Source organism: Chelon labrosus (genome assembly GCF_963514085.1).
Source record: "Chelon labrosus genome assembly, chromosome: 24".
Lineage (NCBI taxonomy): Eukaryota > Metazoa > Chordata > Actinopteri > Mugiliformes > Mugilidae > Chelon > Chelon labrosus.
In genome coordinates this window covers 10,964,159-11,086,054 of record NC_140357.1, presented here as the reverse complement: position 1 = coordinate 11,086,054, position 121,896 = coordinate 10,964,159, and the positions used below count along the sequence as shown (strand labels likewise).

General features: G+C 41.8%; 6 protein-coding genes, 1 long non-coding RNA gene and 2 pseudogenes across 10 annotated transcripts; 6 read left to right on the top strand and 3 right to left on the bottom strand.

The window, feature by feature from the left end:
• Positions 1 to 3,000: 3,000 nt before the first annotated feature.
• LOC311509555 (protein NLRC3-like) lies at positions 3,001 to 10,830 on the top strand (the record flags this gene model as incomplete). Its single annotated transcript, XM_084574790.1, has 10 exons — positions 3,001 to 3,089; positions 3,174 to 3,260; positions 3,605 to 3,733; positions 5,063 to 5,231; positions 5,375 to 5,603; positions 5,777 to 7,562; positions 8,183 to 8,359; positions 9,122 to 9,132; positions 10,210 to 10,274; positions 10,795 to 10,830. The coding sequence occupies 10 exons, from the start codon at positions 3,001 to 3,003 to the stop codon at positions 10,828 to 10,830; spliced, it is 2,778 nt and encodes a 925-aa protein (XP_084430916.1).
• Positions 10,831 to 23,858: 13,028 nt separating this feature from the next.
• Positions 23,859 to 29,242, top strand: LOC311509138 (NLR family CARD domain-containing protein 3-like; the record flags this gene model as incomplete). Its single annotated transcript, XM_084574202.1, has 4 exons — positions 23,859 to 23,895; positions 24,058 to 25,843; positions 27,845 to 28,021; positions 29,065 to 29,242. 4 exons carry the CDS (start codon positions 23,859 to 23,861, stop codon positions 29,240 to 29,242), a joined length of 2,178 nt encoding a protein of 725 aa, XP_084430328.1.
• Positions 29,243 to 32,615: 3,373 nt separating this feature from the next.
• LOC311509135 (NLR family CARD domain-containing protein 3-like) lies at positions 32,616 to 42,324 on the top strand. Its single transcript, XM_084574199.1, has 12 exons — positions 32,616 to 32,776; positions 33,732 to 33,863; positions 34,045 to 34,155; positions 34,325 to 34,435; positions 34,866 to 34,976; positions 35,329 to 35,462; positions 35,629 to 37,402; positions 38,143 to 38,316; positions 38,623 to 38,796; positions 39,258 to 39,431; positions 39,722 to 39,895; positions 40,473 to 42,324. Exons 2-12 carry the CDS (start codon positions 33,775 to 33,777, stop codon positions 40,483 to 40,485), a joined length of 3,039 nt encoding a protein of 1,012 aa, XP_084430325.1. The 5' UTR covers positions 32,616 to 32,776; positions 33,732 to 33,774; the 3' UTR covers positions 40,486 to 42,324.
• Positions 42,325 to 43,417: 1,093 nt separating this feature from the next.
• Positions 43,418 to 47,816, bottom strand: fam171b (family with sequence similarity 171 member B; the record flags this gene model as incomplete). Its single annotated transcript, XM_084574201.1, has 8 exons — positions 43,418 to 44,741; positions 44,879 to 44,993; positions 45,077 to 45,193; positions 45,279 to 45,449; positions 45,540 to 45,698; positions 45,806 to 45,898; positions 46,627 to 46,860; positions 47,576 to 47,816. The coding sequence occupies 8 exons, from the start codon at positions 47,814 to 47,816 to the stop codon at positions 43,418 to 43,420; spliced, it is 2,454 nt and encodes an 817-aa protein (XP_084430327.1).
• A 5,548-nt stretch (positions 47,817 to 53,364) lies between these two features.
• LOC311509554 (protein NLRC3-like) lies at positions 53,365 to 60,851 on the top strand (annotated as a pseudogene). The gene is made up of 10 exons: positions 53,365 to 53,389; positions 53,500 to 53,552; positions 53,916 to 54,104; positions 54,248 to 54,458; positions 54,625 to 56,422; positions 56,524 to 56,689; positions 57,019 to 57,023; positions 57,938 to 58,111; positions 58,652 to 58,837; positions 60,805 to 60,851. The product of its transcript is annotated as a protein NLRC3-like (transcript).
• A 3,343-nt stretch (positions 60,852 to 64,194) lies between these two features.
• On the top strand, positions 64,195 to 73,084 carry LOC311509553 (NLR family CARD domain-containing protein 3-like; annotated as a pseudogene). Its single transcript has 13 exons — positions 64,195 to 64,220; positions 64,513 to 64,623; positions 64,864 to 65,004; positions 65,263 to 65,427; positions 65,682 to 65,858; positions 66,180 to 66,239; positions 66,362 to 66,502; positions 66,824 to 66,883; positions 67,199 to 67,258; positions 67,382 to 67,522; positions 67,844 to 67,903; positions 68,231 to 68,290; positions 71,017 to 73,084. The product of its transcript is annotated as an NLR family CARD domain-containing protein 3-like (transcript).
• A 9,977-nt stretch (positions 73,085 to 83,061) lies between these two features.
• LOC311509617 lies at positions 83,062 to 83,581 on the top strand. The gene is made up of 2 exons (XR_014699852.1): positions 83,062 to 83,195; positions 83,471 to 83,581. It is a non-coding gene; the product is annotated as an uncharacterized lncRNA (long non-coding RNA).
• Positions 83,582 to 90,540: 6,959 nt separating this feature from the next.
• On the bottom strand, positions 90,541 to 100,118 carry LOC311509352 (SLAIN motif-containing protein 1-like). 2 transcript variants are annotated; one of them, XM_084574510.1, is made up of 10 exons: positions 99,628 to 100,118; positions 98,571 to 98,707; positions 94,710 to 94,844; positions 94,458 to 94,583; positions 93,709 to 93,867; positions 92,774 to 93,175; positions 92,535 to 92,546; positions 92,084 to 92,233; positions 91,670 to 91,997; positions 90,541 to 91,583 (listed from the first exon to the last, which is right to left on the bottom strand). In XM_084574510.1, exons 1-10 carry the CDS (start codon positions 100,020 to 100,022, stop codon positions 91,508 to 91,510), a joined length of 1,920 nt encoding a protein of 639 aa, XP_084430636.1. In that variant the 5' UTR covers positions 100,023 to 100,118; the 3' UTR covers positions 90,541 to 91,507. The 2 variants fall into 2 exon arrangements, with proteins under 2 accessions (XP_084430636.1, XP_084430637.1); XM_084574511.1 differs by lacking the exon at positions 92,535 to 92,546.
• A 1,164-nt stretch (positions 100,119 to 101,282) lies between these two features.
• Positions 101,283 to 109,696, bottom strand: mrps9 (mitochondrial ribosomal protein S9). Its single transcript, XM_084574004.1, has 11 exons — positions 109,586 to 109,696; positions 109,057 to 109,239; positions 105,793 to 105,855; positions 105,674 to 105,704; positions 105,505 to 105,584; positions 103,479 to 103,564; positions 103,319 to 103,394; positions 103,040 to 103,208; positions 102,568 to 102,676; positions 101,784 to 101,953; positions 101,283 to 101,646 (listed from the first exon to the last, which is right to left on the bottom strand). Exons 1-11 carry the CDS (start codon positions 109,682 to 109,684, stop codon positions 101,555 to 101,557), a joined length of 1,158 nt encoding a protein of 385 aa, XP_084430130.1. The 5' UTR covers positions 109,685 to 109,696; the 3' UTR covers positions 101,283 to 101,554.
• Between the last annotated feature and the right edge of the window lie 12,200 nt (positions 109,697 to 121,896).

Below are 121,896 nucleotides of genomic sequence, written 5' to 3'. Positions count from 1 at the left end.
GGAGGTGGAGTGAAGAGGAGAGCTTCATCCAGATGTTTTTTCATTTAACATCATCAACAGAGCTGCACTGCATGAACAAAAACAGCCCAGTTGTTTTTCTGTCTTTCTAGGAAATTCTGGTAAACAGATTAGGTTTTAGGAAATAGATTAATTGTAAAATAATGTGTTGTCTTTGATTGGTAAACCTAATTTTCCTGCATTTTGATAAAAGCCAATATTATGAACTTTACAGGTAAATGTGATTTTTACATTTCATATATTTTTTTTCTATTTTGAAACTCTCAGGTGATTTGTTGGCCTGTGTGTCCATGAACTTTAAAAGTTGTCAGGAAAATGTACTTAACATAGCAAAAGTAAAAATGTGATAATATCTTATTTTGATTTAGTTTATAAAGCAAAGTAAATCATTTCATTTCAGGTTGTAACTGAAGATTAATTTATTGTGGATTTGTCAGTAGATTATTTGTTCTTTGAGAACGTGAATAATTTAAGTACTGTTACATCACATTGTTTTTTCAATGATAATCAAATAATTAACTGTCTGAATATATGTTTTTTTAAACATGTTTTTTTTTTAGGGGGTCATATTCTTACAGCAAGCAACAATTACAGGTGTGAGAATAAATATAGTGTATTAAAAATATAAAATCTTTGATATTTCCTGTGGAACAAACTCCAATAAAAAATCAGTAAACAACCAACTCTGTCATTGTCATTGACAACACTGCAGTAAATGTGAATGTGAATATTATTGGATGTGGGCAGTTGTAGTTACTGACAGTGACCACTAGAGGCCAGTGATCATGACAGTTTCTGGGTGCCTTGCAGTTCACATTGACACCACGAGAGGGAGACAAATCTCCATCTCAGGTCATTTGAACATTGATGATTTTAATGTTTTTCTATGGACTGGGAAGAAAAGATTTTCAATGAGGGAGTCCTGTAAATACGAAATAAGAGATTGTTTTCATGTGAAGACGAAAAGCGATTTAAACCATTTTTAATGCAATCCTCCTGTTTCTTCTGCCAGCAACAGAAGCTCAACAGATGAACATAGTCATCATCTTACTGCTGTCTCCACTTTCAGTTCATCGTTCAAGGACCGTTCAGGGAAAACATGATATTCAAGTGTTGTCTTGTTGTGCTGTTTACCTGAATGTATTTGTCCACATCTACCATGTCCCACTGCTACATATAAATAATAGTTTGATCAGACGCAACAGTGTCCACATTATAAACTACAATCTGTTCATGTAATACTGTAGAAGAGATCAGTGACAGAGCAGACACTCACTGTGTTCAGTCAAGAGAATAAATCCTGTTCTTTGTTTTCAGTTCTCAGCTCACTTTGTGTCTCTGTGTCTGTCAGTGGCCGTCATGTTGACTCTCTTGCAGTTTACTATTTCACCACAAGAGGTCACCAGATCCCATCAATAACCTGCATGGTCTGAGTCAATCACTGAATATTAATTAATGAATAAAGAAATGCGTTTTTTAGACATAACACTGCAAACCATGTTTTCCTACAAAATAGAAACTATCAGAGAAAGTTAAAAATAATTAAATGGATCAAGAACAAATATGTCTGTTAAACTGTCATCTTATTGTGAAAATCTACATCCCTCCTTCCTGTCCTGACTCTGTCACAGGTGAACTGACCCTTGTTCCAGGTAGTAGCTCACCTGTTTAGTGTCCAGGTGTGGAGGAGAGTCTTCAGCTTTTTGGACTCGTTGAATGTAAGTGTAACTGTAAGTTTGATTTGTTTAAAGCTTTAATTTTATCTTCAGTAACTTTACTGTTTGTTTCTGCTATGTAATGTTTGTCGAAGATGTTCACTTCTTATTTCATTATAAACATTGTTAAGCTTTTATTACTCTGAAGATCAATCTACATTATTATTAGATAAATGATTCACTGGAATCAAATAATATGATTATCAGATTAAATTAAATTATTAACTCTTCATTAATCTTGGTCCAGCCTCAGATTTAAGTCTAAAGTTATTTTCACTTTCACAGAGTTGTGTCGCAGATCTTTTCTCCGTGTAAACCTCCGTATGGAGGTAAAGTCCCAACGTTTTGTCGAGATGAAGAAACGTGTAAATCCACAACGTTGAGGCAGAGACTGTGCTATCAAGAGAGGTTGGATATTTTGTCAGATTAGTATTCACATACCTTCATCGCTTTATAGAAAGACATTAACATCAGTGCAACAGGAATTCAGAATAATTTACAACCTCCAACACAATTTTCCATGGAAACGGTCATCAGATGAACACAGTAATGTATGCTTCTAGACGTAGTTGAGTTAAAATGAGTCCTGTGATCTTGATCTTACATTAATGAACATGTAGCCCATAAATGAACACAGAGTCATTGTTTCTGTGCAGATCTACTTTATGACGACTGCCTGTAGCAGCCTGTGAAAGAGCCATTGCTTAAAAAGAGGTTTAAAACAATAGTTTGATATATTCACAAATTATTAAAATAGTCTTATATGTTGAAGTTGTCTTCAGAGGTTTTATGTGCTTTTGGAACTTGTTGTGGTGAAAGCACATTTAATCCTGAATACAATAATATATGTATTCATTTAAAACATACATTTAACTGCATAAATCATATACATAGTATATCTATTTTCTCTCAGACTGGTCAGGCTCTGTTTTCTCTCATCACAGCTGGTGATTCTTTTAACCATGGGCTCATTTGTTAGATATTAACAGTGATTAACATTCTGGACACCGATCAAAGTACAAACTAACACACCTTTCACATCAGATAAAAGCTGTAAAGTGTTGTAAAGTAAATTGAAAGTTTTAAACATGTTCTTTCGTTGTGTTGCATTCTGGACATCTCCAGTCAAATTGAGAGTCATTGAATGTTTTGGGGGTTCTTTTAACAACAGAAATGATGTCACAAATTTGATGTTCAGGTGAATGATTTGTGTTTCCTCTGCAGGTGAAGGTTGAATGTGTGTGTGAGCTGATGTGAATGCAGCAGCATGGATCAGTGTGAGGACAGAGAGGAGGGAGTCCCTCCCTCTAAAACCACTCTGAGTGGAGAACATGAGAACCAGACCAAAGATCAGAGGTGAGATGAATATCTCTAACTATACATGACTCTTCTAAATGTCAGAGCTCAACTCTCAAATCACAGCACCTTTATCTTTCACAGTAATGAACCTGAACGTGAACCCAGCCGTGTGACCTTAAAGAGCTACAAGTCGAAGGACAGTGTATCTGAATATAAACAAAAACTAAGGTGAGTTGTTAGCGTCACTTCAAAAATTTAATGAGCAGACTCTCTTTAACCTGAACCCAGCTGTGTGTCCTACAAGAGCGACAAGTCGATAGATATCTTAATTAATTTTAAACAAGAACAGGCTGCTTCTGCTGCAAAGAGGTGAACATATTTAAATGCAGTAATACACATTAATTCACTTTGTTTTAAACTATTAAATCTCTGTGCATGTTTAACCTTGAACTCCTTCAGCTTCTACACTAATCAGATAACAATCAGTTCAACACTGTTCCTTTATAACTGATCTGCAAAAGTAACCAGGACGTTTATTCTGACATCAGAAAACTTTCTGTGTTGTGTTGAAGAACAAAGCAGCAGTTAAGACCAGAGACACCTGAATCTGAACCTGGTCCCAGCTGTGTGTCCTTCAAGAGCGACGATTCGATGGGTCGCTTCATTGATTTTAAACAAGAACATCCTTCTGCTGCTAAAAGGTAAACTGTTAATAAAACAACTTTCATCTCTCTTCATCTTTGGGTTCATCCTGTTTTGTCAGTTTTTGAAGCTTTGCTCTCGTTGATTTTACAGCTGAGGTCCTCTATAAGCCTCCATGTAAACAAGCCCATGATTATTTCATTTAGTTGTGACCTCTGTGTGTTTGTCTGCTGCTCTTCATCTTATAGATTCTCCCTTAGATGATTCACAAGATAAATAGAAAGATATAAATGTAAATCAAAGACATATTGAACTAACACGGCATGTAAAGCAAACATTAATAGTTTAGACTACATTCAGCTCTATTCTCATAACGCATGTTCAAGTGCAAGACAAAGAAATGCAGTTAGCATCTAACCAGAAGTGCAGAAAGAGTAAGTGCAGACCATGAACATATGTACAGATATACATATGAAAATTTTAAATTAAAACAGACCATGTTACAGTGTACACTGTGACTATAGACTTCAGGATGTGTAGAAATGTTGCAGCAGGATATTTACAGAATAGAACTTTAGTTCGTGGAACTTATTACATTTGCATTTACAAACTACAAATTATGGTTAAGAGCAAGACACCTCACTGACTAAGACAATCTGGCAAGGACAAGGGGAATGAGACAGGGTTCAAATACACTAGGGTGGAGACAGTAATCACAAAAGAGGGGAAAAAACAGGAAGCAAAACTAACAGAAACACAACAGAAAACAGTACAAAGTAAAAAAGGAAATAGATAAAAATAAAAACAGATCCTGACAACATGCATATAAGTAGATGGGAAAAAATATCTAGACATATAACTCACAGTGAATTGTAAAATGGAATTCAGCAGTTAGGGAATGCAGAGTGCAAATACAGACAGAGTAAGTTGTTGCTGGAAAGATTTAAATTATAAATGCTCAGTGGTCATGCAGACATAAAGCTCTGGCTTGGACACTATAGAGGATGAAAAGAGCTGATTTTTTGTTTATTTAACAAAGATCTTGTAAAATGACTGACACAATTACTGTCACCTTAGAAGAGGTGAGAAGTGGATTATAGTGATGTTGCTGTGTAATGCTGTATGTTATTGTGGTGAAGATGATCTTGAGCTGGAGAGGGAAAACTGTTGTTGTATTTGTGTTCCAGTTTGAATTCATAGTCGTGAACTTCAACTGATTCCTCAAATACTGAGGTTGTGAATATGAACAACATAAAGGGTTTTCGTTGCAGGGCGTCATGTTCAAGTCTTCAATACAACAAAGAAACATTGAGAATGAGTTAGGGTCTTGTCAGGACATGTCTCAAGGTTTTCTGGGTTCATTGTTGAATCTGACCTGTGTTTATTAGGAGGAAGCTGGAAAATCAAAACTCACCTGAACCTGAAACCAGCGGAGTGTCCAAGAAAAGAGGCTGGATTGAAAAGAAAGATGAGAAATCAAGAAAAAGGAGTCACCCAGAGGTTCTCAGTGGTCAGTCTGTTGATCAGCATCAAACACACCTGGACTCCATATTTAAGGTCTGTACATGGACAACAACTACTTTCCATCATCTCCATGCTGCTCTTTGTAGACCAGTGGACTGTCAGTCTGTCCAACATGGATCTGATGTTTGTCTCCATGATTTCAGTCTGGTTGTCATTCATATAGTTTTCTGTTTCAGCTGCTGGAGGACAACATTGTCACTTTTGTGATGAAGGAGCTGAGTAAGATTCAGAGGGATCTGAGTCCAGATTACCCAGAATGCTTAGAGAGTCAGAGGGAGGATGAGGAGGTGTTGGAGGGTGAGGATGAAGAGCAGAGGAAGAGCAGCAGAGATGCATTTGTGAAGATCACACTGAACTTCCTGAGGAGAATGAAGCAGGAGGAGCTGGCTGATCGTCTGCAGATCAGTAAGAGGATTTCTCTCAACATTGAACCTGATAAATAAATTAAGCATTTACTGATGTCTCAAAATATGAAACAAAATATATTCAAACACTTATTCTTCAGGGGAATGAAATGTTAGACTATTTACTATGTAATATACGTAGGTGTGTGTTTTATTTCTTGTTTGTTCCTTCAGAACATTTTGCTCCAGTTTGTCAACGTAAACTTAAATCTACTCTGAAGGAGAAGTTCCAGTGTGTGTTTGAGGGGATTGCTAAAGCAGGAAACTCATCTCTTCTGAATGAGATCTACACAGAGCTCTACACCACAGAGGGAGAGACTACAGAGGTCAATGATGAACATGAGGTCAGACAGATAGAAACAGTATCCAGGAAACTACATAGACCAGAAACAACCATCAGACCAGAAGACATCTTTAAAGCCTCACCTGGAAGAGATAAACCAATCAGAAGAGTGATGACAAAGGGAGTGGCTGGCATTGGGAAAACAGTCTTAACACAGAAGTTCACTCTGGACTGGGCTGAAGACAAAGCCAACCAGAACATCCAGTTCACACTTCCATTCACTTTCAGAGAGCTGAATGTGTTGAAAGAGAAAAAGTTCAGCTTGGTGGAACTTGTTCATCACTTCTTCACTGAAACCAAAAAAGCAGGAATCTGCAGGTTTGAAGAGTTGCAGGTTGTGTTCATCTTTGACGGTCTGGATGAGTGTCGACTTCCTCTGGACTTCCACAACACTGAGATCCTGACTGATGTTACAGAGTCCACCTCAGTGGATGTGCTGCTGACAAACCTCATCAGGGGGAAACTGCTTCCCTCTGCTCGCCTCTGGATAACCACACGACCTGCAGCAGCCAATCAGATCCCTCCTGAGTGTGTTGACATGGTGACAGAGGTCAGAGGGTTCACTGACCCCCAGAAGGAGGTGTACTTCAGGAAAAGATTCAGAAATGAGGAGCAGGCCAGCAGGATCATCTCCCACATCAAGACATCACGAAGCCTCCACATCATGTGTCACATCCCAGTCTTCTGCTGGATCTCTGCTACAGTTCTGGAGGATGTGTTGAAAACCAGATTGAGAGGAAAGCTGCCCAAGACCCTGACTGAGATGTACATCCACTTCCTGGTGGTTCAGATCAAAGTGAAGAAGGTCAAGTATGATGGAGGATCTGAGACAGATCCAGACTGGAGTCCAGAGACCAGAAAGATGATTGAGTCTCTGGGAAAACTGGCTTTTGATCAGCTGCTGAAAGGAAACCTGATCTTTTATGAATCAGACCTGAAAGAGTGTGGCATCGATATCAGATCAGCTTCAGTGTACTCAGGAGTGTTGACACAGATCTTTAAAGAGGAGAGAGGACTGTTCCAGGACAAGGTGTTCTGCTTCGTCCATCTGAGTGTTCAGGAGTTTCTGGCTGCAGTCTACATGATCCACTGTTACACCAACAGGAAGACAGAGGTTTTGGAGGACTTCCTGGGACAAAACTACAATGACTCAACTCTGGATGTCTTTCTTAACAGAGTCATGGAGAAATCCCTGCAGAGTATAAATGGTCACCTGGACCTGTTGGTTCGCTTCCTCCATGGCGTCTGTCTGCAGTCCAACCAGAGACTGTTAAGAGGTCTGCTGGGTCAGACAGACATCAGTCCAGAAAACATCCAGAGAGCCATCAACAACCTGAAGAAGATGAACATGGACAACACTTCTCCTGACAGAAACATCAACATCTTCCATTGTCTGATGGAGATGAACGATCTCTCAGTTCATCAGGAGATCCAAGAGTTCCTGAAGTCAAAGAACAGATCAGAGAAGAAACTCTCTGAGATCCACTGCTCTGCTCTGGCCTACATGCTGCAGATGTCAGAGGAGGTTCTGGATGAGTTGGACCTGAAGAAGTACAAAACATCAAAGGAAGGACGGTGGAGACTGATTCCAGCTGTGAGGAACTGCAGAAAGGCTCTGTGAGTCCAGATGTGATTAACATTATAAATCAGTTTACATTAGTTCAGTTCTTTAAATGTTCACACTATAAAATGATCACCCTATGATCACCCTAACAGTTTTTAACTTGTTTATTGCAAACATTACATGTCAGTTGTATTTTGTTACAGATGTTCTCCAGCTCTTTCAAACACTGTGAGAATGTAGATTTAATTCTGTTTATCTTCCTTTATTTAAATATACAGTATATTAGAGCTGTTAGTTGATTAATATAATTATATATATATAATATAATTAATCTGTTCTAAATGTGCCTTTATCATTTTAATCATGATGATTTTGTGTAGTCAGATGTGAGATCAGATCAAATCGGAAGAAGCCTAAATGTAACACAATTTACCTCCATTCATTTACAGATTAAAACAAAACAAAGTTTAGAAGTCTGCAGGTTTAAGAAAAACTGATGAGAATTATTGTGTCATGTCAGACAAGAAGCTGAATCACTGAGGAAGGTGAAGGTGATGGTGAAGAACAACATGTCAAACAGGATGAGTCCAACTGTTAGTCTTCAAATGCATGAAGTAAATAATGAAGTATCTTCATTCATATTACCATATTTTATATGTATGTGTCATGACAGATTTTCTGGCTGTGGACTCTCAGAGAGTCACTGTGAAGTTGTGGCCTCAGCTCTGAAGTCCGATCCCTCCCATCTGACACATCTGGACCTGAGTAACGACAACAACCTGAAGGATTCAGGAGTGAAGCAGCTGTGTGTTGGACTGGAGAGTCCAAACTGTAGACTGGAGACTCTGAGGTCAGCTCATTGAATGATTTTATCAGATTAAACAGTCCTCTTTTCAGGGTTGACAGATAGAAAATGGAACACAAACAGTTGGTTTAAATGAAGGAGCATCATGTTCCTTAATATCAGCAGGTGTCTCCTCAGTCATCGGTGGTTTGTCTGATCAGTCTAGATCAGTCTAGTGTTCACATGTACATTTAAAGAGTTACTGGAGTCAGTGATCATTCTTTCTGTTCATACTGTCTGTGAAGAAACTCATCAAGTCATTTCTTACAGTGTAGTTGAGTGAGGCAGTGACCACTTCAGAGTCAGTGTGGAGAGCAGGAATTATAAGAACAAATGTACATCTGACTGTTGTTTGAAGACAGACTTGAAAATATGAACTTCTCCTTTAACATTTTAACAACACAAACCTACTGAGATACCAAATACAGGAAGAAGAAGGTCATGGAATCAATGAACTAATGAACAGTTTGTTTCCCAACATGTGTGATTTATATTGATCGTGTAATGAGAGACTTGACTGAGGTCAGCAGCATGTTATTGATCTGTGTTGACATGAACAGTTGTCTGAATGTTGTGTTGATGTTTGGATGGTGTTTCTCGAAGGCTGACATGATGATGATCCACAATAACACAAGGACAAAGTCACTCTACTCATTTTAGAGAACAGCTCATTGATTAGGACGTAGTAATGTTGGTCTCAACATTAAAACCTGAACACGTCTGATTGATTGTCAATGATTTTATTAACATCTTTTATTCTTCACTCAGATTGAGTTGCTGTAGGTTGTCACAGATCAGCTGTGATTATCTGGTCTCAGCTCTGAAGTCCAACCCCTCCCATCTGAAACATCTGGACCTGAGTGTAAACAACCTGCAGGATTCAGGAGTGAAGCATCTGTGTGGTTTTCTGAAGAGTCCAGACTGTAGACTGGAGAGTCTGAGGTCAGTTCACTGGATGTTGTTAAGGAAAAAAACAGATTTGAGGTTTGTATTGAACTAACATCTTATCTGTAATGCTTAATAATTTAATCAAGCTGTAGTTTGTAAAGGGAACAAGGGCACAGCAGCATGACCCATGGATGACCCACATGAAGTTAAAAACACAGGCAGTACACAAAGGAAAGGACTTATTTCAGATAATGGGAGCTGCAGGATGTAGGACATGTGATAATAACATCATCCAGTGAACAGAACACACGTTGTATTGCTGATTTTTGTGTACGTGTTCTTTAAAAATACACAAAGAAGATGGTGTAAAAACAACTGTGGCTCATGAGGAAAATGAAGGTGTGCCTTTGATGTCTCCCAGTCCCAGTTTTACTCCAGTGTTTTCTTCTGGCTTGGTGATCCACTTGTTCGCTCCTTCCGTGACGTCTGGTAGTCTTGCTGCTAGGCCTACCATATCCAACAACCATAGCACATACTGGTCATGTCCTGTTGCTTTTATGTCCAAAGGACATATTGTAGTTTGTCCATATTCATTGTCCTGCATCCACTGATTTGCATATGGTTTCCCCACATTTCTTCTTTCACTCCTCTGCTGTGTGTTTGATCTCTTCTCCGATGCCATTCCTGGGTCTACTTCTTTTTGGAGTTGAAATATTTCACTTTCCACATTTTTCAAATGTGTCAGCATTCTTCGCTCTGTATCTTTACAATGTTTGTTGAACTCAGCTTTCAAATATTGTGTTTCTATTGACTCTGTCAAGTGTATGCATGGTGCCCTCTTGTTGCAGTCTCACTCTGTGCACATTATCAAGGCTCCCATATCGTTTCAGTGACTCTTTTTTCCTTGGTCTTGACTCTATTAAGTCCTCCTGACTCTCTCATGTGATATTCTCTTATGCTGGTGTTAGTCGGGTCAGAGTATGCCAACACCCTCTTTGGTGTTGTTTCCCTTCTGGATGTTCTTGGTCTAGAGGTACTACAGTATCTTCTTTTTTCACCATTGTACCACAGTGAATCCGGCAACCAGAGTGGTAACACCAGCTAATGGAACTCCTCATGACTGTTTACAGACAACTAATAGACACCAGTAGATTATAAGAACCTAGATTACATGTTGAATTAAAGAGGTATAGACTAATATCTGGCCCTACCCTGTACTTCAATATTTTCTTTGACTATGTCTGTTACTATGTGGATCTGATTTGTTTAATTACAAACTAAACTTAATTTATGTTCATACACAATTTCTATCTTTGAAGATGTAAATTTTTTCCTGCTGATATTTTCTCTTATCTTGTTTAAATTTAGCCTGTCATCTCAAAGATGAGGCTGACATTATGATGATCCACAATAACACAAGGACAAAGTCACTCTACTCATTTTAGAGAACAGCTCATTGACTAGTGCGTAGTAATGTTGAACTGAACATTAAAACATGAACACATCTGATTGATTGTCAATGATTTTATTAACATCTTTTATTCTTTTTTCAGATTGAAGGACTGCAGATTGTCAAAGATCAGCTGTGATTCTCTGGTCTCAGCTCTGAAGTCCAACCCCTCCCATCTGAAACATCTGGACCTGAGTAACAACAACCTGAAGGATTCAGATGTGAAGCAGCTGCTTAGTCTTGTGAAGAGTCCAAAATGTAAACTAGAGAGGTGAGTGGAGGGTTGGAGTCAGTCCATACTTCTTTCAGTAGTATTGTACTAGACACAGTATCAGAAGTGTTTCCTAGAAACCTGCTGCGGCTTTCTTCAGAGACGCTGTCAGAGGAGAATGAAGACAGAACGACAGAGACAACAGTTAGCCAATCAGATCATCCTGAAGCTTGTTGTGTTCATGTTTTCAGGAAATAAATCTGGATTCCTGGATCTGGATTGAGATCAGTCTGACTGAAGCCTGTAAATCACAGAACCATCATTACATTTAGTAACCATTTGGTCTTTATACAGAGCAGAACCTCTGCTGAGGTCCAGTCATCACATCTGTATCTCTGTCGTTAGTTTCATCAGATATCTTCAATGTTTATTAGTCAGCTGATGCTTCAGAAACACATGAGATGTTCATCAACACACTCAGACTCTTTATTTAAATGGAACAGCTGTAAATCCATCACTAGAGTGTTTGTGCAGTAATGAAGCGTTCATGACTCTCAGCAGTTTATTTCCTCTGTGGACTTGAGAGAAATCTGCAGAGGAAACAGACTTGATGCTAAAAGTTTCTGCAGGTCTGTGAGCTTCCAGCTCCAACACGTTAACATGAGAGCTGAAAGGAAGCTGGCTGAGCTCCACAGCTGCTTTGAGCAGGACTGAAGTCCCTGCTGCTCTTTATACTGGATGTGCTGCATCACTGACTGACACCTGATGAAAAGGAGACTCTGGAAACACTAAATCATCTCCTCTGTTGTTTCTTGTTCTGTCTGCAGCTGTTGGCCATTGTTCTCAACATGATGATGTGTGCTGAGAGAGGATGAGCTGAGTCCTGATGACCCAGAGAGGTTGAATCAGCAGCAGCTAGTGTGTAGAGAGACTCTGACTGGACCATGTTACTGGGAGGTGGAGTGAAGAGGAGAGCTTCATCCAGATGTTTTTCCATTTAACATCATCAACAGAACTGCACTACATTAACAAAAACGGAAACAAAAACAAACCAAATATTCTCTCGTGTAAACCTGCCAGCATCAACAATTCTTTCTGTTGTTTCTCACCGTTGGTATTCTCACGTCTGTCTTCACTTGTCAGTCCATTCAGTAGATTCCAGCGTCTTAGGACAGTTGTCTTCACCAAATCATCATTTCAGATGCTTTAACCTGCAGATGACTGAAAGATTATTCTTTAATGTACAGCAGGTCAGAGTCACCAAGAAACCAAGAGTCATTATTTAGAGTTGGTTTTTGGTTGTTTTTCTGTATTACTTGGAAATTATGGTAAATCACAGATTGTGTTTTAGGAAATTATGAGTCAGAATTAGTTGTAAAATAGATTATTTGTAAAATAAAGTGTTTCTAAACCATTAAAAAAAAAACATGAATTCTGATAAAAGACAATATTATAAAATGTACAGGTAAATGTGATTTTTATATTTTGTATATTATTTTCTGTGTTGAAACTGGCAGGATGATTTCTTGGCCTGTGTGTTCATGAACTTTAATAGTTGTCAGGAAAATGTAATTAAAGTTAAAATGTGATAATATCTTATTTTAATTTTGTTTATAAAGCAAAATTAATCACTTCATTTCAGGTTGTAACTGAAGATTAATTGATTGTGGATTTATTTGTAAAGTATTTGTTCTTTGAGAGTGTGAATGATTTAAGTACTATTACATCACATTGTTTTATTAATGATAATCAAATAATAACTGTCTGAACACATGTTTTTTTAAACATTTTTTTTTTATGGAAAACCGGATTCTTACAGCAACCAACAATTACAGGTGTGAGAGTAAATATAGTGCATTCAAAATATAAAATCTTTGATATTTCCTGTGGTACAAACTCCAATAAAAATGTGAAAAAAAAACAACAACAAACAACTCTGTCACTGTCATTGACAACACTGCAGTAAATGTGAATGTGTGTATTATTGGATGTGGACAGTTGTAGTTACTGATAGTGACCACTAGAGGCCAGTGATCATGATAGTTTCTGGGTGCCTTGCAGGTCACATTGACACCACGAGAGGGAGACAAATCTCCATCACAGGTCATTTGAACTTTGATGATTTTAATGTTTTTATGGTTTGAGAAGAAAAGATTTTTACTGAGGGAGTCATAGGTGGTTTCTTTATATGAAATAAGTGATTGATTTCATGTGAAGATGAAAAGCGATTTAAACCATATCTAATGTAATCCTACTGTTTTTTTCTTCTAACCAATTCCATAAAAGGCAAGAAAATACTGTTAAAACAATTAAACAACACACTGCAGCAACAGAAGCTCAACAGATGAACATAGTCATCATCCTACTGCTGTCTCCACTTTCAGTTCATCATTCAAGGACAGTTCAGGGAAAACATGATGTTTAAGTGCTGTCTTGTTTTGCTGTTTACCTGAATGTATACATTAGTCCTCATCTACAAGGTCCCACTGCTACATGTAAATAATGGTTTGATCAGACGCAACAGTGTCCACATTTTAAACTACAATCTGTTAATTTAATACTATAGAAGAGATCAGTGACATAGCAGACACTCACTGTGTTCAGTCAGGAGAATAAATCCTGTTCTTTGTTTTCAGTTCTCAGCTCACTTTGTGTCTGTGTCCTCTTCCTATCAGTGACTGTCATGTTGACTCTCTTGCAGTTCACTATCTCACCACAGGAGGTCATCAAATCCCATCAATAACCTGCATGGTCTGGAGTCAATTACTGAATATTTACGAAGGAAAAGCATCATAAACGCGTTTTTCTTTAGATATAACACTACAGACCATGTTTTCCTACAACGTAGACACTATCAGATGAGTGTTTCCAGAAGCCGTCAGTCAACATGTTTATCATGAGGGTGAAAAAACTGAATCCTTCACAGCAGAGTTCTGTTGGACTGAGGATTTATTCAGATTATTTACTTTAGTAAAAGCACCACACTGTAGTAAAATACTCCAGTCCTGACAATCAGTATCAAAGGTAAAAATATTCTCTGTGACATTATTATAATTATCAGCATTAAGGTTATGCCATTTTAGTAATTATTATTAAACTGGCTTAAATTGAAAACTGAAGACACTGACATAGAAGATCCAACACACGAAAGAAATTAGAGAAAGTTATTTCAAACTGACAATAACAGTAATTAAATGAACAACAAATGTCTGATAAACTGTCATCTTATTGTGAAAATCTACATCCTTCCTTCCTGTTCTACCTCCATCACAGGTGAACTGACCCTTGTTCCAGGAAGTAGCTCACCTGTTGAGTGTCCAGGTGTGGAGTAGAGTCTTCTTCAGCTTTTTGGACTGGTTGAAAAAACTGTAAGTTTGATTTGTTTAAAGCTTTAATTTTGCCTTTGTTTCTGTTCTGTAATGTTTGTAGAAGATGTTCACTTCTTATTTCATTAATAAGTCTGTATTACTCTGTTTGAAGATCATTCTACATTTTTATTAGATAAATGATTCACTGGAGGATCAGATTCAATTAAATTAAATGATTAAATCTTCATTAATCTTGATCCAGCCTCAGATTTAAGTCTAAAGTTATTTTCACTTTCGTCAACATTGTGTCGCAGATCTTTTTCTCTGTGTAAACCTCCGTCTGAAGATAAAGTCTGTAGTTTATAATGTTTAACTCTTTCACATCAGCTTAGTTCCAGCAGAAATACGTCAGAAATAGTTCACATTAACTGAGACGGATCTGAAAATGCAAAGTAAAGGACTAAAGGAATTCGCCATTTTGTGTCTATGTGTGTGAGAACTACAGAGACAGGTGTGCCTCGGGAGCGCGCATTGATTCAGGTGAACGGTTGTTACTCCGCTTCAGTTTCATTCATTCATTCATCGTCTGTACCCGCTTATTCCTGTTAAGGGTCGCGGGAGTCTGCTGGAGCCTATCCCAGCTGTCGGGCGAGAGGCGGGGTACACTCTGGACAGGTCGCCAGTCTATCACAGGGCCCAGTTTCATTCAGTTTAGATGATTTATTCTTCATAATAACAACCTGTTTTCCTCGATAACATTCTTTCTTTATATTCACCAGAATTGTTAGACGTGATCTAAAGTATTTGTAAAAATAAAATGTGATAATAGAACAGAGACTGTGTATTAGAAGGGGATAAGTTGGCTTTATCGTAACATTGCTTCATCATTGATTCATTGGAATCAAACAGTATGATGATCAGCTGATGTGTTTGCTTTCTTCACAAATTAAACTGCCTCATGTTAATTGCAGAATAAAATCAAGTGTTGTGCTGCTGTTTCCTGTGAAACCTTTCAAAGTAAAACGTTAAGGTTCTTGATGCAGTTGCAGAGTCTGTGTCTGTTTTCACTTCTGCAGCTTCATGACCAATGATGTCGATGATTTGATGTTCAGGTGAATGATTTGTGTTTCCTCGGCAGGTGAAGGTAGAAAATGTGTATCCAGACCAGAGGTGAGATGAACATCTCTAACCGTCCATGACTCTTCTCCATGTCAGAGCTCAACTTTCAGCTCCTTTATTATCATCATTAATGGTTACAGACCTGTTGCTCTCACTCATTTTAATACAAAGAACATTGAGAGACTAGTATTGAGACATGTCAAAGCCACCTCACTCCCTCCCTCCCTTCTGAACACTAAGTTAAAAAAAATAATTCTGGACTTTATGAAGTGAAGAGCTGACCCCTCTTCCATCCTCATTTTTAGAGACTGTGTTGAAAGACTCCACAGCTTCAAGTTTCTGGTAACCCACATATCTGACAACCTCTCCTGGTCGATTAAACTTCAGCTGTCGTGAAGGAGACATTACAGCGCCTGCACTTCCTGAGAGTCCTGAAGAAAAACAATTTGTGTAGTAATCTGCTGGTGGGCTCCCACCACTCTGCTTTAGAGAGCATCTTAACTGTCTGACTGTTCTCAGCAGATGATGAAAAAACACTACAACTGGTCATCAACACAGCACAGAGGATCATTTGTTGTCCTCTGCCAGCTTTAGATGATATTGCAGACGCTTGCTACCTATCAAGAAAATGAATAAACATTGTGAATGATTCTTCCCAACCTGGCCACCACCTGTTTGACCTAAAACTATTGAACAGTTTTTTCTCCAAAGCCATCCAGTTCATCAATAAACACACTGAGTGACTATAAAAGCCACCTTAACAATATAGTTAATATTTATTATGGTCTGGGTTTTAAATGGGATTGTTTGTGATTGTGTTTTGTAGAATATTTTATGTTCATATTTGTTCTTTTTTAAAGCAGTGATATGACGAGCATTCACAATTTTGTTGTGTCCTGTATACATTGACAAAAAAGGCCTTTCGATTAAATTTATGTAATTTCATTTCATTATTTACAGGAAAGAACCACAACCCAGATAAAGTTACTCTAAATATGTAAACATGTTCAAACTTAAGATTCTCCTGGATGCTATTATTGCACCATTTAACTGAATATCTGAGCTTCAGTGATTTCATCATTATTGTTTTTCTTTCAGGATCAATCAGAGACCAGACTCACCTGGACCCAGTTGTGTGTCCTTCAAGAGTGACCAGTCGAAACAGTATTTTATAAAGTCTAAAGGACCAGATTCCCCTGATGATCAGAGGTAAACTGTTACTAAGAGTATAGTGTTACTGGTTCATCTTTGACTGTAATTTGTTGGATGGATGGGAATTTATTGGACATGTATAATTGTCTTGTTGAATACTGGACACTGTCCTGTCCAACCAGTCTGTTTCAGATGATGACCAGTGAGACATACATGAGACTGTTATATTCTCTGTTCCTGTTGTTCACAGATCTTAAAATAACAAATGGCTGGTAGTTTGGTTCATTTAAACTTTATCATCAAACAAGAATGTCAGTGTTACAGTAGTTGAAGTAATATCCTGTTACACACTCATCCTGGTCTGTTTACAGTGGGATTTCTAAGTGCGTGTAGTTATATATATTTCTGAATGTTGTGGATGTGGATGTACAATGTGTGAAGACTGATAGTTGAACTTTCTCTGTCTGCTGTTTCTTTCATCAGGTGTCTGCAGGTTTTTACCAACATGGAAAGGTATCACCCTCAACACCCTCACATTATGAATGAATTCTTATAACAACAGTGGTACAACATTGTATAGAGTCATAACTGAGAATTAACCTGTATTCTTATAGAGGAATTAAAGGGTAACGTCAATAGAAATCATTTGGTTTTACAAGACTAAATACACATCAACAAGCTGTTTATAATTAGCAATTGAACTGGAACGAATGCTAGCTGGTAGCATCTGCTTAAATGAAAGATATGGACACAACAATGGCTTCCAGGTTCTGGCCACCAATTCATTAATAAACAGGATAAGATGTTACAATCCCTTGTGCCATGATCCCAGGTAAAACACATCTGGGAGCCCAGCCCAACTGAAAACCAGTGGGCAGGCTAGCAGCCAGCTGGCCAGCTACCAACCAACAAGAAGACACCAGATACCTGTGCTAGTCAACAGCAGCATGCAGTATGCAGTGTATCATTGGGGTTTTCAAGTGGGCACCTCCCTTCGCTCATGTTTTGTTAAGTTAGGCCCACGACACCTCAAAAAGGCTTAACAGTAAATTCCAGCATCCTGAAGTCACCCCCCTCCATGCTGCTACCACACAACCCCGTTTTTCCCACCATTCAGTGACTTTCATCAACCCAGAAATTAACCGAGCCCTTTTTATGCAGAAATCATACTTAATTGAATCGTATTGTATTGTTGTATTGTGATGCGCTCCACTGATGCGGTCTGAACCATGACCAAAATACAGTACATATGATTACAACTAATCAAATAACAGTTACGGTCCTATAATTTGCCCCATGCTGCTTAAGCAACACAGCCTTGTATGGGAAAGGCATATTGGAGCTCCCAGTAACTACCCTAACAGAGGAGTTTAAGTGTGCTAAGGTTAGACTGGAAATAATCTCACTCAGTCGAAGGATCTAGTGGTTAAGAGCGCGCACAGTTAAAACAGGGAGGAAGTATAACCCAAAAGAGGCAGTACAGCAAGCACACAAAGCCCTTAGGCATAGGGATATCATAGGCAATGTACAGCAAGGGAAACTTACGGAGCGCAACAGTCTGGTATTGTGACCGTATTGGTTGTTTGGCTCAACGGGACACTGAGACATTTTCTGATACATGAATTTATCATCCTTTCTAACTTTTCTACTTTTGAAAGAGGAACCTCATACACTGTCAGTGGCTACATTAGCCGGGGCAATAAATCAAATTCCAAGCACCATAACTTTAACTTTCCTGGGAGCCCTGAGCGGTCTATGCTTAAAATGCCTTGAATCATATCCTGCCTCAACCCTTCAAACGGCGCTTTATTACTGAGACTTGCATCATACCATCTCCCGAAACTCTTCACTGGCCTCTTCTAGTACATGGACTGGTTGACATCGTAGTCATCATGTCGTCCACGTAGGCCCTAATTGGAGGCAGACAAAGCCCTCCCTGCAGCCTTTTTCCACCGACCACAAATTCTGAAGCCCTAATAATGACCTCCTTTGCCATTGTAAAGGCTAGTGGAGAGACTGTACACCCTGCCATAATGCCTACGTCAAGTTGCTGCCACGCAAGTAGTGTTGGTGAGGTAATGTCTTTTGTCTTTGTCTCCTAGGAGTCATCAGAGAGAAGACTCTGCTGACCTTAAATCTGAACCCAGCTGTGTGTCAATGGAGACTGATCGATCAAAGGGTGTTGATATTAACTTTAAAAGACAAAAACCCTCAACTGTAAAAAAGTAAGAAGTTGTGACTGTCTTCTGGAGTGTATATATGTGAAATACTATGTTCACTAGACTTTGTTGGACTTGTTGAATATTAATAATTAGTGAATTTCTCTCAATCCACCAGGATGCAGCAGAAACCACAACAAAGCTGTGTGTCTATGAAGAGCGATCGATCAAAGGGTGTCGACATTAACTTTAAAAGACAAGAATCCTCAACTGTAAAGAAGTAAGTTATGAATGAATTTAAAATGAATCCACATTTAACATCATGGTCAGATGTACTCTCCTGTACAAACAGTTCAATGTCTATGTTGTCATCATTGGCTGGCAGCATAAGCAGCACTTTTAGACTAGGTGTTGTCACTCTATGATTTCAGAAACCTTTGAAGTTTACATGTGTGAAATACTATGTTTATCATGTGGAGCTTCAGACTTTGTTGGATTTGTTGAATGTTGATAATTAGTGAATTTCTCTCAATCCACCAGGATGCAGCAGAAACCAGAACCCAGCTGTGTGTCTATGAAGAGTGATCGATCAAAGGGTGTCGACATTAACTTTAAAAGAACTGTAAAGAAGTAAGATATAAATGACTTTAAATCATCACTGACAGATAGCAGCACAACTCACCCTCAACACCCTCACATTATGAATGAATTCTCATAACAACAGTGTTACAACATTGTATGGAGTCATAATTGGGAATGAACATGTATTCGTATAGAGGAATTAAAGGGTAACGTCAATAGAAATCATTTGGTTTTACAAGTCTAAATGTGCATAAACAAACTGCTTACAACTAGCAGTTGAACTGGAACGAATTCTAGCTAGTAGTATCTGCTTAAATGAAAGATATAGACACAATGGCTTCCAGGCACTGCCCACCAATTCATTAATAAACAGGATAAGATATTACAATCCCTTTTCTACCTCTGTCAATGGCCACATTAGCTGGGGCAATAAATCAAATTACAAGCACCATAACTTTAACTTTCCTGGGAGCCCTGAGCGGTCTATGCTTGAAATGCCTTGAATCATTTCCTGCCTCAACCCTTCAAACTGTGCTTTACCACTGAGACTTGCATCATACCATCTCCCCAAACTCTTCACTGGCTTCTCTAGCACTGTAGGCACCACCTCATCATTTATAATCAACCTCTTGTGTACCACCTTTCCTTAAACAATTGAAATACTCCTAGATTTACTAGACTTCACTTTCATCCTAGCCCACTGTAGATTGCTGTTTAGCTTATCCAGCAATCTTCTGGTACAAGGAGCAGTTGACGTTATAGTAGTCATTTTGTCCATGTAGGCCCTAATGGGGGGTAGACAAAGCCCTCCCTGCAGCTTTTCTCCACCTACCACCCATTTTGAAGCCCTAATAATGACCTCTATTGCCATTGTTAAAGCTAGTAGAGAGATTGAACGCCCTGCCATAATGCCACATTTTAGTTGTAGGCAACCAACAATAAAAAAATGCTGTAACTGTGATCTGACTACACCATTTCAGCATGGTAACTTTTTTTTAACACAGTCTGATTGACTATAGACTCACGCAGTTCATTACATTAAAGACAGCCAGTGAGCGTCATCTTGTGGTCAGTCTGGTTTACAGCTGGTCTCTGTGATCTGCTCTTTCTAGTTTTCATAGCAGCTTCAGTAACTGTGAGGTAATGATTTTCATCTTTGTGTCCTAGGAGTCATCAGAGAGAAGACTCTGCTGACCGTAAACCTGAACCCAGCTGTGTGTCTATGAAGAGTGATCAATCAAAGGATGTCGGCATTACCTTAAAAAGGCCAAAACCCTCTATTGTAAAAAAGTAAAGTAGTTGTTACTGTCTTCTGGAGTTTATCTATGTGAAATATACTATGTTCACTGTATGGAGCTTCAGACTTTGTTGGACTTGTTGAATGTTGATAATTAGTGAATTTCTCTCAATCCACCAGGATGCAGCAGAAACCAGAACAAAGCTGTGTGTCTATGAAGAGTGATCGATCAAAGGGTGTCGACATTAACTTTAAAAGAACTGTAAAGAAGTAAGATATAAATTACTTCAAACTGTCACTGACAGATAGCAGCACAACTCACCCTCAGTACCCTCACATTATGAATGAATTCTCATAACAACAGTGTTACAACATTGTATGGAGTCATAACTTTAAATGTACCTGTATTCGTATAAAGAAACTAAAGGGTCACGTCAATTAGAAATCATTTGGTTTTACAGGTCTATATGCACATGAACTATATGTATACTATATATAAGTATTCTAACTATACTATAACTATATATAACTATAATTATATATAACTATAACAGATATACTATATGCTTATAACTAGCAATTGAACTGGAACGAATGCTGGCTCATAGCTGCCTGTGCTTGCTGTTCTGCCTCTTTTGGGTTCCACTTCCTCCCTGTTTTAACCATGGACACTGCACTCTTAACCATTTGATCCTTTGACTGAGTGAGAGTCATTTCCAGTCTAACCTTAGCACACTTAAACTCCTCTGTTAGGGTAGTTGCTGGGAGCTGCAATATGCCTTTCCCATACAAGGCTGCGCCGCTTAAGCAGTGTGGGACACGGAGCCATTTTCTGATACATGAATTCATCATCCTTTCTAACTTTTCTACTTTTGAAAGAGGAACCTCATACACTGTCAGTGGCCACATTAGCCAGGGCAATAAATCAAATTGCAAGCACCATAACTTTAACTTTCCTGAGTGGTCTATGCTTGAAATGCCTTGAATCATTTCCTGCCTCAAACCTTCAAACTATGCTTTATCGCTGAGACTTGCATCATATCATCACCCCAAACTCTTCACTGGCTTCTCCAGCACTGTGGGCACCTCATCATTGATAGCAAACCTCTTATCAACTACCTTTCCTTTAATATTTTAAATACTCCTAGATTTACATGGCTTCACTTTCATCCAAGCCCACATAGGTTGTTGTTTAACTTATCCAGCAATCTCCTAGTAAATGGAGCAGTTGACGTCGTAGTCCTCATGTCGTCCATGTAGGCCCTAATTGGAGGGAGACGAAGCCCTCCCTGCTGCTTTTCTCCACCTACTCGTCCATTTTGAAGCCCTAATAATGACCTCCATTGCCATTGTAAAGGCTAGTGAAGAGATTGTACACCCTGCCATAATGCCACATTTTAGTTGTTGGCAACCAACAATAAAAAGGTGCTCTATCTGTGGTCTGACTACATAATTTCAGCATGGTAACTTTTTAGCACAGTATAATGATTGACTCTAGTGTCACTGAGTTCATTAAATTAGAGGCTCAACATCATCCGGTGAGCGCTCCCTTGTGGTCAGTCTGGTTTACAGCTGGTCTCAGTGATCTGCTCTTTCTATTTTTTAAAGTAGCTTTAGTAACTGTGAGGTAATGCTTTTCATTTTTGTCTCCTAGGAGTCATCGGAGAGAAGAATCTGCTGACCTTAAACCTGAACCCAGCTGTGTGTCTATGAAGAGTGATCGATCAAAGGATGTTGAAATTACCTTTAAAAGACAAAAACCCTCGACTGTAACAAAGTAAAGAAGTTGCTACTGTCCTCTGGAATTTGTATATGTGAAATACTATGTTCATCATGTGGAGCTTCAGACTTTGTTGGACTTGTTGAATGTTGATAATTGCTGAGTTTTTCTCAATCCAGCAGGATGCAGCAGAAACCAGAACCCAGCTGTGTGTGTATGAAGAGTGATAGATCAAAGGGTGACGACATTAACTTTAAAAGAACTGTAAAGAAGTAAGATATAAATTAATTTATAACCTTACTGACAGATAGCGGCACAACTGGTCTTCTACATCTGACATTTAAGGACTCTGAGAGGAAAACAGTTCAGGATGCTGTCTGTTCTGGCACCTGAACATGTAGCAAGACACACGTCACCAGACAGCTAAACACTTTAACTTGACTGAAGTGGCTAGGTAGCTTCAATGACGATTAGGCAGGACATAAGTTGTCAACATGAACTTGTATGCCCATTTATTGAAAGTAAACTGTTTTCATGAGGTCAGGTTATTTGTAGTAGTGTGAAACACAAAGCTGCTCCAAGGTTTACACAGGCAGACGAAACTGGGTGAAAAAAGAAGTCTTAACCCATGCCTCCTGATCATGTGACCAAAAACATGTGACACTGAACAACAAATGAGAATGCAAACATCTAAAAAAAACATGAATAAACTGCATTCCTCTTAAAGGCCTATGGGAGGTGCTATAACAATTTAACAGAACAAACACCTGTAACAACACACTGTCTATTTGTCCCTGTGGTGAAGTGATTCTATAGCAGTTGTTTGGAAGCCGGTGGAAACCATTTTCTCACAGAAAGATGAAGAACTCAGTTATCTGAAGGAGCGTTGTATGTAAAAGGCTTGAAAGATGAACTTTAGCGACACACTCACCATTGACACCAGTGCTCACATATGTATTTCAACATATCCAGATCAGTTGTTTGTATTAGTGTTCAGCAGCAGAGAGTAGATGTTTATGAAACTCAGTTTAAGTACAAAAAATGATGATTGAGACATGTGGACTTTCGGTGATCCTCAGTCATCAGGTTTAGAATTGATCACTGGTTTCATCTCCTCATGAAAGTCAGAATGGAGATTATTATGATCAGAACATTCACTACAGAAAACATTAACTCATAGTGGTTTACGTTTGTGAGGAAACCATACATTGATTACAGATGGTGCAGACAATAATGTGAACTAATTGTTAACGATTCATTCACAGAGTGGAGCAGCAGAGCTCAGATGTTCTCAGTGGTCGGTCTGTTGATCAGCATCAAACACACCTGGACTCCATATTTAAGGTCTGTACATGGACAACAACTACTCTCCATCATCTCCATGCTGCTCTTTGTAGACCAGTGGACTGTCAGTCTGTCCAACATGGATCTGATGTTTGTCTCCATGATTTCAGTCTGGTTGTCCTTCATATAGTTTTCTGTTCCAGCTGCTGGAGGACAACATTGTCACTTTTGTGAAGAACCAGCTGAAGAAGATCCAGAGGGATCTGAGTCCAGATTACCCAGAATGCTTAGAGAGTCAGAGGGAGGATGAGGAGGTGTTGGAGGGTGGGGATGAAGAGCAGAGGAGGAGCAGCAGAGATGCATTTGTGAAGATCACACTGAACTTCCTGAGGAGAATGAAGCAAGAGGAGCTGGCTGATCGTCTGCAGAGGAGTAAGAGGATTTCTCTGAACATTGAACCTGATGAATAAATTAAACATTTACTAATGTCTCAAGAGATAAAACAAAATATATTCAAACACATATGAGAATTAAAAAATAGAATACTTGCTGTGTAATTTAGTGATATATTTTATTTCTTGTTTGTTCATTCAGAACATGAAGTTGCAGTTTGTCAACGTGAACTTAAATCTACTCTGAAGGAGAAGTTCCAGTGTGTGTTTGAGGGGATTGCTAAAGCAGGAAACTCAACTCTTCTGAATGAGATCTACACAGAGCTCTACATCACAGAGGGAGAGACTGCAGAGGTCACTGATGAACATGAGGTCAGACAGATTGAAACAGCATCCAGGAAACTAGACAGACCAGAAACAACCATCAGACCAGAAGACATCTTTAAAGCCTCACCTGGAAGAGATAAACCAATCAGAAGAGTGATGACAAAGGGAGTGGCTGGCATTGGGAAAACAGTCTTAACACAGAAGTTCACTCTGGACTGGGCTGAAGACAAAGCCAACCAGGACATCCAGTTCACATTTCCATTTACTTTCAGAGAACTGAATGTGTTGAAAGAGAGAAAGTTCAGCTTGGTGGAACTTGTTCATCACTTCTTCACTGAAACCAAAGAAGCAGGAATCTGCAGGTTTGAAGAATTCCGGGTTGTGTTCATCTTTGACGGTCTGGATGAGTGTCGACTTCCTCTGGACTTCCACAAGAATGAGATCCTGACTGATGTTACAGAGTCCACCTCAGTGGATGTGCTGCTGACAAACCTCATCAGGGGGGAACTACTTCCCTCTGCTCACCTCTGGATAACAACACGACCTGCAGCAGCCAATCAGATCCCTCCTGAGTGTGTTGACATGGTGACAGAGGTCAGAGGGTTCAATGACCCCCAGAAGGAGGAGTACTTCAGGAAGAGATTGAAAGATGAGGAGCAGGCCAGCAGGATCATCTCCCACATCAAGACATCACGAAGCCTCCACATCATGTGTCACATCCCAGTCTTCTGCTGGATCTCTGCTACAGTTCTGGAGGATGTGTTGAAAACCAGAGAGAGAGGAGAGCTGCCCAAGACCCTGACTGAGATGTACATCCACTTCCTGGTGGTTCAGACCAAAGTGAAGAAGGTCAAGTATGATGGAGGATCTGAGACAGATCCACACTGGAGTCCAGAGACCAGAGAGATGACTGAGTCTCTGGGAAAACTGGCTTTTGATCAGCTGCTGAAAGGAAACCTGATCTTCTATGAATCAGACCTGACAGAGTGTGGCATCGATATCAGAGCAGCCTCAGTGTACTCAGGAGTGTTGACACAGATCTTTAAAGAGAAGAGAGGACTGTACCAGGACAAGGTGCTCTGCTTCGTTCATCTGAGTGTTCAGGAGTTTCTGGCTGCAGTCTACATGATCCACTGTTACACCAACAGGAAGACAGAGGTGCTGAAGGACTTCCTGGGACAAAACTACAATGATTCAACTCTGGATGTCTTTCTGAAAAAGGTCATGGAGAAATCCCTGCAGATTATAAATGGTCACCTGGACCTGATGGTTCGCTTCCTCCATGGCATCTGTCTGCAGTCCAACCAGAGACTGTTAAGAGGTCTGCTGGGTCAGACAGACATCCGTCCAGAAATGATCCAGAGAGCCATCAACAACCTGAAGAAGATGAACATGTCCAACGTTTCTCCTGACAGAAACATCAACATCTTCCACTGTCTGATGGAGATGAACGATCGCTCAGTTCATCAGGAGATCCAAGAGTTCCTGAAGTCAGAGAATAGATCAAAGAAGAAACTCTCTGAGATCCACTGCTCAGCTCTGGCCTACATGCTGCAGATGTCAGAGGAGGTTCTGGATGAGCTGGATCTGAACAAGTACAACACATCATGGGAGGGACGACAGAGACTGATTCCAGCTGCGAGGAACTGCAGAAAGGCTCTGTGAGTCCAGATGTGATTAACATTATAAATAAGATTACATTAGTTTACTTCTTTAAATGTTCACACTGTAAAATTATTACCCTATCAAACTGTGTTTAACTTGTTTATTGCAAACATTACATGTCAGTTGTGTTTTGTTTAGATGTTCTCCAGCTGTTTCAAACACTGTGAGAATGGAGATTTTTCAGTTGGTTGTGTTTAAAGCTGTTAAATTAATGTAAACATTGCATTTATTATTTCTTACATTTCACATTTTTTTTTCTTCTGTTTATCTTCATTTATTTATCTACAGAGTATATTAGAGCTGTCCATTGAATAATAGATTTAGACATTAATTAGCCATTTTTAATCTGTTCTAAATGTGCTTTAAAGGGATGTTTTCCACACTTTATCATTTTAATCATGATGACTTTGTGGAGTCAGACGTGAGATCAGATCACACTGACAGACTGTGTGGAAGGAGCCTAAATGTAACTCATCTGTGTTCTCAGTCATCCAGGTCATGGTATATCCAAAAGGTGTTTAAAAAAGGCACCAGGACTTGTGGAGTTTTTAAATTTCAACTGTGAATGGAGTTGAAACTTCTTGTGGACAGAAGTTAAGACTGTAATGTAAATTGATGGCAGATTCTACACTGCATGGCCAAAAAAAAAAAAAAAAGGTCACACACTCTAACATTTCATTGGACTGCCTTTAGCTTTGATTACAGCACACGTTCTCTGTGGCATTGTCTATAAGCTTCTGCAATGTCACAAGATTTATTTCCATCCAGTGTTGCATTAATTTTCCACCAAAATCTTGTATTGATGATGGGAGAATCTGACCACTGTGCAGAGCCTTCTCCAGCACATCCCAAAGATACAGTAGGCACTAGGCATGATGGGAGCATCATTTCATCTGCCTCTCTTCTTACCCTGATGCGATGGTTCCCCACTATCCTTCCAGTTTTTGATAATGCGTTGGACAGTTCTTAACCCAATTTTAGTAGTTACTGCAATCTCCTGATGTTTCCTCAGATTGATGCATGCCAGTGATTTGAACCTTCTCAAACAGATTAACATTTTTTCCACAACTACAGGATGTATCTTTAGATATGGTTGTTTAAGAAATAAGAAACTATTCATTGGATCAGTTGGGGTTAAATAACTTGTTGCCAGCTGAAAGATAACCACCCATGCAGTAATTATCCAATAGGAGGCTCGAACCTATTGGCTTAGTTAAATCCAAGTGGTTACTTTTTTTTCCACGAAGCAGTGTATCTCAGTCCATCTCCTCTGTTTAGAAAAGTTTTTCCAATCTGACATAAATGGCTCCCTTTACTCCAGGGAGTGACCATCTGTCTTTTCTAAAGATTTGGATGTTGTTTTCTTCAAAGGAGAGTCATTTCTCCTTAAGGTGTAGGTGGACCATTTCCTGAGAGCTGACTCGCCTGTGTTGGGACAGGTGTTTGTGGATGGGTTGTTTGGTTTCCCTCATGTAAAAGTCTGTACAATCCTCACTGCACTGTGTTTTACCGAGTTTGAAGTAAACTGGAATGCAGTGTTTCCTGGTGCACTTTACAACAAAATAGTTTCTCCGATACACCAGCCACGTAGGAGATGTCAATGTTCTTCCTCTTGTTTTTCTTCTCCTCTCTGTCCTTTCTGTTATATCTTTTTGAGCCTTTGGCAAAGTCCCAGATGGGATATCAACCTGTTTGGAGTGTTGGTTTGAGGACTCTGCAAGTCCAGTTGCATTCTCTAAATGCTTTTTGGATACTAAACGTAACTCCATTTATTTCTCCATTCATTTGCAGATTTAAACAAAAAGCTTAGAAGTCTGCAGGTTTAAGAGAAACTGGTGAGAATTATTGTGTCATGTCAGATAAGAAGCTGATTCACTGGTGTGAAGAACAAAATATCAAACAGGATGAGTCCAACTGTTTAGTCTTCAAATGCATGAAGTAAATAATAAAGTGTCTTCATTCATATTAACATATTTTATATTTATGTGTCATAACAGATTTTCTTACTGTAGAATCTCTGAGAGTCACTGTGAAGTTGTGGTCTCAGCTCTGAAGTCCAACCCCTCCCATCTGACAGAGTTGGACCTGAGTGACAACTGCAACCTGCAGGATTCAGGAGTGAAGCAGCTGTGTGTTGGACTGGAGAGTCCAAACTGTAGACTGGAGACTCTGAGGTCAGTTCGCTGAATGTTTTTATCAGATGTTTCACATGTACATTTAAAGAGTTAGTGGAGTCAGTAATAATTATTTCTGTTCAAACTGTCTGTGAAGAAACTCATCAAGTAATTTCTTACAGTGTAAGAAATTACTTCTCCTTTAACATTTTAATGACACAAACCTACTGAGATACCAAATACAGGAAGAAGAAGGTCATGGAATCAACGAACTAATGAACAGTTTGTCCAACACGTGTGATTCGATATTGATCCTGTAATGAGAGACTTGACTGAGGTCAGCAGCATGTTATTGATCTGTGTTGACATGAATAGTTGTCTGAATGTTGTGTTGATGTTTGGATGATGTCTGTAGAAGGCTGACATGATGATGATCCACAGTAACACAAGGACAAAGTCACTCTACTCATTTTAGAGAACAGCTCATTGATTATGACATAGTAGTGTTGATCTGAACATTAAAACCTGAACACATCTGATTGATTATCAATGATTTTGTTACTATCTTTTATTCTTTATTCAGATTGAGATACTGCAGTTTGTCAGATATCGGTTGTGATTCTCTGGTCTCAGCTCTGAAGTCCAACCCATCCCATCTGAAACATCTGGATCTGAGTGGAAACCCGCTACAGGATTCAGGAGTGAAGCATCTGTGTGGTTTTCTGGAGAGTCCAGACTGTAGACTGGAGACTCTGAGGTCAGTTCACTGGATCTCTGTTACTATTGTGAATCTGACTAGTTTAATTACAAACTGAACTTAATTTATATTAATACAGAACTTCCACCCACAAAGATATTTCCTCCTGGTGATATTTTCTCTTTTGTTGTCCTGCATTTAGTCTTTCATTTCAAACATGAGTGTTAGTTGAAAGTGTAGAAGGCTGACATGATGATGATCCACAATAACACAAGGACAAAGTCACTCTACTCATTTTAGAGAACAGTTCATTGATTAGGACGCGGTAATGTTGATCTGAACATTAAAACCTGAACACGTGATTGATTATCAATTATTTTATTAACATCTTTTATTCTTTATTCAGACTGATTCGCTGCAGTTTGTCAGAGATCACCTGCAATTCTCTGGTCTCAGCTCTGAAGTCCAACCCCTCCCATTTGAAACATCTGGACCTGAGTAAGAATAACCTGAAGGATTCAGATGTGATGCAGCTGCTTGATCTTGTGAAGAGTCCAGACTGTAGACTGGAGACTCTGGGGTGAGTGGAGGGGTGGAGTCAGTCTATATTTCTTTCAGTAGTATTGTACTAGATAGATAGATAGATAGATAGATACCATCTATCTATCTAATACCAACTGCACATTATTATTGCACCCTGTTATTGCAGACTATTTAGAGAGGTCAGAGAGTCAGGAAATCAGGAAACTGGCTGCGCCCCCCTGTCTTTCAGTCCATTTCCTTTTTGTCCTCCTCCCCCCAAGTGAGTGGTAGTTAAACAGTTTGATGGGATGGGGGGACAAAGGAGTTTCTCACTCTATTTGTCCTGCACTACTAGACACAGTATCAAAAGTGTTTCCTGGAAACCTGCTGCTGCTTTCTTCAGAGACGCTGTCAGAGGAGAATGGAGACAGACTGGACAGAAAGACAGAGACAACAGTCAGCCAATCAGATCATCCTGAAGCTTGTTGTGTTCATGTTTTCAGGAAATAAATCTGGATTCCAGCTGAAAGCCTTACTAGATGAATAGATGACAGTGGTCCTCATTCATCAAATCTGATCTCAGACTGTTTGTTCTCTCACCTCAAAACTAAACAACTGATCAGTTTCATCTTTGAACACAGCACAGCTCTGGGATCAGTCTGACTGAAGCCTGTAAATCACAGAACCATCATTACATTTAGTAACCATGTGGTCTTTATACAGAGCAGAACCTCTGCTGAGGTATAGTCATCACATCTGTATCTCTGTCATTAGTTTCATCAAATATCTTCAATGTTTATTAGTCAGCTGACGCTTCAGAAACACATGAGATGTTCATCAACACACTCAGACTCTTTATTTAAATGGAACAGCCGTAAATCCATCACTAAAGTGTTTGTGCAGTAATGAAACGTTCATGACTCTCAGCATTTCCTCTGTGGACTTGAGAGAAATCTTACTTGATGCTAAAAGTCTGTGAGCTTCCAGCTCCAACACATTAACATGAGAGCTGAAAGGAAGCTGGCTGAGCTCCACAGATGCTCTGAACAGGACTGAAGTCCCTGCTGCTCTTTACACTGGATGTGCTGCATCACTGACTGACACCTGATGAAAAGGAGTCTCTGGAAACACTAAATCATCTCCTCTGTTGTTTCTTCTTCTCTCTGCAGCTGTTGGCCATTGTTCTCAACATGATGGTGTGTACTGAGAGAGGATGAGCTATGTCAACAGAGCTGCACTGCATGAACAAAAACAGTCCAGCTCCTCTTGTATTATTCAAACACATTACCAACAAACCAAATATTCTTTTACGTAAACCTGCCAGCATCAACAGTCCTTTCTGTTATTTCTCACCGTTGGTATTCTCATGTCTGTCTTCACTTGTCTGTCCAATTAGTAGATTCTAGCATCTTGGAACAGTCGTCTTCACCAAATCATCGCTTCAGAAGCTTTAATTTGCAGATGACTGAAATATTGTTCATTAATGCACAGCAGGTCAGAGTCACCAAGAAACCAAGAGTCATTATTTAGAGTTGGTTTTTGGTTGTTTTTCTGTCTTTCTCGGAGATTATGGTAAATAACAGATTATGTTTTAGGAAATTATGAGTCAGAGTTAGTTGCAAGATAGATTAGTTGTAAAATAAAGTGTTGTCTTTTAATTTGCAAGCCATTAAAACAAATCTTATATTCTGGTAAAAGACAATATTTTAAAATGTACAGGTAAATGTTATTTTTACCCTTCACATATTTGTTATGCATGTTGAAAGTGGCAGGTGATTTGTTGGCCTGTGTGTCAATGAACTTTAAAAGTTGTCAGGAAAGTGTACTTAACATAGCAAAAGTAAAAATGTGATAAATTCGCATTTTAATTTTATTCATAAAGCAAAGTAAATCATTTCATTTTAGATTGTAACTGAAGATAAATTTATTGTGGATTTGTCTGTAAATTATTTGTTCTTTGAGAATGTGAATAATTTAAGTACTATTACATCACATTGTTTTTTGTGATAATCAATTAACTATTGACATATTTCATAACTTTTTTTTATAGAAAACCGTATTCTTGCAACAACCAACAATTACAGGTGTGAAAATAAATATAGTGCATTCACAATATAAAATCTTTGATATTTCCTGTGGAACAAACTTTCCTGCGGAACAAAATGTGTAAACAAACAACTCACATTGTCATTGACAACACTGCAGTAAATGTGAACGTGAGTATTATTGGATGTGGACAGTTGTAGTTACCGACAGTGACCAGTAGAGGCTAGTGATCATAATAGTTTCTGGGTGTCTTCCAGTTCACATTGACACCATGAGAGGGAGACAAACGTCCATCACAGGTCATTTGAACTTTAATGATTTAAATGTTTTTATGGTTTGAGAAGAAAAGATTTTTTTTACTGAGGGAGTCATAGGTGGTTTCTTCAGACCATATCTAATGTAATCCTCCTGTTTTTTCTTCTAGCCAATTCAATGAAAGGCCAGAATACACTGTTAAAAAAATTAAACAATACATTACAGCAACAGAAGCTCAACAGATGAACCTAGTCATCATCTTACTGCTGTCTCCACTTTCAGTTCATCATTCAAGGACAGTTCAGGGAAAACATGATATTTAAGTGTTGTCTTGTTTTGCTGTTTGCCTGAATGTATGCATTAGTCCTCATCTACAAGGTCCCACTGCTACATATAAATAATAGTTTGCTCAGACGCAACAGCATCCTTATTATATACTACAATCTGTTAATGTAATACTGTTGAAGAGATCAATGACAGAGCAGACACTCACTGTGTTCAGTCAGGAGAATAAATCCTGTTCTTTGTTTTCAGTTCTCACCTCACTTTGTGTCTGTGTCCTCTTCCTGTCAGTGACTGTCATGTTAACGCTCTTGCAGTTCAGTGTTTCACCACAGGAGGTCACCAAATCCTATGAATAACCCGCATGGTCTGGAGTTAATCACTGAATATTTATGAATGAAAAGCATCATAAACGCGTTTTTTAGATATAACATTGCAGACCATGTTTTTCTACAACATAGAAACTATCAGATGAGTGTTTCCAGAAGCCGTCAGTCAACATTGTGTTTGTTCATAATGAGGAGGGAAAAAATGAATCCTTCACAGTAGATAGCTTTGTTGAACTGAGGGTTTATTCAGATCATTTACTTTAGTAAAGGCACCACACTGTAGTAAAATACTCCAGTCCTGCACTGACAATCAGTATCAAAAGTAAAAATATTCTCTGTGACATATTATTTTAATTATCAGCATTAAGGTTATGTCTTTTCAGTATTGTGAAACTGAATTAAACCGAAAACTGAAAACAATGATATAGAAGATCCTACACGTGAAATAAATTAAAGTTATTTCAAACTGACAATAACAGCAATTAAATGGATCAAGACCAAATATACCTGATAAACTGTCATCTTATTGTGAAAATCTACATCCCTCCTTCCTGTTCTGCCTCGATCGCAGATGAAACCCTGACTCGTTCCAGGAAATATCTCACCCTGTCTTAAGTCTTAATTCTTAAGTGTCCAGGGGTGGAATAGAGTCTTCTTCAGCTCTTTGGAGTGATTGAATTAGCTGTAAGTTTGATATGTTTAGAGCTTTAATTTTGTCTTCAGTAACTTTACTGTTTGTTTCTGCTCTGTAATGTTTAAGATGTTCACTTATTTCATCATTAAGTTTTTATTAGTCAGTTTGAAGATCAATCTAAAGTATTATTTCATATATGGTTCGCTGGATGATCAGATTAAATTAAATTAAATTATTGAATCTTCATTAATCTGGATCCAGCCTCAGATTTAAGTCTAAATTTACTTTCACTTCCTTCAACGTTGTGTCGCAGATCTTTTTCTCCGTGTAAACCCTTGTCTGAGGGTAAAGTCAGCAGTTTGTGTTTAACTCTTTAATATCAACTTAGTTCCAGCAAAAATACTTCAGAAATAGTTCGCGTTAACTGAGACGGAGCTGAAAATGTAAAGGCAACTGTAAATCTATCCGCCATTTTGTGTCTGTGTGTGTGAGCACTGCAGAGACGGGTGAGCCTCGGGAGCGCGCATTGATTCAGGTGAACGGACGTTACTCTGCTTCAGTTTCATCCAGTTTAAACGATTTATTCTTCATAACAGCAACGCGTTTTCCACGATGATATTTCTGATGAAGAAACTCTTATATTCACTTGAATTATTAGACATGATCTATTTGTAAAATAAAACGTGATAGTCGGACAGAGACTGTACATTATATAGAGGGGGATACGTTGCCTTTATAGTAACATCGCTTCATCATTGATTCATTGGAATCAAACAATATGATGATTATCTGATCTGTTTGCCTTCTATAAAAATGAAACTGCTTTATGTTTTTATTTATATAAAACTAAGTGTTTGCTGCTGTTTCCTGTGGAACCTTTCAAAATAAAACGTAAAGTTTCTTGATGCAGTTGCAGAGTCTGTGTCTGTTTTCACTTCTGCAGCTTCACGACCAATGATGTGAAGGATTTGATGTTCAGCTGAATGATTTGTGTTTCCTCTGCAGATGAAGGTAGAAAGTGTGTGTGATCTGTTGTGAATCCAGCAGCATGGATCAGTGTGAGGACAGAGAGGAGGGAGTCCCTCCCTCTAAAACCACTCTCAGTGGGGAGCATGAGAACCAGACCAAAGATCAGAGGTGAGATGAACATCTTTAACTGTCCATGACTCTTCTACATGTCAGAGCTCAACTCTCAGCTCCTTTATTATCATCATTAACGATTACAGACCTGTTGCTCTCACTCCCTTTAATACAAAGAACATTGAGAGACGAGTATAGAGACGTATCAAAGCCACCTCTCTGATATATTTTCTTTCAGGATCCATCAGAGGCCACACTCCCCTACACCCAGCTGTGTGTCCTTCAAGAGTGACCACTCAAAAAATGCTTTTTTTACCTTTAACAAACAAGTTTCCCCTGATGATCAGAGGTAAAGTATTCATCCTATTCACCTCTGACTTTTATTTGTTGGTTGGATGGATAGAAATTTATTTGACATGCATAATTATTTCTATTTTGTAATTGTTATTGAGTATAACCAGTCTCGTACTAGTGAGACAAACATGCACTGACTGATATATTTTCTGTTCTTCTTTTAGGATCCATCAGAGACCAGACTCACCTACACCCAGCTGTGTGTCCTTCAAGAGTGACCACTCAAAAAATGCTTTTTTTACCTTTAACGGACAAGTTTCCCCTGATGATCAGAGGTAAATTATTCTTCCTATTCACCTTTGACTGCTATTTATTGGTTGGATGGATAGAAATGTATTTGACATACATAATTATTTCTGTTTACTCCGGCTTCCTCCCACCATCCAAAGACATGCTCATTAGGTTAATTGGTGATTCTAAATTGGCCGTAGGTGTGCTTGTGAGTGTGAATGGTTGTCTGTCTCTGTGTTAGCCCTGCGATGGACTGGCGACCTGTCCAGGGTGTACCCCTGCCTCTCGACCGATGACAGCTGGGATAGGCTCCAGCAGACCCCCGCGACCCTTAACAGGAATAACCGGGTATAGAAGATGAATGAATGAATGAATGAATTATTTCTATTTTGTCTTCAAATTATTGAGTATAACCAGCCTCATACTAGTGAGACAAAAATGCACTGACTGATATATTTTCTGTTTTTCTTTCAGGATCCATCAGAGGCCACACTCCCCTACACCCAGCTGTGTGTCCTTCAAGAGTGACCACTCAAAAAATGCTTTCTTTACCTTTAACGAACAAGTTTCCCCTGATGATCAGAGGTAAACTATAACTGAGAGTATATATTTTTTCCTGTTTTCACTGTAATTTATTGATTCTTTTGATTGACAGAATTTTATTTGACTATTTGTTCATGTTAAAAAAATTTCAGGAGAAATTAAGAGAGCAGCAGAGCTCAGATGCAGTCAGTACTCAGTCCATCATTATCAAACACGCCTGAATGTTACTGTTTGGAAGTAAAGAGGCATGTCTATGCTTTCTTGGTGGTTTGTGGTTCACTCAGAGTGGATTGATGAACAAAACAGCTTTTCACAGTGTTTTATGTTTTAAAGATCTTGTCTCAAGGTCTTCTGGGTTCATTATAGAATCTGCCCTGTGTTTTTTTTTTTTTAGGAAGCCTGAACCTGACGCTAGCGGGATGTCCATGAAGAGAGGCTGGACTGAAAACATTGATAATATATCTAGGAAGGGGCATCACCCAGATGTTCTCAGTGGTCAGGAGGAGATGGCTGAATGTTTGCAGATCAGTAAGAGGATTTCTGTGAACATTGAACCTGATGAATAATTTTAACATTTACTAATGTCTCATGAGATGGAGCAAGATATATTCAAACACTTATTCTTTAGGGGAATGAAATGATGAAATAGTTATTGTAATTTATTGAAATAATTATATATTGTGTGTTCATTAAGGAACTCCTGATGGAGCTTGTCGTAAACTTAAATCTACTCTGAAGGAGAAGTTCCAGTGTGTGTTTGAGGGGATTGCTAAAGCAGGAAACTCAACTCTTCTGAATGAGATCTACACAGAGCTCTACATCATAGAGGGAGAGACTGCAGAGGTGAGTGATGAACAACAGATTGAAACAGCATCCAGGAAACTAGACAGACCAGAAACAACCATCAGACCAGAAGACATCTTTAAAGCCTCACCTGGAAGAAATAAACCAATCAGAAGAGTGATGACAAAGGGAGTGGCTGGCATTGGGAAAACAGTCTTAACACAGAAATTCACTCTGGACTGGGCTGAAGACAAAGCCAACCAGGACATCCAGTTCACATTTCCGTTCACTTTCAGAGAGCTGAATGTGTTGAAAGAGAAAAAGTTCAGCTTGGTGGAACTTGTTCATCACTTCTTCACTGAAACCAAAGAAGCAGGAATCTGCAGGTTTGAAGAGTTCCAGGTTGTGTTCATCTTTGACGGTCTGGATGAGTGTCGACTTCCTCTGGACTTCCACAACACTGAGATCCTGACTGATGTTACAGAGTCCACCTCAGTGGATGTGCTGCTGACAAACCTCATCAGGGGGAAACTGCTTCCCTCTGCTCACCTCTGGATAACCACACGACCTGCAGCAGCCAATCAGATCCCTCCTGAGTGTGTTGACATGGTGACAGAGGTCAGAGGGTTCAATGACCCCCAGAAGGAGGAGTACTTCAGGAAGAGATTCAGAGATGAGGAGAAGGCCAGCAGGATCATCTCCCACATCAAGACATCACAAAGCCTCCACATCATGTGTCACATCCCAGTCTTCTGCTGGATCTCTGCTACAGTTCTGGAGGATGTGTTGAAAACCAGAGAGAGAGGAGAGCTGCCTAAGACCCTGACCGAGATGTACATCCACTTCCTAGTGGTTCAGAGCAAAGTGAAGAAGGTCAAGTATGATGGAGGATCTGAAACAGATCCACACTGGAGTCCAGAGACCAGGGAGACGATTGAGTCTCTGGGAAAACTGGCTTTTGATCAGCTGCTGAAAGGAAACCTGATCTTCTATGAATCAGACCTGACAGAGTGTGGCATCGATATCAGAGCAGCCTCAGTGTACTCAGGAGTGTTGACACAGATCTTTATAGAGGAGAGAGGACTGTACCAGGACAAGGTGTTCTGCTTCGTCCATCTGAGCATTCAGGAGTTTCTGGCTGCAGTCTACATGATCCACTGTTACACCAACAGGAAGACAGAGGTACTGCAGGACCTCCTGGGACAAAACTACAATGACTCAACTCTGGATCTCTTTCTGAAGAGAGTCATGGAGAAATCCCTGCAGAGTATAAATGGTCACCTGGATCTGTTGGTTCGCTTCCTCCATGGCGTCTGTCTGCAGTCCAACCAGAGACTGTTAAGAGGTCTGCTGGGTCAGACAGACATCAGTCCAGAAATCATCCAGAGAGCCATCAACAACCTGAAGAAGATGAACATGTACAACATTTCTCCCGACAGAAACATCAACATCTTCCACTGTCTGATGGAGATGAACGACCTCTCAGTTCATCAGGAGATCCAAGAGTTCCTGAAGTCAGAGAACAAATCAGGGAAGAAAATCTCTGAGATCCACTGCTCAGCTCTGGCATACATGCTGCAGATGTCAGAGGAGGTTCTGGATGAGCTGGATCAGACGACGTTCAACACATCATGGGACGGACGACGGAGACTGATTCCAGCTGTGCGGAACTGCAGAAAGGCTATGTGAGTCCAGATTAACATTATAATTCATTTTACATTAGTTTAGTTCTCTAGTTGTTCACACTATATTGTTTCTTAAAATGGAGTTCCATTTTAAGAAGCTCGTGCTTTCTAACTTGTTGCTATAGAGAAGAGTAGTAACAGGAAATCCACTGAGTTGAAAGCTTTCTCAGCATCTCAACTCAAGAATAATAGAATCAGTGATTTCTGTTCGGAGAATATGTCTGTGAAGGTTCTCAGTCATCCAGGTCATGGTATATCCAAAAAAGGTTCAAAAAAGGCAACTGGACTTGTAGAGTTTTTTCAGAAGACGTTTCACCACTCATCCGAGTAGCTTCTTCAGTTCTGGGGGATTGGAGGGAAGTCTGAGGTTTAAGTAGGAACTCCTCCTGAAAAAACTTGCTTATTAACAAGCAAGTTTTTTTTTTGGATATTTCTGTACGGAGAATACTTTTCTAGTCATGATGGCCTCATGATGATTTTATGGATTCAAATGTGGAATTGGATCACACTGACAGACCGTGGACAGTTTGGAAGTCTAAATGTAAGGCTTCTCAATGCAGATTTGAGAGAGACTTATTGAGACTCATTGTTTCATGTGAAACACAATCGGATAAGAAGCTGGACCACTGATGTGAAGAGTAAAATGTCAAACAGGATGTGTCCAACTGTTGAGTCTTCAAATGCATTAAGTAAATATAAAGTGTCTGTTTATTAAAGATTATGTTTGTGTGCCATGACAGATTTTCTGCCTGCGGCCTCTCGGAGAGTCACTGTGAAATTGTGGCCTCAGCTCTGAAGTCCAACCCCTCCCATCTGACAGAGTTGGACCTGAGCTACAACAACCTGCAGAATCCAGGAGTGAAGCAGCTGTCTGCTGGACTGAAGAGTCCAAACTGTAGACTGGAGACTCTGAGGTCAGTTTTTTATAATTAAAAATGGATATACATTTGTTTTTAGTCTTTAGTCTAAGATTACCTAAGGAGTACAACAAGCTGTCCATACCTGAGTCTTGGAAACTGCCAAGCAAAGACCTGCAGCCCTGGCAATCAGCCTAAAGAGGTACACCAGAGAAGTAGAATCCAGGAGTATGTTGAGGAGTATGAGATGTTCTCTACTGAACCATCTAAAGCCTGCTCTCAATGGTGGAGTAATAATATATGAGCAGATCTGAACACATCTGATCAATGACTTTATTAACATTTTTTATTCTTTTTTTTCAGATTGGGCCACTGCAGTTTGTCAGAGATCAGCGGTGATTTTCTGGGCTCAGCTCTGAAGTCCAATCCCTCCCATCTGAGGCTTCTAGACCTAAATTACAACAATCTGCAGGATTTAGGAGTGAAGCATCTGTGTGGTTTTCTGGAAAGTCCAGACTGTAGACTGGAGACTCTAGGGTCAGTTCAATGTTTGTTACTATTGTAGACCGAATATATTTAATTTCCTTGTGAACTTGATGTATATGCAGAACTTCAGTCTTAGGAGTTGTGCATTTTTGTATGTTCATATTTTCTGTTTTCTTTCTTTCTTTAGTCTGTCAGCCCAAAAGACAAATTGCCAAAAGTGTAGACAATGCCCTTTAATTAAAGTAAATGAACATTTCTATTTTGTGCTAAAGAGTAAACAGAAGATCCTCTGAACCCCTCGGGTTCAAAGTTTGCTTGAACTCCAGACAGCCCTTTGGTTTCTGTTTCAATGTGATTTCACTGATAATGTCTGATCATTGATACTGATACTTTAGCGCACACACAATATAGTAGTGATTCTGAAATGAGAGATGTAAATGGGGACAGCAGCATGTTAATCATCTGTGATCTTCACACTTAAAACATAAACACGTCATTTATTCTTTATGCAGATTGAATCGTGCCAAGTTGACAGAGAACAGTTGCAGTATTCTGGTCTCAGCTCTGAAGTCCAACCCCTCCCATCTGAAACATCTGGACTTGAGTCACAATGAGCTGCAGGATCCAGGAGTGAAGCATCTTTGTGGTTTTCTGGAGAGTCCAGACTGTAGACTGGAGACTCTGAGGTAAATGTTTTATTTTTGTGTTCAGATTAATATGATGTGAAAGTTGTTTTGACACTAATCTACAGACATCAGGCTGATCTGTTTTCTTCTTCTGTGGTTTAGTCCATTGGCTGTGGCAGACCCATGTTCATTTTACTGCTGATGAATTGTGAAACATATGAAGAATTTTTCTTTTTTTTCTAAGCTTGTACTTTCTGAACCTTTTTCAGCTCTGAACAGATGACGAAACACTGAATGATTTCAAGCTGGAACTTTGTCTTCTACACTAACATCATTTTTTCTCTATTCAGACTGAGGTACTGCAGTTTGTCAAAGATCAGCTGTGATTATCTGGGTTCAGTTCTGAAGTCCAACCCCTCCCATCTGAAAAATCTGGACCTGAGTGTAAACAATCTGCAGGAATCAGATGTGAAGCAGCTGCTTGATCTTGTGGAGAATCCACACTACAGACTGGAGACTCTGAGGTCAGTACAGGGTTGGAGTGAGTCCATGCTTCTTTCAGTAGAGATCCAGTGTTTCTTGTAAACCTGCAACTGCTGCAGATCAGCCTGAAGCTTGTCATGTTCGTTCTCTCACCTCAAAACTAAACAACTGATCAGATTCATCTTTGTCACAGCTCTGAGATCAATCTGACTGAAGCCTGTAAATCACAGAACCATCATTACATTTAGTAACCATGTGGTCTTTATACAGAACAGAACCTCTGCTGAGGTCCAGTCATCACATCTGTATCTCTGTAATTAGTTTCATCAGATATCTTCAATGTTTATTAGTCAGCTGATGCTTCAGAAACACATGAGATGTTCATCAACACTCAAACTCTTTATTTAGATGGAACAGCTGTAAATCCATCACTAAATTGTTTGTGCAGTAATGAATCGTTCATGACTCTCAGCAGTTTATTTCCTCTGTGGACTTATGAGACATTTGCAGAGGAAACAGACTTGATGCTAAAAGTCTCTGCATCACTGACTGACACCTGATGAAAAGGAGTCTCTGGAAACACTAAATCATCTCCTCTGTTGTTTCTTCTCTCTACAGCTGGGGGAAATGATCTGTCCTGATGATCCAGAGAGGCTGAAGCAGCAATAGCAGTATGTCAAAGCTTCTCTGAACAATTTTTGGGAGTCCACAAGGGTCAATGTTTGAGTTCTTTTATTTAATTTTATTTTTCTGTATATAACTCCAGTTCTTATATCATAACCTGGCGGAAATACTGTTACATTTTTACCGGATTTCCTAAGTATTTAAAAAGTAGAAAAATATTTCCTTAATTGTTTTATCTCGTTATTTTAAATTTGTCATTTTGTTGTAACTTGTAAAGGTGAACAATATACCAAAAATAACTTGGATGAGAAGGCTTCTGAACAAAACCTGGTATCAAGTAAGTTTATTAATTTAGTGCACAAAAAGGCAAGACTAATAACACTACCATCATCACAGAGGTAAACAAAAGAGGCGTCCATTGTGGGAGAAACAGAAGCCTGTGAGGTTTGATGGCTAGACATGAGAGGAGCACACTATCGAACACACTGAAATCGGTACAAATACATTCAGCAAAGATCACTTGAAAACAGAAGTGGCAGTGGAATTGTTTCGTCAAGAATAATCAGCAAAAAGTGTTCACAGACTACTCCTCATGTTGCAGCTGAAGCAGAGATATATTGTGTTTTGTTTTTTTAAGCTGACGACTAGCAGGAGAAAGTACTTCCATTTAAGTGCTCAGGTTGCTGCTACATTAAAAAAAACCTCTCATAAAAAGACATTAACATTAAAAGAATTCACATTGATGACACGGGTCATATGAAAGTATGTGGAAAAAACCTCTTCACTCAGCTGTCCTCTCAAACCTTTGTTTTTAGATTAGAACGGCACAAATGAATTAAATCACTGCCACATGATACATAAAGTGTTGCGTTGATATATTTATATATATACACACATAAATGTACAGAACGAAGTCTCAAAATGAACTCTTCAGTGAAAGGATGTAACTTCAGTACCTTTATGGAAGACTAAATGTGTCAAAACTCTGTTTTAAAATGTAATATATTCAAAATATTGCTATTTGTAAAACTTTCCAGTGTTTGTGGTGAGTTTCAAACTTTATTTCATGGTTCTTCTGGTTCTGTTTTTTTCGGCATTTTGTTGTGGCCATTTATGTAGGTTTTGTCTTTTGCACAGAACTTTTTTGGGATGCTGTAACTGCAAAATTTGGTTTACGGTAATGGACTCGGGGCTCAAGCTGCTATGTCAGTTAGTAGAGGGCAGGCATGAAAAGCACATATACACATGACATTGTTTGACATTGTACTCAAGTAAAATACTGCTTCGTGGAAATATTTGATACAACTTTATGCATCTGTGCTAGCAGCTCTGAGACGCTGTCCACAGACAAAGCTGTGCTTTGAGCCAGTTGGTCATGTCGCCAAGCCAATATGCTCTCAATGACAGTGCTAACATGCTAAGCAGGTGTATGTTTGCTGGATATTAGCATGCTAGTTAGCCAGCTAAGCAGAATGCACAGCTGAGGCTGATGGGAATGTCATTGGATTTTCAGGTGTGTAGTTATAAACTCAAGAATTGGACAGTAAAGTTTTTACAATTTTATCCTGTGAGGAAAATGAATCCATCCAAATTTGTACAGATTTCCAGTCTGGAACTACTGACTCGGCGACCACAGCAATGACATTTCCATTCCTTATTGTGCTAAAACTGACCACATGATCTGGTGCTTATTTTACTTATTTGAAATTGAAAAACGTTTCTTTGTCCTATCTCTCAGTTCTAAATTCTTTAACTGTTTTATAGTTTTTCTTTTAATTGTTCTGTTTTTCATCCGTTTTTAAAAATGCAGATGTTTATGTTTTTGTGAAGCACTTGAAAGTGCTATGCCAATAAAGATTATTTTTATTTTATAAAAAAAATGCAATCCTATGACTTTGTTGATCAGGAAGAAAATACTTTATAGTTTTGCTAAGATCAATATCAAATGGTCTGGGCATAAAGTTACAGCTACAAATTCAGATCTCCAAGGCACCATCTGTATGGTGTATAAGGAATAATGCTACTGCACATGACAACATGTTTAGTTTTTAAAATAATAACAATAATGCGTGAAGTGTGGTTGGCAGCAAAATACCAAGTCTCCTCAAGACTAGACAGTAAAATGTAAAAATCCAGTCCCCAAGTAATCTACCAGCTATGATGATTAATGTTAACTCTACAGTAAAATGCAAAATATGTTCATAGACACAAGGAAACATTCGATTTCATGCATTAAAAAAACAACTGTAGGCTTTAAACCTTGAAAATGGCAGCTTAGCTTTGCAATATACATCAAAGGTTCGCTCTGAAATCCATCAGAGTCCAGGGTCGGGTGGAAAGTTGAAGAAGATTAGTTGTCGACAAATCCCAGAGGCTCATTTTAAGTGACATGAGGCAACATGGCCTAAACAAGATGTGAGCATTGCAAATAGCGAAAGCTTCTCAGTGTTATTTAATTTACAGCAGGCATTTATGGTGAGGATAAGTGCACTACAAATAGACCTGTGTCTGTCCTGCAAACTCACCAAATTGTACGAGTTGACAAATACTGTGACTTCATAGAATCATATTTCACGATTACAGGCAGTAAGAAGGCACCCTCTATAATGCCAGCACTGGGGAATATGGGATATCGTGTTCACACGGACATTTGCTGTGAAGAATCTCGCTGGTGATCAGATTCTGGAGAATGGGGAGAACAATGGTGCACGTACTTGTCTAACAGCAGCTACATGATGCTTCCAAATGACATAGATTCTGCTTTACTTCTTGAGCTAGCTTACGCATTCTTTGGCAAAGTTGTACAATCACATAACAACAACAATGCCTGTGTGAACACAAGTGGTAAAAGGTGACTGGAGTCACTCGGTGTGGGTTAAATGGATAATCATGGGACGTTTAACTGATGAAAAGATGTTTGTGGTGATGTGAGCCATGCTCTAACTTCTCTTGGTCAGAGGTCTGCCTTCCCGGACGTGCTTGGCACTCCTCTTTTCTGTCTTCCCCTTCTCTCGCACCTTCCTCAGGCGCCGTGGGGGCGGCGTACCTCTCGACTCGCTGTCCTCCTGAGCGCTGGATGTATCCATCCCATCCCGCTCCTCGGGAATATTGGGAATAGCCCCACTGCTCCCGTCTAAAATGTTCCTCAGTGAAGGGTCCTCTGGCGTACAGGTAGCAGTGGTGCCGCTTTCACTACTGCTCAGGTCCTGCTCTTCACCATAGCGCCCGCCTCGGCTGTGGTGGGGCAGGGAAGAGGCCCTGATTGAAGGTCTGTCCCGCTCTGTCTCGCGGATGTTCTGCAGAGGTTCGTTCATGTCGACTCCTGAGTCCAGGCTGGTGTCGTTGCTGCTCGGCGGGCGGTGGCGGCTCTGGAGCTCAATGATGGAGTGTCGAACCTGGGCAGCCGGCTTCCCGTCTAAGGACACAAACCAGGCCCTGGGGTGAGATGACGAGGACTTTCCGCGGGTCAGCTCTAGCAGGGTGCGCTCTGAAATCCCCTGCAACTCACTGGGCACACCATGCCCACTCCTGAAGGCCTCCATACCAGCCGCCTCATTTAGAGTCCCGGGCACGGAGACAGAGGATTCAAGCAGATTGCTGTAGCGTCCCCACACACCAGCATTAGGGCCTTGTCCTGGGGGAGGGGTCTCCAGAGGCTGGGGATCATCGCGGCTGCTCTGCTGTGGGCTGCTTCCCCCTTGGGAGTGGTGGTGAGGGGCTTTGGGTAGTGTCTGTGTGTAGCTGTCTTTACTTGCAGGCTCTGAGTGAGCATCATACTCGACTCCATTGCGAGGGAAAGTGGCAGACTTGCAGCCTGGAAGTTGCTGCTCCTGAGCACCGAAGAGCTCTGGAGCCTGAATAATAGCCACCGGCTGGTTGTAGATATGAACCAGCTTATCTTGAAAGAAGTTGTCAGAGTTGATGTTGACCCGATTCTGCTCCGACTTCTCCCTTAGCCGAGCCACTTCTTCACTGTTGATGTAGTGAGACGACGGCTGGGGACCCTTTTTCCGATCGGGAGCGATGTTCTCATAAAGAGGAGCCCCGGGTCGACCGCCCGGGTCCTCCACGTAGATGTTGTAGTTGGCTTTGTGCCTCGGTGTGGATGACGGCTCGCACTGGACGCTGCAGGAGGCCAGGCTGTTGTCACCAGACCGGAACAACAAGCCCTCTTCCAAGTGGGTTGAGGTGGTTTGATCTTTTTTCACCACTGTGAGTTTGGAAAAGCGTGCTCTCCTCCTCCTGGGCCCTCGATGAGAACCTCTGCACACAAACAAACTTATTCAGGGCATAGGCAAGACTTTTAGCCAAATACTGAACAATACTAATAAACCCAGAGATTTCCAAGGCCCCTGCAAATGAGACTTTTATATAGAGTGAACATATCGGAGATCTCTTACCCACAGTAACAAAGCAGCAAGGATAGAAGTCCGATCACTGCAGCCAGAGTCCCTCCCAGGATTCCCATCAACAGGTATGTGTGGTAAGATATGAAATCCAAAGAGCTTGCATGTCCTAAATAGTCTAAGAAGTTACATGTGTAAGTAGACAGGAGGCATTTATGAGCATTTGGTAATAAAAGCAGATGAGGCATGTACCTCTTGATGAGGGCAGGGGGGCAGCGATCCAGTATCCCAGATGGGAAGCAGTGTACGTCCAAACCAGCTCATGACCAACGGTTTTAACAATTCCCAGACCCTGATTCTCCCAGGCACCTTCAGACAGCATAAACATTAGCTTTACTTGTCACGTATTTTATCTACCAATTTACCAAACTTCCGGTAAGTTTATTATTCCTACCTGTTTTCGTGTTGAAGGCCCAGGCTGGTACAGTCTCAGAGGCCCTTAGGTGTGTGTTGTGCCCCAGTGGCAGGCTGATTTGGATGGGCCCTCGAACCTGGAGCTGCTCACCACCAGAGTACAGCAGGACACTGACGGCCGCCGCCGCCGTCAGCTCGATGCTTCTGAGTACTGCAGAGGAGTCAAGCATTTAAATGGTGAATCATGTTTTTCTTTGAGTTCAACTTTTTGTGGATTTAATCTTTAATCTTTAACTTTAACCTGATTTGTTGCTGATGATGCCAGGAGTGCAGATGGCACAGTTCTTTGCCAGGTGGCGCTGCGGCACAGTCAGGTAAGCCATCACTGAGGAGATGTTGCTTTTATCCGAGATCGTGAGGAGGTTCTTGGGGAACTTCACCTTGGGTTGGGACAAGCTGTCTGCAAAAAGATGAAGCTGGGCGATCAGTGCGAGTTTAGGCACATTTTGGTCCAGTCAGCAACTCAAGGCCTTTAAATGTAGCATGCAGCCTAAAGAAAACCCTTACCAGGTAACTTCCCGGTGATGAGTACAGAGTCGTCAAACAGCCAAATGTTCCCCTGACTGTGAGGGAGCAGCAGCAACGTCACAGCGGAGAAAACTGCAAGCAGACAAATAAAAAGGTCGGGAATCAAACACTGACTGTAACATTTTAGGTTATTTTACAGAGAAACACATATCTGTTGACATAATCATGTCAACCATTACATCTTCTGGTGTGACTTGTAGGCCTGCAAAGTCACCAGCAGATGGCATTACTTAGTCAAGGCTCTTGCCAGTCGTGTGGCTCGGCAACACAAAAGGGAGGCGCCTCTGATGATGCAGAGCAGAGCACATCGGGTCCCGACACTGTTTCCATTTTTTGTTTTTTTTATTTGTCCTGCAGAACACCTGCTCCATCCTCGCTATGAATCACCACCTCCCTGCTGCTTCCCTGTCATATTCACACCAGCAAAGCAGGAAGTGGGACAAAGGAGCAGTGAGATGAGTGTGACCGGAGAGAGAGCCCCCCCCCCCACTACCCCCTCCCTTTTTGAATTCAATTGGGCGCAGGACAAAGACGCTTCGCTGAGGCCAGCGTGAGTCACCTCGACTCCACATGCTGCTGCTGAAACAATCAATAAGACTCAAATCGGTCGCAGCTTTCGGTTACACAGAAACCGCTTCATCATGAACAAACCTCTGAGACAAGTTGTATGTTGTCGCAGACAGTTCATTAGTCTTTAATGATCATGAATAATGCAGCGTGTGAAGACGAGCCTCCCTTAATTCTAGTGTTGTTAAATCCTCACATAACTGTGTCTGATACAACAATAATCTACTTCTCACTTGGTCTCTTGGAGGTGCTCCAGGGCAGCGGGCTGGGGACGTAGCCCTCCATGCGTCCCAGCAGAGTCAGACTCAGGCCTGGGCTGTACGCTACCCACAGCAGAACCTCCCCTCTCTCCCCTGTTTGGGCAGAACTCCTCACTGTGTGGTTCACGTAGACGTCCACTGAAGCCCCCGACAGTGGCTGCCGGGTCACCACATCCCTCACCAGGACCTTCAGGGCAAACAGGGGATCTGGATAGAAGACAACACAGGGTTATTTGCATAGAACCAGCCTTTGGCACACACGTGTCTCTGCAGCGCCACGTCCTCTCGGCAGCGCTCTGTAACCTTTCTCTCGGCATGAAAAAGTGATGAGGCAAGCGCAGCTGAGTTGCTGGGAGGATGAAAAATAGATCAAAACCAAGTGACAGCAGAGAGGAGACGCTGCGATGTTAAGACGCTTCCTCCGGTACTTAAAGCTGGAGGATAACTCTTCTTCAAATTAAAGGCAAATCACCTGTTTTTAAATATAAGAATATAAGTAAAAGCTTCTTGTTTGTTTGTTTATGACCACAGATGCTGCTTTCCAGTGTGTAAACACAGACATGGCAGCTCCTCCATTATTATATCACCTTCTCAGGCCAGAAACCTCTAATCCCTTAAACCTCCACATTATACACCTTAATCCTCTTAGACTGCCTGTGAATTACATCCAATATTTTATCAATACAAAATGCTCTGGATGCTTAGTTTGCAGAGGCTTTAGGTTATGATCCAGAAACTTGAACGTACAGTATATATATCATAAGAAGCATATGATATAATGAGATTATGACGCAGATTTTTTTTTAATAATTTTGCCATAAAACAGTTATTAGCTTCAGTTTAACAGAATCAGTTAATTAGATTGTGCTACGTCTGCAGCTCATTTCCATTTTCTCCAACAATGACCCCAGTGTTTGTTTACCTGCTACCAGAGGCGAGGGGCTGAGAAACTGCCCCGGAGCGGCCGTATCGGTACCAGACGGCTCTCCGACCGCGGCTGTGAGGCCATTGTCCCCGGGCAAAGCTGAGGAGGAGGAGGTGGAGGAGGAGGAGGAGAGCAGGCCGCCGCCCTCCGCCGCCCCATCCAGGCAGGAAATCAACAGCGACGAGAACAGAAAGAGGAGCAGCAGCAGCGGCGGCGGGTAGCGTTCAGCAGCGGGCATGGCGAGAGGGGGAGCAGGCTCAAAGACATAACGGACCGCGACAAACGAGCCCCGGGAGGAGAAGAACGAGGGGGTTTGTCCTTACAACGAAGGCCTCACGCCTCTCTGTTTCCCCTGCTCTCGGTGCGCATAGAGATGAGGGGAAAAGCCCCGTGGAGAAAGGATGCGCTGGTGCTGAGGCTGGGCGTGTGACCGAAGATCGTTTATATGTCGAGATGTGTCACCGTGTGGATAGAGGAAAAAAATATCTCTCAAAATGTCAGCCTAGATAACTAAAGAAAATATAATTTATAATGAGCCCAGAAACTCTGAACTGCAAATAAGTAATTTACTAAACAGAAATAATTTATTTGCAATGGAAAATTAGATGGAAACTACTGACTGAAAATAAAACCGTCTGCAAACAAAAAATCAGAGTGAGACATCTGTTTGAAAACTCTTTGTTACGACTGGAGGGGCTGTTACATCATTGGGATCGATGAACGGAAAATACGATGATATAGAGTACTATTTCAGGTGGAAGCTATTAAAAATCACGTTTTTAATAACACGTTTGTGATTAATTCCTTAAATCAAACAACAAAACTATTAAAACATATAAATAACTAAATATAGTAGAAAAATAAACAAGAATATGTGCAAAATATGTACAAAACACTATAGTAACAGTGAAAACAAAATCAAACACCCCTCTAATCTACCCCACCTGGTACAGTCCAAGCGCCCCCTTCTTCTAGTCTACTTGGTTTATTCCACTTCCTGGTTTGGCCTCGTACCTGGCCTCGTTTGACTGCCACGCACATTAGGCTGTTTTATTATTATTTTTTTTATTTTTATTTTTTAAGTCAGTTGAACACATTTGTTGTCTTCTTTGTGCAATAGTAAAATGAAGCTCCAGTATTTAAATAAATGTATTGTGTTCACGATGTCTTTCAGCTTTCTGTCCATTATTTAGTGGTGGAGGAAACATCCGAAAGCTCAACGGGGTGTGTGTCTTTTCTGAGGTTGTCCCACGTTTTCTGACTAACAAACTAACTTTATTCAAACTCTGGGAAGAGCTCAGTGAGAATAAGATGCCCCAATATCTGCACCTTGACCTTAAGTCCTCGATTCAAGTCATATATTGTGTGTTATACTAACGTTTTTCCGTGTTTTCTTGTGACATTTATGTAAATTGACAAGTAACTGGCTAATTTTATTTAATAAAGTGTAAAGTTAAGTAATAAAACACGAATTTACCTGGCAAAACAAATCGATAATACTAAAGTTTAAAATGGACCAATCAGCATGGAGGTTTCTGTTCCCAAGCAACGGCGCCCTCTGCTGCCAACATACTCCTTAGCAACAGTCACCATGGCTGCAGCGTTCTCAGACCTTTGGCTTGCAAAGTTTGCAAAAACTGCGGCTGCTCTTTAGGATTTTATTTTACAAAGACATGCAACTGGTGGGTACTTTTGTAGATGAGAACTTAGTTAGTTTAAACTTAGTTGACCAAACTTTATTTAGTAATTGTGTCTGTTTTTTGATATTTCACCTTAACCGGAAGTAGCCAACAGGTGTCGGTTAATTAGCCTGATTGATGTTAAGCTAGCAAGGTAACTTCGGTCTCAAGCTAACATGTTGTTGGTCCTAAAGTTAGATAATTTGCGGCTCCATGAAGAGGAAATAAAATCATTTTAACAGACATGAAGAGTTATTTCCAGGTACAGTAATATTCCGTGTTAAGGTTCTCAGCAAATTGCCCTGACTACCTGTTCGTGTTTACCTGTTAGCTTTCAAGCTAATAGCGGAGGAGCTTGTGTTGTTTTGCTAAAGTTAAGAAGAAATATTTTGTAGCTTTGCACCTGCTTCATCCAAAATTAAACTCATTTGAGTATGAATTAACAGTAATAGTTGAGCACGGTCCAGGTAAACACTACTTTACACTGATTTATTCACTATTTTGAAAAACGTTAGTTATCACAGCAATGTGAAGAAATGTTAACATGTCCATACAGCCAAGCCAAGACGAGAACTGCAAATGTTCTCAAACCCTGTACAGTCATCTTGTTGAATTTGTAAATGTTGAGACAGGATGTTCAGGAAAACCACGTGGAGGAAAACAGTCAGTGATGCAGTGAGTCTCCACCAGGACCAAGCCCTCAGCACGACCATGTTACTCCTGAAATCCTGCTCAGAGAAGAGGGAGAGGTCAGAGACGTCAAGGTAAATCCTGCAGGGATTCAGGATTCATACAAACATGTTGACTCCATTTGACCCTCGTGCATGTCCTCATCTCTGTTCCAGATTCATTTCAGAATGGACTCATGGAGAGACAGATCTTAGAAGTTATCCCACCTGACAGATGCTCTCTCTGCTGCTTCTGGGACTCAGAGCCAAGCTGTGACTGACCAGGACGCTGGAAGTGTCCAAGCCCAGTTTGGTGTGTCCCATCTGTAGGAGAGAAAACAGCCTGTGTCCATACTAACTGCAGGTGTGTTGGTGGCTGTGCTCAGATACGGTTGATGGCTTTTGAAGATGAAGGAACTGAATGCTAACTTTCAGCTTGAGCTAAAGTTTGATATATCTGTCACTTGTGTAATCCTTCTGTTTCAGATGGGGCTGCTGGTTAAATCTCCTGGTTGTTCCGAGCGTTAGGCATCATGTGTTGGTCTCCTCAGCTCAGCAAGCTGCACAACAGTGTCAGAGGCATCCAATTCTTCATGGTAACCTCAGCTTTTTGTTGTCTGACCAGCTGTTTGCAGCTGAAAGACACTTAGTTTATGATAAAAAATCAAAAGTAGACGAGCCTGGAACAACAAAAATGTGTGTATTTGTATTTATTTACTGTCAGGAACAGTTCTCAATAAACTGATGTGTGTTTGCTGCAGGTGGGGGAAACACACCGATGGATGACAGCGCTGCCGACAACGCAGAGAAGAACCTGGACCAGACGTTCTGAGGGGAACATTCAAGCTGAGAAAGATCAAGATGTCAGAAAGAAATCCTGATGAACAACTGCACATAGAAACAACACTAAAAGCATCCAAATATAAAACTGTACAGTGAAGAACATCTTCTAAAGTGGAGGTACCTTGTAAAGGATGTTTTCATTGTGTATCACTGTATGAACTGTAGAGCCCCACCCAAAAAACTCTGAAATGACTCAGGTGGTGAGGGCCATTCTTCCTCTGGGTGAGGAGGACTTCCTTCAAGTCACTGTCTGACCTGGAGATGAACACACAACCTCGCCCGATGACAGCTGGGATAGGCTCCAGCAGACCCCCGCGACCCTCAACAGGACCAAGAGGGTATAGAAGATGAAAGATGATGTTCTACTTTTAAGTGTAAATTGCACAAAGTACTCCATACTCCATTAAAGTACTTCTTAGTTTTAGTTTCAGCGTCCATATGCAGCTGTGATTTTCCAAACTGTGCTGCTCATTTGTTATTTTATTTATGACCGAACACTGTATCTCTGTTTTGTCAGCTTAAAACATTGACAGAAGACACACGTCCTGATGTTGCACTGCTGCTCATGCTGTCCTCTTTGTGATTCTGTTTTATGTTCGGAGCAGGGAGGTAGAACGACCCAGTGGAGTCTGGTGCTCACCACCATCTACTCTAGGTAATACCCTTCCTGAAGAACCCAAATTATTCCTTTGAGACCCATAATGTCACAGGACATTCTGTTATAACTATGTTCACTGACAGAGAGTATTTGTGCACAAACTGGCAGGTGTTCAAGTATTCTCATCTTGTCTTTTGAATAGGACTCAGCAAATTCTTATTTTCATTTTTCAGAAGTGTCCAGTCTAATGTACTATAAAATGACCATGAGACTGTGAGTTTCAGAAATGGCTGCTGTCTAACACTCAGAGGAAAGACTGAAAAGCTCTACGAAAGACTAGAAGGGTGTGTGGTCATATAACAGGCTGTTAGAGGACTGAATGAGTTTGAGTCAGAGTCATAAGAATGTTTAATGTCTTAAAGTGACACCATAAAGTAATTTGTCTGACAACATATTTTCATAGCGAAGAGATAAGACACACTGCTGAAGGACAAGACGCTGAAGGTAAAACAAACCTCTCTTTCTACACAGAGAGTAGAAAGATTTGTTTACACAAGGACACGTTTTGACATCGATTCATTCATTATAAACATTTTATATTTTAGTGCAGTAGTCTGTGTTTATTTTAATTATGAGGTGATTTAGATCTATTAGTTCAAACTGTAATATCAGGCTTCACTGTAAACCTAGATGAGATAACAAGATGGCCTCTTTTCATTTCATTCATATGTTCCTGTTTTTATGTGTTCACCATCATCAATCCTAACTCAGTCAGACATATATTTTTAGAGTCAGTGTGATTCACAGTTTTTGAGGAAGTTGAATGAGGAAGTGGAAGAATAAATGGGAAAAGAACACCTTAAGGAAGCATTACTTTTCTGAGCTATTGTTCAGGAACTTGAATGTTGTTAAATGAACTAGACTGCTGCTCCTGTCAAGCTCCTCCTACTTGTCCTGCCTGTAACGCAGGTGCAAGTGTCTTGAGTGGCGTCTTGTTATTCACCTCTTTGGACTGTTGGAATAAACTGTGAGGTTGGTTTGTTTCAGACTTTCACTTTGTCTTCAGTGATTTGACTGTTTAAAGCCTAAACTTGATCTATAAATTAAAGTGGCTGTAATTTGCAATGACAATAATATTTAGGATTACAGTACATTAACCTTTCAACCAGAAACAAATTATCATAATAAAAGTTTGAGGTGTTTGAGGTCAGCAGCTCCAGCAGAAATCTGTTTGATATTTCACGTTAACTGAGTCACAGCTGAACATTAGAAGTTGGGACGAAGGAGTCAACCTTTAAACTCTGAATATCTGCCATATTGTGTTGATGTTTGTGATCAGAGTCCGTGGATAAGATCAGCTGTAGAGTTAGTTGATGATCAGCAGGTGAACATAGAGTGCTTGTTTCTGTGTAGCTCCACTTTCTGATGACTGGAGGTAGATTTTCCTGAATCAGTCTGTGGAGGAGGTGGAGAGGAGCCGCTGATCTCCTGCTGTCTGAGCCACTAAATGCGGCCTTAATAAATATACATGTTGACATCGGTATAAAAACATTAAGTATTATTTGGAATTCATTGTTAAGGTAAAAGCTGAATTTTAATTTTGACAGAGTTTTGGACTATTTGAATGAACTGTGAGTTTGGTTTGTTTCAGACTTTAACTTTGTCTTCAATAACTTTACTGTTTCTGATCTACTAGTTGCAAAGTTGATACTTGTGGACTGGTGGTAGAAGAACAACAGCTGATAGAGTCTCTGTCTCTGCTGTCTGACTGCATTCACTGACACTGATATGAAACAGAGAATAAGAACTAGTGACTGGAGGAGCAGCTGAAATCATGTGATGGATGATTTTCAGTTGATGTTCAGGTGAATGATTTGTGTTTCCTCTGCAGATGAAGGTAGAAAGTGTGTGTGAGCTGATGTGAATCCAGCAGCATGGATCAGTGTGAGGACAGAGAGGAGGGAGTCCCTCCCTCTAAAACCACTCTGAGTGGGAAGCATGAGAACCAGACCAAAGATCGGAGGTGAGATGAACATCTCTAACTGTCCATGATTCTTCGACATGTCAGAGCTCAACTCTCAAATCACTGCTCCTTTATTATTATCACTCAAATCTTTGTGTGTTGTGTTGAAGAACAAAGCAGAAGTGCAGACCAGACTCTGCTGGACCTGGACTTGAACCCAGCTGTGCGTCTATGAGGAGTGATCGGTCAAAGGATCATTACTTTGACTTGAAAAGAAAAGAATCCTCAGCTGTAAAGAAGTAAGATATAAACAACTGGTCTTCCGTGTCTGATATTTAAAAATAAAAGGAAACTGTTCAGGCTGCTGTCATTTTGTCCCCATGATGAAGTGATACTGGTGCAGTTGTTTGGAAACAGATGAAAAACATTTTCTGTCTGAAAGATGAAGACCTCAGTTGTTAAAGAGACGTTGTTAACAAAAGATCTGAGAGATGGGTTTTAAAAAACAATATTTACATCAGTTCTTATGTGCTAACATGTGTAATTGAAATGTGGACTTTCTGTGATCCTCAGTCATCAGATTTAGAATGAATCACTTGTTTCACCTCTTTATAAATGTCACAGTAGAGTTTGTTCTGATCAGGACGATCACCACAGAACAATCTTTAACTCACTGTTGTTTCTGTTTCTATCCAGAGTGAAGCAGCAGAGCTCAGAAGTTTTCAGTGGTCAGTCTGTTCATCAGCATCAAACACACCTGGACTCCATATTTAAGGTCTGTACATGGACAACAACTACTTTCCATCATCTCCATGCTGCTCTTTGTAGACCAGTGGACTGTCAGTCTGTCCAACATGGATCTGATGTTTGTCTCCATGATTTCAGTCTGGTTGTCATTCATATAGTTTTCTGTTCCAGCTGCTGGAGGACAAGATTGTCACTTTTGTGAAGAACGAGCTGAAGAAGATTCAGAGGGATCTGAGTCCAGATTACCCAGAATGCTTAGACAGTCAGAGGGAGGGTGAGGATGAAGAGCAGAGGAGGAGCAGCAGAGATGCATTTGTGAAGATCACACTGAACTTCCTGAGGAGAATGAAGCAGGAGAAGCTGGCTGATCGTCTGCAGAGCAGTAAGAGGATTTCTCTGAACATTGAACCTGATGAATTAATTAAACATTTACTAATGTCTCAAGAGATGCAAGATATGTTTAATCACTTATTCTTTAGTGGAATGAAATATTAGAATATTTACTGTGTAATTTAGTCATATATTTTATTTCTTGTTTGTTTCTTCAGAACATTATGCTCCAGTTTGTCAACGTAAACTTAAATCTACTCTGAAGGAGAAGTTCCAGTGTGTGTTTGAGGGGATTGCTAAAGCAGGAAACTCAACTCTTCCGAATGAGATCTACACAGAGCTCTACATCACAGATGGAGAGACTGCAGAGGTCAATGATGAACATGAGGTCAGACAGATTGAAGCATCATCCAGGAAACTACACAGACCAGAAACAACCATCAGACCAGAAGACATCTTTAAAGCCTCACCTGGAAGAGATAAACCAATCAGAAGAGTGATGACAAAGGGAGTGGCTGGCATTGGGAAAACAGTCTTAACACAGAAGTTCACTCTGGACTGGGCTGAAGATAAAGCCAACCAGGACATCCAGTTCACATTTCCATTCACTTTCAGAGAGTTGAATGTGTTGAAAGAGAGAAAGTTCAGCTTGGTGGAACTTGTTCATCACTTCTTCAGTGAAACCAAAGAAGCAGGAATCTGCAGCTTTGAAGAGTTCCAGGTTGTGTTCATCTTTGATGGTCTGGATGAGTGTCGACTTCCTCTGGACTTCCACAACACTGAGACCCTGACTGATGTTACAGAGTCCACCTCAGTGGATGTGCTGCTGACAAACCTCATCAGGGGGAAACTGCTTCCCTCTGCTCACCTCTGGATAACCACACGACCTGCAGCAGCCAATCAGATCCCTCCTGAGTGTGTTGACATGGTGACTGAGGTCAGAGGGTTCACTGACCCCCAGAAGGAGGAGTACTTCAGGAAGAGATTCAGAGATGAGGAGCAGGCCAGCAGGATCATCTCCCACATCAAGACATCACGAAGCCTCCACATCATGTGTAACATCCCAGTCTTCTGCTGGATCTCTGCTACAGTTCTGGAGGATGTGTTGAAAACCAGAGAGAGAGGAGAGCTGCCCAAGACCCTGACTGAGATGTACATCTACTTCCTGGTGGTTCAGACCAAAGAGAAGAAGGTCAATTATGATGGAGGATCTGAGACAGATCCACACTGGAGTCCAGAGACCAGGAAGATGATTAAGTCTCTGGGAAAACTGGCTTTTGATCAGCTGCAGAAAGGAAACCTGATCTTCTATGAATCAGACCTGACAGAGTGTGGCATCGATATCAGAGCAGCCTCAGTGTACTCAGGAGTGTTGGCACAGATCTTTAAAGAGGAGAGAGGACTGTACCAGGAAAAGGTGTTCTGCTTCGTCCATCTGAGTGTTCAGGAGTTTCTGGCTGCTCTACATGTTCACCGGACCTTCATCAAGTCTGCTGTCAATCTGCTGGAAGAACCTCAAACAACTTCCCAGACGTCTATAATGTTTAACAAATCTAATCTACCACACCTCCACCAGAGTGCTGTGAACAAGGCCTTACAGAGTCCAAATGGACACTTGGACTTGTTCCTCCGCTTCCTCCTGGGTCTTGCACTGGAGACTAATCAGACTCTTCTACGAGGCCTGATGAAGCGGACAAAAAGCTCACAGACGAGAGAGGACACAGTCCATTACATCAAGAAGAAGATCAGCGAGAATCTGTCTGTAGAGAAAAGCATCAATCTGTTCCACTGTCTGAATGAACTGAATGATCGTTCTCTAGTGGAGGAGATCCAACAGTCCCTGAAATCAGGACCTCTTTCCACTGATAAACTGTCTCCTGCTCAGTGGTCAGCTCTGGTCTTCATCTTATTGACAACAGAAAATAATCTGGACGAATTTGACCTGAAGAAATACTTTGCTTCAGAGGAAGCTCTTCTGAGGCTGCTGCCAGTGGTCAAAGCCTCCAACAAAGCTCTGTAAGTGGAGAGAGTTTTAGTCATTAATAGATACACAGCAGTCTTTCAGTTGAGGACAATAAAAGTCTGACTAGTTCTTTATCTGTTATTTTCCTCTGTAGACTGAGTGACTGTAAACTCTCAAAAAGAAGCTGTGAAGCCCTGTCCTCAGTTCTCAGCTGCCAGTCCTCTAATCTGACAAAACTGGACTTGAGTAACAACAACCTGCAGGATTCAGGAGTGGAGAAGCTGTGCACTGGACTGAAGAGTCCAAACTGTAGACTGGAGACTCTGAGGTCAGTTCAGTGTTTTTTTTAGTTTTATTTTTTATCTTATTTTATTTTTGATTATTAGTAGGCGTGTGGACGTATAAGATCCTTTTTTTTATCAGGTCAGATTTGGTGGAAATTCTTGTTGAAAGGACACAAAGTCAGAACACTTCAGGTCTTTATTTATTTCTCATCTATAGATAGGCTTACAGTGACGAATAGAGCACAATGCAATGCAGGTGGCAAACGAGTGAAGAACGCAAAGAATACTTTTTTTTTTTGTTTTATAGCCAAACTTATTAGTGAAGATTTCTATCTACTTCAGCCTCCTGTTTTATTTATGAATAGGCACGGTACATTTAGATTTGATCACAGATTAACAAGGCTACATGGTAGACATGAGGGTCCTATATGAGGGTCTCACATCCTCAAACTGAATATTTGTTAAGAGTCACAGAGCTTACGTTACATGTCAACACAGTCCATAGTATCGTCACGTTAAGCAGTGAGTGAGAATTTTCCATTACACATGACTGAAAGTTAGAAAAGAGATGACAAACAGTTAAATGAAGGAGCATCATGTTCTTTAATATCAGCAGGTGTCTCATCAGTCATGAGCCTGATCACAAATCGGATCAACTCCAGTTTTCATGTGTACATTAAAAGAGTTATTTTAGTCAGTAATAATTATTTCTGTCCATATTGTCTGTGAAGAAATCTCCTAATAATCTGACTCCAAAGTGACAAGATGGAGGATAAAACTCTACAGTGTTGTTCTGTGAATGAATGATTGTAAGGTTGATCTTAAACTAATCTTCTGCTGCAGCAGTCTGAGCTCCACAGATCCAGTCAGTATCTTTGTGTTTTCATCGTTTCTTGCTGAGCTCCAGTTAAGGGACAGAAACTCAAAGAGAGAACTTTGTTCGACAACAAATTGATTAGTGCCGCAGTGTCAGACTGCTGAAGCTTCATGTTAGTGTCAGTGATCCACAATAATTAGGACATATTTCAGTTGTGCATTTAAAACCTGAACACACCTTATTCTTTATTCAGATTGAGTTATTGCAGGTTGTCAGAGGTCAGCTGTTATTATCTGGTCTCAATTCTGAAGTCCAACCCCTTCCATCTGAAACATCTGATTGAAGCTTCCTGTTGGTTCAGGAGTTTTTATTTTCTAAACTTGTACTTTCTGAACCTTCTTCAGCTCTGAACCACTGAATGATTTCAAACTTTGTTTTCTAAACTAACATTTTTATCATTTATTCAGATTGAGGTGCTGCATTTTGTCAGAGATCAGCTGTGATTCTCTGGTCTCAGCTCTGAAGTCCAACCCCTTCCATCTGAAACATCTGGATCTGAGTTACAACAAGCTGCAGGATCCAGGAATTAAATATTTGTGTGGTTTTCTGAAGAGTCCAGACTGTAGACTGGAGACTCTGAGGTCAGACATCATGTTTAATATGATCAGATTAATATGATGTGACAGTTGTGTTGACACTAATCTACAGACATCAGGCTGATGTTCTACTGATCCACACTGAGGATCTTCATGGTGAAGTCAGTATGTTTGGATTGAAAAGCATTGGTCAAAAAACAGTTTAAAGATGTCACCTTATCTTCTAAATAGCTGTCAGGTTTGGAGGGCAGCCCAGACCCCAGACCCCCCCCCCCCCCCCCGTTTTTCGAATAAATGAAAATAACCCCACTGCACCCCTCTGGGACAGGGCCCCCAGCAATGGACCTTATTCCCTGTTGCCACAATTTAATCTTTTTTAATCTTTTGTGTTTCCTGTTGTGTATATGTGTGTGCACACCACCCAACTCATCCATCTCTACCTATTAATTGACTTTTCTGTTGGTTCAGATGTTTAGAGTTTCTATTTTCTAAACTTGTACCTTCTGAACCGTCTTCAGCGAAACACTGAATGATTTCAAGATGGAACTTTGTTTTCTGAACTAACATCTTTTATTCCTTATTCAGATTGAATGGCTGCAGTTTGTCAAAGATGAGCTGTGATTATCTGGTCTCAGCTCTGAAGTCCAACCCCTCCCATCTGAAATATCTGGAACTTAGTATCAACAACCTGCAGGATTCAGGAGTGAAGCATTTGTGTGGTTTTCTGGAGAGTCCAGACTGTAGACTGGAGACTCTGAGGTCAGACATCATGTTCTATTTTTGTGCTTAGATTAATACGTGAAAGTTGTGTTGACACTAATCTACAGACATCAGGCTGATATTCTACTGATCCGCACTGAGGATCGTCATGGTAAAGTCTGTTTTCTTCTTCTGTGGTTTAGTCCATTGACTGTGGCATCTTCTACTGGATCATTCACTCTGAACACATTATATTTTCACCTTCAGCTTCAACTCATGTCTTTTAAAACTAAAACTTGGGCAGCAACTAATCATTTGTTGATTTTATTGATAAAGTTGTCTAAGTTGTTCTAAACATTCAGTCTATAAAATGTCAGAAATAGTAAAACATGTTTATCCCACTTTCTCAGAGTTCAGGCTGACATCCCCAAATTCAGTTTACTGTGTTAGAAAACATAAAATCTTGACAGTGAATTTTCTGTTTCTGTTTGATCAATGACTCAAACCATCATCACTATGGTTCTTGATCTTTTATCCATGGACTCATCAACTAATCAACTTATTGTTTCAGCTCTAACTCAAACAGTTTTTACACTAAGAGACATAAACAAATATTCAGTATCTGTTTGTTCCAACACTTGAAGTCATGTGATGTTTTAGAAAGTGAAATATTTAAATCCAAGATGCCACCATTTCATTTTACTGCTGATGAAATGTGAATCTGATCAATCAATTCTTCAATCAACAGAAAATCCAACAGCATCAGTTCAGACAGTTGATTCATTGTTGAAGTCATTGATCAGGGAGCAGTGTCAAACAGTTTCTTCTTCCAGTTTCTAATGGGTTTCTTCTTTTCTCTGGTTTCTCTCATTTTAAATTGAATATCTTTGGATTTTTGGATTGAAGAGCGCTGGTCAGAAAACCTTGTCCTCTGAAAACTCTGATGGACACTTTACACTATATTTGATTTGGATTTGGTTTGATAACTAGTGAAACTATTGTAAATATAAATGACAGATGAATCAATAATGAAATGTATTTTCATGTTTAGTCCTCCTGTCTCATTATGTCTTTTTTTTAACTTAAAGTAGAAAGTGAAAAATAGAACTGACATATTTTTTTATTTATTCAGATTATGTTATTGCAGTTTGTCAGAGATCAGCTGTGATTCTCTGGTCTCAGCTCTGAAGTCCAACCCCTCCCATCTGAAACATCTGGACCTGAGTCAAAACCAGCTCCAGGATTCAGGAGTGAAGCAGTTGTCTCATTTTAAGGAGAGTTCATACTGTAGATTGGATACTCTGAGGTCAGTAGTCCATGCTTCTTTCAGCAGTATTGTACTAAACACAGTTTAGTATCATAGCATATATCCAGTGTTTCCTGTAAACCTGCAGCTGTTTTACTCTGTGACGCTGTCAGAGGAGAATGGTGACCAACTTCAGGACTGGACAGAAAGACAGAGACAATAGTCAGCCAATCAGATCATCCTGAAACTTGTCGTGTTCATGTTTTCAGGAAATAAATCTGGATTCCAGTTGACAGCCTTTCTAGATGAGTAGAGGCAGTGGTCCTCAGTCATCAAATCTGATCTCAGACTCTTTGTTCTCTCACATCAAAACTAAACAATTGATCAGTTTCATCTTTGTCACAGCTCTGAAATCAGTCTGACTGAAGCCTGTAAATCACAGAACCATCATTATTTGTGGTCTGTGAGCTTCCAGCCCCAACATGTTAACATGAGAGCTGAAAGGAAGCTGGCTGAGCTCCACAGCTGCTCCAAAATTAAGAATGTGATTTATTTCTATGTGCATATGTTCGCACACACAGGGAATTTTTCTTGGTGTGTGGTGTAATTAACGTAGTAGTAGTCGTAAAGTATATTTAATAGTAAAAGGAACTATACAGACTGTGCTTGAATGTTCAACATACTGTAGTCGCAACCTCAAGAATCCTATGAACTGTGAATATTCGTAGCTGCTGATGAAGTGATTCTCTGTAAACACTAACTTATCTTCCTGTTTTTCTTCTTCTGTCTACAGCTGGTGGTCTTGGTAAAGTTGAGGGTGAACAGGATGATGTGAGCTGAGAGAGGATGAGTCCAGATGACCCAGAGAGATTGAATCAGCAGCAGCTTGTGTGTAGAGAGACTCTGACTGGACCATGTTACTGGGAGGTGGAATGAAGAGATTTAAGACTCTCAACAGAGCTGCACAAACTATTCTAATAGCACCAACAAGTAAAGATCAGTCCCTCTCCTGAATTATTTAGACACATTAATCAACCAGCATCAGTAGTCGTTTCTGTTATTTCTCATTGCTGATTGAGTATCATTATGTTCCAACTAAAAAAAAAAGAAAAATTACTGAATTTGTCAGATTGTCACAATAGCAGACACTTTTCATCTATACATTGCTTTGGTGTACTTTACTCTTCACTGACGGGTTACAGAAACTTTATTTAAAAAATATCTGCGAAACTAAATTAAGAGCTCAGGACCCTTCAGAAAAACTTAAAGGCAATGTTTTAATGTGAAAATAAAAGCAATTAATGGCACTTTTAGGTTTTCCATAAGGATCATTGCGAGTTGTTATATGGTTAAGCTGCTTCGTCTCTTATTTATTATACACTGTACTTTCTATTGCATAAGCTTTTGAAATGTCTTTCAAAATATAGATCTTAATATATCTCATGGATCTGAAGCTTGCTAATATAGATTTATGCCTGTTTTTCAGGTGTCAGTGTAATTCTGGATTTTATAGAAATATTAATAAACTGGCTGATTTCGAGTTTGTTACCACAGTATGTCTGAGTCTCTCCATTGAATTTAATAAACACCTGCAGCATCACACAGCAGCGGAAAATGATAATTTGCTTCATTAAATTCAATAACACCAGATCAGTCAGAATCTGACCTAATCTGATCTAACTTTGGACTCTTAGCATGTAAATGAGCCTCCTGACAACAAAGGCCATATACTGGATTCCCTTATCCCCAAAGTTATTTCTGTTTTTTATGTGTATCTCTGGTTGCTAGTGTGTTTAGTCATTTTTACTGTGTAATTCAGTTTTGCACTGAATCATAAAGTATCTCCTTGTCCTCTTTGTCCCTACCTGTCATTGAGGGGAGACCATTTGTCATGGGTCTTCTTTATCTAATGAATGGTGCTCTAACGATCCATTATCAGTCAGAGGCTCCAGAAGCTACTTGGATGAGTGGGAAAACATCTTCCAGAAACTCTACAAGTCCCGTTGCCTTGGATATACCATGACCTTGACCATGACCTGACCTGGACATATTCACAGTGTATCTCTTATTTTCATTTTACTTTACTTACTTTCATTTTTATAGTGCATTTCTTCGTTACTCTGGTTTCTCTCATTTTAAACTGAATATCTTTGGATTGCAGAGTGTTGGTCATGTTTTGACCGTTCGGGCAAGACATGATATTTAATCGTTGTCTTGTTTTGCTGTTTGCCTGAATGTTTACATTTGTCCTCATCTACAAGGTCCCACTGCTTCATATAAATAATAGTTTGATCAGATGCAACAGTGTCCACATTATAAACTACAATCTGTTCATTTAATACTGTAGAAGAGATCAGTGACAGAGCAGACACTCACTGTGTTCAGTCCGGATAATAAATCCTGTTCTTTGTCTTCAGCTCTCAGCTCACTGTGTCTCTCTGTCCTCTTCCTGTCAGTGACTGTCATGTTGACTCTCTTGCAGTTCACTGTTTCACCACAGGAGGTCACCAAATACCAACAATAACCTGCATGTTCTGGAGTCAATCACTGAATATTTATGAATGACATGCGTCATAAACGTTTTTTTTTAGATATAACACTGCAGACCATGTTTTCCTACAACATAGAAACTATCCGAGAAAGTTATTTCAAACTGTCAAGAACAGTAATTAAATGGATCAAGAACAGATCCCTCCTTCCTGTCCTGTTTCTGTCACAGGTGAACTGACCTTTGTTCCAGGAAGGAGCTCACCTGTTTAGTGTCCAGGTGTGGAGTAGAGTCTTTCTTCAGCTCTTTGGACTGGTTGAATAAACTGTAAGTTTGATTTGTTTAAAGCTTTAATTTTATCTTCAGTAACTTTACTGTTTGTTTCTGCTATGTAATGTTTGTAGAAGATGTTCACTTTTTATTTCTTTATAAACATCATCATTAAGTAAGGGAGGTGAACTGAGACATAATCTGCCATCAATCTACGATACGACGTCTTAACACTTGTCCCCAAGAAGTTTCACCCCCATTCACACCTTGAGACTGGAGTCTCTGACTCTGTCTTCAAGAAATTCTACCGGTCCAGGCAGGCGCCCTCATTCATTTTATTTTATTATTGTTATTTTTGTCAGGTGTGTGAAGGTTATCCTGTTTCAATTTTATGCAGTTTAGAGGTTTTACAAAGCAACACATGGCTTATCTATTAAAATAGGACCTCGTGTCCTCCTATAGCCCAATGTTTTCTAGGGATGAAGAAACGTGTAAATCCACAAAATAAAACGACTGACACAGAGACTGCGTTATAGAAGGAGGTTGGATATTTTGTCAGATTAGTATTCACATACTTTCATCGCTTTATAGAAATACATTAACATCAGTGCAACAGGAATTCAGAATAATTTACACCCTCCAACATCATTTGCCATCGAAACGGTCATCAGATGAACACAGTGATGTATACTTCTAGGCGTAGTTGAGTTAAAATGAGTCCTGTGATCTTGATATTACATTAATGAACATGTAGCCTATTTAAATGAACACAGAGTCATTGTTTATGTGCAGCTCTACTTTATGACGACTGCCTGTAGCAGCCTGTGAAGGAGCCGTTGTTTAAAAAGAGGTTTAAAACAATAGTTTGATATATTCACAAATTATTAAAATAGTCTATGTTGAAATTGTCTTCAGAAGTTTTATGTGCTTTTGGAAGTTGTTGTGATGAAAGCACATTTTCTCATGAATACAATAATATACGTATGTGTTCTTTTAAAACATACGTTTAGATGCATAGATCATATATGTAGTACATCCATTTTCTCTCAGACTGATCAGGCTCTGTTTTCTCTCACTACAGTTGATGGGCACATTTGTTAGATATTAATAGTGATTAACATTCTGGACACCGATCAAAGTACAAACTATCACACCTTTGACATCAGATAAAAGCTGTAAAGTGTTGTAAAGTAAATTGAAAGTTTTAAACATGTTCTTTAGCTGTGTTGAATTCTGGACATCTCCAGTCAAATTCAGTGTCATTGAATTTTTATTTATTTATTTATTTATTTTTTACAGCAGAAATTATATCAAGGACTTGATGTTCAGGTGAATGATTTCTGTTTCCTCTGCAGGTGAAGGTAGAAAGTGTGTGTGTGAACTGATGTGAATCCAGCAGCATGGATCAGTGTGAGGACAGAGAAGATGGAGTCCCTCCCTCTAAAACCACTGTGAGTGAGTTACGTGAGAAGTTCACAAACAACTGCAAAGATCAGAGGTGAGAAGAAAAAATCTAACTGTCCATGACTCTTCTCCATGAGTTTTGCACCTTCATTATTGAGGTGTGTGTGTGTGTGTGTGTGTGTTGAAAGCAACTGTTTGCAGCAATCATGTTGGAAATAAAATGTCACGTTTTCCCAGACAATGAGTTCATCTTCTATTTTTCCACATCTCACGCAGCTTCTGTGGCTGTAGACTAAAAGTGACTTTCTCTCTCTCTGGTGTCTCCTCTTTGTCTGTCAGTATCCATCAGAAACCAGACTGCTATGAAGCTAAACCTAAACCTGAGCCCAGCTGTGTGTCTATGAAGAGTGACCGGTCCATGATACTTCCAATAGCATTTGACTCCAGAAGGTAAGTTGTGACTAAGTTGAAAATGTTACCGTCTTTTAGTGAAGTTTTGAACATGTTCAGCATCTTCATTGTCAGAGTTGTTTGTGTGAATGATATCTGTCTTACAGATGAAGCTTATTGTAAGTATTTTGTAGCCTATCACAGTGATGACAAATCCTCACTTGATAAGAATTTAATAATTAAGAAATGGATGTGTTACAAAACATTCTGCTGATAGTAAATTGGTCTCCTCTTTGTTAGGATAAATCAGACAGCAGACTACCCTGCACCTGACCCTAAACCTGCACCTAAACCTGCACCTAAACCTAAACTTGATCTCAGCTGTGTGTCTATAAAGAGTGACCGGTCCATGGGACATCCAGTAACATTTGACTCCAGAAGGTAAGTTGTGACTAAGTTGAAAATGTTACCATCCTTTAATTGTGTCTTGTTGTGAGGTTTGGGAACATGTTCAGCATCTTCATTGTCAGAGTTGTTTGTGTGAATGATATCTGTCTCACAGATGAAGCTTATTGTAAGTGTTTTGTAGCCTATCACAGTGATGACAAATCCTCACTTGATAAGAATTTAATAATTAAGAAATGGATGTGTTACAAAACATTCTGCTGCAAGTAATTTGGTCTCCCCTTTGTCTGTTAGTATAAATCAGACAGCAGACTACCCTGCACCTGAACCTAAACCTGCACCTAAACCTGCACCTAAACCTGCACCTAAACCTGCACCTAAACCTGAACCTGATTCCAGCTGTGTGTCTATGAAGAGTGACCGGTCCATGGGACACCCAATAACATTTGACTCCAGAAGGCAAGTTGTGACTAAGTTGAAAATGTTACCATCCTTTAATTGTGTCTTGTTGTGAGGTTTGGGAACATGTTCAGCATCTTCATTGTCAGAGTTGTTTGTGGGAATGATATCTGTCTCACAGATGAAGCTTATTGTAAGTATTTTGTAGCCTGTCACAGTGATGACAAATCCTCACTTGATAAGAATTTAATAATTAAGAAATGGATGTGTTACAAAACGTTCTGCTGCAAGTAAGTTGGTCTCCTCTTTGTTAGGATAAATCAGACACCAGACTACCCTGCACCTGAACCTGTACCTGAACCTGAACCTGAACCTAAACCTGCACCTAAACCTGCACCTAAACCTGCACCTAAACCTAAACTTGATCTCAGCTGTGTGTCTATAAAGAGTGAGCGGTCCATGGGACATCCAGTAACATTTGACTCCAGACGGTAAGTTGTGACTAAGTTGAAAATGTTACCATCCTTTAATTGTGTCTTGTTGTGAGGTTTGGGAACATGTTCAGCATCTTCATTCTCAGAGTAGTTTGTGTGAATGATATCTGTCTCACAGATGAAGCTTATTGTAAGTATTTTGTAGCCTGTCACAGTGATGACAAATCCTCACTTGATAAGAATTTAATAATTAAGAAATGGATGTGTTACAAAACATTCTGCTGCAAGTAATTTGGTCTCCCCTTTGTCTGTTAGGATAAATCAGACAGCAGACTACCCTGCACCTGAACCTGAACCTGAACCTGAACCTGATTCCAGCTGTGTGTCTATGAAGAGTGACCGGTCCATGGGACACCCACTAACATTTGACTCCAGAAGGTAAGTTGTGACAAAGCTGAAAATGTTTAATTGTGTCTTCTTGTGAGGTTTGGGAACATGTTCAGCATCTTTATGTGTCACAAAACATTCTGCTGATAGTAATTTGGTCTCCTCTTTGTCAGGATCCGTCAGACACTAGACCACCCTGAACCTGCACCTAAACCAAAACATAAACCCAGACTCAGACCCAAATCTGATCCCAGTTATGTGTCTATGAAGAGTGACCGGTCCATGGGACACCCAGTAACATTTGACTCCAGAAGGTAAGTTGTGACTAAGCTGAAAATGTTACCATCCTTTAATTGTGTCTTGTTGTGAGGTTTGGGAACATGTTCAGCATCTTCATTGTCAGAGTTGTTTGTGTGAATGATATCTGTCTCACAGATGAAGCTTATTGTAAGTATTTTGTAGCCTAGCACAGTGATGACAAATCCTCACTTGATAAGAATTTAATAATTAAGAAATGGATGTGTTACAAAACATTCTGCTGCAAGTAATTTGGTCTCCCCTTTGTCTGTTAGGATAAATCAGACAGCAGACTACCCTGCACCTGAACCTGCACCTGAACCTGAACCTGATTCCAGCTGTGTGTCTATGAAGAGTGACCGGTCCATGGGACACCCAGTAACATTTGACTCCAGACGGTAAGTTGTGACTAAGCTGAAAATGTTACCATCCTTTAATTGTGTCTTGTTGTGAGGTTTGGGAACATGTTCAGCATCTTCATTGTCAGAGTTGTTTGTGGGAATGATATCTGTCTCACAGATGAAGCTTATTGTAAGTATTTTGTAGCCTGTCACAGTGATGACAAATCCTCACTTGATAAGAATTTAATAATTAAGAAATGGATGTGTTACAAAACATTCTGCTGCAAGTAATTTGGTCTCCCCTTTGTCTGTTAGGATAAATCAGACAGCAGACTACCCTGCACCTGAACCTGAACCTGAACCTGATTCCAGCTGTGTGTCTATGAAGAGTGACCGGTCCATGGGACACCCACTAACATTTGACTCCAGAAGGTAAGTTGTGACAAAGCTGAAAATGTTTAATTGTGTCTTGTTGTGAGGTTTGGGAACATGTTCAGCATCTTTATTGTGTCACAAAACATTCTGCTGATAGTAATTTGGCCTCCTCTTTGTCAGGATCCGTCAGACACTAGACCACCCTGAACCTGCACCTAAACCAAAACATAAACCCAGACTCAGACCCAAATCTGATCCCAGTTATGTGTCTATGAAGAGTGACCGGTCCATGGGACACCCAGTAACATTTGACTCCAGAAGGTAAGTTGTGACTAAGTTGAAAATGTTACCATCCTTTAATTGTGTCTTGTTGTGAGGTTTGGGAACATGTTCAGCATCTTCATTGTCAGAGTCGTTTGTGTGAATGATATCTGTCTCACAGATGAATCTTATTGTAAGTGTTTTGTAGCCTATCACAGTGATGACAAATCCTCACTTGATAAGAATTTAATAATTAAGAAATGGATGTGTTACAAAACATTCTGCTGCAAGTAATTTGGTCTCCCCTTTGTCTGTTAGGATAAATCAGACAGCAGACTACCCTGCACCTGAACCTGAACCTGAACCTGAACCTGATTCCAGCTGTGTGTCTATGAAGAGTGACCGGTCCATGGGACACCCAATAACATTTGACTCCAGACGGTAAGTTGTGACTAAGCTGAAAATGTTACCATCCTTTAATTGTGTCTTGTTGTGAGGTTTGGGAACATGTTCAGCATCTTCATTGTCAGAGTTGTTTGTGTGAATGATATCTGTCTCACAGATGAAGCTTATTGTAAGTATTTTGTAGCCTGTCACAGTGATGACAAATCCTCACTTGATAAGAATTTAATAATTAAGAAATGGATATGTTACAAAACATTCTGCTGCAAGTAATTTGGTCTCCCCTTTGTCTGTTAGGATAAATCAGACAGCAGACTACCCTGCACCTGAACCTGAACCTGAACCTGAACCTGAACCTGATTCCAGCTGTGTGTCTATGAAGAGTGACCGGTCCATGGGACATCCAGTAACATTTGACTCCAGAAGGTAAGTTGTGACTAAGTTGAAAATGTTACCATCTTTTAATTGTGTCTTGTTGTGAGGTTTGGGAACATGTTCACCATCTTTATTAGTTCAAGTCCTCCTGGACTCCATTCAGATTGCATTGTAGTGATTTGCAACCATACTGAAATCAATGCAAATGGGTTCACACTGATTGGGACAGGCACATGAACAGAGTACAACAGTGACAGTCATTGACAGCTAGCCAAACATTGTGGTGGAAAGTTGCAGAGAAAATGCTTTCCTTTCTCCTTTGCTGGGTGCCAACAAACCTAAGGTAGAAACAGCCCATGTTCAAATCTCTGCATCATCTTTATTCACATTCAGAGCTGTTTGTGTATCATGTTGTAAGAGCATCTTCCCATGGATGATCCAACAACATTTGACTAAAACAGGTATGTTGTCATTAAGTTAATATTTTTTGATGAGGTTTGGAAACATGTACAGCATGTTAATTGTCACTATCCTAGTCATATAAATGGTATTTTAAAGAGGTTTGCTGCAACATGAAGAGTTGGTGAAAGCTGAAACATTGATTCTCAGTGGGATCAGCAGTACCATAAACATTGTTGTGGAAAGTTAAGTCTTCAGCTTCCTTCAGTATAGAAAGAGATTCTAGTGAGAAACAAAGTGACTGAATGCATTCTGTTTCTTTTATGGTTTTATTGAGGGAAGAGAAATAGTGACAGTCTCTGGCTTCTACACAGCATCATCCACATTTATAGATTCATCTAAGCAGAGAAAGGCCAAGGTTCAACAGTGCCACGTAAGGAGTTGTTTTCGACTAGAGATGGTCTTTGTACCCAAAGTAGTTTTTCCTGTGGAGAGGAAAACGACTGAACAGCAGAGAGAGTTGAAAGAACAGAGTCATTATCATACAAAAGAATGGGACAAGAAGCTGCAGACGGTGGTTGAGGGGCTGCAGCTTTAGCTGCATTTCCCCTAGAAATATCATCAGTTAATTAGTGTGAGCTGTACATTTAAAAACAGCAACAGCTTTTGGTAGAAGAATGGCATCCAGGCAAGCTACAACTTTGTCAGAGTGTAAAATAGGTTTACTATCTGATTTCAAAATATGCCTATATTTCCAAAGTGCACTAAAATCATGAACAACACCAAAAGCATAGAGGTAACAGATTGTCCTCCAACAAGTTTACAGGCTCCTGTGAGGGCTACCAGCTCAGACGCTTACGCCGAACAGGATGAAAGAAGGAGCCTGAAATGAGAACTTCATAGAGTGAACAGCAAAACCAACATTCTTTCTACCGACAGACATCTACAAAAAGAACAAGGTCTGAGTTAGTTAAAGGTGCTTCCTGAAGGTCAGGGTGAGGAGACCAGACCTGTTGAAGGAAATCAACACAGTTATGTAGATCACCATCACCAGGGCCTGGTCACAGAGTTGCTGGATTCAGACCAATACAACGATTAACAGTTATGTTCACATGTCAAGCTAAACAGTGTTGTAGCGCAACTATCTGGCAATAGAGAGATGTGAAGCATGTGAAACAGAGTGACATCACTGTAACCAACAATGTCTCTAGAAGCTGAAATAATCTTTTCACAAGCAGCAACAGGATCAAGTTCAGCTGAAAAGTAAGTTACATGTGTGTTTAAACTGGAAAAGGGACCATTAAATGTTCTTTCAAACCTCCAACAGAATATTGTGAGAATAACAAGACACCATAACCTGAACCTGACTGACTCTGTTATAAGATCAACATGAACATTATTCATTTAAGAGACAAATGGAACCAGAAGTTATGTCAGAAATGATGTTGGTCAGAAATCAGATGTAAATACAGTTAGTGACCAAACATCAAGAAGCTAAGAGCTGAAAGCTGTTGAATCTGAGTGGGATCAGAAAGCTATCAACCTTTATGACTACAAGGAGTCATCTGATTCACTGTTCACATCCAGATATCACTTCATGGACATCAGGGGCGGAGTGGCAAGTCCCGGTCGTCCCGATTGGAAGGATTTATGCAGCGGATCACAAATTGAGCAAATTGGGCCGGTGCGGTCAGAATTTTCCCGGTGGATTTTAGTGCCCCACTCCGCCCCTGATGGACATTAACATGTTGGTCTCTGTGGACTGATATGATGTGAACTAATTGTTGATGATTCATTCACAGAGTGGAGCAGCAGAGTTCAAATGTTCTCAGTGGACAGTCTGTTGATCAGCATCAAACACAAGTGGACTCCATATTTAAGGTCTGTACATGGACAACAACTACTTTCCATCATCTCCATGCTGCTCTTTGTAGACCAGTGGACTGTCAGTCTGTCCAACATGGATCTGATGTTTGTCTCCATGATTTCAGTCTGGTTGTCATTCATATAGTTTTCTGTTCCAGCTGCTGGAGGACAACATTGTCACTTTTGTGAAGAAGGAGCTGAAGAAGATTCAGAGGGATCTGAGTCCAGATTACCCAGAATGCTTAGAGAGTCAGAGGGAGGATGAGGAGGTGTTGGAGGGTGAGGATGAAGAGCAGAGGAGGAGCAGCAGAGATGCATTTGTGAAGATCACACTGAACTTCCTGAGGAGAATGAAGCAGGAGGAGCTGGCTGATCATTTACAGAGCAGTAAGAGGATTTCTCTGAACATTGAACCTGATGAATAAATTAAGCATTTACTAATGTCTCAATAGATGGAGCACGGTATAATATATTCACACATTCTTTCAGGGAATTAAATGCTGATCTTATTTGTTGTTTGTTCATTCAGGACATAAAGCTGCAGCTTGTCAACATCAACTTAAATCTACTCTGAAGGAGAAGTTCCAGTGTGTGTTTGAGGGGATTGCTAAAGCAGGATACTCAACACTTCTGAATGAGATCTACACAGAGCTCTACATCACAGAGGGAGAGACTGAAGAAGTCAATGATGAACATGAGGTCAGACAGATTGAAACATCATCCAGGAAACTAGACAGACCAGAAACAACCACCAGACCAGAAGACATCTTTAAAGCCTCACCTGGAAGAGATAAACCAATCAGAAGAGTGATGACAAAGGGAGTGGCTGGCATTGGGAAAACAGTCTTAACACAGAAGTTCACTCTGGACTGGGCTGAAGACAAAGCCAACCAGGACTTCCACTTTACATTCCCATTTACTTTCAGAGAGCTGAATGTGTTGAAAGAGAGAAAGTTCAGCTTGGTGGAACTTGTTCATCACTTCTTCACTGAAACCAAAGAAGCAGGAATCTGCAAGTTTGAAGAGTTCCAGGTTGTGTTCATCTTTGACGGTCTGGATGAGTGTCGACTTCCTTTGGACTTCCACAACACTGAGATCCTGACTGATGTTACAGAGTCCACCTCAGTGGATGTGCTGCTGACAAACCTCATCAGGGGGAAACTGCTTCCCTCTGCTCACCTCTGGATAACCACACGACCTGCAGCAGCCAATCAGATCCCTCCTGAGTGTGTTGACATGGTGACAGAGGTCAGAGGGTTCACTGACCCCCTACTAGTACTTCAGGAAGAGATTCAGAAAAAAGAAGGCCAGCAGGATCATCTCCCACATCAAGACATCACGAAGCCTCCACATCATGTGTCACATCCCAGTCTTCTGCTGGATCTCTGCTACAGTTCTGGAGGATGTGTTGAAAACCAGAGAGAGAGGAGAGCTGCCCAAGACCCTTACTGAGATGTACATCCACTTCCTGGTGGTTCAGACCAAAGTGAAGAATGTCAAGTATGATGGAGGATCTGTGACAGATCCACACTGGAGTCCAGAGACCAGGGAGATGATTAAGTCTTTGGAAAAACTCTCTTTTGATCAGCTGCAGAAAGGAAACCTGATCTTCTATGAATCAGACCTGACAGAGTGTGGCATCGATATCAGAGCAGCCTCAGTGTACTCAGGAGTGTTGACACAGATCTTTAAAGAGGAGAGAGGACTGTATCAGGACAAGGTGTTCTGCTTCGTCCATCTGAGTGTTCAGGAGTTTCTGGCTGCTCTACATGTTCAACGAACCTTCTTCAAGTCTGCTGTCAATCTGCTGGAAGAACCTCAAACAACTTCCCAGACGTATATAATGTTTAACAAACCAAATCTAACACATCTCCACCAGAGTGCTGTGAACAAAGCCTTACAGAGTCCAAATGGACACCTGGACTTGTTCCTGCGCTTCCTCCTGGGTCTTTCACTGGAGACCAATCAGACTCTTCTACGAGGCCTGATGAAGCAGGCAAAAAGTTCACAGACTAGTGAGGACACAGTCTATTATATCAAGAAGAAGATCAATGAGAATCTGTCTGTAGAGAGAAGCATCAATCTGTTCCACTGTCTAAATGAACTGAATGATCGTTCTCTAGTGGAGGAGATCCAACAGTCCCTGAAATCAGGACGACTCTCAACAGATAAATTGTCTCCTGCTCAGTGGTCAGCTCTGGTCTTTATCTTGCTGTCAACAGAAAATAATTTGGAGGAGTTTGCCCTGAAGAAATACTTTGCTTCAGAGGAAGCTCTTCTGAGACTGCTGCCAGTGGTCAAAGCCTCCAACCAAGCTCTGTAAGTAGAGAGAGTTTTAGTCATAAATATATACACAGCAATCTTTCAATTGAAGAAATCTGACTAGCTCTTTATCTGTTATTTACTCTGTAGACTCAGTAGCTGTAACCTCTCAGAGAGAAGCTGTGAAGCTCTGTCCTCAGTTCTCAGCTGCCAGTCCTCTAATCTGACAGAACTGGACCTGAGTAACAACAACCTGCAGGATTCAGGAGTGAAGCAGCTGTGCACTGGACTGGAGAGTCCAAACTGTAGACTGGAGACTCTGAGGCCAGTTCAGTTTTTTTTTTTTTTTTTTATCTTATTTTATTTTATGCATTAAAAGAGTTCGAGGGGACTGGTGAAAAGTCTGAGGTCTAACTAGGCCCTTTTGAACCTTTTTTGGATATACTGTATGTGAAGAAATCTCCTAATGATCTGACTCCAATGCGACAAGATGGAGGACAAATTCTACAGTGTTGTTCTGTTCATGAATGATTGTAAAGTTGATCTTAAACTAATCTTCTGCTGCAGCAGTCTGAGCTCCACGGATCCAGTCAGTATCTTTGTGTTTTCATTGTTTCCTGCTGAGCTCCACTTAAGGGACAAAAATTCAAAGAGAGAACTTTGTTCTACAACAACTTGATTAGTGCCACAGTGTCAGACTGCTGAAGCTTCATGTTAGCGTCAGAGATCCACAAATATTAGGATATAGTTCAGCTGTGCATTTAAAACCTGAACACATCTTATCATTCTTTATTCAGATTGATTGAATGCAGTTTGTCAGAGATTAGCTGTGATTCTCTGGTCTCAGCTCTGAAGTCCAACCCCTTCCATCTGAAACATCTGGACCTGAGTCAAAACAACCTGCTGGACTCAGGAGTGAAGCATCTGTGTGGTTTTCTGGAGAGTCCAGACTGGAGACTGGAGACTCTGAGGTCAGATATCATGTATTATTTGTGTGCTAAAGAAACTCTAGTCTAATGTTAAGTCTCCTTTATTCTGATGTGGGGAAAAAAGATGCATTTTTCTTCATTTATTTTTTAAAATCAAATTACGGTTGTGTGTCCTGTGTTCTGTTTCCTGTTTTTGTTTCTGGCTTTAAAATCAAAGTTGAAAAAATGCACAGACCCTTGATCATCATTTTAAATGTATTTTCATGTTTAGTCCTAATTTTTAGAGTCTTGATCATCATTTAACCAACATTTCCATATTTGGTGTTTTTCTGAGCTTTGTGTACAAGACAGTGAAATAAATGTCAGAGGGTTTTTACTTGTGGTTGTTGGTCAACATGAGTTTGTATAGATGGATCCACTGGTGGAGCTGTCAGAGTTTCAGAGCTGAAGTCAGTACATCTTTACTGAAGCAGCAGATTATTGTCATTAATATTAATGAGAGCTCTTTTTCTCTTGTTCTATTTGACTGATTGAAGCTGCTTCCTGTTGGTTCAGATGTTTCCATTTTCTAAACTTGTACTTCTGAACATTCATCAGCTCTGAACAGATGACGAAACACTGAATGATTTCAACCACAAACTTTGTCTTCTAAACTAATATCTTTTCTTCTTTATACAGATTGATTGACTGCAATTTGTCACAGATCAGCTGTTATTATCTGGTCTCAGCTCTGAACTCCAACCCCTCCCACCTGAAGCATCTGGACCTGAGTCTCAACAGTCTGCAGGATTCAGGAGTGAATCATCTGTGTGGTTTTCTGAAGAGTCCAGACTGGAAACTGGAGACTCTGAGGTCAGACATCATGTTTTATTTGTGTACTCAGATTAATATGATGTAAAAGCTGTATTGACACTGACCTACAGACATTAGGCTAAGGATGTTAGTGGTGAACTCTGTTTTCTTCTTCTGTGGTTTAGTCCATTGACTGCATCAGTGTCATGTTGAGCTACACATTTGAAACCACAGAAGAAGAAAATCCTCCACTGGATCCTTCACCCTAACACGTTATATTTTTACCTTCAGTTTCTCCTCAAGACCTGTGGTGCAATTAGTCATTTGTTGATTTCATTGATAAAGTCTTTTTTTTCAAATAGTCCAATCTATAAATCATCAAAAGTAATGAAACATGTTTATTCTACTTTCTCAGAGTTCAAGGTGATGTCTTCAAATGTCTCATTTTGTCCAAAACAAAAACAAATATTCAGTTTGCTGTGATAGAAAACTGAAAATCTTCACAGTGAATAAACAGGCAAGAGTTCAGTTCAATTTTATATATATATATATATATATATATATACGTCCCTTTTAACAGGAAGAAACCTTGAGCAGAACCCAGCTCATATGGAGGCCCCCATCTGCCGAAGGCCGGCCGGGTAGAGACAGATAAGAGAGAAGGACACAAAGCAGTTAATATGCTATACAGTAATAGCACATACTTGCATGACTTGTAATAGATAAGAAATTAGAGGACAAGAGCTCGGTACCAGAGAAAAGAAAGTGGAGGATACGTTCTCGGTGAGAGAGAAAAGAGATGTGCTCAGTGCATCGTCCCTCAGCAGCATAACTGACGGATGGTTCAGTCCAGCCCTAATTATAAGCTTGATCAAAAAGGAAAGTCTTAAGCCTGACCTTTAAAGTAGAGACGGTGTCTGCCTCCCGAACCCAAACTGGGAGCTGGTTCCATAGGAGAGGAGCCTGATAGCTGAAAGCTCTACCTCCCAATCTACTTTTTGAAATCCTAGGAACCACAAGTAGTTGGAAGTGATCTGTTGATGATGTGGTGGTACAAAGAGGCCTTTCAGATACAATGGAGCTAGGCCTTTAAGGGCCTTGTATGTAACGAGGAGGATTTTAAATTTTTTTCTAGATTTTAAAGGGAGCCAATGAAGACAAGCAAAAACTGGAGTAATATGATCTCTTTTGCCAGTTGGTGTCAGTGCTCTTGATGCAGCATTTTGAATCAGTTGGAGGCTTTTTAAAGAGCTATTTGGACATAGCTATATATTTTCATGTTTAGTTCTAATTTAAATGTCTCCATCATAACATGAACATATTTTAGAGTCTTGATCATCATTTAACCAACATTTCTATATTTGGTGTTTTTCTGAACTTTGAGTAAAAAGTTAAATTAATGTCAGAGGGTTTTTACTTGTGTTTGCTGGTCACCATGAGTTTGTATATATGGATCCACTGGATCAGAACTTCCAGACCCGAAGTCACTATGTCTTTATTGAAGCAACAGCTTGTTGTCGTTAATATTAATGAGATCTCTTTTTCTCTTGTTCTATTTGACTGATTGAATCTGCTTTATGTTGGGTCAGATATTTAGAGTTTCTATTTTCAAAAGTTGTTCTTTCTGAACCTTCTTCAGCTCTGAATACATGATGAAACACTGAATGATTTCAAGCTAGACCTTTGTCTTTTAAACTAACATCTTTTATTCTTTATTCAGATTGAGGCGCTGCATTTTGTCAAAGATCAGCTGTGATTATCTGGTCTCAGCTCTGAACTCCAACCCCTCCCATCTGACAGAACTGGACCTGAGTGTAAACGACCTGAATGATTCAGATGTGAAGCAGCTGCTTGATCTTGTGAAGAGTCCAGACTGTAGACTGGACACTCTGATGTGAGTGGAGAGTTAGACTCAGTCCATGCTGCTTTCAATGAATATCCAGTGTTTCCTGTATAGCTATGAGAGAAGAAAAGTGACTAACTTCAGGACTGGATAGAAAGACAGAGACAACAGTCAGCCAATCAGATAATCCTGAAGCTTGTTGTGTTCATGTTTTCAGAAAACATATCTGGATTCCAGCTGACAGCCTTACTATATGAATAGAGACAGTGGTCCTCATTCATCAAATCTGATCTCAGACTGTTTGTTCTCTCACCTCAAAACTAAACAACTGATCAGTTTCATCTTTGTCACAGCTCTCAGATCAGTCTGACTGAAGCCTGTAAATCACAGAACCATCTTTACATTTAGTAAACATGCTCCACAGCTGCTCTGAACAGGACTGAAGTCCCTGCTGCTCTTTATACTGGATGTGCTGCATCACTGACTGACACCTGATGAAAAGGAGAAACACTAAATCATCTCCTCTGTTGTTTCTTCTCTCTATAGGTGGAAGTTAAGATAAACAGGACGGTTTGTGTGCTGAGTCCTGATGATCCAGAGAGGTTGAATCAGCAGCAGCTTGTGCGTAGAGAGACTCTGACTGGACCATGTTACTGGGAGGTGGAGTGAAGAGATTTAAGACCCTCAACAGAGCTGCACAAACTATTCTAATAGCATCAACAAGTAAAGATCAGTCCCTCTCCTGAATTATTCAGACACATTAATCAACCAGCATCAACAGTCCTTTCTGTTATTTCTCATTGCTGATTGTTTATAATTAAGTCCAAACTATATTCTAATGTGTGTCTTTAATTCTGCATTTAATGTAGGTCATTATGTGTCATTGTCAGAGATGTAGATTGGAAATGAATTGATTGGATTTGGCAGATTGTCACAATAGCAGACACTTTTCATCTATACGTTACTTTGGTGTACTTTACTCTTCACTGACTGGTTACAGAAACTTTATTTAAAAAATGTCTGCGAAACAAAATTAAGAACTCAGCACTGGCACTTTTAGGTTTTCCATAAGGATCATTGCAAGTTGTTATATGGTTAAGTCGCTTCGTCTCTTATTTATTATATACTGTACTTTCTATAACATAAGCTTTTGAAATGTCTTTCAAAATATAGATTTTAATGGAAGTCATACAGATCTGAAACTCGTTAATGTAGATTTATGTCTGAACTTTGACATAATGTTTTTCTGGTGTCAGTGTTTGTAATTCTGGATTTTACAGAAACACTAATAAACCGGCTGATGTCCAGTTTGTTACCACAGTATTTCTGAGTCTCTCCTTTGAATTTAATAAATACCTGCAGCATCACAGCAGCAGCAGAAACAACAAGTTCATCTTTAAGTGATAACTTGCTTTATTAAACTGAATAACACCGATCAGTCAGGATCTGACCTAATGTGATCTAACATCGGACTCTCAGCTTGTAAAATAGCCTCCTGACAAGCAAAGGCCATATACTGGACTCACTAATCTCTGGAGGTATTTCTATTTTGTGTGTGCATCTCTGGTTGCCACTGTGTTTAGTCATTTTTGCTGTGTATTTCAGATTTACACTGAATCATAAAGTATATCTCCTTCACAGCATTTTTACAGTGTATCTACTTATAGTTATTTTTCTTGTTTGCATTTTCACAGTATATCTCCTTGTCGTCTTTGTCCCTAATTGTCATTGAGGGAGGACCGTTTGTCATGGGTCTTCTTTCCCTAATGAATGGTGCTCTAACAATCCATTATTAGTTAGATGCTCCAGAAGCTACTCAGATGAGTGGGAAACTTCTTCCAAAAACTCTGCAAGTCCTGTTGCCCTTCTTTAATGTTTTTGGATATACCATGACCTTGACCATGACCTGACCTGGACATATCCTGCTTTCATGTTGTTGTTTTTTTTTTTTTACAGTGCATCTCATCTCCATTTTACAGTGTATCTCTTTTTACCATGTTTTTGTCAAATTTTCACTTTTACAGTGCAACTCCGAGTTTCCATTTATTGCAGTGCAGCTATTTGTTTCCATTTTTTACAGTACCTCTTCTTAGTTTCCATTTTTTACAGTGCATGTCCTACTTTCCATTTTTACCTTCTTCGAGTTTCCTTTTTTTTTTTTTACAGTGCATCTCCTCCTTTCCATTTTTACTGCCCCCTAGTCTCCATGTTTTACAGTGCATTTCTTAGTTTCCGTTATTTACAGCAGTGTTTTTCAACCTTTTTTGAGCCAAGGTACATTTTTGTCATTGACAAAATCACAAGGCAGACCACCAACCGAAAATGTTAAAAAAATGAAACTCTGTAGCCTATATTAACAATATAAAGTCATTCTTGTCAAAGTGTCTTGAATAGGAATCAAATAAACACAAAGAAAAAAGTCTTAAATATATACACAGACACTCGACAATGGCCTATTATTTGCAGATAATAATTAATTTGTTTTAAAAAAATGTTTTTTAGATGAATTAGGTGAAATTGGATAATTTCCCACGGCACACCTGACAATCTCTCACGTCACACTCGTGTGCCATGGCACAGTGGTTGAAAAACACTGATTTACAGTGTATCTGTTGGGTGCTAGCTGTAGTTTCTTGCTGTGACCACCAGAGGGCAGTAAACACTCGTGAGTCTCTGCTGACATAATCTGTGTCGAGTCATTATTAGACTGATGAACATTAGAGCTACAATACTAAGTGAATCTCAGTGTTATTGGATGTGGACAGTTGTAGTTACTGGCAGTGACCACCGGAGGGCAGTGATCGTGATGGTTTCTCTGTGTTACTATTAAAGCGACATCGTGCAGTTCATCGTTTCACCGCGAGATGGAGACAAATCTCCATCACAGATCAGTTTAACGTTGATTCATGTTTTAAATTGATTTCTACGATTTTAGAGAAGAAGGTTTTTACTCAAGAAGTTACAGTTAGTTAGCCTGGTCGTTACCATCCTACGTACGTCCGCCCAAAATTTGATTTCGGTCTGGGCGGAAACGTAGGAAGGTAACGACCAGGCTAACAGTTAGTGACCAAACCAGAGAAAGTTAATTCTCTTTTTTTCCTGTAATCTCATGCTCCACCAGTCCAGTCCAGTAGGTGGCGGTAATGCACCTTTAAGGTGGTTTGCTAACCGCTATTAAACATCAGAAGAAGAAGAAACCGGAAGTAGTGAACAGGTGTCGGTTAATTAGTCTGATGTTAAGCTAACAACGCAGCTTGTGTCTCAAGGTAACGTGTCGTTCGTCCGAAAATAAAATAACTTGTGACTCTTTGAAGAGAAAAAAACAAAAAACAAAACATAAATAGACTCGAAGACATCGCATCGACGTCGTTATGTCCAGTAATATCCAGTTAAAGTTGTCTGGTGTTTAAGAGTAAGTTCAGAAAGCAGAGAAGCATACCGTCTGCATGTAAAATGAGGTTCTCAGCGACGTAAACAAAGCAGTCTGTCAGTTGTTTGTGTTACTTAATAGTATCACTGTGCTGTGAAAAACAGATCTTATCTGTAAATGCATAATTCCTTTTCTGTGTCCTTTTTACCAACAGATTGTCGGAATCCTGCTCACATGTTGGAGCTGGTGTTAAAATGAAAGAGTGAATGTTGTACTATGGAAAAGTGCAAGTGGATATCTAAGTATATCACCCACTCTGCAACATTGTCAAAATGAATCAAATGTTTACACGTTCTCACGTCTTTACATGTATGTCCATAGGTTTTCATAGAATGTGACCACAACAGGTCAAAATCTTATCTATCACAAAAAAATAAATGAGTTCTTGAAATATGCCAAGGCCACTTTGTGATGTCAGTTTAAAGAACTGTTATGAATTAAGTACGGGAGGGTGATGACTCAATACTGTCTATCGTCTTTCACTGGAAGCACATCAGGGTGATTTTGGGATATTATGACACAGTTTTTAAACAAAGTATGAAATATTTTTAATACCCATCTGTAAGAAGACAAATATAAAAACACATGTACAATATGCAGAGGTGCCAAAAGTACACACATTCTTTACTCAGTTGGAAGAACAGACACTTGTGTAAAATCAGACTCATAAAGTAACTCAGTTGATTCAAATTCATTTAGATAGACAACTTTATTACTCAAGTAGTAGTATTAAAACATTTTAATTTCATATATAGAATATATTTTGCAAAGAGGACGAGAGGGAGAAAGATAGGTTAGTTGTATAATTTACAAATTGTATTCATGGAGGCGGTGGTAATTGGCCCTCAGTCTTTCTTCACGTCGACGTGACGCCTCTGTCGCTGGTTTACCTCTCTGGTAGCCAAGATGAACGTAGGAGACCAGTCTGGAGAGTTTACATCTGTGACAGCACTTGGCCAGCCTAGATTAAATAAATGTGATTGACACCCTGTACTGAGAGTAAGAAGGGACAACTGTAGTTTACATCACGTTGTTACAGTCTGAAATAATTCTCTACCGTTTTCACATTATGTCCGTAGGGCCGTCTCAATCAGAGATCTGACAATATTTTATTGTTAGATGATTCTGACCAGACTACCAAAACTGTATTGTACATAGATAGACAATGACTACAATTTGAGAACCACTGGTCGTGATAGCTAACGTTAGGTAGCAATGCTAAAAACAAAGACACTAGAGATCGCCACATAGCTTAACGTTGGAACTTCAAAGGGTAATCACAAATATATATATATATATATAGATATATATAGATAGATAGATACTTTATTAATACAGAGGGAAATTCAAGCATCCAGTAGCAGTAACATACATTGAACAGACAATACAAAAGCTATATAAAAAATAGAAAGTAACTAGAAATGAAATGTTTTATACAACTATAAACTATGTTAAAAATAAAAAGTGACCAGTAGAAGTAGAAGTTTTTTTTTTTTTACATAAATATGAGAGCTACAGATGGGGAGGAATGTGTGCAATTAAATTAAATTAGTTTGTAAACAGATGAATGAAATTAAAAAAATGAATGAAAATCACAGTCACCACATGTAGCAGAGGTGGACAGACAATATATATATATATATATATGTATGTTTCTAATAATATTATAATACCCTGCTCTGTATTTTTGACAGTTTTAGTCAGCTCTTTAAGTAGTGTAATTACTGTAGCCTTACCTCTTTGGGAATTTTAAAGAAACATTTTTGTTTTCCCCGGTTTGTACAGCCATATACTGCACAAAACTTTGGCATTGTCCTGTCACCCATCTGCTAACCTCCTATTGGTTGCGTTCTCCTAATTAAACTTGGAGTTAAAATCCATAGAAGCTAAATTACAAATGTTTTGCAGCTGGCACATTCGGGTGACGTCTGCACTTGCAATCACTGCGATAAACGGAAACACCTGACGCGTAGCCAATCAGGAGAGGGAGGAAGGGGACGAGTTAAACGGGGACCAATCGCAGCTCGACACGTCATACTTCCTGTCCACCGTTCACTCTTCATATACCCCTCTCGCCCGGCTTCAGATGCTCTTTAGACAGCGTTGTAGTCGGGACGTTGTTTTATGAAGACTAGATATAGCAGGTAAGTGCTTCAACTTATGCCAGAAGTACTTTATTTTACGATACGTGTCTGTTTGGCAGCGTGGCTTTCCGTTTATGTGAAAGCTGTGCATGACGCTGCTCCTCACCTGTGGTCGTCGAGCAGCCCAGTCTTCGTGGCCTGCAGTTATCCACTTCAACCTGATTTTTGCAATCTTTTAAGCTGACAATTTTGTTTGGTAAACTAAAGTAACATGCGTCACCTGAATGTTGTATTAGATTCTACATGTATGATGTTCTTCCTGCTTCTGTGTTGCCTTGAGACAACTTTATTGTTAAATCAATAAAGTTGCCATTGATTAACATGGTGTCTGCAGCTGTGAAGCTCAATTTCTGGGATTATCTCCAATGTGTTTCTTGCATTACTAATGAGTCCTTTCACTGCAGGTAAGCACAGGTGTTGTGCATTTAAGAGGTCCTGCTTCCCTGCCATGTGTTACAGATCTACCATTAACGCATGCAGTGCTCTTATTGAACAGGCAGTTTTAGTCTTGCCTGATGTGTCTAACTCTGTGTTTAGGTTTCCATCATGGCTTCCAGAGAAGGTCTGAGAGCAGCGGGCACAGACGGCAGTGACTTTCAGCCTGTCATTACCAGATGAGGTAAAATTGTGTCCCTCTGAGTCATGTTGAAAATGGACATATCTTTTAGCACCACTTACTGGACACTGTCATTACCTTCATTCAACTGTTTTAAACTAATTTAATTGCCCTCATAGTTACAAAAAAAACCTACTTCTACTGGTCACTTTATATTTTTAACATAGTTTATAGTTGTATAAAACACTTTATTTCTAGTTACTTTCTAATTTTTTTATATAGTGTCTTGTATGTTCAATGTTACTGCTACTGGATGCTTGAATTTCCCTCGGGATTAATAAAGTATCTATGTTTTGTGTCAACTACTTTATTGTTCATTTCAGCGTCGCCTTGAAATCTGTAAACTAAACATTGTCCACGTGCTGATGGCAAACTTTTGATTGCCTAAACGATATCAGCCGAGTTACAAAGTTGTCTTCTGTGTCAGGTGAGCTTGGTGTCCCCCATGATCAGTGGCGGACTGTTTTACACCTGGTGATCGTCATTGCAGGAAGAAGAAATGAACTGAAGTGTGGCCTGGCTTTGAGGTGAGTAAAGACTGCAGAGAACTGTTGTCCAGAATCATTTTATATTTGAAAGTGCTGCCTTTTTCATTAATGATTGCAAATGTCTGTACCTCATTGTAGGCTCTGAGAGTGTAAAGTGCCTGGGAGAACTGGACAGAGGCCCTTGTATGTAAGTCCATTAAGAAACTACTCCAACTGTCATTTTTGAATGTTTTTATTCAAATCAATAATAAAATTTTAGTATCCAACATATGTAATTGAGTATTATTACAGAATACATTTGGCATCAATGTTAAACAGTAACAAAGAAATTTTCATAGTGTTGACTGTCCTTGAGCTTCACTTAAGTGTGTTTCCCCCTCAAGATCTGGGACTAAAAGCAAATGTTAGCATTGATTGAGTGTGTAATGCTAAAGTCAATGTCTTCACTGTTTCTTATTCCAGGGTTTGCTTCTTTTCTGATGACATTGTGTTTTCACTGAAGGTCTGTAAAGAAAGCAATGTGTTTTATTTGTAATGTTTAGAAAAGGCAATAAATGTCATGTGTGAAGGTTGCGACAGTCTCAGTGAATTTTTTCGGTTGCTAGGCAGTGGTGCAGAACCTATCTTCTATCTTCTATCTTCTATCTTCTATCTTCTATCTTCTATCTTCTATCTTCTATCTTCTATCTTCTATCTTCTATCTTCTATCTTCTATCTTCTATCTTCTATCTTCTATCTTCTATCTTCTATCTTCTATCTTCTATCTTCTATCTTCTATCTTCTATCTTCTATCTTCTATCTTCTATCTTCTATCTTCTATCTTCTATCTTCTATCTTCGTGGGGCCTCCATAAGCCCATTCATTCCCTATGGGGAATTTCCAAAAATATCACCATATTGCTCTTGATGTGGGCAGTGAAGGAGACTGATCACACAACATGTTCACATTAGTCAATGCTTTATTCCATCAACACAATGAACCTTAGTGGCATAGAAAGCACCCATCTGCAGTGTGGCTGCAGCTCCATCAACATGTACAAACATGGCTTGTCCAGACACCTCATCTCTTTGACCACAGCCAAATGAAGAGGAGTCAAGCCTGGGTACAAGAAGGACAACATTAAATCACCTCAAGGACAAACAAAACACTCACCATCATAGTTGAACATTTCTATGTCCATGGCTTTCCCAGTCAGGCTCTGCACAAGCAACAGAAATATAAAAGAGTTATCTGTTCACTAAGTACATAAACTCATTTCTATAAAAAGCAGCTGAAGTGAAAGACAAAAATGCTTTTGGATTACACCACTAATAAAAAACAATTGTAAATGGCTCAAACCAAAACCTATTTGTAGCATTCATTCATCTAAATAAATATACTCAATACTTCTGATGTTGGTGTTACCTTTAGACAAGACACTCCTATATTTAGTTCCATTCTTTTGTTTAAAAGCTGACCTCAACACACCTGAAGACGAGACAAATTACCTTTCTGAGCGCGTGCAGGGGAGAACGACCCCAGAAGTCTCTGGTGTTGATCTGAGCTGATTGGTGGCTGCGACGATCTGCAGAGCAGTCTGCGCATAGAGACAGAGTACAGCTTAGATTGGGGAAAAAAAAATCAACCTTTACGCATTTACAACTACTAGGCCTGAGCATCCGTACCTGGCCATTGTGTTCCTTTAGATCCAGGGAGCCGCACCTGGCCATCTTGGCAGCCAACACGTGAGCCACTACTACGTGGAGAAACCTGCAAGACAAAACAGATATGCATGAAAATGACAGCACTTGACTACAGTATACTCTAAAATAAAAACACCCACCGTGCAGTCAAACACTCTCAGTCAGTGTTTACCATTAAATAATTACTATTTAACTGCTATACAAATTAAAGTCAGAGGTGTCTCGACTATCGCAATCTTTTCATAATTAATTACTTTATTTTGAAGGAAAGGTTTTGTAAACTATGGCAGTAACAATTGTTCCTTCAAAGTAGTTCTATCTTCTTGCATAAGCCCATTCATCCTCAGTGGGGAATATCCAAAAATATTAATACCACTACTGACCTTGATGTTTACAATTGACAGTGAAGGAGCAAGAGGACGCCTGAAGGCAGTTCAGTTAGTTGATTGAGCCAAGTCAGGTGTGCTGCTGCATGGTTGGACTGAAAACCTGCAGCGGCCCTTTCATGGATCAGTTTGACACCTGTGATTTAGAGGATTCGTCGACGTCCACAAAATTCTAATTCATCTGAAAAATGACTGAACTCAGTCTAAATGACATGAACAGCTCCAAACAAGAGGAGGACGTTCCATGTGGAGTCAACCAGTTCCCGCCTCAGACGTTGATCATTTGTTCCTGTTGAAGAGTTAACACATGTGATGGAAAGTCCAAAATATTAGAGACGCCGTTTATCTAATTATAGCTGCTTTTACAGACGGAGCCTCAACATTTTAATTTATAGACCGAGTATTGATTTAAACACTCCATCTACATTATTCTTCTTATTTACAGACAGATACAAACTTGATGTTCAAGTTCCTGTCAGATTTAACTCTGACATGACTGTATGTAGACAGGTGTTTGATTTTTATTATTTTATATTTCTGCTGCATCACTTTTAAATAAAGGTTCATCTTATCTGAAATAATCGCCCCGTGTCTCTATAATTTTGAGATGATCAGTAATAGACTGAACTGTCAGGACATTTGTTTCTGCAGTGATCAGATCAGACACTTTACTTGTTAGTTTTATTGTTGATAAAATACAGAAAGTCTGCTTTAAATCAACATTTATTTTGTCAGTTTATCATTTTTCTAAACGCAGCAACACGTTGACTCTGTCCATGTGTTGGTTTAATGTTTCTGCAGTGAGTTGACCGTCAGTCAGTTCAGTGACTTAGTGGTGAACACTGAGACTGAGGAAGCAGCATCAGTTGAAAAATCACGTGACTCCCCAAATTAAGCTTCATTACGTCATACATGTATCGGCCATCATCGGCGACGTGTCACAGGATTGTTCAACTCACAATGATTATAAATGCGGACAGTCCCTCAGATGGTTGTGGGTTTTTGAGAGGAGAGTTTTGCATACGTTACGTAGTTTCATTGATTTAGAACGCGGGAGAGTGAAGTTTAAGGTAAGATTAGTATAACATAACTTGCATTCACACACTGTACATTGATTTACATACATAGAAGAGGAACAGACTAAAGCCTAACTCAGCTGAAATTATCATAAAAATCTCTGAACCACCCAAATCCCCTTCCCAGTTTCGCAAGCATTTTGTACAACTACTGTCATCACCGTCCCCAGATGCACAAGCATTTCACTTATTTTGTAAATATATTTTTGTGTTTCTATTAATCTTATAAAAGCATATATTTAAAACATACAGTATTATATGATGGCAAACTCGTAGCTACAAGTATATTATTATTTTATATAAAAGAAAAAAATCAAGCATTTCAAGATGCACATACTGTAGATCCTTTATTGTTAAGCAAACACAACATCCTGTTTCACGCGGATGCCATGTATAATATTATCCAGCAGATGTCGCCACATTTAATTGTATCAATCAAAACACCTGAACCGTTTCAACACAATTGCTTCAGATTGATTCAGTGGTTCAGTTTCTCCATCACTACCTTCAGCTGGAGAGAAGAAGCCGCGACGCTGAGACTGAAACATCCAGAGAAGCGGAGGAGGAGGAGCAGTGATGAAGCTCGGATACATTAGAGTCACACCTGATCCTGATCGATTTAATCAACACAGAGGACAGGAAGTGGTTAGAAACTATTACCGCGATTACTGACTGCCAGTAACTACATCTATAGATATCCCAGTTCCACAAACAACAACAACAAAACAAAGTCAGTCAAGACTGAAAGGCTCTAAGAAAGAGAGGAAACATATGGACAAATTAGTGATGGAGAAACCAAAGCCTTCTGAGCCACTGAATCAGTCTGAAGCAGTTGTTTTGAAATGGTTCAGGTGCGTCGAAGCATTTGATACGATTAAATGTGGCGACATCTGCTGGATAATACTATACATGGCATCCGCGTGAAACAGAATGTTGTGTTTGCTCAACAATAAAGGATCTACAGTATGTGCATCTTAAAATGCTTTTTTTTTTTTCTTTTATAGAAAATAACATACTTGTATGAGTTTGCCATCATATAATACTGTATGTTTTAGATATATGCTTTTAGAAGATTGAGTTGTTGCAACAAAAAACATTACTATTTTATTACAACCCGTTACTCTACTATTATAAAATAGTAACAGAGCATGTAAAAAAATAAAAGTCTACAAACATCAGGAGTTTTACTGTGGATTAAAAAGTAAAAAAAAAAATGATGGAATTTTTAAAACAGTTTTAAATAGTAATGTAATATACTATACCTATATGGTGTCATTGGTTGCCTGGTTCCTGTTCTTTTATGTGAAGTCCTGGAAATCATCATGGCCGTGTCCCCTCTCGATGTTCTGGACTGATAGAAAGAGGAGGTTAGAACAAAACTGACTGACATTTACTAATGTCACTATATTATTACTATTATAAAAGAAGTCATAATGTCATAGTATAGTATGTTGAAAGAAAGTTAACATTTTAGTAAAAGTGAGGCAGCAACAAAAACACAAACAGACATGAAGACAACTATTGCTGCTTGATAAAGGACAACCAGAGTCTCTGGTCCACCTGGTTATGTTACAAGCTTAAAGGTAAATGTTTTCACGTTCTTAAAACTTTCTTCAACTCGTGTATTCTTTAGTCTAACTTTAGTCTTTCATCACTTAGCAATAGCTGTCTTCATGTGTCTTTGGTTGTGGTTGAACTGGTGGTGGGGGACAGTCTGGCCTTTATTACTGTAGTGGTTTGAATGGGTATCAATGAATTTTAATATATAAATGTGAAGTTGCAAAGAAAAAGTTTTGACTTTGGACCTTCACATAAAAAATAAAAATTAAAGAGACATCAAGACAGCTATTGATTAAAGGACTGAAGTTGTGACAAGGTTTTGTTGAGTGAATACCAGAGTCTCTGGTCTACCTGGTTATGTTACGAGCATAAAAGCAACAACAAAACGGCACAACTTCAGTCTTTCATCAAGTAGCAGTGGCTGTCTCTTTAATTGTGGTTTCCTGTGTTGTTAGTTGATTTTCATCCTCACATTTACAACTGGTGGTGGGGGACTAAACTTCTTCACTAAACTGCTTTGAATGGGTATCAATGAATTTTAATCTGGGACTTTTATTAAATGATTTCATTGATAAATGTTTGATTTGAAGGATTTCAGGTTAACTCAGAGAAATAAACATTCACATTCGGTCACAATCATTCGTAAATTCAAATTACCCAAATGTTTGTTCCATGTGCTCCATCCACACCTGTCCAGGTAGAAGGCCAGACCGACAAACTGGAAGTGGAAGAATCCAATGTGGTTCATAGAAGGGGGGGGCTGGACTGTACCAAGCTGGGCATTGTAGAAGGGGTGTTTGGTAGTTGTAAATCATACAAAAATGTCCATTACATGCATTCACACAATTTTAGCATTTCAGCATGTGGCAGCTACTTCTTCTTAGATGTTTCACCTCTCTGAATCATCAGATGATTCTTTCTCTGAAATGACTCAGGTGGTGAGGGCCATCCTTCCTCTGGGTGAGGAGGACTTCCTTCAAGTTACTATCTGACCTGGAGATGAACACACAACCTCCAAAACTTCACCACACCTGAGTGACACGGTGAACGACAGACAAACGTCCTCTTAAAGCCTCAGACTGATGTTTCACCACCAAACCTCAACGCAGCGCTTTATCAGGAACACCAGTCCGACACCACAGACCTTTTATTTTTCCCCACAAACATTATTTCTGCCTCAGTCGTCGATACTTATTTTCCAGAAGGCAGAAACACATTTTGAAATTGTTCAGTTTTAAAGCTTCAGTTTCACATTTAATAAAAAGAAATCTGTCCACAGAAAGCGACTTGACTGTTTCTGAGAGGTGACTGTGCTGACCTGAAGTCAGAAAGTTTCTCTGTGAACTTTGACCTCTGAGGAAAGGTACAGTATGAGACGGCGACGAAGTCAGACGACGACTCATCTTCAGTTTTCATCTGGAAAGAAAAGAAGACACATTTACTGTCAGACTGTTTTGGACATCAGATACTTCAACTTGCACCGGATTTATTTAGCAGCAGCAGCATGTTGACTGTGTCCTTGTGTTGGTCCATGTTTCTACACAGAGTTGATCAAATGTGAGTGAGTGGTGAACACAGTCTGAGAGGAAGAAGCAGGTCAGTCTGCAGAGTCCGTTTTTACTCCGTCGATGCCAAACATCAACACAAACAAACCGGACTAAAGAAGAAGAAAAAGAGACTCTGGAGAGGAAACGGAGAGAAAAGTTTTTACCTTCACCTGGAGAGAAGAATCCAAGACGCGGAGACTGAAGCTCAAATAAATAATTGTTACACCTGATATTGAACCATTTAATGAACAGAGGACAGGAAGTGTTCTTTAAACCATCACGATCACTGCCCTCCAGTCGTCACTGTCTGTAACTACAACTGTCCACATCTAATAATAACACTGATATTCATCGACTGCTGCATTTTAGCTCAGTATTTTATTACACCTACAGTCTCATATTTTTATTATTTACCGGTAAATGAGCGACAAGTTTTTAATCAACCCTGAGCCAGAGCTGTTTGCACTTTCAAAACCTACCTCAAAGGACTGGGAGGCGACTGGTTTGATCCTTGAAATTGTTGCTGTTTAACGCCCAAGTGTTCTGGAGACTTGTGTTTCGCTGCTCACAACATTTTAAAGTTAGACAGCCAAAAGGAAACACTGACAACATGTGACTAGACGGCTCAGACTGTTTAGAAGACATCTTGGAGACTCTGAAGATGTGGGTCCATCTCTCACGGGAGTCGGTGAATTTTGAATCCCAGCAGTCAAAGCAAAGATCGAAAAGAGCCCGGAGGAAAAACTTGAAAAGGCGAAGGGGACTTGGAGGAGTGGTGGCTTCATTTGTGACTTTAAGCCGCCAGCGACGCCCAGATCTGGTTTGAATCCAGCTCCTGGAGCACACTGCAGCGGTATAAGTAAGAGCTATGCACCACAAGACCAGTTAAACTTAAGTGAAGTTGCAACTTAAAAGACAATTAAGCCAGTAAAACACAATTAAGAGACACCAAGACAGATAAAGGACAACCAGAGTGTCTGGTCCACCTGGTTAGGTAACTAGCTTGAAGCCAAATGTTTTGACATTCTTTATTTTCTTCAAAACTCTGGTATTATTTCGAGTGAATGGTCTTAATCTTTAATCAAGTGGTTTGGGAGGAAGCACATGTGACAAAGACTTCCTGTTTGAGCCTATAAATGAATGAGACGTTAGCTACAACATTATTTAGGAAATGAATTGACCTGAAATTAGCATTTTCTGCTCTTATATTCAGACTGTACCAAGTAGGGTAGAGTATAAGGGGTGTTTTGTTGTCACATCTGAGATCGTTCAACAGACACATTCAAAAAGACGCCTTTAGTTTAGAAGGTTTTATTTTATTTTCCAAACTAACCAAGGGCTTTATTTTAATTTATTAAAATGTTTCACTCACTCAGTCATTCACAGTAACAAAAGTGGCAGGATCGGGTGGAGAGGTGTCACGGTGACGGCCTTTTAAAAAACACAGGTGAAGTATTAACAAACGAAGGGTGCTACATAACGCCGCGCGTGTGTGTGTGTGTGTGTGGAACAGCCGTTTGAAAGTCAAATGCAAAAGAAGTGCAAACATTGGTAAATATGGAAATATCGGGAAGTGTGTACAAAGTGCAACAAGAACAGTTATCGCTCAAACTAGTTTCAAAGTGTAAGTGACAGTGAGACAGTTCTGTAAACGCATTCAGATGTTTTTCCATTTTGGTCGAGACGCACAGTTAAAAATTGAATATTGCATCAATCAGTAGATACGTACGCACTTAATAGTTAGCTTTACACACGAATACATACTTTAATATCTCGCTTGTAAAAATTAGACCAAATATGCCCAAACCTCACGGGGAATGATTCCATTTTAGCAGCATCGTTGGCGCTTGTTGCCACAGGGAAAAAAAAAAAAACACCTGATTAGTCAAAACTGTTTCATTAAAATAAATAAATAAATATATAAATAAGTACAGTATCATAAAAACTGGCAGCCCTCTTCAGCGGGTTAAAATATTACTGGTGCCCCACAGCCAGTCGTTTATTGCACAAGAGCAACAGGGAGCAGCTCCCCCTTGGCACGGTCCGAGCTCGCAGATTGTAGGTCAAACACCAGAATCCAGAAATTCAGTTCACGTGACGATTCTACGCAGGATCTCCGATTTAACGTCACCCCCCCCCCGCTGTTATTTTTTTTTGGTCAAAAACCATCCCGAGGTCCCCGAGGAAAGCTCGATGTCGAGGTGTAGTGCGTTACCCCAGCCAGCGGGGGCGCCACCGCATCCCTTCGTCAGTAGCAGCCGTCTCTCCAGGTGCCGTCACGGAGGGCGCTGAAGGTGGACAAGCTCTTTGGAGGCGTCAGCAAACTGAAAGGACGCAGGAAAAGTTAACAGGTCAAGTTTAAATTTAAAAGGCAGCACTGGACATTTTTTTTTTTTTACCTCCTCCTTACCTTCGTGCAGGTTGGGCCACTTTGCTGCGAGAGGCGGAGCCTACGGTGCCCACGAAGGAGGCGGGGCGCGGCAGGCCGCTGCGAGGAGTGGTCGGGGTGGAGTTGGTGGGCGTCCCCCCGGCCGGTTTGCTCAGCGTGGGGATGCCGCTGTTACCCCCGCTGCTGCTGCCGCTGTTCAGGGACTGGAGGCTGGCGGATGTCGGCATGGAGCCCGAGCCCTTGATGGTGGGACTGACGTAGGCGGTGGCCTTCAGCGGCTGCCGCGACAGCGAGGAGGAGAAGTTCCCTACGCTCTGGACCCTGTTTTGAAGCTGGCCTGGGGAGGGGACTGTGGACGCATTAAAAATAATTAGAAGACAGCTAATCTTAAATTTAAATCTCATAATAGTGTGAACGGTAATCGTGGCGTCTTACTGGAGGACTGCAGCCGGTTCAGGCCGCTGGACGAATCAAAACTCTGGCTGTTACGAAGCAAAGAAGGGGAAGCGCTGGGATTGGTCGGAACGGGCACACTGGGCACGCTGGGAGCTCGGACGAGGTTAGGCATGCTCCTCCGCAACTTATCTGTCGGAGACGAACACGGGAAGGTTTAAGGAGCTGCACCAAACGGTTTCTCTCTGGCCTGCTCCTTTAAGATGGCTTTACTGTAAAACAGATATACACTGTAATCCCATCAAACTCTCTCCGGCCTGGAACGGAAACACACGCCAGACTGAGCGCTCTAAGCGGAGTTGTACAACAGGCTTAGACGGAGTTATTATCAAGCGGTCAGAGCGTCGTCGTGGGTCAGTCCGGGGCCTCGACGCATGAGGACACACGTTGTTTAAATGTGGTTTGAATGTAGCGTAAAGCGGTGCAGACTTACTCTCGTGTTCGGCTGGTTGCCATGAAGAAGGAGTTTCCCCAAAACAATACGGCCAACGACACACACACATATACAGTAAATACACACATGAATGTTGCACGTACAGAACACAGACACACAGAGATAACTCAGATTAGTGCCGTTCAGTTTAATATTCTGTGTAATCTTCACTAACTCAGAGAGTTTTTTTGGTTTAAGTGTATTCCCTCTTGACTCCACTCCAGAATAAAATGATTTACCTGATCCTGGTCTGAATCCCTGCAACTCGGCGGCGCAGGGGCTGCCCAGACCCAGTCCCAGTCCAAGTCCCAGTCCCTGAGGCTGGCCCAGAGGTTGAGGTTGAAAGGCGAACCCGGCGGAGGGGTACGGAGGCGTGGAAGGGGTGGAAGGAGGGGTGCAGAGGGAGCTGGTGCTTCTTCGCCAGTCTCGCATGCTGGAGAAGGTGTGGGAGTGCGGCAGGCGGGTGAGGCGCGGCTGCGGCGGCGGCAGGAGGCCGTAGTCTTCGTCGTCCTCCTCCTCCTCCTCCTCGTCTTCCTCCTCCAGGCCGGGGCCGGCGCTGAGCTGGCTGAGCTGGAAGGTGAAGCTCTGGCTGCGCCGGTTGGCCAGGACGGACGACGTGCTGGCGTAGTCCTGCCTTAGACCTGGGGGAGCGAGACATGAGGACCGGCGTGCAAAACACACACACACAGGGCCAGAACACACACACAGACACACACAGCCAGAACACACACACAGACACACACAATCATCACCTCCTGGGGTTAATGAAGCTGAAGTAGCGATGGGCTCTGAGATCTGGTGCCATATGTTAAATTATTAGAAAGGAGGGAACAATAGGGACAGATGGACAGCGGGAGAAGTGAATACCACGGAGACAACCACAAGAAACTGGCACATAAAATATGAATTTACAACATTTTCATCACGACGTTCAGCCTTCAGCTTTAGGAGCACCACGATAATTAGTTTTCTTTATAAAGAAAACACATTTTGATCCGTCAGAGCAGGAAAACACAGTCGGCAACTAACAACTATCAGCAGCAGCTTGGTTTTAAAGCGGTCTGCTGAAGTACGACCCAAAATAAGGGAGAGCGGAGCCTTTAATTTAGCGATTTAATTACACGTCTCAGAGCAAAGAGCTGCTCTGTGACGCCAGCGCTCCCGTTTGACTTACTCTCCTCCTGCAGCCGGGCCATGACCTGGACGTCGGTGAGGTCTTGCAGTTTGTATCCCAGAGCGATGGAGGAGTCGTCGTCGTCGTCCGCCTCCAACGCGCCGAGGTCGCTGTCCACGGACGACTGCGGGCTGAGGGCCGAGCATCGGAGGCTGCGGTCTTCACACACACAAATAAATAAATAAAGAGTTTGACTCATGCCACCGACAATCTGAGCTCTGTTCGTCAGCTCTAATGTGAAAAGTCCTCAGAGTGTGCTCTACATAAAGATCCAGACTAATGGAGGGTGATGCTTGCTCACAGAATTAGAGCCTATTACACAGAGGGAGACAGAAATATGATGTGAGAGGTTATAGCAACCTCTTCAGTTAATTGACTGCTTTCTAATTATCGGTACTTTTCAGGCTCTCTTGTTTTTTGGAGTCTGGTTGATGGAAGTTGGATTTGTGATCGTATCTGCAGCGATAAATATCTCATCAAAGGAATCAGGGACCAGTGAGCTGCCTCCCTTCAGGGCTGAACCCTTTTTTTTTTTATTCCAACGAGGCTCCTCTTGTTCCCTGCAGCTTTACCCTCTGCTCAGAATTTTCCACCACTAATAATGCACTCGAAACGTAACTCAGCTCACACGTATAACGAGCAACAAAAAAACATTCTACTCCGTGAATCATTGAAACAACATCTAAAAAGTGTGTTTCATGCACGTTATTCTATAGATTTTCGTTGCAACGTCGCCGGAGGAGTCTTACTTCGGCTGGCCGGGTGAGGGAGGAACGTGGGAATCCTCTCGGCTACGGGGGAGAGCTCCTTCCCTATGGGGCTCAGGGTCCGATGGAGGACTGGGTGGAGCGGGGAGGAGAAGGATGGAGCCGAGGCTGGGGAGCGAGAGGAGGGAGGGAAGGTAAAGATGGTTAAGTTTGCTTCAGCTACACTTCCAGAAATGAGAAGATGGATAACACTTTCAAGGCCTAACGACAGAACGATGTTTCCTGTTCGGCTACCGTGTCTTTCAGACGGCTGGGGGGTGGAGCAGGGTTTGGCCGGAGGGGAAGCACCGATGGGGGAGACTCCGGCGACTCGACTCAGAGGGGTGGAGGACGGGGAGGGACTGGACAGGGAGCTACGCCACCTGGAGACTGAGGGGGGGGGGAGACGGAGGGGAACAGGGACATGAAGAACGGTTAGCATCAAACGTGCGTTAATCAGCAAGTTAAAACGATCCAAAGACCCAAAACAAACGGCGCATCTGGCTGAATCCACGGCTCTGTGCTGTGCAGCCGTTACCTCACCAGCAGTGTCTGTCACTAGCTGCTCTATTCAGCAGCTCCACACTGAGCACAAAGCTGCGTTCAACGACGCTGCTGCTGCTGCTGCTGCTGCTGCTGCTGCTGCTGCTGCTGCCGGCCGTACCTGGCACACAAAACGCAGAGCGACACACACACAAAAACACACACCTCTGCTGCTATTCATAGAGAAAGAGAAGAGAGGTGGGGGAGCTGGTTTGAAGCCTGCGAGATATGAGCATGAAGACGATATGTGGGGAACAAAGGCGGCGCATCTTTTAGTGCAGAGTGAGTTAGTGAAGCAGGAAGAGGATTTCTCTCGGTTACCTGTCAATGCCAATGTAAGCCACTTAGCTACGAAAAGAGAGGGAGAGGGGGGGGGGCATTCCTTTTATGTAAACCGTTTCTATGGCAACGGCTCTCCATTTCGCTCGCTCAACCTCAGGCGGGCGGGAGGGAGAGGAGAGGGAGAGATTGCAGGGCCAAGCTGGTGGTGGGAGGATTCCTCTGCAGCTCCTCGAGTGAAGCTTCGCCGCCTCTGATGCAACAAGCCGCTCGGCTGGTGCAACTTCAGAGGACGGGGGAGACGGGGGAGACGGGGGGGGGGGGTCGAGAGGTCGACAGCCGCGACCCGGATATCCCGACATGGCGACGTGCTCCTGTACAGGCCATTAAAAAAGGAGTTTGTTTTTGGCAAAGAGACACAGAGAGAGGTTTTAAAGTCTTATCTTCCCAGAGGAGCAACACGACAGTAGACGTTACAGCGACATATTAAATAGTAGAAGAAGAAGAAGAAGAAGTGACCTAAAGACTGTTGGGATTTAATCAGTTATAAATGCACTTTGCTATCCCTAAAGAATAAACAGCTAATTGACCTTTGGCTAAGCCCCGCCCTAGAATGTAGATTGACCAATCACAGCCAAGAGAGCTCCCACAGGGGTCCGACACTTTTTCCACAGCGCTCCATTGACTTTAACGCAGGCGTCTCATATTTTCGGTCTCGGCAGGCTATACTGTCGGTATATATACAGCATCCAGGGTATGGATAAGCCCAATGATGTGCGCGCAAAACCCTGTGGAGCTAACCAAAACATCACCGTTATAGCTTAAGTTGCATAGTTGTTGATACGCTAGCACACGCTGAAGAAATACAACGTAAAGGTTGAATTATGCTTCCGCGTAGTGATCACGCAATGGTCACGCAATGGCCACGCAGTTGCTTGGATGCAGTGTGAGACCGTGATGGTTCTGCGTGGGGTTTACGTGTCGAAATGCATGCCACACCGGTAGAGGGCGCTATGGTTTTTTGTGACCGACCGACCGACACTCTTGTGACTATCTCGCCTCGTTATTTACCTTCCCGCTTTTGCCGTAGTCACAGTGAACGATAGACACCGAGACAGAGAGACTGGCGTTGGAGCAAGGTCCGCAAGGTCGCAATAGGTCCGTAATAGGTCCGTACGCACGGACGCGCTGTGTCAACGCGGAAGCATAATTTCGGCTTTATACGTGCGTAACGTTAGTCCGTTTGCTTCGTAATAACGATTATAGAAGTGAATAGAGACGTACCCAGCTTTGCATGAACAGTGTTGCTCCTTGATATTGATACCAGAGCCTTATAGATAACCAGAAAACCACAGCCCAGAAGAGAATGTTGGACGTAGCAACGGTAACTAAGGGGGGCGGGGCTTAGCCAAAGGTCAATTGAGGATTTGCTCTATAAAATGTGAGAAAATGTTTCCTGAAGCACAATGTGACGCCTCGGTTTAGCTGCAAACCAGATTATTTCAAGAAAGACAGCCTCAATTATGAATCTAAACATCTAAATAGAGGCTAATTTTATGTAAATGCAGTGTTTCATTCAGTAAATTAGGATTAAAATATACATTTTTGCATAAAATTAAAGATTAACAGTATAGTTTCAAGTTATAGTAAAAGTTTAACGCTGCAGCCGACGACTTTATCTCAAACGCGCCCACGTCCCGGTGAGTCCGCCGCCATCTCCTCTCATTAACGGCTCCGGGGCGCTAAGCCGCCGGTTTACCCGAGGCCGTGGGAGCCGCCGCCGCCTCCGTTCACACACACACTTCAACCAAGACGCCATCGTCCTGATCTGTGTTCATCAGTGTGGCCGTCAATAAACACGACGAGACCTGTGAAATCTATTTTTTTTAAAGGCCCCGTGAGGTAACCGTGACAACGCTGATGTACTACTTCAGCTTCCCGCCTCCTGGTTTCACTTCCTCACGTCAGCTTCCTTGCTCTCAGGCGTCGCTTTATGTAACGGAGGCAGACGCACAGATCGGCTGACCTGGCTCTGATCAGCTTAGTGTGATGAGGAGGAGCGGACAGATTACAGCGTGTGTTAGACGCGGGGGGGGGGGGTGACGAAGGTGATCCAATTTCAGACTCATTACCGCCTCTACAAAAGGTAGAACGGCAATAAAGGTTGTTAAAGCTACAAGTTTAACTGATAATAGTGCCGTCAGACACTTCTTTGACGTCTATTTCCAGGAGGAAGTGGGAAAACTGAACTTCGAGGCCCAGACTTATCAAACCGACCGTTAGTTGCACTTGAACGCACCTCAAAGACGCCAGAGAGCGGAGACAGCTAGCATGAACTAACTCTCCACACCAGCAGGGGGCAGTCGCCTGGATTCATCATGTAAGAGGAGAAACAGGAAGAGGTAAAGAAACACACAAAGGTTCGGCCTCTTCTGAATCGTACCGATCAGTTAATCTAAGTTTTATTCATTCCAGATAAACCTCTCGTCTTGTACGCTGGTTTAACGTGATCCCTCTCACTAACAGGGTCCAACAGGGCGTCATCTAGTCGCTTTACGTCACCAGCTTCCAGTGAAAATGTGTTGTAGCTCGTCGATCTCTCGCTGCCGGTGTGAACGCGCCACAGGAAATAACAGAATAATTAAGCACTTAAAGTGTTTTGGTGAGACATAAAGGTTGAGTTCTGAGAAGCTGCATCAGTGCTGGTGCCAAGCTGCTTCCTCCACAAGTCGCCGAGAGCACACAGCGATAAAGTCTGGACCGATAACAGTTTAGCACTTCTCCCTGGCCAGGATTTATGGTGAGCGAGACAAGTAGGTGCATGTGAGTGAGTGAGTTCTTCACTTTGGATTCCTCGTCGAGGCGCCTGAAAGCTGTTCACGTCGGTTTAAAACGTGCCCTGAAGACGAGCAGCATCCTGCAAATGAATCTGCCGTCTCAGCCTCTGGTTTTTAGTGACAGCAGAAACAAAACACCGTGCAGGACAGAAAAATGTGACGAAGCTTTTGCTTTTAAGGCGGGATCATGAATCATATTTTCTCGTGTACGTTTGTGGGAAGCTTGCTGACCTTTTCTTGCGTCGTTTTCTTGTCTTCTGAGCTCTCTATCACCAACCAGAGCTTCCTCTACACAGCAGCCTCAGTTTCTGCTTGCATCAAACTATCTGGTCTTAATTCAGCAACTTTTAAATTTTGCCGACTACATTAATCAGACGCACAGCCACGTGTCTCGACAGCCTTTTGTTGTGCCCCGATTCTCTCTTCTTCCAAATGTGCGCAAACAACCAAGCCGTACCTTGCTCCAGCCGGAGGGACAGCGAGCGCCTGGCGGCCTCCACGTCCGACTTCGGGCTGTCCAGAACCTGCCGGCACCACTGCAGGGGCGTGAGGGAGTCGCTGCTGGCGTCTCGGGCCCTTGACGCCACGTATAACCTGGGAGGGAGACAGAAGGTTGAAGTGTTGAGAGTTGGTATATTTGAGTGGGCTGTGATGGGGCGACAAGAAACATAATGAAACTTAAAGGTTGTGGAAAGGGAGTTGAGCACGTTAGCTAACATCTGCTATGAGAAGAGTGTGTCCCGGAACTGATCCAGAGACGTGAGTTGAAAAAGTGATAACAAAAAAAGGAGAAACTGCGGCGTAAACATCTTCTTCCTCTTTTTCACTGCACACCAACACATCCCTCAATAACCCAGATCAAAACTCAGACTCCATCTCCTCCTGACTCAGAAAATAAAAGATAAATCTCTGACCCTAGAGCTTATATAAAGGTGCTCTTAAGATTTATTTTAGATATGAGAAAGAGGCCGGCTCTGTTCCGGTGGAGTGGAATCAGATTATCCTGACAGCCTGAGCCCCCTTCGCCTCCGTTTGGCGACATGGAAGCATCTGAATTATAGATTTAAAACCTTCGCCGACATCAGGTGAGAGTCTGACCTGAGGGGGACACACACACACCTCTGTTACTATTCCTGGACACACAAAGACAGAAAAAAAACTGTGCCGCGTTCAATAGGAAGTGACACTTCCTTTTGAACGCGGCACAATCAGCAAAACGGCACTTCCTCAATCTGAACCTGTCTTCTTCCACTGAAAACCCATCTGAGGTTGTTTCGGTGCGTGCAGAACAGGGTAAACGCGTCCCTAAAGCTTGTTTTATCTCAGGGGGGGCCAGCTCCACGCAGCCTGATAACAAGTGGCCTCTCCTCAGCTGGCTAATTAACTTCCATGTGGCTTTGTCTGGGCATTGCAGGAGGCTGAAAACAAAGCTCACACACAGATATGAGTGTCAATTATTATCATTCAAGACTTTAAAAGGAACAAATGGTTGTGTATTTAAACTAGGCAGTTACCATGTTTCATCTGACTCGTGTGAGCAGCTCAGAGAATCCAAATCTAGCAGCTCCAGCTCATCCAGGACCGATGGTTCGGATAGATCCTCCTCATCTTCCTCTTCTTCCTCCTCCCCCGCTGCAGACGCTCCATCCCCGGCGCTGTGCGGGTGGAAATACTCGTACGGCTCCTCGAATGAGCCCAAGGACGACTGGCAGAGCAAGGTGGGCAGCGGGCTGGGGAGGCAGTATCCTCCTCCTCCTCCTCCGGCCCGGGTCCGCAGCTGCTCGTTCTGCCGCTCCAGCTTCCGCACCAGCTCCTGCAGCTTCTTCACCTCCAGCTCGGCGTTCAGGGTGTTGCTGTTGCAGTCCACCTCCGTCATTATTACGGCGGGGTTCAGCACGGCTGCCTCCATTTGGGGACCACGAATCTGACAGCAGCAGCAGCAGCGGCCGCCTCCTCCCCAGCTCCAGGTCCGGATCACGAATGGAGGACTGCGGCGCTCCCGGCTCTGACCCGTCGCCCTCTCACTATTCGGCAGCGGGAGTAATCTCCGTCTAGCGCGGCTGTCTGGACAAGTCACCCCAGCGGGAGCCTATATGACTCCACCCCTCCTCCGGCGCGCACACACCCACACAACCAAGCCTCCACCTTCCTGACTGGAGGTGCTGATTACTACACCTGCGCGTCCGAAACGTGGGGCTAATTCCCAGCCCTTTAAATAAGTCTTTATTATGAGACTAAACCTAATTACGGGACACATAAATACATTTGCACACATTTTTTTTTTGCTCCTATCAAAAGAAATACACGGCTTTTAACTTAGCTTACTTATTAATAACCGTCCATTTAATTGATGACCTAATTATTAAGAGATGAAGCTTTAATAAAGACGCACCTGTCAAACGTGTATGAGTATTTGGCGCCATCTAGTGGCGGAAGTTGGGTATAGCACCAACATGGAAAAATGGAAGTTAATTTATTTTTCCCTTTTTTTTTTTTTTTTTTTTTAAACAAAACAACTAATTTAGTTAATTTGTATTTAAAAATAAAGTCAATTATAAAGTTTTTAAAAAAAAAAAATATCTTGTTCCAGCCGGTTTCATCTTGTTTTATACCGTTGGTCGTACAAAACAAGTAATACGAGCACCTATATTGTCTCATTGGGTTTATTTGGGCGTTTTACACACAATTAACACGCAATGTAATTAATTAACATATTAATTAATAAAGTTTCGGTTAAGGGTGATAGTTAAACTTACCAGACCTCTTTAACCCGCTCCTCATCCCGACCGTTGGAGGCTAACGGCTACATGCTACAAACGGAGCCGAACGTTCCCGAATCATGATCCGAACTCGCCCGAACACTCGACTGTCCAGCCGACGCTGTCACCGTTGCACTCTGGGTAATGTAGGCAGCCGGTGTTTTTTTTTTTTAGAAGAAATCACAGGATTTCTCCGTTTCTACCACGTCAATTTCGATTAAATTAAATAAGTACTTTAGTGGAAATATTTAAAAAAACAAATCATTAGATTTTTACCACGAAAAAACATTGTTAAAATATTATCCCAAGCTGTTAAACTACAATAACGACACTGAAAGACATGTAAGATGGTTAAATTTCACATGGGGGGGAAAAAAACACAAAACAAGTATGTTTTTTTTTTAATTTAATATGAAAAGCTTTAATTTATTTATTGACACACAGATAAACAACCCCACTTGTAATTTCTTATAACACACCTCCATCTGGTGGCTGACTCAGCTCCCTGCAGCTTTTGCATCTTGGTGAATGCACAGTATGAAGACAATGATCTGGCTCCGAAGGGCTTTAATAGACTGAAGAGGACGCACGAGGCCTCCGGTGAACAGAGAAGAGAGAGTCAGTTTAAAGTGGACACAACGCACGGACACAAGAAGCCGGCGTGAACGCTCCACGCTCGGGTTTAGCGCTTCCTCCAGGTGAATTTCCGTCGGGCTCCCTCCTGTCCCGGCTTCTTCCTCTCCCTAATTCTCGGGTCTGCGGTCAGCAGACCAGCTGAAAAAGAAAAAAAATGCATCAGTGCACCCAATTCCTTCTGCATTTTTTTGTCTTTCGATAAATTAACACGACTAAACAGTTTCCATGCATTTTGTTCTGCAGCTGCAGAACTTTCAGCCCTATCAAATCCCCACCTTGTCTCATTATCTCCCACTCTCCCTCAGACAGGAAGCTGAGCAGTGCACGGGATATGGCGAGCCGCAGCGCCCCCGCCTGGCCGGACCTGCCGCCGTTGCTCACGGTGCACTCCAGGTCGAAGCGCCCCAGCATGCCCATGAACTGAAGCGGGAACATCAGCTGCTCCCTTCAACAGCACAGAAAAAAGGAGAGAAAAATGACGAGAGATAATAAAAAAAAATAAATAAAAAACGGGAGGTGAAAGAATGGAGAGCGGGTTGAATGGGGCAGGGCGGGAGTGTGTGCTATTTAACAGATAGCGGTATCAACGGCGGAGGCTTAGCTAATTTAATGTCTGGTTGGGTGACTTTCCAGACAAGCATAGAAAGATCCCGGCGCTGTGAAAAGCTTTCTCTTACAATCTCCCCTCCACACATTACAGAGCAACTTCTGACTCAGCAGGAATATCGGATGAAGGCGCGCGTGTGTGTGGAAGAGAAAGTGTCTGTGTTCACGGACGGCGTCTCGCGATGAATGGCCCTCGGCTGCTGACAGAGTCAATTGTCACCTCTCTGCTCCAATTACAGCCCGTCCTCGTCCTCACACTAGCTCTGGACACTCACACACAATCACTCAACTGTGTAATTAACTTACTACAAGGAGATAAATAAAAAAAAAAATAAAAAAAACGAGGCGATGCTGTGAAGAGTGAAGAAGCTGCTTTTTAATTTTTTGTGAAGCAGGACACATCCTTGCATTTTAAGGAAAAGCGGCGTCTGTGAATGAAGCACCTCTACCTACCGGTCCTGCAGCACGGGGAAGTAGCTGAGTATGTCCTGGCCGTTGATGGTGACGCGCCCGGAGCCGCAGTCCCGGAGGACGACCGAGGACACCGACGACTTCCTGCGTCCTGAGAATAAAAACAGAAACAGTTTAATAAAAGCTGGACCTCCTCCTTTAAACATTATCAATTAAAAAACAACGTAGCTGCTCCCGTTTCTCAGCGGTGCCCTGGATCTCGGCAATTAAAGGATAATTAAATAAGCCGGCACAAAATGGCCGCCGCAGGAGGCCCCCGTCTCTGTCTTTAGCCTCAGTCTGACTCAGCAGGGGGAGCTCGCCCCTTTAGGACCTGACAGATGCGCCCGACTAGAATCTCCCTGGTTTAACTCGCAGCAAATCATCTCGTCAGGATTAAAGCTACGATTGTGAAAGAGAAACAAGAGGCTGCAAGGACTCATGTCTCTCGTGTCCAGTGTGGTTTATACACTACCATCTGCAGCGCTGAAGGCCACGCCTCTGTCGTCCTTCTCCAGCGGCGGCGCCGTTTGCTTGCTGGCCTGGGCCTCCACCTGCCGCCGGTGACGCTGGATGAACTCCTCCTCTTTGGCGGAGTAGGGCATGGACAGCAGCCGCTCCATCAGCTGGATGAAGCGGTCGTACTGTGGGGGGGGGGGGGGGGCGAGAAAACATAGACGTCAACTCTTGGGAACTGGCGAAGCAGCAGCAGCAGTGGAGGCGAAGGGCGAAGGGTGAAGGGGGAGGTTCTTACGTCGTGAGTGGAGATGGTCTCCACCAGCAACAGCTCCAGTTCCTCCTTCAAGAGCCACCTGCTTCTGCCCAGAGAGCTGATGGGAGACGCCCACAATCAAGATTATAACAAACAAAACAGCAGCATCAAAGACTTCTGGTTGCGCTCTTCCTCTACTTACATCTGCTTGGCTTCCTGGTTGAACAGATCCTTGGCTCTGAGGCGATCCTGGTGCTTCTCTATGTTCATGATTTTCCCATAAAGCTCCTAGAAGACAACGGAAACAACAGTTTAGCATGATAGCCCGATGACCGCCCGATCTGAAAATCCGACGAACACTAGCAGGGGGTGCGTCGGTCTCCTTGCGGCAGGAGATGGTCAACCGAAGCCTTGGAGAGTCGGAAAACGGTAATTTTTCCAGTGAACTACACACGACGGGCAAAAGTATGTGGACAAATGTGTTTTGCTGGCCTTTTTCTCCCCAACAGAACCAACTTTTGTCAATCATTTTGTGTTTAGACGGCTGTAAATGTCCGAAGATTTTCTTTGCTGTATTGTTTTGGAAGCACGGAGCATGACCTCGTTCATTTATTCCGCTCTGCATCCGTACTGCACGTGCATTTGCCTCGAAGCAAAGCCGGAGGTAAACAGAATCAACGAATCAACGTCGCATAACCTCGGATAACCTGAGGGGAGTGTGTCATGGCGGCAGACAGAAAGGACAGACAGACTGAGGGTAAAAGGGTGGGTAGAGGGGGCGGGGATGCTGCCGGTCACGTCCCCAAGGCAAGCATCCCCCCCCAGCCCCCAGCCCCCCCCCCCCGCCTCTGCAGCCCAGCGCCTGGGTGAGAACTCATTTCCCCGTCAATTATTCACCAGATGTTTGTTTAATTCCTTCTTGATAGAGTGCGCCTAATCCGCTGCCACTCCGACCGGGGACAGAGGGGTGTGACGGGGGGGGGGGGAAAGCAAACATCAAGCAAAAGGCAATTTTGTGTGCAAAAAAAAAAAAAGATGGCGGTTACAGGTTTGCAAACACTCTGTCCTACAGTGACGAGGAATAACTCGCATGGATTGGTAAGAGAGGATACATGTAAGTCTCTCTTTCTATTCAATAAGCGGCCTTTATGTGCACGGCTATGAGAGGAAGAGGCGCCGGACTTGACGTGAAAGGAGGAAGGTGTGTTTTCAGGTTCCCCGGGGTCGCGGCCATAAAGGGCTCAGCGGAGCAGGGAGCGGGTTAACGCGCCACGCCGGGGGGGGGGGGGGGGGGGAGCAGCCGAGCAGGAAGGCCGCTTTACACTCCACCGCCCCCTCCTGGCAACACTCCTGAGGCGTGCCCGTGCGTGATAAAGGTGGAAAAGTCTCACGACGGGCTCGGACTGGTGGGAGAACGGCAAGCGAGAAGCAAAAAGCAAAAAGGAGGAGGGAGAAGACATAAAAAAAAAGAAAAGGGGGAGTGACTACGGTTGCAATCATGCAGACAGGCAGCACGAGCTCTCAGACGTGTCTGACGTTCCTATTTAAACCGACAGCAGGGGGTGCTGATTGTGTCTGCAGGGCAAAACGCCGCGCATTTGTCTGTGTGTGTGTGTGCAATAGCGTGGGCCGATATTTAAATATCATACCCTGTGCTGCAGACCTGGGAAACGTCTTTGAGAAGCAAGGTCAGGAAGCAGGAGGGTTAAAGAGGAGGTGGTACAGGAGCAACTCCTCCCTTTTCCACCCGCTCTGCCCCACCCCGATTCGCCCCGAAATCCCCGGCGGAGGGACAAAGCCTTACAAGCCAGACGGGGCCACACCTCGAATTTATTCCCCTCCGTCTCAAACCTAAAGAAACCCCTTCTTATTTCTTATAAATTGTGCTTTTTAGCCGTTGTTCTTGTGTTCCCTTCCCTTATAGACTAAATAAAGACTTAAATGTGCTCTCTAGAATATACATACACCGTTTCCCTGTCTACTTTAGCTTGTCCGGGCCGCCGAGATGTATGGATGAGGAAGGTGACACCCGGTGAGGTGAAGCCCGCCTCTTCTGAGATGTAACAGGTGAAAACTAAAGCTCGGGCAGAGATCCGGCCTTTAATCTGGGCGACCTGTGACCTCCTCGAGCGAGCCCTCCTCCCTGGATATGACCCAAGAGGAGAGGAGAGGAGAGGAGGTAGGCGAAGGAAGAGGATGAAGGTTTACCTCCACCTTGCTGTACTCACGTGCATGAGGGAGTAGTAGGACTGCTTGCCGGTGTAAAAAAGGAAGTGGAACGGCCGCCGGTCTTCTCCCCACTGCGCCGCTACACGGAGAGGAGAGAAAACGAGAATCAGACGTTTTTCTTTCTGCAAATATTTATTTAAAACATGATCAGGTGCACGAGCTACAAACCTTTCTGCTTTGGAAATATTTCATCAGGATGCTGTAAGAGAAAAGGAGACTCTGTAAAGCAGCGGTCTAGCTTCATGGGCCTTCACAAAATATTCTTATATGTTGGGTTTGGGTCTTACCTTCATGATAGGCCGAGCTTTCTTCTGAAACAGGCCGGAGGGGAAGAGGTAGCCGATGCTCCTCTGTGAGAGAGAGAGGAGAGAGAATAATATTAATATATAAATAAATAATAAACCAAAAAAAAGAAGCGGTTTGAGGGACGGTGGCAGCCCGTGACAACGCTGACACGTCCCAACAGCAGAGGTCACGCCGGCGGACGGGGCGGCGGAAGAAGTGACAGAAGAGGAGGCGCAGGCTGCTGGCGGGGTTCAAGGAAAGGCGAGCGACGTGTGTGTGTGTGTGTGTGTGTGTGTGTGACTGTGAGGAGTTGGAGGAGAAAACAAGCAGAAAAAAGGCCCAAGTTTTCGGCTTTGTTGACAGCGAGCAGAGGACGCCGTGGACGTCCGGCGGTTCACTCCGAGTTCATCCTCAGAACCCGCTCGCAGATGGCGCGAGAGAGAGGCAAGACAAGAAGCGTGCCGGCCCCGCCACACTCATCAACACAGCCTGTTCATCCCCTCCTCTTCCTCCTCCTCCTCCTCCTCTTCCTCTCTCTCTCTCTCTCTCTCTCTCTCTCTCTCTCTCTCTGTCGGTTCAATTAGAGAGGCAGCAGGTGCCGAATGCAGGGAGCAGGTTGCCGCCTTTTAAAGGTTGTCAAATCGAAGGGAAGCGGGGAAGAAAAAGCGGCCGGTCGAGGGAAACGAGCGTGTTGAAGGTGTGAGAGGCAAGTTAAAAAAATAAAAAATAAAAAATTAAAGCAAAGAGGGGGAACAGATGAAGATACACCTGCGCGTCCCCGGAGAGTCGACACAGTGTGGGAGAGATCCCCGAGGGGCTGAGATGGAGTGACGGAGGAATAAAAAAGAAAAAAGGGGGGAAGCGAGAGTCTAGCTGTCACCTGGATAGCTGAGGAGGGAGCAGGAAGGTGTCACGTTTTATAAACTTCAATGACACAGGGAAACTAGAATCATCGCCTCGAGCCTTTAACAAGCAGTTGAGTTTAGTGGAGACTCTGAAAGGACAAATCATGTCCTAACAAGAGTGGGATTTCTTGAGTTATGCCCAAAAGTGTATGAGACGCCGAAACTGAGATCGGGCAACCTGACGTGAGCACGGAGGTGTAATGTAAAACCGAAAACCGACAGCCAAAAACCGAAAATGCACTTTTGGGCCATTTTCTGACTTTTGTCGCCGAAACAGGATGTGGTGACGATGCAAGCAACAACCGCAGCAATTTTTGGCCGAAAATGGCCCAGAAGTGCATTTGCGGTTGTAATCATCATGCTAACATGAGGTCAGGCACAAATCTACAACCTGACAGCGGTTATTAAACCTACAAAAACCACACAATACCACACGAGTCAAAACCCAATCTACAGCGACGCTAAACCCGACTGATATTTGCCAGCTTCTCAAATGTTGCCGGTTTTCTTTGATTTACAAAAAAGAAAAAGAAAAAAAAAAAAGAAAAAAGGATCAAACTATTTATAAATGAGAGGTTAATTCAGTGGTTTCCAAAGTGAGGGCTGCAGCCCCCTGGAGGGCCGCCAGGGGGCGCTAGGGGGGCCTCAGCCAATTGGAGGGAAGATCAGAAAAAAATTGCAAAAATTGCAAAAATATAACCTAATTATTATTATTTTTTTTAAATCATTTTCATAATATAATAAAATGTTATTTCTATATATCAAAATGTGATTTGCCATGCTCGTCTTTCTGATTCCCTGCCAGTCAAAACATCGTTCACGACCTCATAATCTGTGCGGTTTGTGCCATTATTATCTTTAAACTGCTTTGCTCCTCAAGCTAGCACGTAGCTAGCATGTAGCTAGTGCAAAAAGGACAGGTTTTTGACAAGAAAGAGACCGAAGGAACAGACCAACAGCCCTGCTGTGGAGGAGACTGCTGCAAAAAAAAACTCCTCGCCAACTAAAATCAGAAAATATGAGGCCGCACTTATGCTAAACAAATGTAATAGTTCTTGAATAGTGAATAAAAGCTGATGTCCCCATTCAGTGAGCTGATTAAACCATTTCTGCCTCCTTTATCCACTTAGAACTGTTTAGATTAATGGATTTAGCCCTGCACAGTTTTCCTGATGGAAAAACGGAAAGATAGTTTATTTAAAATCACACAAAGCAAAGCAAACGCTCACGTTTCAGGGCTCAAAGTTTGCTTCGATTACACTGGAAATCTTTTTCTTTTACTGGACTAAACAACTGAGCACTTCAGCAGTACTAATCACATGAAACGAGGCACATTTTCCCGTTAACCTGCAATAAATCTGATTAAAAATCTGATTGTTTGGACGTCACGCTCCTTTACAGTATGACAGGACGACTAAAGCATCAATCACTACCTTATACAATGCCAGAAAAGTGCATGAATGCGTCGCAATTTTCAAGAATCAAAGGGGACAGGCTGAAATAAGAGTCCCACAGAAAAAGCTTAGCAGGTAACAAAAGTCTAAATAATCATGACAGCTATTAACGGCTTTGTTGGCAGTTTTAATTTCTCCCCCGTGGTTTCAAACATCCTCTTCATTTTCCCCGGGTCTCCATCACCGTCACACCTGAAGAGTCTGGACTCCAAACCCGGAGCGCTGGGATTCATCAGGCGCCCCTCTGCAGTCCTCCCAAATTTTCCCCCATGTCCCCCAGCAGCGCGCCCAAGCTCGGGCCGCCGGCCGTCGCTTCGGCTTTCACAGCCCGCCGCCGACGGCTCTCTTCATTACTTGTGAGGGGCACGGGGGACCAGGGGACCGGGGGCCGGGGGGGAAATCGAGCTAAACGGATGGAGCAGCGACGGCGAGATGCTCTGCCAAGATCCTAAATAAGCATGGGGGGGTGTGTGTGTGTGTTCGAGGGTGTTGCTAATGTCAATGATGCAGTAGATTAGCCAGAGGTGGCCCCACCTGTCTGCTGTCTGCTGCCTGTGGAGTTTTTAATCTTCAGTAAAACAAAGTATTGAAGAACTAGTGCCGTTTTTCAGGGAACGGTGCTCAAACAGGAGTAAATACTTTGCAAATCTGTCTAATGCAAGATTTTCCTTCCATATCTGAAAAGGTTGCATGCAACTAACCGTCTCTCCCTTCACTGTCTAAATGTGTCAGGCAGAAGAGAAGCTGCAGATCAGCCACATCTGACGCCACGACCTTTTGCATAATCCCTGCAATCTGCAAAACACTGTGATCCTAATTCGTTCCCAATTCATGAAGAAACCACTTAACACTCAAGCAATACTCAAAATAAATATGCACATGTGCAGGAGATCGCCTGTGCACTCACATCTACGTCCTCCTGGGTGAAGTTCTCGGGGTCTTCTCCCATCATGTTGGCCAGGTGCCGCTTCCCCACCTCGAATTCCTCCACCTGCTTCTGGATGAACTCCAGGGAGAACTTCTCCGGTCCCGCAGCCGCCAGGTTCTTCCTGCACAGGGCTGAGCTCACGCATATCTGCCTGCTCAGGACCTGGAGATGAGGAAAATGAGCTATTAATGTCAGATAGGTAATGTTAGCTAAGCCACGCTGACTTGCTAAACCTCTTATATAGCATTTAATAGCAGCCGAATTGTAGTTAAAGGGCTAATTATTTAAATTAAGACACAAAAATGACTCTCACACCACCGTAAAACGAAACGCGACGTTGACAAGCTCTTATTTTATATATTCCTCAAGCTACTTTCGGCTAACAGATGCAGCAAAAGGATGCTAGCTCAAGGACGTCAGAGTTTGGAGTTGTGGTTCATTTACAGACATTCACGTTTGTTTCAAACATGGTCCCGGTTAAAATATCACGTATCGGGATGTTATTTACCTGTCGGCTAAGCTGCGACGTGATAGAGTTTAAACCGGAGCTGCAATTCCCACATTTTCCAAGAAACGATCCCACGGTCCGCACGCAGGGCGCCGCCATCTTTGCTGGCAGCGGCGACGTCCGAAGCGGAAGATGGGCTCACGTCACAGACACGTGCAAGAAAAATATATATATAACATTAAAATAAAATAAAAACTTTAATTTTTAAAAACACATGGAAATGATTATAAATTGTATTAGTTTTAACGTGAAAACAGAAATTAAATATTACGAGTTTTCATAGAAATCGTTCATTTGTTTTTCTTTTTTTTTTTAATATAGGTAAATTTTTCTAAATATCTACCTTGTAAATTAAATAAAAAAACATCTCCAACAAAAAAAAAAAAAAAAAAGAAGAAGAAGAAGAGAATGAACCAAAGGAAAATAAAAGGACTGGCTTTTATTTTAAATATTTGTCAAGTGTAAAACAATTCAGTCAGCTTTGAATTATTCCGCCTTTTAAAAAATCATTACATCACAAGCATGGCAGCTCATTGGGAACTTGTTCTGCTGGATTGTGGTCATTCAGGACATGCTGGACACCACATGGTGCAGCTCGTCTTTGTTTTTGAGGTCGTAAATGAACGCCGGGTCACATCTCAAAGGCTAAAACCTCGTTTGTCTGCAGGTTGAACTTTACCTGTTAACCCTGCGCAGAAAAAAAAAACCTTAAACACGCTCTTTAATTAATTGGTATTGCTGTTTTCTTACAAATTCAATGCTAATTTTAGCCTCGTCTGTCTTAAAGTGACTGTAAATGCCATGCCGAGGGACTCAAAGCGGCAAATCCACATGAGCTATCGGAAATAACACGATAATAAAACGCTCAGGCGGTGTCTGCCAAACACACTGGCAAGGCTACACAAAAAAACCCCAAAAAAAACAAAGCAGATTGTTTTCCATGTGTGGAGCAGAGACGGATTAGCACAACATTTTGCGTGGATTCCTTGAACAGGCGAAGACAAGCTGCCACCTTAGACAGAGTTTACAGATCAGGATGAAAATGATGAGGTTCTTTTCCCCGCGGCTGAGCGGCAGGTGGTCGAGTGCCTTGCTCAAAAGCACAGGTACTGTTTGCACGTGCATGAAATGTTTTTGAGATAGCTTCTACTAATAACCCTAACCCTCTGATATATTCATTCGAATCTCGACTTCTGTAACCGTGGCCCCTTTTCCTCTTCGGTGCATGTGTGTTTTTTTTTTGGGTACAGTGGTTAAGGCTGTGTTTACAGATCAATGCTGTGTGTCTTCACTTAGATTACTTTGATAGAGTTGGAACAGGAACTCGGGGAGATTAATCAAAGTGAAGGGGCACCGACTCCCGGCCCGTGCCAGTCGATACGGCCGCGTGGTTAATTTGCCCCGAGGAGGGCTGTCGTCGGGCGGATGATAAACAGTGTTTGCCCCGTTTTTCCGCCACAAGCGTGCTCCCGCTCACCAAGAAAAATAGTTTCGACCCGTGGTCTCTAATTCACGGTGGGGGGTGAGAGGTGGGACATTAATCATCCTTCTGCCGTGGCCCGTCTCTGACAGGCGAGGCACCGTGGGTGGACTGGGTGGAGATATTCGTTTGGTGAGCTCGCAGTGGACTTAGGTAAACCCTGCAACACACTGCGGTGACTGCAAACTTATCCGGTCTCACATTCCTAATAAGCGCGTACACCTTGTTAATGGGGAACAAACAGTATCTGCACCAGTTAAAGTGCAAGGATTTAATTTGGGGAACCTTATGGGCGTCTGTTCTCATGCTTGGCATGTGCCATCGATGCTTCATATGAGGCTGTAACTCAGTGCCAGGCATTAGAGAGTTGGCGCTCCTCCAACGGCTCCGGCACATCTCCATATGGACAACAGGGATTCCAGCACTGCCTTGAAAAGGAAACGCCACAATGGGCGCCGCTGACCTCCTCTCAATTTGCCCGATCCCCCCAGATTGAGTGACATCCTTTTAATTGTGCGGCTGAAGCGGCGATGGAGCAAGAAATAATGGAGGATATCGCGCCGTGGAGCTTTGCCAAGTCCGCTCCTTCCCCCTCTATCCCGAGGATGGAGTGCTAGAGAATTGAGGGCTTATAATACCAGAGAGTTGAGGCTTTGCTCCAGTCATCATTTCCATGCTGCTTTACGCTGATTCTCTAATATCCTTAGCGCCTTGCGTAGGGATAAGCCCATCGTGCCGAAACATGGCTGTCATGCCTATAAACCGTTCACGGCTCTAAAGAATCCATTATGGTTGCTCCACAAACATGGGGACTCAAAGGGCCACTTTGCTCAAGCTCATTTGCTCTTTTAAAGCGTATTTATTTACCCATAGTGCTGCGGTGGAGGGGATATCCAGAGCGCCACAATACATCAGAGCACAGCGTAGAAATGCTGTATTTAAGTCTAAGTGGTCATTTACACCGTGAATCATACGTGTTGCATTCAATGTACTTAGCTGCGTATGTACTGTATGTGCTGGCAAAAAACGTCTGGAGGAGCACGAATAAAAGAGGAACAGAGTGGTTAATTTACTTGTTACAGTCGTAGTATTGTCCCTGTGAGGCTGAGGCTCAGTCCGTAATTAAGCTTTATTGTGCTGTCAGTTTTCGGGGATCCACTTCCTCTGCAGGACAATGAAGAGCAAGGCATAAAAGGAAAATGTTCTTATCCCTCAAGTCGACCTGTTAGCATCACGGGCCGATCAGAGTCAGAGTTCGTTCCCATTCTGTGCCCTATTTGCAGCCCTATTCCCATTTTTATTCCTCTTCATACTCCCAGTCCAGGTTTTATCATGCTCCCTCTTTGCCTTTTTATTTTTATTCCTACTTTTATTCCCTGTTCTTTGTTCCATTTGATTCCCATGTCAGATTTTCAAATTTTTATTCCTGATCCTATTTCTATTCCAGTTTATTTTTCCTTCACCTCTCCTTATCTTCTTATACTACTATACTGTCAAATTTCTTTCCCCATTTCTGCTATATTTTTCTTTATTTTCAAGTTCCTGTTCTTATTTCTGTTCCCTTTTGCTGTTCACATAAGTTTCAGCCCCAATTCTGCTATAATTCCCGTTTTCTTTCCACTTCAAGTTCGTTCTTCTTTTTCATCCCCGTTCCTATTTCTATTCCAGTTTATTCTTCCTTCTGTTACCCTTTCTATTCCTGTTATTTCTTTTCCAGTTCCTGTTCATAGTTCTTTCACATTCACATATTAATTCCATTTTTTATTCCTGTTCCTGTTTTTATCCATGCTACTTTCTCCCATTTTAGTCATGTGACTGTTCCCAATTTCTACTGTTTTTATTGTCACACCCACTCTTTTTATTTTTACTTGGCCAATTTTATGTTTCTTTCCCCATTCCTGTCCCAGTTTATTTTTCCTTCTATTACCCTTTCTATTCCCATTACTTCTTTTCCAGTTCACCTGGAAAATGTTTTATTAATATTCCTATTACATCTTACATTTTCTTTTTAAAGTTTCTTATCCATTGCTGTTCCTTTTCCAGTTCATTTTCATATTTATTTCCATTCCTGCTCATATCTCAGTTCCATTTTTTATTCTTATTTCTAATTCTATCCATGCTACCTTCTCCTATTTTAGTCATGTGACTATTCCCATTCCCCTTTCAGTTTCTACTGTTACCATTTTTACTTTGCCAATTTCATATTTCTTTCCCCATTCCTATTCCTATTCCAGTTTATTTTTCCTCCTATTCCAGTTTGTGTTTCTTCTGCATTTCTATTCCCGTGACTTATTTTCCAGTTCACCTTCATAGTTCTTTCACATTCACATATCTATTCCATTTTTTATTAATATTCCTATTTCATCTTACTTTTCCTTTTTAAAGTTTCTTATCCAGTTCATTTTCATATTTACCTCCATTCCTGCTCATATCTCAGTTCTTCCCAAATCCCCTTTTTATTCCTATTCCTATTCCTATCCATGCTACTTTCTCCAATTTCCAGTTTTAGTCATGTGAGTGTGAGTGTTCCCATTTCCTTTTCAGTTTTTCCTGTTTTTACTGTCACATCCACTCTTTTCCATTTTTACTTTGCCAATTTTCTTTTTCTTTCCCCATTCCCATTCTTATTCCCTTTTCTGTTTCTACTCCAACCCTCAATGAAATTTGTGTGCGATAATTAAAACATGTACCATCTTAATTGTGCACTACAATTAAAGATTTCTACCAGTGCTGCTGTTAGCATTGTAGCTATAAACTGCTGCGTTAGCATCCTGCTAACACCCACAGTGATCTCAGTGTGAGGCAAACCAAGTTATATGCCATGGTTCAGAGCTTTGTCGGGGATTACACACACATGCACACACACACCCACACCCACACACAGCAGTTTGTAGATTATCAACAAGTATGGTCATTGAGTGGAAATTAATTTGCCACTGGTAATGGATAGAGACATTTTGCTGAGAAGCGTAAAAACAGCTGAACTGCCAGCGATTACCTGCTGGAATCAGCCTTCATCAATATCAGGATAATTACAAAGCACTTCTGGCAGTGCGTGAAATGAACGGAGCGTGCAACAGATTGGGCGGCGGCCATAGATGTCTGCAGATATTAGGCCTCCTCCTCGGAGTGGCTCCGTGGGAGGGTGGGGGGCGAGCTACCTGAGCAGATCGAGGAGTTTTACTGCTGCTTCTGTTGACACCAGCGGGTCCGGGAGGCAGTTGGAGAGGGTTTCATATTAGACACCGAAAACAGTCAGGTAGAATTGAACAGTGCAGACTGTGACTGAGTCTAATGGGATAGCACGTCCACGCCTGAATGGAATAAAATGGAACTTAGCATTAGAGCAAAAAAGATTAGAACGATGCAGGAAAATAATAAGGAGTAGAAAGTATTGCAGAAAGAAACACCTTGGACACAAAGACCAAATACATGCAAGAAAATGATATGGAAGTAAAGTGAATGCATGTGGAAGACAGACTGATTGTGAGATGGCAGCTTTATTGGCGCGTCAACAAACTGAAATGCATGGAATTTAGGTTTTTGTGCGATGAAATGGTTTCCCAGGTTTCTAAAACGTTTCCTTTAGAGCTGGTTTCACTGGTCTTGGTTCTGATTTGAGGCTGCATAGCTGCCGACTTCCTAATGGGTTTATACAGCTCAGGCTTACAGAAGGAAATGTCAATAGATCTTAGCAGGACAGGCCTGTCTCATCCTAATCAGGCCAAAGGAAGGGACTCTGTAAGGTGGTCGAAGGAGGGGAGAGTGTTCAGGGTGTCAATCCCTGTCTTTCCCAGACTTCTCTTCCATTTCTCACATGGAACCACTTTGCTTCCTCCCCCTTCTCTCCCCTCGCCTTACCCTTTCTGCCCAACTCAGACAGCGAGCAGGAGGTAGTATAGGGTTTCCTCTCCAGCTGAAGGGTTACTCCAGTCCACCGCTCAGATGAAAAGATGACTATTTTTTCTCCATCCATTTTTTTATTTTTTTCAGGTGAGAGGCTCGGGGAGGAAGGAAACCATTACGCCAGGGGTGAACCGGGGCCTTTCGGGGAGGAAGAAGATCTGGACTCTAGACCAGACACGGGGAAACCTGAGCTCTCTGGAAACGTCTGGGAATGACCTAAGAAAAACTTCCGCCGTCCTTACCCCGCTACGTCCGAAAGTGTTTCCACAACGATCCCCGAAGGCCCGCGTGCTCGAGCAAATGTGTGTGAAAGCGTGAGCGCACGGGAATCACCCATGGGAACGGGCATAATCAAGTTCTGAGGTTAGACCGCGTAAAGGAGTACAAATTAGAAGGTTGCATTGTAAACCAGAGAATAATGTTTATGCCGATTCGTCCCGCGCTCGGATTTCTGTTTTGGCGGCGCCGACACCTACGCGAAGGCCGATCGAAACCAGGCCCAGCTGTCGGGCCCTGCGGTCGAGGGAGATCTGCATATCTGGGAGGATGTTTTAAATGCCGGGCGGGATCGCAAAAAAGTCGGAGGGAGGAGGGGAATTCCATCCTTCACAGAATGTTTTCATTTCGCTTCTGCTTCATCTCGACCGACGCTTCGAGCGAACATCAATCAAAGAATGGGATTGTGTAACGAGCTGAAATCCAAGTTCGACGACGATGCCTCGCTGCTTCGTCGGCAATTTGTTGCTCCCCGTTGGCGTTGCATACGTTCAAACGAGTCTTCTCTCTGGGTCGCGTTGGACAACGACGGGCGGCTCAACGCAGAGTTTAGACAGGAAGTCTTATGACGAGTACTTGCCTTGCATGTAAATAACTGGCCTTCCCTTCTCATAATGTGTACCAAGCTTTCAGGGAGAGGTACGCGATGCACCTCGCCAGCTGAGAAATTGCAGGAGCGATTGAACCGAAGGCCTGATTGCCGGGTTAATATCTGCCATTGATCTCCTCATTGATCATTTGTCCCCCGCTAATGGCTGTGACTGGACTGATTCTAAATAATACGTCTCGCCCGTAACCCGACATCAGAGGAGGAGGGTGGGGGGTGGGGTGGGGGGGGATAAGGATCGGAGCGCGGCTGTTTCTCGGGGAAGGAAACCGCTGCGAAAAATCAGCTTGAAAGGCCAGAGGAAATTGAGACAATATTAAAAAGAAAAGGTTCAATCTGTAAGCTTTTTTCCCCTGCTGATCAGAAGGGCTGTGGACTACCGCTGGGCTCCTTAACATCTGGTTGGGCAATTTACCCCGCGCTGACGACTGGAAAGGTTAAACCACTAAAATCTAATATTTGCCTAGAGGGGGTCAAGGCACTGCAATTACAAGGTACAATCGGCAGGGCTAATCAGCTAGTAGCGCGTACCAGGGGCTCGGCTGGGCAAATAAGCCCTGATCAGAAGCACTGTTCTCTGCCTCTCCTGTTTACTTATTAAACCCTGTTCTCATGTTCAAGGGCCCCACTGCAGCCTCCGGCCCCCCCACACACCCCAAGGCAAGGCGCAGGGGAGTAAATTTAGCTCCTTTTTTTTTTTTCAAATGGGACCGCGCCACTCGGCTAGAAAGTAGCCCCCCCGTGTTAATCAGTATCTGTGGCCTTTTGTTGCCAAATGATCTCAAATTACTTTCCTCCAATCTGGCAGGCATTAACACCTCGGGAAGGAATGGGATAGGTAGGGATTTGTACCCCGAGGAGGAAAACAAAGTGCCCGGGACGCTGACACAGATGTGTGTGTGTGCGAGGAGGACACCGATGAAGGCCCACGTTGGCGTCTCAGAAGGATGTTCCACGGCGCTGTTTACATGATTGCTCTTTGACACACATTCCCTAATTGACTGAGTATCAAGTGCGGGATTAGTGTATAATATATCAGAACTGTCTGGTGCGCAACACTTTTGAACAAGGCTCGGGGAACAATTACTGGTAATTAAATATGTGCCAGTTACTGGAAAAGATAATTATGTCCTTGGTGTATAACACCAATTAATTACTTTTATTTCAGCGAGCGAAGCTTTTAAACGGCAGCGGAAGCCGTTCGAAACGGAGCAACCGCAAGTTGCGTCGTGCGGTTGCGGGGGACGAGGGTCGAGCAACGAGGCGGCGAACGCGCAGAGCTCTGCAGATGCGAATCTGGCGGCGAATCTCTTGCGTTTGCCGGAGAGGAAAGGGCGGCGAGACATTGGCGCGCTTTCTAAACCGCCGTGAAAAATCGACGGCAGAAGGCGTTAGTCACAAACAAGCTCTACCAAGGTTACAGTCCTAATATTTTTACCTCTCTGCTCTCTCTAGGCATTAAACACTGAATGAAAAAGAGACTCCTCCAGGGAGGGCACAGCTCAACTCTCTTACTAAGAGGATTGGTCAGATTGGATACAGAGCCTACGAGGCTCAGCGTACCCTCACGCCTTCCCCTTACGACGCCTCGCCACGCCAAGATACGTGCACCAGATCAACCCATTTCCCTATGCGGCCGCTTTGAATCCAAACACATGCACCCTGCTCTTACTCCCCGCATCAAAGCGAGCTCGGAGAGAGGTGAGAACGCGGGGATTAGAGCAGCTGATCTCATTCCGGGCATCTGCCTGCTAATGTCTAACTTGGAAATACCTGCGGTCGATTGTTAGTAATCTATTAAATCCACGGCCTAGAAATGGTTACACCGCAAGCTGCTCTGAGCCGAACGTGGCTGATGCTACTTTTCCAACCCTCCCTCCCTCCCACCCCCTCCCTCCTTCCTCTTGCTGTGGTTAATGAGATACAGAGTCAGACGGCCCGGGCGTGCTTTCTCTTCCTTCACCTTGCTCCCTTTCTCTCCAGTGCTGCTGCTGCTGCACAAGTCACTTTTTATCTGTCGGCTAGGGTCCGGCACCGACAGCTCAATCCACTCAATCAAACACTCATTCTGTCAAGTCATTAGGTCAACCCTAACCCTAAGCATGTTTTCGTTTGTCTTCGTGTCCACCACAAAGTGCTTGTCTGAAAGCATGTACCCGAAATCCAAATGCACACGTCACTTGGACAAGAATCTCTTCAAACACTGAAGAAGAACTCAGATTACAAGGTAAACCTCTCAATATCAGGATCCAGACACGAGCCACTATCTGTGCCCGGTGTAAAATAACACCATCGGACTATTTTGGTTTCATCTCCTGCTGGTCTTTCTGGAGACGTGTCTCCTTGCATCTGCAGTTTATTTCAGTTTCTTTTGCAAACAAAAATCTAATTTCTTGCAGTGTGAACAAACTCAACACTTGCTTGGAATTAGAGCCCACGACGGGAACACTGTATTCTTTCTGGTTGAGTTTAGGATAAATTTAGGGTCAGGGCGGGGTTAGGCATGTAGTGGTTACGGTCAGGACTACAGGGAATGAATGGACGGGATTTGAGTCATGCCTATTTTGTGCTTTTCATAAACCGGATATGGTTGTGCAAGTAAGATCAGAACGGAGCATGCACAGGAGAAGACACGAGGTGATCTGGTGGATGTTTGTCGTATCGTTGCGAGTGCATCAAATGGCACATACAGTGCGGGCATGCGGATGTTTTTGTGTGAAGGTGTGTGCTCCTCAGAGGGGCCCCGTGAGTGTCACAGCGGGTCCGGCTCCCCCTGGATCTAAGCAGTATTGACAAACCCATCAGAGCCGGTGATGCATCGGGCTCCCTGCTCGCCCCCCGCCTCGCCCGCCTCCCCCCTCCCACCCTCAGCGGCCCAGCAGCTCAGCGGGGCTGCGCTGACATGCTGTCACCTTGGCAACCGCTGCCAAAGTGACCGGCCTGCCTCCGGGACGGTTGACCCGAGCTGGCGGCCGGCCGGCGAGCTGCAGCAGGAGATGTCACCGGCGGAGCCCCCTGAGGACCGACCGACCCCTGCCTCTGCCCCTCCCCCGAACCATCGATCCGTCTGCTGCGGAGATCCGTCACCACCTGGGACGCCCCCCCCTAGGTTAGGACACAGGAAGACAAAATCTAATGATGCAAATGTGTTGACAAAATCAATCAGCCGCTGCAGAACTCCAAAACTAATTCCCCTCTCGCTGATCTCGGCCAGTTAGTTCCTCAAATCGAATGAACTTCGCAAATATTTCCTCAGAACCTAAACTACAAAAACATCAGCTTCAACATGACCGTCTGTGTTTAAGGAAGCCGTCATCCTGCGTGTGAGCTCGTGCTCCGAAGCGGAACGTTTTGGCAGGTCTCGGGAGAAGTGCTTCTTCTCGTTTACTTTTCGAGGTTATCGAGTCATTACTTGGCAACTCCTGAATCCCTCTCTCTGTACGAGTCTTCGGCGCCAACTGAAACTGCGACTGCCGGCGGCTGCGGGCGTCCAACTCAACCGACGAGTCCTTTGAAACTGGGTTCTTGACACGGCGAGTGTTACTGGGTTAAATTTGTCTGTTGAGGGGGATTATGGGTAAAAAAACCGAGAGGTTTTACATCACTGGTCAATTAGTTCAAAGACAACTTGTGTAGTTGAGAGGCCTCTGTTAACGTCGTAGCCACTTTGCAGGTTTTATCGACTAACTGCGAACAAGTGAACAAGTTGAAACACGAGACGTGACCAAAACACCAAGATGAGTGCATGAACTCAAACAGATGTGACGCTAATACTTCTCCAGTTCCAACTGCAGCTCCTTTACTTGCAGCAACAGCCTCAGGAACGATAGTGGATATCATCCGCAGCCCCTGAAAAGCCGCCGCCGCCCCCCTCGTGCCATCCATCCGGATAAACAACAAGGAGAGGACGTGAAAGCTCGCTAACTAGCTTCCCGGTTCCCATGGCTACAAATAAAGCAGGGGCTGGCCTTCTTTTATGGGGATCATCAACAGGGGTGGGGCGGCGGGCGTTTAACCCCGAGGAATGGGATGCTGCACACACACACACACATACACACACGAGGGGTTTCTGCAGGAAAGGAAGGCGTTGAGGGAGAAGCGAGAGCATCCAGTGTATAAAATCCTCCTCCTCTTCTGGGAATTCAAAAGTTTTTCTTTTGTAATTTAGAAAGCATCCAAAACACATTTCCTGTCGCTTGACCATTTGCAATAAAAGCGCCTTAAAATCCTCTTTAGAAGTGTATAAAAGTAGATCCTCGCCCTAAAAGGTCAGGTTTAATTCATGAACCGAGTGAAACCTCAAGGCCGCTGATAGTGGCAGCTGCCGCCACCTGCCACGGGGTGGCGCTGTAAGGTCAGGGAAGCTGGAGAGGCAAAAATAAATGAATAGAAAAACAAGAACATGCGTGGTTTATAGTAGTAAAAGGTTTTTATTGTGGGAAATATAATCGTAAAATTGTAAATTGGGCATTATTTAAATGTTTTTAAATATGTCAGAATAAATAGTTTGGGCGGTTGTTTTCTACTGATTCTATTTTTAATTATTTTTTATTTATTTATTTATTTTTTTGTATATTTCTGATAAGAAACTGGTGCATGAGAAGAGTTGCGTGTAAGTGGAATATAAATAAATAAATAAAGTAAAATAATAAAGTGTCTGTGAACGTGCCTGAACTCTGAGCTGCAACTTTTTCCTGCACTTTGGCAAATTAGTTGCCGAACTGATCCAAACACACACTCACACACAAGCTGCTCAGCAGATATCCACAGAATAAATATCGGTTTTATTTTATCCTATTTCTTAAAAACGCTCCTTTAATTTAAATCCTTAAAAACTTAAATATTACGCTTGAAAAAAAAGAAACGTCCCGTTTGAGTTGAGAAGATATTTCTATTAGTATTTAAGAGATATAGTCACCAAAAACTATAATATATATACATTTATAATTAAATCAGAGCAGATTTAATGGATGCACTTAATATATAAGGTTATTTTATTTTTAAAAACACCTCCAAATGATGAAGAATCGTAACAAGAGGGTATTTTTTCAAGGTTTTTAATTTCTTCTGCGGATAAATATCAGCCACCTCGCTCGACTTGAAGGTGGCAATTCGGAGAGAGAGGTGGATGAAAACGCGTTACAGGAGAGCTCCTTTGAAAACGCAGACAGACTCCTTTCACCCCTCCTCTACCTCATCCGCGCTGCCTGCTCACAACACCATGACCTTCACAATTTATAGAGAGGAAACCCCCGAGAGTCACGTCATATTTAAAACGTCCTCTTCTTCTTCTTCTTCTCGCTGCTGTCACGATCTTGATAAACTCCATCTACATGGAGGCCTGTTATCATCTGTTCCTCACGTTTGACTCTGATAAATATTCTCAAATAAATGAAATAAATAAAATAAATAATTCTCAAATAAATAAATAATTATAATAATTATTATAATTCGTGCACACAACTGCTGAATTTTCTCTAAAATAAAATGTAATAAAAATCAAAATGAAACCAATAAATGTGACGATTAATTATTTCTTTTCTTTTTTGGAATTCAGATAATTTTTTTAAAATATATTTCTGTGCAGGAAAAGTGAGAATATATATATATATATATATATTTATATAAAATAAAATAAAATAAAAAGAGCTGAACGAACGAAACTTACTGTAGAAATAAGAGAAACAAAGGTGATGGGGAGTCAGCAGTCAGAACCAGACAGGAGAATATTTTCAGATTTTTTTTTTCTTTCCTCCTCCTCCTCTTCTTCTGCAGCAGAGATAAATCCGTGTAGACGTGGAAGAGGAAGGCTCCCTGCGGAGAACAGCTCAGAATAATCCATATTCATGCGCTCGACACGTGGAGTAAATATGAACCAATGCGTGTGAGCGCGTTTGCGCCATTTTCACCTGGCGCGGTGTTGTGCGTTTGCTCGGTTTGGGCTGCAAAAGCAAGCGGGGCTGCGGCTAAAGTTGCACAGGCCGTTAAAAAGTGCTTAAACTGACATTTGCAGGATTAATAAATATGATTTAAAGCCTTTTG

Bases quoted from the DNA above. Each gene is read 5' to 3' on its own strand.
- mrps9 (XM_084574004.1), bottom strand. From the start codon at position 109,684: ATGGCGGCGCCCTGCGTGCGGACCGTGGGATCGTTTCTTGGAAAATGT. The intron at 105,856-109,056 runs GTGAGTGCACAG...TCTCTCTCACAG, and splicing joins TCACCCAGGAGGACGTAGAT to AGGAGCATCGGCTACCTCTT. The intron at 101,647-101,783 runs GTGGGGATTTGA...TTTCTTTTTCAG, and splicing joins GTGGGAGATAATGAGACAAG to CTGGTCTGCTGACCGCAGAC.
- LOC311509135 (XM_084574199.1), top strand. From the start codon at position 33,775: ATGGATCAGTGTGAGGACAGAGAGGAGGGAGTCCCTCCCTCTAAAACC. The intron at 38,317-38,622 runs GTCAGTTTTTTA...CTTTTTTTTCAG, and splicing joins TGTAGACTGGAGACTCTGAG to ATTGGGCCACTGCAGTTTGT. The intron at 38,797-39,257 runs GTCAGTTCAATG...TTCTTTATGCAG, and splicing joins TGTAGACTGGAGACTCTAGG to ATTGAATCGTGCCAAGTTGA.
- LOC311509352 (XM_084574510.1), bottom strand. From the start codon at position 100,022: ATGGAGGCAGCCGTGCTGAACCCCGCCGTAATAATGACGGAGGTGGAC. The intron at 93,868-94,457 runs GTAAGACTCCTC...GTGTGTGTGAAG, and splicing joins CCCTCACCCGGCCAGCCGAA to ACCGCAGCCTCCGATGCTCG. The intron at 91,998-92,083 runs GTAAGACGCCAC...ATGCGTCCACAG, and splicing joins GAACCGGCTGCAGTCCTCCA to TCCCCTCCCCAGGCCAGCTT.